This window comes from Pangasianodon hypophthalmus, chromosome 27 (assembly GCF_027358585.1).
Source record: "Pangasianodon hypophthalmus isolate fPanHyp1 chromosome 27, fPanHyp1.pri, whole genome shotgun sequence".
Taxonomy (NCBI): Eukaryota; Metazoa; Chordata; class Actinopteri; order Siluriformes; family Pangasiidae; genus Pangasianodon; species Pangasianodon hypophthalmus.
This window is the reverse complement of record NC_069736.1, coordinates 8,350,325-8,468,062: the sequence shown is the minus strand read 5'-3', so window position 1 is coordinate 8,468,062 and position 117,738 is coordinate 8,350,325. Positions and strand designations below refer to the sequence as shown.

At 38.1% G+C, this 117,738-nt stretch overlaps 9 protein-coding genes across 12 annotated transcripts; 7 read left to right on the top strand and 2 right to left on the bottom strand.

Annotated features, from left to right (window-relative positions):
* The first annotated feature begins 6,619 nt into the window (after positions 1 to 6,619).
* On the top strand, positions 6,620 to 16,631 carry hinfp (histone H4 transcription factor). 2 transcript variants are annotated; one of them, XM_034300766.2, is made up of 10 exons: positions 6,620 to 6,742; positions 7,662 to 7,869; positions 8,738 to 8,967; positions 9,748 to 9,847; positions 10,991 to 11,143; positions 11,429 to 11,506; positions 12,237 to 12,357; positions 13,676 to 13,814; positions 14,204 to 14,328; positions 14,445 to 16,631. In XM_034300766.2, the coding sequence occupies exons 2-10, from the start codon at positions 7,701 to 7,703 to the stop codon at positions 14,812 to 14,814; spliced, it is 1,485 nt and encodes a 494-aa protein (XP_034156657.1). In that variant the 5' UTR covers positions 6,620 to 6,742; positions 7,662 to 7,700; the 3' UTR covers positions 14,815 to 16,631. The 2 variants fall into 2 exon arrangements, with proteins under 2 accessions (XP_034156657.1, XP_053086541.1); XM_053230566.1 differs by lacking the exon at positions 6,620 to 6,742 and adding an exon at positions 6,749 to 6,829.
* Positions 16,632 to 16,770: 139 nt separating this feature from the next.
* Positions 16,771 to 23,967, top strand: si:ch211-117m20.4 (sushi, von Willebrand factor type A, EGF and pentraxin domain-containing protein 1). The gene is made up of 5 exons (XM_053230568.1): positions 16,771 to 19,150; positions 19,308 to 19,457; positions 20,634 to 20,801; positions 20,930 to 21,127; positions 21,239 to 23,967. The coding sequence occupies exons 1-5, from the start codon at positions 19,006 to 19,008 to the stop codon at positions 21,250 to 21,252; spliced, it is 675 nt and encodes a 224-aa protein (XP_053086543.1). The 5' UTR covers positions 16,771 to 19,005; the 3' UTR covers positions 21,253 to 23,967.
* A 1,609-nt stretch (positions 23,968 to 25,576) lies between these two features.
* On the top strand, positions 25,577 to 52,548 carry abcg4a (ATP-binding cassette, sub-family G (WHITE), member 4a). Its single transcript, XM_026922065.3, has 15 exons — positions 25,577 to 26,205; positions 31,615 to 31,849; positions 40,945 to 41,062; positions 41,567 to 41,699; positions 41,812 to 41,862; positions 42,126 to 42,271; positions 42,731 to 42,854; positions 43,299 to 43,413; positions 45,379 to 45,524; positions 45,617 to 45,715; positions 45,848 to 46,016; positions 46,255 to 46,355; positions 47,463 to 47,621; positions 47,766 to 47,884; positions 49,222 to 52,548. The coding sequence occupies exons 2-15, from the start codon at positions 31,624 to 31,626 to the stop codon at positions 49,445 to 49,447; spliced, it is 1,932 nt and encodes a 643-aa protein (XP_026777866.1). The 5' UTR covers positions 25,577 to 26,205; positions 31,615 to 31,623; the 3' UTR covers positions 49,448 to 52,548.
* Positions 52,549 to 55,403: 2,855 nt separating this feature from the next.
* Positions 55,404 to 65,905, top strand: nherf4b (NHERF family PDZ scaffold protein 4b). 2 transcript variants are annotated; one of them, XM_026922069.3, is made up of 12 exons: positions 55,404 to 55,517; positions 56,042 to 56,085; positions 57,122 to 57,149; positions 57,421 to 57,482; positions 57,718 to 57,929; positions 59,409 to 59,613; positions 61,513 to 61,649; positions 62,081 to 62,285; positions 62,634 to 62,830; positions 63,206 to 63,445; positions 64,704 to 64,931; positions 65,006 to 65,905. In XM_026922069.3, the coding sequence occupies exons 3-12, from the start codon at positions 57,136 to 57,138 to the stop codon at positions 65,057 to 65,059; spliced, it is 1,554 nt and encodes a 517-aa protein (XP_026777870.1). In that variant the 5' UTR covers positions 55,404 to 55,517; positions 56,042 to 56,085; positions 57,122 to 57,135; the 3' UTR covers positions 65,060 to 65,905. The 2 variants fall into 2 exon arrangements, with proteins under 2 accessions (XP_026777870.1, XP_053086540.1); XM_053230565.1 differs by lacking the exon at positions 57,122 to 57,149 and having other exon boundaries at positions 55,405 to 55,517.
* Positions 65,906 to 67,508: 1,603 nt separating this feature from the next.
* Positions 67,509 to 71,235, top strand: atp5l (ATP synthase, H+ transporting, mitochondrial F0 complex, subunit g). Its single transcript, XM_026922086.3, has 3 exons — positions 67,509 to 67,667; positions 68,095 to 68,255; positions 71,035 to 71,235. Exons 1-3 carry the CDS (start codon positions 67,616 to 67,618, stop codon positions 71,131 to 71,133), a joined length of 312 nt encoding a protein of 103 aa, XP_026777887.1. The 5' UTR covers positions 67,509 to 67,615; the 3' UTR covers positions 71,134 to 71,235.
* A 227-nt stretch (positions 71,236 to 71,462) lies between these two features.
* On the bottom strand, positions 71,463 to 75,621 carry ift22 (intraflagellar transport 22 homolog (Chlamydomonas)). Its single transcript, XM_026922083.3, has 5 exons — positions 75,284 to 75,621; positions 75,085 to 75,167; positions 74,908 to 74,997; positions 73,133 to 73,335; positions 71,463 to 72,982 (listed from the first exon to the last, which is right to left on the bottom strand). Exons 1-5 carry the CDS (start codon positions 75,335 to 75,337, stop codon positions 72,834 to 72,836), a joined length of 579 nt encoding a protein of 192 aa, XP_026777884.3. The 5' UTR covers positions 75,338 to 75,621; the 3' UTR covers positions 71,463 to 72,833.
* A 2,389-nt stretch (positions 75,622 to 78,010) lies between these two features.
* Positions 78,011 to 83,827, bottom strand: ftr82 (finTRIM family, member 82). Its single transcript, XM_034300765.2, has 8 exons — positions 83,647 to 83,827; positions 82,910 to 83,552; positions 81,044 to 81,139; positions 80,427 to 80,660; positions 79,808 to 79,967; positions 79,269 to 79,328; positions 79,091 to 79,159; positions 78,011 to 78,904 (listed from the first exon to the last, which is right to left on the bottom strand). The coding sequence occupies exons 2-8, from the start codon at positions 83,513 to 83,515 to the stop codon at positions 78,384 to 78,386; spliced, it is 1,746 nt and encodes a 581-aa protein (XP_034156656.1). The 5' UTR covers positions 83,516 to 83,552; positions 83,647 to 83,827; the 3' UTR covers positions 78,011 to 78,383.
* A 7,546-nt stretch (positions 83,828 to 91,373) lies between these two features.
* ftr83 (finTRIM family, member 83) lies at positions 91,374 to 97,427 on the top strand. Of its 2 annotated transcripts, XM_026921480.3 has the most exons (8): positions 91,374 to 92,030; positions 92,626 to 92,721; positions 93,188 to 93,421; positions 93,636 to 93,795; positions 94,467 to 94,523; positions 94,987 to 95,076; positions 96,086 to 96,158; positions 96,543 to 96,680. In XM_026921480.3, the coding sequence occupies exons 1-7, from the start codon at positions 91,455 to 91,457 to the stop codon at positions 96,145 to 96,147; spliced, it is 1,275 nt and encodes a 424-aa protein (XP_026777281.1). In that variant the 5' UTR covers positions 91,374 to 91,454; the 3' UTR covers positions 96,148 to 96,158; positions 96,543 to 96,680. The 2 variants fall into 2 exon arrangements, with proteins under 2 accessions (XP_026777281.1, XP_026777280.1); XM_026921479.3 differs by lacking the exon at positions 96,086 to 96,158 and having other exon boundaries at positions 96,543 to 97,427.
* Positions 97,428 to 99,822: 2,395 nt separating this feature from the next.
* On the top strand, positions 99,823 to 114,968 carry ruvbl2 (RuvB-like AAA ATPase 2). Its single transcript, XM_034300477.2, has 15 exons — positions 99,823 to 99,944; positions 100,623 to 100,677; positions 100,795 to 100,850; positions 102,611 to 102,752; positions 103,413 to 103,542; positions 103,649 to 103,715; positions 105,268 to 105,374; positions 105,553 to 105,646; positions 107,824 to 107,947; positions 108,941 to 109,035; positions 111,110 to 111,228; positions 111,313 to 111,432; positions 113,238 to 113,367; positions 113,654 to 113,768; positions 114,643 to 114,968. The coding sequence occupies exons 1-15, from the start codon at positions 99,933 to 99,935 to the stop codon at positions 114,666 to 114,668; spliced, it is 1,392 nt and encodes a 463-aa protein (XP_034156368.1). The 5' UTR covers positions 99,823 to 99,932; the 3' UTR covers positions 114,669 to 114,968.
* Positions 114,969 to 117,738: the final 2,770 nt, after the last annotated feature.

Genomic DNA, 117,738 nt, shown 5'->3' with positions numbered 1-117,738 from the left:
CTGCAGTTAAGCAATTTGCATGTTATTAAAGTATAGCTATTTACATCATTGAATTCCATTATATAATTATATAATAAAAATAATAATAATAATAATAATAATAATAATTGTTTATTTATTTATTTATTTTACTGTTGCTAAAGTACTTAAACACACCATAATTGCTATGTCGTGTTGCTGACCACACAACCCCACTAGCAGATATTAGAGTATTGTTTCATTTGGTTTTCATTTGTAAGATGATAGAAGCTATGTATGCTTTGTTTTCAAAAGACACAAATCAAGTAGACCAACAATAAACAAATGATAATTTCCGCAAACTGTTCTGTAAAAGTCTTTCTTTGAAGAGGGTCCTCGTTGTGTAGTGAGTGAAATGAACATTTTTATCCAACATCATCCAAAGAATGATTTTTTTGTTTAATTATGCAAATGCATATTTAATTAGATGAAGCCTCATTTGCATAAATAAATGTAATTTTTAAAAATTGTACAAAAAATACAAAAAAAAATACTTGCAAGATATTAAAACTGAATGGATAAATAGATAAATCTATTGTAAAATTAGTCAAGTCTATGAGAATATAAAGTTGAGAAAATATTAAACTAATGGAGTCATGTAAATATGATAACAGACTATAAGACTGACATTTCATTCACCCTTGAAATGCATTCTTTTCTATCTTAAATAATTTAGTATGAATGTAAATGTTTCTGTAAGATCAATATGATAATAGAGTTGAGTTGTTTCATTTTGACTTCATGTGACTTGTAATAACTTTCGAGTATGAAAAATAATTTGTAACAAAAGAAGTTTGATATTTATTTGCATGTACATTATATTACATGTATACAGTATATTAAAATATATTCCCATTCAAGAAAAATAATTTATTTCTGCCCAAAGCCTAACAAACTGAGCGCACAACAGTGCCAAACACACCTCTAAACTTCTTAATGATTTGCTTTTTCAGTCCCATAACAATAATTCATATATAACAATATACAATGAAATAAGGCCATTTTAGGAAACAGTGTTGGTTGCTTATTGCTTCGCACCTCCAGGGTTGGGGGTTCGATTCCCACCACCTCCCTGTGTGCGTGGAGTTCGCATGTTCTCCCGCTTCGGGGGTTTCCCCAGTCCAAGGACACATTGTAGGCTGACTGGCATCTCTGAATTGTCTGTAGTGAGTGAATGTGTGCGCGATTGTGCCCTGCGATGGGTTGGCACACCATCCAGGGTGTCCCCTGCCTTGTGCCCCGAGTCCCCTGGGCTCCAGGCTCCCCGTGATCCTGTGTAGGATAAGTGGTACAGAGAATGAATGGATGGATGGATGCACATCTATAGAATATCTCTTCCTATTGTAACAGAAAGACACTCATCCAGGCCCTAAAAAGATGCAAAAGGAATGTGAAGCTTTCAGAAGATCTCCGAACTGTCTCCTGGCAGGCTGGGTTTTAGTACGAGCACTGATTTGGAGTGAAAATGCAAGATGGGTGTGATGTTCACATAGTTTTGGCCATATAGTGGTGTCTTAGCACTGTTGCCTTGCATCTCTCTGGGGTTGGGGGCTTGAATCTCACCTCCACCCCGTGTACATGGAGTTTGCAAGTTCTCCCCATACTTCGGGGGTTTCCTCTGGGTACTCTGCTTTCCTCCAAAGACATGCATTGTGGGCTGATTGGCATTTCCAATCGTCCATCCAAAGTTTAAACAGAAGGACCTTGCCAAATTAGGACAGCTAGTACTAAAGGTAAACTACAGTATACAATCATCTGTATATGAATTCCATATCAGCTGTGTTGTCCCACAAGTTACTGACTCATGAATGAAATGAATTAAAATGAGGATGCAGTTCTTTTCTTGACCTGCAGGTGGCAGAAACATTATGGCTGCTGGATGTGTGCAGGGGTCAGGAGGGAGATGATGAGTTTATTGAGTGCAATAACATGACTCTGATTAAACTAGTGCTGAAGATACTCGGGCCCACACATGAGAGAAACCTCACAGCCATTATGCTGTTAATACAGGTGAGGGTGCAAGTCCAATTGCTCTGTATCACCTCAGCTAAGTGCCTCTTCATTCACTTCCATTACCTTTGTTTACACCACAGTGCTGTTGATTTCCCAATTGTGATTGGTTAGAAGACAACAGCGCAGCTCTGGCAGTAGTCTCAGCAGTAATTCAAATCACAGGTTTGTATTAATGTGCTTGATCTATTAAGTCAATTGTTTCTAAAGGAACAGCTCATTCACAGGGTCATGATGGCGGACGATCCACATGATCTACAGCTAACATTCAAAATATGATGTTATATAACAAAGAAAAATATATTGTTGATATGATGTTGATAAGGTTTTGACAAGGTAAGGAGACGTTTACTTCAAATTTATGGAAGGACACTCTAGTATCAGCGGCGTCTGCCATGGTAGAGTCTTCTAGAAAGAGGACATGATGATTTCCAGTTACTCTGTAACAGTAAGCTGTGATTTTTTTGTCTTATTAACTCTAAGAGAGAGAGAAGAAAGAGGGGCTGGTGAGGACTGCTATAATATAAATGATGAAAGGAACAAACTTTTCTCACGGCTGTTACATAACATTAAATGTAACTATAAATGAATAAAAATTACAACTAAAAAAACTGTAATCATTGGCAAATTGCAGTGGTGTAAGAGGAAGCCTTGTTATTGGAAAATAGTCAGCTTCAGGGTGGTAACAGTAACAGTAACGCTTTGTGTTGGGCCGCATCACATTACCCCACTGATGATTAGTTTCCTATATGATTCTTTTTTGTGATTATTACATTGTGTTTAATGCATTGTATTTTATTATTATAACTGTTGATAAATATTAATTGTTGTATTCTTGTTTGGCAAGATAACTGCTCTCCTCTCTCACACAGGTTTTTGGGAGAATGATTGCTTGTGGAATTCAATATTATTTGGTTCGGCTTATCTATGATGTCTAGCTTTCATCCAGGAAAATGCATAGGAACGGCAAGACGCTTCCACTTCCTTCCTTTTCATCAACAGTTATGGTTTAAAAGTCTGCTTCTATTTACAGCTTACACAGGAATGTGTTTATAATACTGTACCATTCATCTACTGTGTTTAAGTCCTCCAGGTTCACTGGTCCATTTTAGATTTAAGGTCTTGGACAGATTCATTTTAGATTCAAGGTCTTGGACAGATTCATTTTAGATTTAAGGTCTTGGTTCTGATGTTACACAGTGGAACAAATTCTGTTCGAACTCTTTAGCAAAAACTCCATCTGGCTGTCAGGGAAAGGACACTGCAAGAATGTACTCAATAGAAACCTAATCAGAGTAAGGAAAAGGAGTGTTGAGTTTAAGGCACTGAAGCAAAAGTACTCGGTCTTTACATTTATATTTCTGCAGTAATTTCTCTGGCTTAACAGGAAGAAGAAACTATTTCATAATTTTTGCATTCTAAAAAGGAAGTAGAAGTAAGCCTAAATACCACTTACGTCCTATGACCAAGTCATTATATTATGGTGTAGTTTGGAAATTTGGATAGTTTGTGTTTGTTCTTTGTGCTCCTCTGTAGTAAATGAAATGAAGAGCAGCAGAAAGCGACATATGGTTTGATTATTAATTGAACCATTGAAGATGTTATTTGCTCTTTGTGGTGTCTAAACTAACAGTATAACTCCTAATAGAGAGTTTGATTTAAAATGAAACAAGTTTAAAAACAAGTTTACTGCTATCTTTTATTTCACTAAAAGATTAAAATATTTTATTAATCTTTTATATAATGTTTTATATAATGTTTGCTACTCCGCTTTCCTCTGGAGTAGCCGTTGTAGGCTGATTGACATCTCTAAATTGTGCGTAGTGTGTGAATCAATGTTTATCATCAATGGTTATATCGGACTGCATCCCTTTTACAATTTTCCAATCATACACTTAACTGTGCTTATAAATACAGTAAATATAAAATGTCTACACACCTGTTAAAATGGTAGGTTTTTGTGATGTAAAAAAAATTAAACCAAGATAAATTATGTCAGAACTTTTCCTTTTTTTTACATCACAAAAACCTGCCATTTTAACAGATGTGTGTAGACATTTTATATCCACTGTATTTATGTATGGCTGCACTTTTGTGCATTTTGGGGTTTAATCAGCAGATCATCTTTCAGATCATATGCCATTTACACTGACATTTATAGGACTTCGCAAACGCCCTTTTCCAGAGCAACTTACAGTTGTGCTTTACAGCTTCTATTAATGACATATCAACATGTTAGTTCAGTAGTCAGGGACTAAGAGTACCATTGAGCTAAACACTGTTGGAGGAGATGAGTACAACATGAAGGAAAACACAAAAGACAAGTTTTTTAAAGAGATAAACAAGTAGATAAACAGAGTGCTAATTGAAATGTAGGTCTTTAGCCTTTATTTGATGACAGCCAGTGACTCAGCTGTTTGGCAGTTAGAGGAAGTTCATTCAACCACCTGGTGCCAGGACAGAAAACAGCATTGATGCATGTCTTCCTTTGGAGGGAAGAGGGAAGGTCCAATCAAGCCATACTAGAGTCCTCGAGGGAGTGTGATGCAGATCAGGATGTGATAAGTGCTTTAAGGTAGGTGGGTGCTCGTCCATGTTTGGCTTTCAAGGCAAGCATCAGTGTTATAAATCTGATGCTGACAACTACAGAATGGGGTGGTGTGGGAGAACTTGGGGAGGTTCTGAATCAGTTACAGGGGTTGGATGGTGTGCAGGGGCGAGTTGCTGTAGTCTTAAAATGGCAAGGGACTGAACAAGCAACTTGGTGGCCTCTATGTATAGAAATTCTCGGATCCCCCTGGATGACCAAGTAGTGATGTGAGGCAAGAAGGACAGTTTGTAGGTTGCCATGACTACCCCAAGGTTGCACGCAGTGGTGAGATCTGAGATTTGACCAGGGATATCACAAAACCTTGACATGAAGATGCATCTCCGGGGATGTACAGCAGCTCAGTCTTGCTGGGATTTAGTTTCAGCTGATGAGCTGCTATCCATGATGAGATGCCAGACATGCTGAGATCCATGCAGAAACATGAGTGTCTGAGGGAATCTGAATAGCATAGCAGTGGTATAAAAAACTCATCAGCAGCATCTGACCTCACTAAGAGAATGGGAATAGAGGGAGAACTGAAAAAACCCAGCTCTGATCCTTGTTGGGCCACGAGTGGAGAGTCTGCATGGAGTAAATATGGATCCTCTCCATGTCCCCTGATATGAGCATACTTCCACCACAATGCACTACATGTACTGGGCGTTCTTCTGTCAAGCTAAAAGCTCTGATCAGGACAAGCACTAATGCTTCTTCTGAAGGAATTTTTGATTTTATTATATTGGAGTGTTTTCTTAATATTTATGCCATGTCACATATTTTATATTATTATTTATATTATTTTATATATAATTTATATGGTGTTTTCTTGTGTTGGTAGATTTTTTGGCAGCTGTCTAAGACATTTACATTACATTTACATTTATGGCATTTGGCAGACGCCCTTATCCAGAGCGACTTACAATTATCTCATTTATACAACTGAGCAGTTGAGGGTTAAGGGCCTTGCTCAAGGGCCCAGCAGTGGCAGCCTGGTGGTGCTGGGATTTGAACTCTCAAGACAGCTGTATTTCATTTCAATCATTGTGACCAAAGCATCCCAAAAAACATATCCAATACCAGATGTCAACAATTTACCCTCACGATTCCATAATGCCATGCATTACCAAATGAATATTAAATAATATATATTTAATATATTAATAAATAATAATATGTATTTCCTGTTAATTACATTACTTTATTTCTGTTAACTCCTATATTAATTATAACCACAGCACATATAATAGCTATGTATTTATCAATTATATTAAGAAATATTCAGTTGGCCTAATACCTCCATTTTCTGTACTGCTTATCCTACACAGGGTTGCCTATCCCAGGGGTCTCAGGGCACAAGGTGGGGGACACCTTAGATAGAGGGCCAACCCATCACAGGGCACAATTACACACGCACACACACAAATTGGAGATGCCAATTAGCCTACAACACATTGGACTGGGAGAGGAAACAAGAATATCCAGAGGAAACCCCCAAAGAGCGCCACACACACACACAGGGGAGAAGTGGGTTTCGAACCCCCAACCCTGGAGGGGTGAGATATCAGTGCTAACCACTAAGCCCCCCAATTTGCCCATTTGACATTCTTAATAGTATTCAAATAACTTACACCACACCACTGTTGAATTCTCCAGTCTAACTGGTTAAAGGTTGTTGATTAATTTCCCATAATAACAGTACTAACAATAGTGCTAGCTGCAACACAAACCATATTAATATGAATGTCCTCATTCTAATACTTTATTGTTATATTTATAGCAACAACACATTAACAGGGACTTATATGGTGTATGCTCCACATGATCTAAGGTTAATAAAAATGGATTTAAAAAACGTGTTGTTATTTAAGACACGTAATCGTTCATATGGTTCAAACGAAGGGGGGAAAAAAAGAAGAATCAACCACCTCCGTTCAGGGTTTTGCGTGACTCGCTTCTCACGAGAAGCGGAACGCTTTTAGACGACACGTTTTTCCAAGGGAAGAATATTTTAAATGGACTGAGCAGACGAATCCGATTGGCTCAGATGTCAAGGGGCGGGGACGTGGCTGATTCGTTTGTTTGTTGTGGGCTGGAGTAAGGAAATGTCGAGAGTATTGGTATCAGGTAAGTTGTTTTTGTACAGTTGGAAAATATTGAAACGACTAACCACGAAATACCACAGCGGGAAGTGTCTTGCTCCATTTATATTCAGTGCGTAAACACAAAATCCCCTACATACCGGTAGAGCCACTTTATCATGTTTATGCTAACTAGCCTGCTAGCTCGCGGTTGCTTTTTTTTAAAGCCAGGTTTGTATTAGAGCAATGGAAAAGGGCATAACCTTTTTTGCTATTTAGAAACTATTCAGTTATATTTACACCTGATGTATAAGGCGTTCTTGGTTTAGGTGAAATAATTTGGTCAGTGAGTGTATATATATCTCTGTATATGTATGTCGCAGTAAGCACTATCATCAGGTTACCTGCATAGTACATTAGTACACCTTAGAGGTATGTGTTATAGCAAAAATGTCGCGTCACGATAATAACAGTATTTCAATTTGTGGCAGTTTGAATGTTACTTTCATTTAACGTCCACATATATTAAATTATTTAACCTCAATGCAGCTACACGGTACTGTGAGTGTGAATGGGAGCAGTGTTCTGACAGTGTCCTACCAGGGGTTTCTGCGCATGCGCAATTAACACTCAATTAATAACTTTTACATCCACATAAATTCAGAGTTCTTGATATACTGTAATGCTGGATTGTTTTCACGAGATCATATTAATACCAAAAATATGCTACCTGTAGTTTTTAGGGACAGATAAGAAATTTCTCATTTCACATTATGAAATGATGTGAACTGATAAATTGGTAGTTTTGTGAAGACCTACAGTATAAATACACACTGTGGTTGGACAGTTTGATAAGGTAGGCCAAATCATTAGAATGTACTGATGTTACATGTGATGTCTCAGAAAAACATGCTGCTTGATAGCATATGGTCATAGCTCACATTGAAGAACTTTGTATGTTCCAGAGACTTGGGCAAGGCTAACGTCCAGCTAGTCACTGAGTGATGGCTCTGCCAGGCAAGCGCGCCCCTCGTAGAGAGGAGTTTGTGCTCGAGCTAGCTTGCGAGTGGGGCTCATGCCAGGAGACGTTTGGTGGGATGGAGGAGTTCTGTCAGCATGTGGAAACACATTACCAAGAAATTGCTGCAGAGAGTGAGGACCCAGATATACCAGGTATGTATATACATATATATATATTTTATACACGCTATGAGTACTTTCACACTGCAAGCCTAAGTGCTGCGTGATCTTTTTAACATGGTAAGACTGAGGTCGGATATTAACTAAGTCTCACTTTCACATTTGCAAAGCAACAACGGTTATAGTTAGAAGAACATGGCTGACTTAAGAGCATGTGAAAAACCTTGTGAAACAAGAACCAATAAGTTTCAGCTCATGTCTTTTTGTTGTAATTCAGGTCATTTCTGTTAACGCTGCTGAGCCACAGAATAGATTTACATTTAATAACATTACAATCAGTTTACAGGCTCTGTGTTTACATAAGCTTAGTGATTGTACCCACATCATCTGAGAGAAACAGTCAGTGATACAGACAATCTTTGATAGATTTCAACATCGGCAAGACTAGAAAGGAATCCAGTTTGCGCTACTCAGATGCGAACACACATTTGGGAAAGGAACCCATAATTATTTTACTTAATGCTGCTGTTTATTGTCAGTTATACCACCATGACCTCAAACTACTGAAGAGACTTGTTAAGGCAGCAGCACAGTGCTTCCACATTTTTAAAATATTCATCTTGCTTACTGCGGATTTAGAGCACAGCGCATTATAACAGTAGCCACCCTGCTCACTCATTCCATCGAAAAAGCATCAAGTTACACACCACCTGTCACGGTAGTTTCTTTCCACAATTTCTTCTTTCTCTACTATCATCGTCCAAAGTATCTAATGAAGAAACTTCTCAAGTTACACCGAATTATAGTAGAGTGCCATTTAGGATTCCGTGACAGAAATTCAAGACATATTTGTGTTCGGATCACCTGAGACAGAGTGATTTTTTTTTTTTTTCTTCCCCAGAGGAGGTACACAGCTGCCTGTGGCAGGACTGTGGCTTCTGCTCAGTGGAGTGTGATGGAGAGTTGCTGAGGCACATGCTCTTTCACTGCTACCACACCAAGTTGAAGCAGTGGGGGTCGGCTATGCTCAAGGCTCATCCGGACATGGGTGAATGTTCAGTGGGTCTCCAGAACCGCAACATCGTGCCTGAGGTCCAGGAGAGCTTCCTCTGCCTGTGGGAGCATTGTGAGGTGAGACAGCTCTCCGGTTGAAAAAAAAAAATTGTCAACCTTGTTATATCTGTAGCATACTGTATGTGTGATTACCACAGCCAAGATTTTCAAGAAATTTCAAAGTACACAGTTTCAAAAGAAAGGAACACTTCATGAAGATATAAGAATTTCTGTTAATAAGTGTTTAAAATATGCATTGATATAAACAAGTCAAAATTACAACTGTTTACACTTTAACAATAATCTTATGATGTGACAGATATAAGTGTATGTTTTTACTTATGAAGTATTATTGAACTTTCAAAAGATAAGGAGTACATTAAAAAGCAATTCTAGTTATTTATGCCTTAGCTTTTACATGTTTATGCTGGTTGTTTACACATCAGAGAAAGTAGTCACCCATTTGAACTGACAAATTACACTAATTTACAGCTTCTAACTAATTTGTTAGAAGAAAATATGTTTGACTGAAGAATTTCTGCAATAAGACGTTTCACATAAACAGTTATTGATTGCCTTAACAGCTGACTTTTATTATTAGTGTGTTGGAAGTAAATGTGTCAAAATTATTGCCTGTGCTAATCAAATATACATTACATGTGCAATGAGTAGGGGTTAGGGTGAAAGAATTCCTTTCTGTCATATTTCTGAAATAGTGCCTGTTGTTGTCTCGGCAGCAGTGCGTTTTAAGACTGTGTGTGTGTGTGTGTGTGTATGTGTATGCTTGTATAGAGAAAGTGCTGTTGGAGGTGCTTATTGAAACTATGGAAAGAAACATGATTCTACTGATTTTCACAGACGAACATGGATAACCCAGAGTGGTTCTACAGGCACGTGGAGATGCACGCACATTGCCTAGAAGTCAATAAGGAGAACGTACTGTTCTGTGGCTGGAAAGGTAAATAATGATAATCAATACAGTGTGAAATATTTTAAAGTGTTTTAGTGGTATCAAATTTGAGTATCATATTAAAGAATAATAAAAGCACAACACAGAAATGTGTTAAAATCCTTCGCAGATAAGTTCAGACCAGATGAGGCCTAATATTCCACTAAGCACACATTTACACTCTTCTGTCAGAGGCTGCAGGTCTGATATGTCACTCAAACTGGGAGTCAGTGACTTTAACCGTGGCATGGTTGTGATTGCCAGATGGGCTGGTTTGAGTATTTTAGATACTGCTGATCTCCTGGGATTTTCACACACAGCAGTCTCTAGAGTTTACAAAAACAAAAACATCCAGTAAGAGACAGTTCTGCGGGAAGAAACACCTCGTTGATGAGAGAGGTCAGATGAGAATTCCTGTAGATTCCACTCCTGTCAACCAAGAACAGGAATCTGAGGTTACACCAGGACAGACTCAGCGAAACTGGAGAGGTGAAGACCAGCCAGTGTTTTTTCTATCTTCACTTGTCTGCTTTCAGGGAGTCTGTGCCCACTGAAGCTTCAGATTCCTGTTCTTGGCTGACAGGAGTGGAACCTGATGCGGTCTTCTGCTGTTGTAGTCCGTCTGCCTCAAGGTTCGAAATATTATGCACTCTGAGATGCTTTTCTGCTCACCATGTTTGTAAATAGTGATTATTTGAGTTACTGTGGCCTTCCTGTCAGCTCGAACCACACTCTTCTGACCTCTCTCGTCAACAACTTGATTCCGCTTGCAGAACTGCCACTCACTTTGTTTTTCACACCATGCTGAGTAAACTCTAGAGACTGATGTGTGTGAAAATCACAGGAGATCAGCAGTATGTGAAATACTCATACCAGCCCATCTGGCACCAACAAAAAAAGTGAACAAGAAGCTCAGTACTTTTGTACTTATTACAAAAGCCCATAACTGATGTGTTTTATCACACAAGCATTATAATTAAGCAAGTAATAACAAATATTACTACTTAACTGATGATTCTCCTACATTATCCTTTAATGTTATTTAAAGGTTCTAACAAATCTAGGTGATGATCTGAACTGATAATTTAATAAATTCAACATGAACAACCTTTTCGCTCTGACGTGACTGCCATTTTTTTTTTTTTTAATTAGATTGTGAGGCCTCATTTAAGGGCCGGTTTAAATTACGGGAGCACATGCGGAGTCACACTCAGGAGAAGCTGGTGGCGTGTCCAACCTGCGGTGGAATGTTTGCAAACAACACCAAATTCTTTGACCACATCCGACGACAGACCTCCATAGAGGGTAAGAGATGCAATGGGATGTAATATGTGTAAGGTAGCATCAAATATAGTAATGTTATTTAATTAATGAGCTTTTTTTATGGTGTTAGTAAGTGATTTATACATATTTGTTTCTTAATGCGTTAATTAGTTTTAATTTTCTTTGTCTTAATTTTGCCTCTCTTGTTGACCTTTTATGCTTTATTTAAAAATTCTAAAAAATTAAATCATTAATGATGGAAAATCAATGTTGACTTTTAGCTGTTTATCTCATATCTTTATTCTTGGCACACTGGTCTCTGTGTAGGACAAAGGTTTCAGTGCTCTCATTGCTCAAAACGCTTTGCCACTGAGAGGCTGCTGAGAGACCACATGAGGAATCATGGTATGTTCTATGTCTTTGCGTCTGTTCATAGAAATAGTGACCCAAATAACTTTCAAAACTGTTTTCATAAAGTGAACTCCAGAATTTTTGGCACCCTTGGTAAAGATAAGTTGAAAAAATGTGTTTGTGGTTAATTAGCTTAAACACACACAGACAGTACATCTACCTAAGTAAATTTATTCTGAGAAAATAAAAAAAAAAACCCTTATGATTTTTTTTTTAACAAAACCATATGTCACAATTATTGGCACCCCTGCATTTAGAAATGATAAAGGCCTTTATTTATTTATTTATTTATTTATTCCCCAGGGAAACAGGATCTGGGAAACAACAGGATTGTTGTGTAACCATTCCCTCAGTTTTTTGAGACTGAGAGTAAAGTTAACATTTATTTAGAATTATCCTTAGGGATGTCAATAACTTTGGAACATGTATGTATTTGTGAGGAAGAAATTGTCTATTGGTCAATACGTCCTATTGTCTAAGTATAAAATTTGAATGATTGTTTGTAATGTTATTTTATATACTTAAGAATGTTTGCTCGTTCTGTGAAGGGTGCCAATAATTCTGGAGAACAGTCCACTTTTATCTGTTTTTAAAGTCACCCTTCACTTTATTAAACTTGATTAACAAGAATAAACTCCTTTTGGGAATCGGCATACGCACATATTCAATGTTTATGCATCATGCCTAGTTTGGTGCTCATGGGATGTGTTCTCTCTCTGAACAGTCAACCATTATAAGTGTCCGCTGTGTGACATGACCTGTCCCTCACCATCCTCTCTGAGGAACCATATCAAATTTCGCCACAGCAACGAGAAACCCTACAGCTGTGATTACTGCGAGTACAGGTAACAAAATGACTTGTGCCCTTTCTGCGCCCAAGGGACAGCATGCTTCCAGTAACACAGTGGGTCAGGGGTCTGTTGGTTATTAAAAAAAAAAAAAGAATGCTTGATAGTTTGGTCATGGTTGTATCCTTTGGCAAGGCTTTGTATCCAACACTGTGATAGATTAGACAAGAATAGGAGCCTTTATGAAAGTAGTCCTCTAGCAAATCACAGTTCTTGCGTGCACTGAGCATTCTGAGTAGAAAACAAAAACTAAGCAGGCTGATAGTTAATCATGTCATTCAAAAATCATAGACTCAGCATTGTGTTTTGAATGTATTGCAAGGCATTATCCAATTTATTGTCTAATTTATTTAGCCAAAAGACCATTTGTGAGGTCAGGCACTGATAAGGGGCAAGGATCTCAATCGACGTTCCAGTTCATCCCAGAGGTGTTCATTGGGGTTGCACTCAGGGTTCTGTGTAGGCCACTGGATGTTTTCCGCACCAAACCCGTCAAATCATGTCTTTATGGAATAAAGTATGCTGTTGCATTAATATCACCCTTCACTGGAATTAAGGGGCCTTGCCCAAACCCCAGAAAACAGTCCCAGACCATTATCCTTCCTCCACCAAACTTTACTGTTGGCATTAGCATTCTCCTGGCATCTGCCAAAGCAAAACTGATCTGTCAGACTGCCAGATAGTGAAGCGTGATTCATCACTCCAGAGAACACGTTTGCACTGCTCCAGAGTCCAGTAGAGGTGTGCTTTACACCACTCCAGCTGACACTTGGCATTGCTCATAGTGATCTTAGGTGTGTGTACATCTGCTTAGCCATGGAAACTCATTTCTTGAAGCTCCCGACGCACAGTTCTTGTGCTGATGTTGCTTCCAGAGGCAGTTTGGAATTCTGTAGTGAGTGATGCAACAGAGGATAGGTGATTTTTACACGCTGCGAGCTTCAGCACTCAACAGCCCCGCTCTGTGAGTTTGCGTGGTCTACCGCTTCGTGGCTGAGCTGTTGTTGCTCCTAGATGCAGATAACAGCACAATAATAGCACTTACAGTTGACCGGGGCAGACCTAGCAGGGCAAAAATTTCAAGAACTGACTTGTGACAAAGGTGGCATCCTATTACAGTGCCACATTTATAGTCACTGAGATCTTTAGTATGACCCATTCTACTGCCAGTGTTTGTCTATGGAGATTGCATGGCATGTGCTTGATTTTACGGACCTTGTAGCAATGGGTGTGGCTGAAACACCTGAACTCAGTAATGTGTATGTGCTTAGTAATAGTATGTGCTCATCTGTGTGCTTCGTGTGTGTTTCTTCAGCTGTAAGAACTTGATAGATTTGCGAAAGCATCTGGAAACGCACAGCAGTGAACCAGCCTATCACTGTGACTTTGCTGATTGTGACTACTCCACCCGCTCCCTGCACTCTATCAAAAACCACTACAAGCGGGTACATGAGGTGAGCCAATCAGATAACTACTGCAGCATGCACGAGTTGAGCGAGTTAGATAGAAGAAGCCACTGTAGGTCTTTTTAGAATAGCACTATGGAACAATCTGCCAACCAGAATGATCTAGATGTACAGCCATGGCTCTAGCTGTACATCTACAAGGTGGACTAACAGGTAGGTGTGTATGGTAAAGTGGCCAGTAACAAGGCAGGCTGAGCTTGATACACTTATAGCAGGTAGTAGTATGGTGGCTTTTTAACCCCTTGGTGGTTTTTTAAATCATTTGGTAGAGTTTACTGTTTAAATGCCCACTTGAATAATCCGATAATCTAAATCAGATTATGATTGGTTTGTTTGTGTGCGTGTAAACTGTAAATCTGTTGTTTTGCATTCTTCAGGGAGATTACACTCCACGTTATAAGTGCCATGTGTGTGAGCAGTGTTTCACCAGAGGGAATAACCTCACCGCACACCTACGCAAGAAACACCAGTTCAAATGGCCTTCAGGGCATCCCAGGTTCAGGTATAAACACTGCCTTTCTCTAAATTCTACATTTTTAAATTGCAGATTTTACTACAGGAAGACTTTATGTGTGTGGGTGTGTGTATGTGTATGTGTTCTATTTGTCTGTCCTTTAGATATAAGGAGCACGAGGACGGTTTCATGCGGCTGCAGCTGATCCGCTATGAGAGCGTAGAGTTGACAGAGCAGCTGATGCAGGAGCGACAGGGAGAAGGAGACAGCAGTGAATCTGTTCCTCAAACACAGTGCCTCCAATCTGGGGAAGAGTCAGTGGAAACTGAGCTCCCTGTAACCGCAGATGAGAACACCAAGGCGGACACGAGAAGGAATAGAGAAATAGACTGCAGAATGCAAGAAGATCGAGAGAATGCGCTGCTGGACCTCACAAGTGGTGCTTCGTCCTCAGAGGTGGATTCGAATAGGGAAGAGTCTGTGATGCGACAATTACAGGACACCGCTCAGAAGCTGGGCATGGAGGTGGTCTAACCCCCGGCCCCAAATTAAATGTAATTAAGTCAATTAAAAAAGGGAATTATTCAAGAGTACAGGTACATTGCTTACGTCTTATGCACTAATAGAAGAACGTGACTGGTTCTCTTCGAAGAAAAGTCTTTGAGTGTGTAGTGAGAGCGTGTGTGTGAGTGAGTGAGAGGTTTACCACTGAACAAGCTTACTTTTTTTAATTAGATTTCAGCTCAGGCCTGAAGCGGTTTGGACGATTCATTTCTGGACCACGTTCAGCACACTGTACAGTTTGATATTAAAGGTGCAGTTTGTAAAGTGTTTCTAGACCTATTATAAGCACATCATTTCAAAAGGACCTTAGAGATTCCCGATATTGTCGTGTAATGCATGTTTTGGATTTTTGTTTCAGGCTTTTGTTTACATTCAAGCGCAGGTACGTTTAGTGAAGAAACAAGTGCAATTCACCTCGCAGGCAGCAGGGGGCTCTAAAAGTTACAAACTGCTCCTTTAATTGAAAATATACTACTGATTAACTCCAACAGCGCCTTTCCAGCAGACATTGCAGTACAGCTGGGAGTGGTTACTAATATGAATCCACAGCTATCTCTACCCCAGTGTCTGGACCCATCACATATCAATATCTCTGGAAAGAAATATGCGTTCTCTGGAGATTGCGGGGTGGTGACCTAATTCTCCACACAACGGTAGTGTCACTCAAATAAGGTCTGATTCACTTGCTGTTTGTTTTTATGTGAAAAGACAGAAATCAGCTGGCCAAACAGAGCTGTCCAGATTTTCCATTGTACTATGCGATGGGAATGAGGACACTACTAAAAGTGTCCTGTACAGTTCATTGGAAAAAGAAAGACTAGCTCGGTTGTGTTGTTTCAAAATGGTGGTTATCTGACTCTAGTAACAGTTGACCTATTGATGATCTGCTCCACCTGTATGCCCCTTTTTGGTGCTACTGGTACTGTGACATGAAGGGTAACCAAATTCAGCATACATATTTAGTTATGGGATCGCTCACATGGCAATGTAAATAATGACAAAATTTTGGTTTATTTAAATTGCATTCATTCATTTCTTTGTTTTGAAAGGGAAACCATAATATTTCTTTAAAATAAGATATTACAAGAAAGCACTCATATTTCTCATTGCTTGTTTTATATCATTTCATTTCATTTTGGGGCTAAATTCTGACCCAGATGTGCATCAGCAATTACTAGGGAGCTCGTATCAAGACGAGGGTAAATTTCTACTATAATGCTGATGCCCTCTTAATATGGATCACTGTGTTCTTTTATAAATATTGCAAAAGGGTGACGGTAAATGACAACATGGCGGCTAAAAAAAAATCATCAGGATTTTTCAGGTGCTGTGATTTAAGAATATTATAATCTACCAAAATTTATGTCTGCATTTGGGTGCAGATTGACAGGAATGAAGGATTAGCTATCTGGATGGCAGAGAGTGGTGGAAAGAATGAGCTGAGTAAATTTGGATACAGAGGGATGTTGTTCCCTTTTTTATAATCAGGTTCCAGAGTACACATCTTTAACCAGGGAAGAGCATGTAGAATAGCTGACTTGTTCCTCCAGGTCAACACTGTTTATGCTGAAGTGTACTGCAGTGGGCTTTGTTTTTTTTTCTCCTCATATTTGGCTTCATGAATATTTTATTTCTAGACTCTGTGTGGTGAAGCAAAGTAGAAACAGTTTTTTAAAAATATGGAAAAAGAATACATTTCAGTGGGGCAAGAAAACAAAAATAATAAAAAAAATCTGTTTCCTTGTTTATCTATTTTTATTTCAAAAAAAAAAAAAAAAGGAACGAAATATACACAGACTGATTATACATTTGTTATTTGTTATGTGGAAAAGCACAATGTATATGGTATCCAAACTCTGGGTTTTATTTATTATTTTAAAGTTATTTTTCACTTTTGTTTTATGCTAAGGTAAGTTTCAAATATTTGTATTATAAATTATAAATCTAAATATAAATTATAAAATTGTAATTATAAAGCTTGTTGGATAATTGGCTTTTAATCATTTGTCTCATAAATACGATTTTTTAAAAATGATTTTTTTTGTTTCAAATTGAAATGCTATTGTTATGTAAAACTAGATTTCGTGTAAAGAAAAGAAAAAAACTCCCACTTTGGTTTGTTTATATCACCATGGCCTTGGCCCAGTCTAATTGCTCACAATCAAAACTTGAACATCAAGCGTTCTAATTTTAACCCATGACATTCTCATATGGGTTAATTTTTTTCAGCATTTTATACAGTAGCGAGCTTATGAGTCTGATTCACTACAAGCTTCACTACACAGCAAATTTTGAGATACCAATTACATTTATAGCTCCAAATTTGAAACCCATGGATTTAGTAGTTTTCAGAGGATACTGATTTGATGTGATTTGTAATAAATCACAATGATCACTTAATCAAGTGTGTTTTCCTGCTGCTTTACTAATGCGTCTTATTTTATTTACATCTCATAAACACTTTTATCCAAAGCAACAGAAGTGCTTTACTGTTTTATTGAAAAACATCATGTTAATGCGGAGTCTAAAGATGCATAAGAAACTTCTTAAAGCAGAGGTCAGTGCAAATAGACAGCACATGTAAAGAAATTCTGTTAAACAAAGATGCTTTTAACATGTTTGCATGATATGACAAGTTTCTATATATCAAATAATTGGATCAGTATTTAGTGTGATCACCCTGTTGCAGTTCTCTCAGGTACACTGTCATGCAGTTTTTTAGAGTTCAGAGTTCCTAGCATCTTGGAGAATCTGCTGCAGTTGTTCTGCGGGCTTTGTCTTGCAGAAAGCTCTGATTATGTTTTTATCTGAAGAGTCGTCTATTACTTAATAGCCTCCTTTCTTTAACGACATACAAACAATTTCTCAGTAAAATGAATTTTTGGAAAATAAATGTTTGGACATCTAAATTTTACCCTTCTCCACTGAAGCTCTTACTATACATAAGATATAAAAACAAAAATTTGAGGCAAAATTTATCAAAGAATTAACAGGTGCCTAAGACATTTACACTTTACTGTACATTAGTTTACATTAAAGTAATTTTTAAGTCAGATCACTTTTTCTATATTTGACAAAGTTCCCTTTTTGTTTTGACAATCTAAAAAAGTATCTTCTCCAGAAAAGAAATGCTGGTTTCTGGCTCAGGCTCTGTAAACAGGAGAAACACTTCATAAACCTATCAATGTCCACCATGACCACCAACATCCAACCAATCAGGTCAAGACAATGTCTCTATTTCCCTGTCTATACATTATGTTGGCTGTCAGTTCATTTACAATAGCGTTGAGACCTTTGAGCCTTGTTTGGTGCATGACTTTAGCATGAACCCTGGACTGAATCTGTTTGGATTTAGAGGTTCAAAACAACTAGCATCAGCTAGCTTCACTGATTATATCTTTAATACACATAAGACATAGAAGACTGTTCAAATTCTTGTCTCTTCGTAGGGTGTTGGATTTGACCTTTTCCATATGGTAGAGAATTTATTTTTGGTATCACTGTTTTCAAAGCGGACAGCTACAGGATACCAGTGGAGGGAACAAAGCAGTGGAGATCCCTTTTTTAGATAGAAAAAAGTGCCATATTTCCATTATCAGGAAATAAAGAAAGAAATATAGTGTAGGGTTTGGAGAGCACATGGAAGTCTTTGTAAGCCCATGTGGCAGATAATCCCTTCTATCCTTTATTTCGTCTCGTCAGGAAAGACACACTAACTGTTGACAAGTACTTAGAGGTCAAATGAGGTTACTTTTGGTGTAGTAAGTTTATATGGGGTTATTGTTTTAGATTTAGGTGATTTATATACATTACAGTTATTATTATATTCTATTCCCCAACTCGGGTAGTCATTTCGTGCAGTTTGATAAAGATTAATCTGCTCACGGAGCTTAGTGTAGCCTAATTGGCTCTCAGTCGTGTTAATTCTTACTCTGCAGGTTCCAGAGAGTGGGTACAACCATGAGCTCACAGCATCTTAAGCACCTTTCTGATCAATATATTACCACATTTAGGTGGAGATTGACAGGAATGAAGGATTAGCTATCTGGATGGCAGAGAGTGGTGGAATGAATGAGCTGAGTAAATTTGGATACAGAGGGATAGAGTTCTCATTGCAAAGGCAGAGGAGTTCTTCTGTCACTCATACACACTCTTTTGATCATGAGACCTGGAGCATTTTTCCTTTTGCTGTTTCTGGGGTCATCATTTGGGATGTCCACTTTAATTCCAGCTGTGGAAGTGAATGAAATAACATCAACGGAAATGACAACAGAAGTGACATCAGTGGACCAAGACCAAGGGAGTGGTAAGACATTTTATGTTAGGATGATGTTCATTATTCAGACAAACAGGCATCTAATTCCGCATCTAGCATTCCTTTAGGATTTACATTTCTATTAACTTTTCAAATGATGTCTCAGTACAGATGTCTGAGGTTTTTAATGTATATTAATGTGGACCAGGATTGCTGGAAGATGAGCTGACAGAAATATACTGGTCTGGGACAGCACCTATTTGTTTGGGAGGATGCAGGGGACGACACCGGGAGCTCAAGAAGGACAGGTGTGGAGATTCAAGTTGCTGCTGGCTGGGCTACAAGTCTCTCTGCAGGGGTATATATATATATATATATATATATATTCTGATTGTAAGTTATTGTTTCTAGAATCACAGTTTACACTGGGACATGTCTGGCAGACGCTCCACATACATATACGTTTTATGTGAGGAGACATTTATTTAACAATTTTTGGAAGGAGTCCCCAGTATCAGCTCTTTCAAAGGTACAAGTGCATTTTTTGTCTTACTGGCTTGTATGGGAGACTGTTTATAGATGTTTTTCTAATGTAGGTTATAACAGGAACTAACTTGTTTTGTAGATGTTCCACAACATTGCATATAACTATATACAGATAAAATGTACAATGTTTCATTCTTTAACAAAAATATGCAAATACATATAATTTCTAAGATATCTTCGAAAACTGTAATTTAGATTTTTGCCAATGCAACAGATCTGGCTCATTTCTTCATTTTAGGCTTCTTTTTATATTTCTTTCAACCTATAATGTAAAGTCCATCCCCAGCTGTAACAAAAGCTGTTCTGCCACTTTTCATTAAAAAGCAATTCACAAGGCGTACATATTTATAACAGAGGTTGCAGGGTCAGTTGGTGGGAAAAGAAAGCATGTTAATGTTTTTATTGCGAATGCAATTTGCCTCACAAGCAGCAGAGGCCTTAAAAATGAAAAAATACTTCTTTAATTAGTGCAATCAGATGTGGTAGATTAGTTCTGGCAGCATGGTAGATTTCCAGATACAGGGTTGAGCATCCGTGTATAATTCCATAAGTGGTTTTCTCTGTGCTATAGTTTGCAGTACTACTTTTGTGCTTGACAGCCACTGTATAAGGTCCACATACCTGTTTTTCGTCAGATATTTTCTAATATTTTCTTATTTTTGTAAACATGGAATAACCACGGGATTTGAGTTGTCTCCACCCTCTGGACGTTTGGTTAGACATCACCCAGTTAGGAGGAGCTGGATCAGGTCTGACTCCACCTCCGTGGACTTTTGGTTCTGCAGTGAGAGGGTCTTGTATCAGCGTGAAACTTGCATGCCTGGCTCAGTGCCATAAATAATTTGAACATTTAAACATATACTCTATACCCGTGGGTGTCAGAGTGAGTGATTTTTACAATTTTTGGCATTACAATTTTCATGGCTCATAATGCGTTTGTTTTATCTTTGCATGTTTCTATCCCGTGCTCTCGCCTGGTGCATGCTAGTGAACTGTGGTGTGCCAGATGTGGACTTTAATGGGGTGGTGAATGGAGATGACTGGTGGGTAGGCTCAGTGGTGCGGCACGAATGCAGGCCGGGATTCATGCTGGTTGGAGAACCAACACGCACCTGTCAGTCTAATGGAAAATGGACTGCTAAGCCATCATGCCTCAGTGAGTATGTCTCTCACTAGACAATCCCAGACAATCCATATATCCTCTTAATCCTTAGAGTAGATTCTCTATTTAATTCCTTTCCTAATAAATCTCATAATAAATCTCATGCTTTGTGTGTTTGACAGGAGTGTGTCGTCAGGGCCGGGTAGAAATCAGTGAGAGAGACATTGATGAAGCGTGCACCTCCACCTGCCCATCAAAAAATGTAGTGTCCATTAAACATGGCTGTAGTTTCATCGACCACTGCAGGATCAAAGAGTCAGGCTGGAAACGCTGGTTTACACGCTGCACACACTGCGAGTGTGATTGCTTCATGCCCTGTGGTGAGACTCACACACACCATCAATTTTATTAAATCTTAGGTCACCAGGAATATTTTCTGATCAAATTAAGATGTCTTTTAGTTGAAATATTTCTTTGGTTCCCTTTTTCAGCATCAGCAGGATAGGGGACATCCTTCTGTCCCTTCACTTTCAGTTTGACTTCATCCTGTGAGTGATAAATACATCCACACCAAGCACTGAAACAGAACTCCAAGTGATCTATATATGATGACTACACAACAAACCTTTAAACAAACCTTTCTAACCTTTGAAAGAGACAATCAAAACTGGACCAAAAAATGCCACCAGGATGCACGCTATATATATATATATATATATATATATATATATATATATATATATATATGTATATATATACAGTACATGTAAACTCAAAGCCATTTTGAGACTCTGAGATCTTAGACATTTTCATAAAACAGCAGAATAAGTTCATATAAAAGTAGGGTATGCAAATCTGGCACTATACTGCCTTCCAAAATAACCTCTAATGTATAATTCCGTCTTCGGTCTTTGGGTCGCACCTTCTACCCGAATGACACCAAGCTATATGCTGAGACGGAAAATAGATAGCCTTAAGGTAGCTGCTACTTTTTTTTTATTTTAAGATATGTAACATAATTTTGTCAATTTTTTATAGCTAACAGTAATTCATGTATTGTCTACAAAAGGCTACTCAACAATTCAATGCAGTTTGGGTGATTATGGGTATGCATTATGTCCAACTATTGCTTTAAAACCTGGTCCCTCCATCTGGCAAGGATTAATCTTACTGACCTGGCCTTAACTTGCTATGGAGTTGAACTCTTAATCATGGTACTTACATAACAGGTCTGTTCTATTTCCCCCTTACAATATTGTGGTCAGGGTTGCACCCTGTTTAAACCTCTCTTTAATTTTTTTTTTTTTACAAATTTGTTAAAGTTTTTAAAAATCAGGAGCAATGTTATAGTTCAGGATGATAATACTAATGCTAATTTTTTATCGTATATTTTTTGGTGGTTGTGTGGGGAAGGAGGTAGGGGTTGGTGGTGTTAAATTGGAATGGTAGGACACAACAAACAATGTAAGTTCTGTATAGATAAATTTTTCCTTCTTTCCTAAATGCATGCACGCACATACAGTACTGTGCAAAAGTCTTAGGCACCCTATTTTCTTTTTAGTACGAACTTTATTATAGATTTTTATTTTATGACTTCTGCATTATTGATTCAGTACAAAAACCTTTTAGATTCCAAACATTAGTTTTCCAGCACTAAATGAAATGTTACAGAAAAATGTTTGTATGTCAGTAAGAAAGCTGCATATTACATAAGAGACACTTTTCAGACAAAAAACATAATGAAGGCTGCTGGGTTTTGCTGCAGAAATAACAAGCAAGTGTGACAGTCAAAGTCTCCAGAAGAACTGCGGCTGCTTCTGCAAGATGCTCAGTAAAACATTTCCTTATAAAACTGCACACATTGCACCTGAGACTACTATTTTTTTTTAAGCGAATCATCGTCACACCAAATATTGACTTTGTTTCATTTCTTACTGTTTACTTCACTTTACAGTATTTTTTAAATGTAGAAACATTTAATTTCATTATTTTTGAAGGCGTCTTTGCTCTACAGCATTTCTCTGCTCATGTGCCTAAGCCTTTTGCACAGTACTGTATACACCCTCCACATAAATTATAACAACATACATATACTGTACATATGCAACATACAATATAAATACACAAGCCATGTTATATTTAACTCTTACAGACACAGTAAGGATTCATCATAGTGTTGGGTGTATTTTGCAAAAATGTCTGAAATAATATTTCTTGCCAATTCCCAGTTGCTAAAACAAATTCCCAGTTAAGCAGTAAAATAGAAGCAGAGCCTAAAGAAAGTCTTGTGAGCATTACACTTTGTATTCTCCAGTCTCTTTTCACATATTAATCCTAACAGTCCAGTCTTTTACAGTGCAGTGGTAGTTGAGGAGCCATCATTACTCACCTACAGTCTCTAATTAACATATTAAGCTCTGGTTAACACTTTCTTTTAACCACACATGTCTTCACTTCCTGTTTTTTTAAGCCTTTATTTTATCCCCTTTGTATAAATCAAAGTCCAAACCCCTGACACTGACTGAGGAGTAGTTGTGACACTAGGATGACCACTAGGATGGCCTCTGTGCGACATGAGATATAAACTGTCAAATAAATGGTTGATATGGGCTTCTGTGGTTGTTTTTTCTTTTCTGTCTTTCTTTCTATCAAGAATTATTGCACTCTTGCACTACCTGAAACAGTCATGCAGAACATATTAGGATATATTCAACAGAATGTAATAAATTACCACTATTATTTATTAATTTAACCTGTTTAATGCAAGGTTTTTAAGGAAAGCTCTAAAGTATTTAGACCCTTTCTTTCTATGAAATAAGCTATAAACTAAATTGTATATGGTCCTGTTATGAATATTTTCATGTGGGTGGTGTAATTGGTCACAAGAACAAAGCCAGAAAGAAGATATAATTTTTTAAATGTTTTATCATCATGCAATTATTTTATCCTACAATTATAGCAATTGTTATTGGGTTAACACAGTGGCTTATTGTTTATACATTATTGGCTATTGATAATCCCTGTTGCACAAATTATAATTACTTTTATACCCAAAAGTAAAATGATACTATGTGAAAATTCTGTTTAAGCTTTGCTTTGCTGTTATTTGTTTGTACATTAAGGAAAATTGTATTGTTTAAATGATTGGGTCTGGTTGATCGACTAATGCAAATTGTAGTTTCCCAAAGGCACAACTGTGACCGAGAATAAAACCTAAAATAAAAACATTGAATTAACTTTTCCTATACAAAACTCTTACCCACGAAAAGACAAGGAAAATGTGTTATTAAATGAGTTAAATTTCTATATTAGAAATATGTACAATTTTATAAAAGACAGTCCGTATTCCCTTACTTGTAAATGAAGAAGCCATGATGTTTAATGAGGGGTTTTACAGATGTAACTTCATTACATTGCTTTCTCTGGTAGGTTTTTTTTTTTTGACAGTGTGCCTTTAATAATAATTAATACTGTATGTGAGGCAGATTTCCATACAGTAACTAGGCCTGCAGAATGTTAATGGGGATGAGACTTTTAGACTAGGGGCACACTCAGAAAATATAGTACTAAAGTGTACCTTTCCTGAACTGGGGTGGTACCCTCACGAGCACATCTCTTTTACCTTTAATATGCATCTTTCATCTGGAAATATAGATGTACTGTACCCTTTAAGGGTTGATTTAAGGGATATAAATGGACCATGATTTATGTAAAGCTTTAATGCACCTTCTAGTTAAAAGATACAGACAAAAGCAGGTGAAACAGGTGTTCCTAGTGGTTCCACCCCAGCAACATGGAAAGGTAAAGTATTGCTCAATATCCATATAGAGTTAATTAACTCTAAAGCACTGTGGTCTTTATTGCATCTATGCAGTCCTAGAGTTACTCACACCCTTTACAATATAATCTGGCATATAAATGTAACCCTGAGAAAAGAGCACCACCAGTGTGCACCTTCTGATAAGGTGTGGAATTGCCTTGACATGATTTCAGGAAAATGAGCCTGAATATTTTCTGACTTCCCTGCTCTTGAAGGACAGATCTGGAGAGGAAAAGAAAGCATTGCTCCGTTCTGGTGTATTTCAGTTGCTGTGCACGGGTGATGTAGGGCGTCGTTTGAACGCGAGTAACCTCTGTCAATTCACCGAAAATAACCCGAGCACTGCAGCATCAGCACCAGCGCATGCGCAGCTGCGCTCTTTAAAGGCACAGCGCCTGTTTACGTCAGTGAGAAGAAGATGCTGAACTTTATATGAAGATGAGCCATCACAGACTATACATTTCCCCCTTGCAATAGCCAAGACTGTTTTTTTTAAAAAAATTTTTACTTTCTTTACTCAGATTAAATGATATTTATAAAATTGGACATATTTTGAGCAGTTGTGTTGGAATATAGGGAAATTATCTAGCCAATAATTTGCAACAAGGTAAAATTCTTGTAAATGCAATTTTGTCCCATACAGATGTCTATAAACATGGATCCGGTCTTAGTACAGATGCAATTTTACAAAACACTCCTGTCAGCCTGTATCTGTGCGCACGAGCACATATTCATCACAGATCACATGTCAAGGACATACGCTGTCATATCCAGGGTCCAGTTACCTGCCTGAATAGCCAAATGCACCGTAATGGCATGTCAGATGAGTAGAGCACATGATGGACCATCCTGGACAGCCGTGGGGAAACTCGAGATCCCTACCTGTCCCGTGACCGCATGTGGCACAGCGCCAACCCGCCCTGTGAGCTTTCTGCAGAGATGACTACTCCTCCAACCCCCCATTCCACCCCACCCCTCCCCACCCCACCTCTCCCCACCCCACCCACACGCATGCTTCATCCCCTTCTACACCACCTCACCGACAGGCCTGAGCGCAAACTGTTTTCCGCCGGCCTGCACATCTGGATGTTTGAACATCTGCACACAGGGATGCGTTTTGCATCAGACGTCCTGCTCGGATCTCTAGCGTGTTCTACAGCTGTGTCAGGCTTCAGGACACAGGAGGTGATCAGCCACTGATTTCTGACTGGGATCTGGACTGCTGCGGTACCGATCCGGTGTGGATGATGCTGATGCGGGAAACGGAAGTGAACGCGCCTGTCCTCCGGCAGACTTGTTTACAGAAGTAAAGAATGAAATGACGGATTGCCTTCCCGTCAGCTGACCGGAATGTAACTGATGATTGACTGTTATATCGATGCATCCTTTCCATTCTTCATGACTGGCATGCATGGTTTGGGTTTGGCGTATTGTTAGAATTTGCGGAATGGATGCCAGATGGAGCTGATTCCTCCAGGAAAGTAGTCGGACGTGTTGCGGACTTTTTTGTGCTTCGTGCGGGATCCGGGGTGATCCATTCGGGCATGTCAGGATCACACGGATATCTGTGTAGGTAAATAAGAGCATCAGCCCTTTGGAGACGTGTCAGTTCATCTCAATTTGACAAAAAAAAAAAAAGTAAGTTTCCCCATCAGCACCACTCTGTACTAGTGCTGGCCTCCATCCTTGTGCTATGTTTCTATGTTTCTATATCCATCCATGTTTCTATATTTCTCTGTGTGGATGCTGCGTATTCATGTATGTCACAGTTATCTGATGCTTCCCAGCTGAAGCGTAGGTAACTCTTCATAGTGATCAGGTTACCATCACCTAACTGTGTGTCTGCTTCTAATCTGATTACATTAAAGCATCCTTATTTAAAAGGAGCCACTCAGCCTTAATCATATTGCATAAGAGTAAATAGACTGCATATTTCCAGTGCACTGATTTAATGATATCTCTTTATCCTGGTGCCTCTTTATCCGAGTGCTTGAACGGTAAGCCGTGTTGGTGTCCGTTCTCTGATCGGAGCCCGTCTGCTCCTCCCAATGTACCTGCAGTGAGCGAAACCATCGCAGGGTAGTAATGGAAGGCCAGTAATGGCAAGGCAATCAATAAAGACCCCCCGGCTCAGACACCCCACCCCGACCCTTCACCTCCTCACTAGGGAATATGAAATTTTTCAGAAACACACCCCATGCCATGAATCTTCAAGTGGAATTATGAAATGTTTTGCAGCACTTTTTGTCTGTGGATTCAGGCAGGCGGTTTGGGTGGGCTTACTGTATAGATTTTCCTGGATGATTGGTAGCCTGTCATTGGCCTATTTTGGCTAGACTCTGTCTCACAATCCAAGGTTTTGTTTTTCTCTACTACAGCTTGCGTGAAGTGCCATTTAACCTGTAGATATGAGAAAAATCTGTTCTAGCCAACCTTCCTACCCACTCCTCTTTAATTAACACTAATGTTAGAGTTGTTTTTTTTTTTTTTATACAGCATGGCTGGTATGAGGAATTTAGTGACGAGCAAAGATTTAAATGCTACTAAAGAGTCTATCTGAAGTTGATTGTTGATCTCGATCATACACATTAAGCTTATATTTTTAACCTTCAGAAGAAGAAGCTATGTTTTCTTATAGAGTGAACATGGTAGTCTGGATAACTGCTGCTTTAATGGGATGATGTGCTAGCTGGCAAGATCTTGCAGAACCACTCCATAGACAGAGAGAGAGACAGAGAGAAAGAGAGAGAGAGAGAGAGAGAGAGATCAGGTGCTCTTTAGGGCAGCATCAGGATCTGGTTTAGATAGTGTTGAAGCCAAGCCTAAGTGCATTGCTATTGATGCGTAACACTATAACACATTTGATGCCATGGCCCCTTTGGTGCGGTCAATAGTGTTTTCCCTTCTACTGCCTATTGCTCTTCTTTTCCTTTCACCATGAGATGGAATGTCTTGTCGGACCCTCTGAGCAGGAATTATCATCATCATCATCATCATCATCATCATCATCGTCATCATCGACATTATTATTATTATTAATCTGGATACTAGGATAAAAGGTTATTCACAAAGGTTTGCAGCACATTTTCTGATCCTTTTTTCAGATTCTTTTTCATGCCTTTTGTTTTCACATCATGCTTGTGGCCCTTTCTGCTTTCTGTTCCTGTAGCACCCTAGTGAGTGTAGGGTATGTGTTCAGTGTTATTCATAAGGTGCTTATGAATCACCACTATGATGTGGGAGTGTAATCGGAGCAATACTTTCACAAAACACTTCCAGAGTTCTGACCACCGCATAATGTATGTAGTTTGTTACTTTCCCCTGATTCTAAAGCTGTAGCAGATCGTTTTATTGATTTCAATGGAGAGTGTATTTGTAGTGTATTTGCGTGTTTTCTCTTAAAAATAATTCGCTCAATTTGCTCATTTTATTAAGAGAATACCTTCGTAAGTTATATACAGTATACAGGTATCTCAGTACATGTGTATCAAATGTATTCCAGTCTGGATCACTGGCTGTCATACAGAAGATATGTCTGGGGATTTGTTTTAGTTTGTGGCCAGTATATGCTATTTCTAACACCATATTTAGTCTGTAGTGAACCGAAGTTACCCATCTCTTAGTTTAGATGTTGTTTTCTTTTGAAAGTTTTCATCTAAAGGCTTGTTGGCAGGCCATGATAATATCTCAGCATCTGTTAAACCAATGATCTTTATTCAAGTAGTTATTATTTTATTTTAATTATTTGTTTTCATAGTGCCATAGTCAGAAGTCCCAATTAGCACTACCATTCCATTCCATTCAAGACAGAGGATAAAAAGCAGAAAATAATAACTACAATATTTTTTGTAATTATATTTTGTGTTTTTTTCTTATATCACACCATATCATTTTTGTAGGGGAAAAATGATCATTTCTTTTTTTTTTTTTTTTTTTATATCTATTACCTATTGGATCTACTATCTAAAAGTCTAGTGTATGCAGGAGTGGAAAATACTTAAGTATAGTATTCTGTTACTGTACTTAAGTATTATTTTGCTGTGTTTATACTTTACTTGCTTATTATGTGCAATGAATAGTTGTACTCTTATTTAATTATATTTCCAAAGAAAAAACTTATGTTTTGCTCCTTTTTAAAGACCTTTAAAGTCATCACAATCCATTCATTTCCATCCATACAAGACTGCAGTGTGGAACTCAAGGATGAGCAACCCTGGCTCTACCTCAGTAAAATGTTCCATTATGCTGGAGAAAACAAAGACTCCTATAAAATGAGGTGTCCTCCTAGAAGGCATGAACTCGATCTAATTTAAAAAAGCATACTGAGGTAGGTTTTACTATTTTGCTGACATTAACTGGATACATTTAACTAAGTTGGCCTGTTTTCTTTGCTATTGCCAGGTTAAGCTAGTATTGATTCCAGTAGCTAACATAAACAGAAAGCAAGTCATATTCTAGCTAATGGTTAAAAATATTGGTTATTTACATGATATGTTACTTATTATTAATTAATTAGCAAACTATGTAGTATTCATGCATATGACCAGCAAACCTAATTCTGTTTTTAGGCAAAATGGCATAGATGCTTTAAAAATGAATGGTCTTAACATCATAACAGTTTTAGATAAGTAATAAAAGTTACACACGATATGACATGATATTAAATTAATTACACCAGTTAAAACATTTATTTTTAATATTAGAGTACATTTAAAAGTAGCACCTTTTTTAACTTTCACTTGAGTACAATTTTGACTGGATATTTCCCTTTTTAATTGAGTACGATATTATCATTTATTAAGCTGGATAAGAACATATTTCTTTGTAAATTGTTTGTACAAGCACAAGAAATTTGGTATTCATTAAAATCCTGTAATTTCGGAAACACGTTCATATCCTACTTGTGCTCCTGAGTGTTTGTAAATTTACACATAAAAAGACTAACTAATGTAAATCTCAATTGATTGACTTCAAATCATAAAATTTGCATGGATTACTGCACTTATACATGGTTTATACTGTCAAGTTTAAATAGACTTATCCAGAGCAATAGACTTATAGAAGTGCTTTGTAGTTTCTATCAGAAATACATCCACATACTAGCTCACTAGGTCAGGGACTAAGAATACCATCGAGAAAAGTTGTGTATTATTGGCATTAATTAAAGAATATGAAAAATAAAGAAAGTGAGCACACAAACCCATAAATTAAGACAAATAAAACTAGTCATTTAATTATGCTAAAAGAAATGCTATAAGCCAGTCTGTCTGTGCATAGCCGTAAGCTGTAAACAAATGCCTCAGCTGAGGGAAGAGACGTTTAACTTCCACTTCTCCATTTCTGCCTTTTCTTTCACCATTAGTAATCATTTTGTGTTTCCAGCCCTCTTTACGCTCGAACTTTTATGGTCTTTTGTGGGCGTCAGAAAATACAAATGAGCTGTGTCAAGGAAAATGTTAATTCAGTTTGGCCTATGCAAACATTTACACTTTACTAAAAGATTTAGAAATGAGGCCAATTTATTTGTACTTTCTGCTTTTACTTAGATTATACTTAAGTATATCATCTTATTTGGTTTGATGTCATATTGAACTTCCAGCTCAAATTAGACTGTGTTTAGTGGGTTCATACTAACACACTGAGCCTAATTGGAGTAATAGTCAAGAATGCAATTCTCAAGACTGAGACCATACCAGTGCTAGACTACATAAGACCAAAACTCAAGGAACGACAGAATCAGAACAGAGATAGGAACACTCTATGTCATATTGAGATTGTGAGCTTGTCCAATTATAAGTAAGGCTCAGGCAGCTCTTGTACTATCTTCCGCTATGATCAGATTACTTGCGTCTCACCTCACACCAGTTTTGTGTCCCAAACCTCACCAATCTGAATGCCAGCGGCCATTATATTTACTGTTGTTTTGTGTAAGAGAGTTGGATTTATTGACCCTTTTAAAATCCAAGACCAACACGGAAAGACTTTCTTTCAGGCTGGAGAGCTTTTGTTCAGAAGAATTGTGCTGGTAATTGAATTGTTTTCAGGGTTTTATTCAAACACATCAGAATCGTGGTTCATCACAGATAATGAAAAATTCCAGCTCTCATTAGACTCCTCTTTTATCCTTTTTTCTCCTTTGATGGTTCATGGCTTCACAGCTGTGGAACTGTACGTACAGAAGAACTCATTATGCATCAAAGCACCTCTCTGTCTTTTCATTTCTACTTCAGTGCAATATATTTAGTGTCATCTCTATTAGATATAATCTTACATATATATATATATATATATATATATATATATATATATATATATATATATATATATATATAATCAAAAATTTGACCCAGAGGGGGTTGGGTGTAATCATATGATCTCTGTTCCAAAAATTGAAACTAGGAACTAGATAAACAATGAGCTGGGAACTAGAAAACAATGAACTAAGAAAAAATTGAACTATGAATATATAATAGGGGAATCTGGAACCACAGGTAATCATAATTAATTGCTAATTATAATATGAGAAACTTGCAAAGCACATAGACGAAGGTTCTAAGTGGCTTGCATAAATATTCACTCCCCTTACTTGTACCATAGTGAAAAAAAGTAAAGTAAAGTTCTGATTGAGTAAGTATTCACCCCTTGAAAACCCCACTAAATTAGTTCTGGTACAACCATTTGTGATCAGAAGTCATATAATTAGTTGTTCTAATTTTGCAAACTATATTGATCTCCCCATCTTCAGTATTATGGGCTATTTTGTGTAGATTAATGACATATAATAATAATAATAATAATAAGGTCAAGGGGGTTAATACTTATGAAAACCACTGTATGTATGTATACACATACAAACCACTGTATGTATACACAGGGTAACCACTGTATGTATGTATACACAGGGTATTTGGTTACTAATGAGACCAGTCTAAAACAAACAAAAAAAATTTCAGGAACAAATCAGGAAGTAAGAAACTGTATAAATACAGGAGTCCCATGTGACAATGTGACCTTTCAACACATTCTCACAGTGTCCCTATTTGACAGATTGCTGGTATGGCTGAAAAGCCCCTAGAGCCAGGATCGGTCTCCATCCCCATGGAAGTGACCAAGCGGACGGGAGGAGCCCCTCCGGAAGCCATGTTGACCCACCTGAAGAAAGTGGAAAACCATATCACAGAGGCGCAGAGGTTCTCACACCTGCCCCGGCGCTCGGCTGTAGACCTGGAGTTCACCGAGCTTTCCTACACTATTCACGAGGGCCCCTGCTGGAAGAGGAGAGGTACGGAGGCTATACTTCACAACACAGTTATATTCTCTTATATCATTAAAACCCTGGTCAAGGATTGCAGCCATAGCCACATCAAGTTGTTTATAATTCACTAGGTCATGCTTTATGTGGTCTTGTTTTGTTTTTGAGGTAACATTCCTTGATTATATATTTAGTGTTCGGATTCAGTTGAATGATTTAACGTTTTTGTCTACAACATTACTTTAATAAATATATTGATGATATATACATTGACGATGGTGTGGTGATGAGGATACTTGAAACAGCTATGCTGTTAGTATTGCACATCCCAGGATAAATGCAATAGGAGCAGCAACAAGAATGCAAAAGCTTACTTTTTAAAGAGCCATCACACTGCTCAAAAATGTAAAGCTGTCAATCTTAATACAGGATTTTGTCATTTTGTAAAGTACTTAAATACTTCCTTTAAAAATACTACAATAGTTTCTTGAACCAAGTAAGTTGCTGGGATATTGGGTAGTCTGGTTAGCATGCCAGTCATTTTCCACAGGTAATATTGTGGTTAAATTGTAAACATTACATGAGGAAAGTGAATTCAAATGATAATTAGCTAGATTCCTAAAGTAATAACCCAATTAATACCATGTAGTAAATTAAATTAAATGATTAAATTTACTCCATACACCATGCAATAGTTAACACTGGTTAAAAGGTGTTTTTTTTTTCTTTAAAGAAAAATCCGCAGATAATTTTTAAAGCAGAATGAAATATGTAATGTCTTAAAATCCTTCATGTCCTCCTCGAATTTATGATTTTTATGTGTGATGTTGTTTCCCCTTTGCTTAACATTTTGGTTCAGCACTCCTCAGGCATTATTTCTCCTTATCAACGTATAATAGGCTTTTTTTTTTTTTTTTACAAAAATACTATACCTCTGATTCAACTGCCAATAAGTGACTTGTAAGCTTATACTGCCAAGCTTACATGGGCTGTGGGATTCTGTGCCAGAAAAGAAGTATAGCTAAACAGTATTTCCCCAAAATAACACAAAGCAGAGGCAATGTCTTCATGTTCTCCTTTACTGTTAGGATCAATACTGATGATTTATCGCACATCTTCCTGCTCATTATTCTTTGTCACATCCACATTTTCTCTTAGTCTTTTGCTCTATACCTCTAACATATAAGGGACTGCATTCAAACACTTACACCCACACTGCCGCGTTTTATGTTTTCACACACACTGCACCCTGTGCTCTCGCCGCCTAAGGGTTTGTGTAGTGCTATACTCAGCAAAGTTTAGACAATAATTCACTTCTGTACACCAACACACTGCTGAGCTTAACTAACCCTCTGGATTAAAACTGGACCATTAGCCATTTACTTGTTCACACACACACACACACACACACACACACACACACAGTGTATTACAACACTAAAGCACTGTGTGCTTATGCAGTGACACTCTTATTTTTTCTGAAAGGGACATATCAATAGAATGACCTTGTTAGTGCTCTGATTCAATCATACAGAGAAACTCACACCAGTAACACACTCTTCACACACTCAGTAACATGCTTGTCTTTGGCCCGTTAGCAATATGCAGAGGCTGGCGACAGACATAATGCTGACACACACTTCAGCTCCCCTGTGGGCGGGGGTTGAAATCATATCCAAGTATCTATGCACTTACACACACACACGCACACACACACACAGTACAGGACAGAACAGTGTGAATAACAATATGATACACACTCCAACTAGGGCTGAGGATCTTTAGAAACCTTATGATCCGATCTGTTTTTAATTCAGGGTGGTACAATATGATTTTAAATCAGTTCGTTATGCATATCAGTTGTTGATTTCTATAAAATACATTAACTTTTTTTCATGTAAAATTAGGCTTTAGTGAATTTCCATTAAAGCTGCCAGAACAAATTTCACTGTTTACCTTCGCATAATGCCTATGTATACAAAGATGATTAATATTTCAAAGTTTAAATGTTTATGTTCATAGTAATTTTCTACTAGTTAATTGAATAAATGCATGTCATTTTGGCGTACATTACATTTAAATAAAAAAATTATATATCAGTTTACTAATTGAAATATAAGTTATAATACACGTCAGTAGAACAATTTTCAACAGACATTATTAGTCACTTTTTCTGTAGTGACTAAAATCATATATGGAGAGCATGCAATAGAAATCGGTATATTACTGCATGAGGATGAGTTGAAGATCAGAAGTATAAAATCAAGCTAAATATAAATGACAAGAAAACATTAATGTTGGTAAATAGATGAAAATCAATCTGAAACACTGACATTAATATGATATTGCCTCCACATGATTATTTTGCTTAATACAAAGGTGTCGTGTAGCACTATTAGTGATCTTCTGCTTGTGGTGGCATAAAATTATAGGACCATTAATATTCAGTTATATAACTGTATACCACAGTTGAATTATTAAATCTGATTGTACTTCATATCACAGGTTTATATTAATGCGCTCGTTCTAATATGTTCTCATTTTGATATTAACAACTCATTCACGTGGACTTCTATGGCTGATGTGCCACTTAATCTAAGACCAATAATAAATGAATTAAAAATGTGCTGTTAGTTAAAAAAGAAAAGCATATTGTCATTCATATGGTGATGCTTTCTATAAGGAGACATTTATTTGACATTTATGGAAGGAGTCTCCAGTGTCAGCACTTTGAAACAGTCAGAAAGTTAAAGTAACTAAATTGTTTCACAGACATTTACAGTTAAATGTAACTATAAACTGATAATAAGTACAACACGCCATTCAGTTGATAACAATAAATTGCTGTGGAAATTGCGAAGCATTTAAAAAGAAAAATCTTTTCCCCATCTATGACATTATATGACATTTACATATAAAAAAGTGATACCTGATGACTACTGTTTACAGCAACAGTTCTCCTTTTCTAGACACATACTATTTTGTTCCTTTTATTTCACTAAGTATGTGTTTATTTATTCTGTATTTCCGTTGCTTAACAGCCTCAGATATCTCTCTTTGGTCATGGAGTCATGGAGGCTTTGAATCAAATTGCTGATAAAATATACTGAAGATATGGCTTTGATTTATTGTATTATCAGACGCCTATTAGAAAGCATCCTTGCGCTGGTATGTTTTCCTGCCAGGCAACCTATTCCCTCTTCAGATAAAACTTCAGGATTTAGTAGACGCCAATAAACACACACACACACACACACTCACACACACACACTCAGACACACATAACGCAGACAGCTGTCATTTCTGGCAGACTCAGACACATGTTCTGAGTTCAACAGCCTCCTTCTTAAATCATATTGTGAATTGAGAATAACTGATTGTGTCACACTTGAAGAAGATTTGATTTTGAAGGACTTGTATTTGTAATTGAGGAATTAATTGTAGTATGTACTATTATCAAAAAAACAAAAAAAACAATGTAAGATATTGTATATGAGATACAATGAGTTGACAAGTAGCTGTGTGGCTGCTCGTGTTCCTTCCTTTAACATCCCATTGCAAATGTCATGCTGCGTCACTATCTTTGTTGTTGTTGTTGTTGTTTTAAACTTTACCTCCCTTCCTGATTGACTGATCTCCCCCCTGTGTTTCATGTATTTTATTTGCTTTCTGCTTCCTCCCATCTCTCCATTTCTCTTTGACGTTGCATCTCTCTCTCTCGCTTGCTTGCTGTTACCACATACCTTTTTTCTTAATATGGAAATCATGATTTTTTTAAAAAAAATCATAATTATTCTGCCAGTTTAGGAACAAAAATATGTCATTATCATTTTATTATTTTGCATGAACAACCAAAAAAAAAAAAAAAACCAAGCAAAAAAACAGGCTTATCTTTCACATTGTACATCATGAAAAAATATGTAGATATTCCACCACCAGTATGCAACTGAAAAAATATACCATAAATGCAGAGGTTTGTGATTTAACGCACTAGAGTGACTCAACCGTTATCACTGTCAATTAGGTTTAGGAAATTAGTTTGAGGAAACCAAAAATCATGATCATGGTGAAATTGTGAAATTATGGTTAATGGTGCAACCCAAAATTGTAATGACATATTGTTGAATCATGACCATGCATCATTAACATTTCTGGATCTATAGAATATCTTACACACACACACACACACACACAGCCGCTGATGTGTAACACACACACATGCAGTCATGGCTCTGTCAAATCATTCAGCAGCTGCTTGTACTCAAGTATTCAACTCAGTGCAATGACATCAGTTCCCCCATTTAAAAATTAATTCGGATTGTTACACTTAATAGCTGTATCTAATTATTCACTTATTAAGTAATCACTTATTGAATGAGAAAAAGATCTTCTTGCGAGAAGATTAAATCTCTGCTAAAGAACGAGATATCTTTTCTTTTTTGTGTGTTTAGTTCTTTAGCTTTTGCAGCTGGTTTTTAATAAAAATTTTTAATCAAAGCTGGTTTTTAATCAAAAATCAATTCATTTGATCAGGTTCATTAACTCGTGGTTAAAGGATGAGATAGTGATTTTATCGATTTAAGATTTAGGCACTTTTATTATAGATATGATCAGATTAAGCCTTACAGACCTTGCATTTTGTATGTGCAATTTTCCCTCATCAAGTGCTTCTGTCATTTAAAATGAAACTGGTGGCTTTCTTTTTATCACCACAAAGGTGTATTTCCTTGATTTCACACAGGGATCTACTTGATCGTAGACGAGTGTTACAAACCTGAAAGCATGACAGTGTGATATGAGCTATTGTTCTGGAAAAGGTCGTCTGTTTTCCAGACGGCACGTTTGCCTTTTCGATCCCTGCGGATGTGCAGAACTGAAACCTGCCTTTCGATTTTCTAATGAAACATAGGGAGGAAAATAATTTAAAATAGCGAGAAAGAGAAAGAGAAGGAAATACATAGCGATACACCGAGGAAAACATTAGAGAGGGGGCTTTTGTTAATGATGTCATCGGGTTGTTAGACTGACGGTGCATAGTGACATCAGCATGAGCCAGAGCCTAAATTAGGCCGTAATTTACATTTATCAGCTGCATCACAACACAGGCCATTGAATGCATTTGTCGAGCGATCAGCATGCGACACACATCGCACGGCTGATTCATCAGCATGCAGCACACAGAACTGATAGTTATAAGGCTATGCGACGGATATGGACCCAGGTTCGTCTCTCATTCACTCTCTGTCTCACCCCCGCCCACCTGTCTGGCTCTTTCACAGTGTATTACAACATGGAGACGGAGAGATTGTAGAGCTGAGAGCAGAGTACACACGTGAACAGTCTAATTACGGGAGATGATGCTTCTGGCAGTATGACACATACATATGCTTATATGTACTATTTATAATGTCATTAAATTTTAAACATTCTCTTACAGTTGAATCCAGAATTAACGACACCTTTTCAGAGAGTGGACAAAAGAAACATTACACGCAGAGCTTCCAATTTCCCGCTCACACGTATGCAGAAAGTATCTTTCCTCTAAAATAAATCACTAGTAAGATAATCTTTTTTTAAATAATATCATTTTTTAGACCCTCACCATCCACTTTAATAGGAACCCTGTTCATTCATGCAATTATCCTATTAGGCAATCATGTTGCAGCAGCGCAATGCATATATAATCTTGCAGATACAATTCAAGAGCTTCAGTTAATTTTCACAACAAATATCAGAATGAGGATGATGGAAAAATGTGATGTGAGTGAGTTTGACCATGGCGTGGTTTTTGGTGCCAAACAGGCTAGTTTGAGTATTTCAGAATTGCTGAATGAGAGGAACCCAGTGGGGTCTTCTGCTGTTGTAGGCCATGTGCTTCAAGGTTTAACATATGCTTTCTGAGATGCTTTTTTGTTCACCATGGTTGTAAAGAGTGGTTATTTGAGTTACCTTGGGCTTCCTGGCAGCTGGAAGTCTGGCCAGTTTCCTCTGAGCATTCATACCACTATCAAAGTCACTAAGAGCAAGAGTACAGATGTTCCTATTAAAGTGGAGTGTATGTGAAAAATATTTAAGAACACGGAGGATGGTGAAGGAGGCAAATAAGACCCCAAATACATCTGTTTCAGAATTGTTAAGAAGAGTTAATCATTTATGACGTATCAGAATCAACTAGTAGACACCGCCTCCACAACCTCAAGCCATTTTGGTTGCACAACGGACATCCTCACCGAGAGCAAGCACTAAACCTCAACAGCTATCATCGGAGCTATAGTTAAAACTGTGTGCTGTAACCGGATGCAACCAAACTAAAAAATTTTGACTGTGCACACCATCGAGATGTTGAAAACTCGGAGATGTATAGAGGAAAAAACAGTTATAAAGAATATAAAATATGGTGGTGAATCATTGATGCTCTGTGTCTCTTTGTCAGCTATTGGTCCAAGGGATTTTGTGAAGATTGATGGTGTCAGGAATTCTTCTAAGCACTGGGATATTTTAGCCCAAAGCTAAGTTGCTTCTGCCAGGATGAATCTTTCCTCAAGATAATGAGCCCAAACAAGCATTCAAATCAACCCAGATGAAATCAATGTTTTATGAAGGCCATTTCTGTATCTGGATTTGAACCCTGCTGGCAACTTGTAGTTTTAAAATGTTCTGAGTGAAGGCGTATTACAAGATCTTTCTATATTCATTTCAGACATTACAGGAAGAAACTGTTGTTATTCTCTCCACAAACAGCTTCTCTAAATCGAAATATTAATTGAGGCAGTGCCAATAATTTTGAAACCAGAGTTTTGCAGAAAATAATGTTGGAAAATACTGTATTTTAAAAAAATATGTCTAAATAAAAATATCACTCTGTATTTTGCTCATTTTGTGGGGTGCCATTAATTTTACAGATGCTTTGTTTGGAGTTTCTCTTTAGAATTCAATTTCCAGAAGCAATATGTGTAGCCTTATTAAAAAAAATGCAATACTCCTTTCCAGAGTGAGCATTGTGTTGTTTTCAGGCATCGTCAGCTCATTGAATTTACATAATAAAAACATTTGTCAAATAAAGCAACTTGTATCTACAGAATATTACCATGTACACATACTTACTGTAAATTAAAATGTTGTTCTGGTTGGATATGGGTTGGATATGATTTAAACTGTACTCACAGTGGAAAGGGAGAGTTTCATGGAAGAAATGTTCCTCTAATTACAGTGTTTTACTCATTGTTTTACTCATGCTGTGCTGCAGACTGTGCACTAGTATGGACACCTACATGTCTGCATGTCACATGTCATGGTTCCTTGTGTGGTAATGGAGCGGCACAGTATTTAAAAGACTGACACACAAGAGATGTGCTAGGATGATTGAAGAAATGACAAATGATTAATGAAGCATACAGCATAAGTTAGCAGAAAGCATTATAGACAAGCAAATGAAGCATTATAAAAAGATGAGAAAGGAAATTCATGAAATGCATGAAATGACACTGACCATTCTATTATGCACAACACTTAATAAATCAACACCAATATGAGGATAGTCGTGATGATGTAGTGCAAAAAATGACAACAAGTGGAAATACCTTGAATATAGTCAAATCTATCTAGTATTTCCTATTATAAGATTACAATAAACCAAATATAAGATTATTAAGCCTATTTCAAGCCATTTGTATTCATTTCAAGCTTGAAATAATCTTGTTCTATTGGAAGATTTACTAATTTTAAGCTTTTATTTCTAAAAAGAAGCAAAATTATCTGCCAATAGAATAAGAAAACTGCAAGCTTGAAATGTAATAATGTCCAGAAATAGGTTTAATGATCTTATATTTGATTTATTTTGATCTTATAATAAGAAATACTAGATAAATTTGACTATATTCAAGATAGTTTCACTTGCTGAGATGATGATGATTATTATTATTATTATTATTATTATTATTATTTTTGCAGAGCAGGGCTCCATTTGCAGAGGGGTGCCGGTGTAACCTGGTTTAAAGCAGACGATAAAAATTTACCATCCCCCTTTCTTATTCCCGAAGAATTCATGTTGTTTTGTCATATTGCTTCAGTTTTTAATATTTAATTCTATTTAAATTTGAAATTTACACATCAAGTTGTCATGAAAGTTTTGGAAGATCTTTATGTCAAAAGAATATGTTACGATCGGGGAACTGCACATAGCTATCCATTAATAATCTGACTGATGGATCAACTTCTGTCAGACTCTCTAATCTTTGAAATAATCTGTGAAATAGAAGAAAAAAATGGTTATGTGTGGAAACACATTCCTGTTACACATTTTATTCTACTTACGAATAATAATTGTGAAAGTGAATGGGTGGTGGAATGAGCATGGATATTTCTTGTGCAATTATTCCAGAGACAATAGCGCTGTTGAATTCTCAAATCGGAGTCAGAAGGTCAGAAGGTGTTGGACAGTAGGTCCAGCTATAAGAGAAAGTGCAGGTCTATATTAGTTAATGTACATTATAACTTCTGTAGGAAAACTAATTTACAGAGACTTTTATGGCTGGCGCTCCACGTAAACAGAGTAAAGAAGTGTGTAACTGTTGAGGTTTTCTGTAAAGAGACATTTATTAAACATTTTTTGTAGAGAGTTTTCAGTATCAGCACTTTTATCCTTTAAGATTTAAGACCTTGGAGAGAATGCAGAACAGATCGCTTTATGGTTTCTCAGTAACACAACAAGCTGCATTTTTATGTCTTATTAAATTCAGAGGAGAGAGAGAGAGAGAGACAGAGAGAGAGAGAGAGAGAGAGAGAGAGAAAGAGAGGCAGGAGAGGGAATGTGTAGCTGTTATAATGTAAGTGATAACAGGAATGAACTTGATTCACAGACAGTCCATGTTCAGTCTGTTCAGTCTAAAGATATCGAAAACCTTGCTAGCTAAGTGTGATTTCCTCACACAGTGAGTGTGAAGGGTTTTCACAGGCCAGAAAATTTACAGTCAGAATTTTATTATGTAAATGAATAAGCATATTATCTATTCATGTATAGTGCAATTTTTCATTCTAACAGAATATTAGAAGTGTTTCACTGTAAGATGGTAAGGAGTGGGTGAGCACATTGACCTGCTAAACTGATATGTATCTGATATGTGCAGGTTGCAAGGCGCTCCTGAAGTGTTTGTCAGGGAAGTTTTGCAGCCGAGAGCTCATCGGGATTATGGGGCCTTCTGGGGCCGGCAAGTCCACCCTCATGAATATTCTTGCTGGCTACAGGTGAGTGAGAGTGAGAGAAAGTGTTGAAGAGAGGAGATGAATATTCATTCTTCTGCCAGAACCATTTTTCTGTTTTTTTTTATTTGCTTTAATAGTACATCATCCATTTTAATTCAAAAATTTAACACATTTTATAATACATCTATTCAGTGCTATATTTCCCAGTGGTCCTTGCACCTGTACACTTTATTCCAGCTGCCCTCATAACTGCTTAATAATCATTATCAGTCTAACACAGCTGGTATTTCAAAATGCCATCTGTTTACATTTCCTTTTCTTCTTTTTTTCCTCTATGAACACCTTTTTCTTTTTGCCTTTTCCTTCTACTTCTTTCTTGAGATACATTTATATCTTGACACAAAGTAAAATACAAGTCCACTTAGGTGTATACTAGAACTTGTATATTGTATTGGCTTTCTTCTTTATCACTTTTTTTTTTTTACCTCACCACTCCCATTACTCTCTCTCTTTCTCTCTCTCTCTCTCTCTCTCTCTCTCTGTTAGAGAGACTGGCATGGAGGGTCAGATCCTGGTAAACGGGCGACCACGTGACCTCCGTACCTTCAGAAAGATGTCCTGTTACATTATGCAGGATGACATGCTGCTGCCACACCTCACCACACGGGAGGCCATGATGGTAAGACTTTCGGCCCAGTAAAAACATTTATCACACACTTTCACACACCATGCTCAATCTCCTCTGTTTCACTAATCACCTCCCCCTCAGTGATGTGCACTCTCTCTTGCAGGTTTCAGCCAACCTTAAGCTAAATGAGAACGTGGAAGTGAAGAAGGAACTGGTGAGTGAAACAGCCAGCTGTGGTTTTACCTTACACCATCCCATCTCACGTCTGTGAAGTTGCCAGAAATGACTTGACATGACATTGAAATATAGCTGTTATAATAACTTACAATAACAAACTAGTACAAACAAATAACACGTTTTATTAAATGTCTGTGTATACGTGAACAAACAGTAACTTCACACAGTTGTAAAATTTTTCTTATTAACACAGTGACTTTATTAAAACATGTAATTTGACCATGTGCACATTTGTGGCAGGTGAATGAGATCCTCACTGCTCTAGGCCTGCAGGAGAGTGCACACACTCGTACACAAGCTCTCTCCGGAGGTCAGCGTAAACGATTGGCTATTGCACTGGAGCTGGTCAACAACCCCCCTGTCATGTTCTTCGATGAGCCAACCAGGTGTTTTACCACTTATATGTGTATATGTCCATGTATACTCACTGACTACTTTATTAGGAACACCCGTACTGCTCCTTATTCATGCAAGTATCCAGTCAGTCAGTCATGTGGCAGTGCAATGCATAATATCATGCAGACACAGATCAAGAGTTTATATTCACATCAAACATCAGAATGGGAAAATATGTCATCTCAGTGACTTTGACCATGGCATGGACCATCGTTTGGGCCATGGGTTGAATGAATGAGCAGATGGACAGGTGTTCCTAATAAAGGGGCCAGTAAGTGTACATATAATAGTATTGAATCAAATGAAAACGTGATGTTCTGAAACCAGCTGTATATGTGAAAAGGCATTGTTTTATGATTTCAGTGTATCACCTCAGCATTGTTAGTATTTAGAGTACTGTACTTGCAACTATTTTTGTGTGTGTGTGTGTGTGTGTGTGTGTATACCAGTGGTCTAGACAGTGCATCCTGTTACCAGGTGGTCTCTCTAATGAGGTCTCTTGCCCTGGGTGGAAGAACCATCATCTGTACCATCCACCAGCCCAGTGCTAAACTCTTCGAGATGTTTGACAAGGTATCAGACAGTATTTAAAAATTTAACAACTAACAAAATTCATAAGATAAACAAAAGGCAAGAAATTCAAGAACGATTCATGTTCGTAGCAGGTTAAACTTAGAAAATGATAATGTTGCAATCTCCAGCTAGTTAGCACACCTCAGTTCACACCTCGGCTGTGGTATTTTTCTCACAGTGATTGGCTAGTACTTCTTAGTGCTATAGCACTAGTGATTAGTTAAATGCTAGTAAAAAATGCAAATATGTGCCACAGAATACTACATAAAATGACAAATAAATAAATATTATAACATTACACACTAATAATTATATAATTATAAATTATATTTATATAATTATAAATAAATATTATGCGCTAGTTTTATGTAATTGTATGTAATTTTTATGTAATAGCAGTAGTGTCTAATCTGTAACCCACTCTCTCTGTGCTCTGTGTAACAGCTGTATATTCTGAGTCAGGGGCAGTGCATATATAAGGGCACAGTCCCGTACCTCATTCCCTATCTGAAGAACCTCGGTCTCCACTGCCCTACTTACCACAATCCTGCAGACTTCAGTACGTACACTGTGTGCGTGTGTGTGTGTGTGTGTGTGTGTTAGTTAAACAACGTGTGAAAAAAATTGTAGCGGATCAGACTCATGATTGATTATTGATTTATTCTTTCTTACTAGGAAAACAAGTACTCTGTGCATTTTGAACGTTTTGTAGCATTGTGATATACAGTAGCAATAGTCCCTGTCATAGAAAGAGTAGCAACTTCAAGTTTATCTTTGTACACGTCATTGATGACCTCACCTGGTCCCTCCACACCAAAACTGTCTAGCCAGAGACTAATTCCTGGAGAAGCTCAAGAAGTTTGGACCAGACCCTAACATTCTCACCAACTTCCCAGGAAGCTCTGGCTGAGCCATAGAGATCACCCTGAGTGGTTGCGTCTTTCTGTGGTATAGCAGTTGCTCTGTCAACAACTGATAGGTCTGTAGGTCTCTCCAGGGAGTGGTTAGAACAGCAGAACACATCACAGGCAACGCAGACCCATCCAAACAGCACATCTACTAGACACAGTGCCCAGGGAAAGCTCACAGTCATATTAGACCTAAGTCATCCAGAACACAAACTGGCTTCCAGATCTGGCAAATGTTTGTGGAGGAACCAGGCACAGACAAGCAGGCTAAAGGACAGTTTTTACCTGCAGACTACCAGGTTCCCAAATAGCTTATAGGACAGTGTCATTGAGTTACTTTACATACCTTTTCCATTGCCACTTGGTCATACCTTTTCTATTGCCACTTGCCACTTTACACCTTATTTTAGCACATTGTAATACTTTTATTGTGTATGCCAATTTTTTTGGCTTGCTCTCTCTCTCTTTCCCCACCTACATATATTGTATATTGTATTTTGATCATATGTTTAAGCTCTTATATATGTGTGTGTGTGTGTGTTTTGTATCTTCTGTTACATGTAAGCAATTTACCTGAGATTTGCCATAAACATTTCAACGTACATTATGTCTCATCTTACTGTGCAAAAGATAAATAAATTTGACTTGTTTTGGTAGGGATTTTACTACTTTATTACACTATAACAAGTTATTCTGTGCAATAAAACACAATATGGCCAAAAGGTTATGGGCACCTGACCATCACACTCATATATGGGCCTTCCCCAAACTGTTGCCTCAAAGTTGGAAGCACAGAGTTACAAGTTTCCTTCACTGGAACTATGAGGCCTAGACCTTTTCCAACATGATAGTACCCCTGTGCATACAGTGAGGTCATGACATGGTTTGCCAAGGTTGGAGTGGAAGAACCTGAGTGGCATGCACCTTTGGGATGAATTGAAAAGCTGACTGCCCCCCAGGCTTTCTCATCCAACATCAGTGGCTGACCTGACTAATGCTCTTGTGGCTGAATGGGCAATTCCCCCACAGCCACCCTCCAAAATCTAGAGTGGCGGTTATTATAACAGCAAAGCGCAGATTAAATCTGGAATGGTATGTTTAAAAAGCACATATGGGTGTGATGGTCAGGTGTCCACAAACTTTTGGCCATATACAATGGATATAAAAGGCTACACACGCCTGTTAAAATGGCAGGTTTTTGTGATGTAAAAAAAAATGAAACCACGATAAATCATGTCAGAACCTTTTCTACCTTTATAGTGAAATTGCAACCTATAAGTTAAAGTGAAAAACAATAAGAATCATTTTATGGGGAAAAAAATGAAAATAAAAAAGTGCAATAAGCTGATTGCATAAATGTGCACACCCCTAAACTTACATTTAGTTATAAGTTATACGTATACTTATAACTTATACTTGTACTTAGTTTACACCTGTCTATACACCAGGGGTGTGTAGACTTTTTATGTCCATTGTAGATTGTCTGTGCAGTAATATCATAAATCGCATGTTCTGTTTTTTCTACTGTCTAAATAGTTTGTAGACACAGTAGGAAATCTCTAAATCTCTAAATCTTCTGCATAATCTCTGTGTGCTTTCCATCTGTTTTTCTGCAGTAATCGAGGTGGCATCAGGAGAGTATGGTGATCTGAATCCTGTGCTCTTCGAGGCAGTGCAGGGTGGCATGTGTTCAGAAGATGGCAAGAAGAACTCTAGTGACAAGAATGATCCCACATCGTCCTGCCCATCTCAGTGTTACAATGTGAGTGACACATACACTGGCTGGTGAACAAACAGTGTCAACCTTTCCACTGCGCCTATCTGCCTCACACAACTTCTCTTCTGTTCGCACAGGATTCAGGACACATTGAAAAACATACCTTTGCCACCAGCACGCTCACACAGTTCTGCATTCTTTTCAAAAGAACCTTTATCACTATATGCAGAGACATGGTAGGATTTATTAAAATTGTGTAAATTTTACAGCATGTTAAATATTTTGACAAAATTATTCATATTAATCATATTCATATTATGGTGATCGTCATACAGTATATATTTGTGGATTTGAAATTGTGCGTCTAGGTGTTGACCCACCTGAGGGTGATGTCGCACTTGTCTATTGGAGTTCTGATCGGTCTGCTGTACCTGAACATCGGCAATGATGCCAGCAAAGTGTTCAACAACACCGGATTCCTCTTCTTCTCCATGCTCTTCCTCATGTTTGCCGCATTAATGCCCACTGTCCTCACATGTAAGGACTTTTGTCGTGCTTCTATTTTACAATTTCACATGCAATTAACGAAGAAAATTTGAGTATATATGTGTGCGTTTATGTTTACCATTGATGAAGGGTAATAAAGTTAAAAATGCGATTAAGATTTCTGAATTTCTTTAGATATTCAGAAAGATAATAGTGGTTATAAATGAGGCTATAGTGATTATAACATGAAAATTCTGAACAATTGGGTAATCCTGTGCTACTTTCCCAGTTCCTCTGGAGATGTCAGTGTTTATAAGGGAGCACCTGAACTACTGGTACAGTTTAAAGGCCTACTACCTAGCCAAGACCATGGCTGACATTCCATTCCAGGTATGGCGTTAATATTATTGATTCTAGAAATGCTATATACTGTATCAGCATATGAAAGATGGAGTGTATAATGTTTAAATATGTTTCTAGACCAGTAATAATCACATGATTTCCAAGACACCTTAGAAAGCTCGAGTTATGTATGTAATTGTGGTTCCTTGAACACTGGGTAACCTTCTTGTACATGAACACATACAGGCTTAGACCTTACTACAAAGTCACCTGGTGACCATATGACATAGTATTTCCTATAAAATATCATCGTCAATGGCTATCTGTCCCTGGAACCTTCTTGCTGAGTTCTCTGGGTGCAAATGTCACTCTCTTGAGTGTATGTGCTGCCTTGTCAGCATGGCTTCTGTACCCTTGCGCTGACCTGGTAGGTAAGGCTAACTGACTGTGAGCCCATTTTCATAGCTCCTGTATAAGACATAGTGTGTTCTTTTAACCTTGTGCAACTCTGGTGATTTATGTGCCTGACTGTCATTATATTGATGGAATGGATCAAGATGTGTCTCAACAAAAGTAGGACGAATTTGATGGCCAGCAAGGTCACCTTCGTTTCTAACTGGTTGATGCAAAAACCTTGTGCCTCCAGGGAGGTGGAGCTCTTGCCCCTCTCTCTATGCCTAGTACTGGTTCTAGGGATCTTTCCCAGTTTATTGTGTGACTGACTATGTGTGCAAGGAGGGTGGATGTGTCCCAGATGCTCTGCTTGGCCACCTGCCCCTGGCGGAGGGTGAAATAGAACTATGATTCCGATGCAGTCCATGAGGTAGATCTGGGTAATTTCTTCATTTCTGGTTTCATTGTACATTTTCGCAGCCTGGAAATTAGCTCTGCCCACAGATGGATGTTCAAAAATGTTCATCTCTACCCTTTGCACATTACCTAAAAGGCAATTCAGAAGACATTTGTAGTAGTTTCAACAGAGCAGGCAAGGACAGATGAAGGAAAGAAAAAGGCTGGTTAATGTTTTTATTGCAATTGCACCTTGCAGGCAGCAGGGGGCTCTAAGAACAGCTCCTTACTCAGTGTCAAAATAGCTACAACTAAGAAATCTCTTCCCCTCACCAGCTTTGTCTCCCCCCCCTCCCCCCCCCACAGATTATATGTCCCATACTGTACTGTAGTATAGTTTACTGGATGACAGAGCAGCCTCCAGAAGCGGGCCGATATCTACTTTTCATGGCTCTGTCCACCTCCACTGCCCTGGTGGCTCAGTCTCTGGGCCTCCTCATCGGAGCTGCTTCCACCTCCCTGCAGGTGTGTAACTACATCACAGATACACATACAAATAAACTGATACACAAGCCAATTTATCAGCCATACCTTACCAATTTCACTACTTATCATGAACAAGCTTGATCCTTCAATAGTATTTTCTGAGCCCACTATTCTTCATTGTAGGTGGCCACATTTATAGGGCCAGTGACAGCCATTCCAGTCTTGCTTTTCTCTGGCTTCTTTGTCAACTTCGACACCATCCCAAAATACCTACAGTGGAGCTCCTATGTCTCCTATGTCAGGTCAGTGACACCCTTCATATTATAATGCAATATCTCATGCTGAAGCAGGACTAATTTGTACAATCCACACAGCTCTATTCAGGATTTTTAGAGCTGGTGACCTGGTGAGCTACACTGAATCCATGTCTGGAGTCAATAAAAAAATCAATGATATGTTTTTTGCAGCCACAGGTCCAAAAGTTCTGCTATAATTAACAACTTAATATGAAAAAATGTCATGCTTGCAGCTACGGGGTGCCAAATGTAAAAAGTTAAATATTTTTTTTTCTCGCTGACTTTTTTGAACATTTGAGGCCATTCTGATACATTTAGATAGCAACTCATGCCAGTTAAGAGTTAATTAGTTTCAGTGTAAATATTAAAGATTATAGATATAAATATAAATGTTAAATATAAATGTAAATATCAAATATAAAGCTTAAATTTTAATGTAAATATAGAACTTAAATGTTTTGTGCATATGCTCTTGCCCTTCTCTGCACACCACCCTCTTGCAGTGTGTGTCATGGGAAGTGCCAGGGAGTGCCAGTAGGGTTCCCAGGGTTGCCAGGTTTACACCATACTGTGCTAATTTTGGAAGAAAGCTGAAAATATGAAAGTCCACTGATGTCATTTTTGAGCTGATTTAAAAACAGTCTGCGGCTGCCAAGATCTTGTTTCAAAGCAAATAATCGGAATGAAATCAAACCAGTTTCTACCAACATATGCTATGGCAAGGGGAAAATTTAAATACAGAGCGTGTAGACATATCTACAATGTACAGAACCATTTCTGTTTTCTGCATAAGTACAGAAAGGCCATGAGTTTTTTTTTCTCTTATGATCTCAAGATAACAAAAGTTGTTTTCTCGAGATGCACCGTACAGCATGGATGAGCATGTCCGTGTTTACTTTAATCAGTGAACGATCTAGCTAGTTAGCTGTATTTTTGTCAGTGCTATACAATTTCCAAATTGATACCTATCACTTGAGAAGGCGACTCAGAAATCTGCAACTATACTGTCGTGGACACTATAGTGATCATGAACGGATGGTCATTTCTGTTTCAGATATATATTGCAAAGATTGATTCAGGACGCTTGTAAAGTAACCCAAAAATACCATCAGTGGACTTGCTTTTCACATCTTCATCTTTGTTCTAAAAGTAGCACACTCTACCGGTGCTGTGTTTTCCCATGATGCCTTCCCATGAAGGGGACTCCTTACAAAATCGATAAATCTCCTCACAGAACACTGAGCCGTGCTGTTAGAGAAAATTAATCAAAACCTTCTGACCAATCAGAATCGAGAATTTCAACAGAGCTATGGCATAACGCTGTTTAACTCATGCTTCCACAGGTATGGCTTTGAGGGTGTGATCCTATCCATTTATGGTATGAATCGAACAGACTTGGAGTGCCCAGGCATTGTCTGTAAGTTCCAGAAGCCTGAGGAGGTGTTGCAGCTGCTGGATGTAGAAGACGCGAAGCTCTACGTGGACTTCATGGTGTTAGGGGTTTTCTTCCTCATTCTTCGGTTTGCCACTTATCTAGTGCTGCGCTACAAAGTCAAGTCCGAACGCTAGGGCTTGACATCAGCTACTACACTTGTTTTAGTTTGTACAAACACACATTGACTTTATGTTTTGGATCACCATTATGTTGTGGAGGCAAACCTGTGCAATGTTCACCAAACTCTTCATTCAACACAAATGGATTTTTTTGCACATTGACTTTCCTTTCAAGATTTTTTTATTACTTCAGTTTCTTTCAATTACATAATCACATGTGACAGCACAGGGTCAATAGTGCCAATAGAGAACTTGGTGTTTTTTTTTATGCTTATTTAAGTTAACGATTTTTCCAGTCTTATTTCATGCAAAGTTCTTGTATTAGATACAGTATAAAATGATGACCAAATTCTTATTATAAATAAGAAGCATGAAGGTTGGTGAATGAAGTTGGACCTACAGAGAAACATCTGTTCCAACTGACAATCTCTAACTTGCCCTGTATATTGTGGACTCTCCTAATGTGAACAGGCTTAAATATGTACAAGACAGTATATGAGCAAGTGCCTGTAAAACAGCCAAAAAAAAAAAAAAAGCTCCCTTAAACCACCATTCTACTCAACATTCTTCTGTTGGCTCAGTTTCCAAATTGTACTTTTGCAGTAACTGAATACAAACCGAGTTGTCCTGCACTATCACTGTATTGCCCTTGGTCTGGAAACTCTAATCAGCGTACTGATGAGCCCATGTTTGTCATTTCAACTATGTTTTTCCTTGGACACATAAAGCAGCACTATCTCACCTTGACCTACTGAAGTACATCTAACAAGGGACAATGAGTCTGCTTAGTTAGATCTGTCATCCACGGATCTGAGGAACTACAACTACTAAGTGCTCCTCATGTGAGCTACCTTAGAATGGGAAATGGGAAGTAGCTTACTGGATTTACACAAGTTTTGTTCGTCATGTGAACCTGTCACATTTTTTGACTTCTCTTTTAATTCAATTTCCAAAAGTGAAGGACATGGGGTGATCTTATGCTTTTTCATATTTTCCCATAAGTTCATCATGATGGATTACTGGACAATGCATATGATCCTGTTTTAGTATGAAAAACGTGACTCGCTGCCTACACTGAACCTGATGCTAAAGAAGTTGTTGTGAATGGGAAATCTGAAATACAGTGTAAAGAACTTTTCCTTAATTTAGGAAAAAGAAACCAGAATTTCAGTGGAATCATCTTGACCTCTTAGGAATATCTACTGTTAGCTTTCCTCTGTGGATGGAAGAAATGGATGAGGAAACAATGCATTCCTAACCTTTCCTGTAGTTTATGAGTATGTGTGTATCCTGCTGGAGTTCAGACTCCTGAATCTGCCGTGTTTGAAACGTAAACATGTAAACTTGTAAAGAAGTTTAAACATGTAAACTTCTCAGTATCATGTCTGCCATCAGCTCTACTGTCAGCTCACCAGACCGTGTGTTATCAAAATGCTGGATGGACAGTCTGTGCCACCTGATGGCTTATTGTATACTGCTTGATGGACTTTAATGCCTATTAGAGCACCTCCCTATACACTTAAGTGTAACTGCTTACTTTATTCAGTCTCTTCAATACTGCAATGCAATGCAAACATCATACTTGATGATGGACACGATATGGCTCTGATTCATGCTATGTGTTATGTCTGCTAATATACGTAATTATAATAACCTGAGTATATATACACAACAAATGTAGATGTGCAATGCTGATCTTTTTATTTGAGATTAATTTGTATTTAGTTTTATTTTTATATGACTATGATGTGCAGTGCTAGAGATAAGTAACGTGCATGGTGACATCGGAATCAACTACATATAGGAATTCATGTTACTCATGAGTTATTTCCACACTTATATACTTCACACTTTTTTTTAAATTAACTAGACTGTTCTATTTTTTGGTTGTTTGTATATTTGTTTTAGCCATATTCTAATCAGAGTATCCTGTCATTTCCATGAGTAAATTGGATATACTGATGCAAGTGGTATGAAAAAATCAAAAGGAGGCAAACACGAAGGAGATATCATCACCATTACTGCTAGCACATATTACTTACTGTAGTGATGATTGCTCTTGTCCTAGTACAATCTCTACATGCTGCTGCCTCAAACACAGCTTTAAAGATAGACTCTGAGGGCCAGTGTGCAATAAAAGCGTGAGGGGAAACTTGGATAATGTATCCTGATGAAATCAAGGTTGTAGTGCACATGCAAGATTAGGTTTGCCTTTTTTGTCATATAGTTTTGACTGAGTATGACCAGGTCTCAATGAAAATAATGCTTTAGAAATGGGATCACTCCTTAAACGGATACAATAGCAATCTGGTTTCTGTAAAATCAATACTCATTATTGTAAGGGTGCCAGGCAACTAACAGCTTACTCTCTTCCCTAATCTTTAGTGTTAATGGGCAGGGCTGAAGAGCCAGAAGTGGTCCCTCACTGGAAATGTAGTAAGAGATTAAAGAATACGGTGTTTAATGTCTCTGTAGAATAGAGAGTTGGGTAAAACCTGATTCTAATAGCAATAGTATTGTTCTGTGCCTAGTGCGTGTTATATCTTCTTCTCCAATATATCATGGTATTTCCAGTGATTGTCTGCCATTTCTATATGATAACATTGTATTTCAAGTTCTACAATGTCACACACACATCACATGTCCAACAACAGGTTCGTAACAAGAGATGCTTTCATGGCAAATCATTTCTCATGTGTCAATCATATCATACATCTGGACAGATACATTGTTAATGACACATCTTTTCCGGTTCTTTGCTGTAGCAACACCACATCAGTGTCACTTTTTGTTGCAGATGCAGTGTGCATGCCATGAAAACAGCATACAATGTCGTAAAAATTCTCTTCAGTCAGAAAAAGATATGCTGATGACCACTGCAATATCGAAATTAAAAAAAATGAATCGTATTTTGATTTTGTAGGTGAGAGCCATTCTGGTTTGGGATGGCTTGCACAGCTGACTGTGAAAACAGCATGCACAGAAAAGAAGATTTCTCACATTTGTTTCCCAGTTGTTTATCTTTGCTTTATTCTGTTATGTTTGTCTCATCAGAAATGCAAGTTATATATACTGGACTCTGTTCAAATTATTACAATAAATGCATTTATATATTATCTACACCTGTTTGCTTGGATCATTGTACTGTCACATATCATTTCCAAACACGAGCCATGAAGTGAATAATAACCTTATCTCTAATTAACCTTATCTCTAACTATCCATCATCTCTGTCAAGGTCAAAGATGTTAAGAAAAGAAGTGAGCTCATTTGAAGTTGCTTAACATGTGGTCGTATTTAAAATAAGCGATGGATTTGCGAACAATAGAGGACAGTTTGAAGGATTCGTTTGGCCTTAGAGCAAAACTGTAATATCTTCTAAATACACAATACAGTATGAAACATCATCTACCACTTACACTATAAGGAAAGGTTGCAAGATAGCAGGTTCATTTAGAACACATTTTCTGTTCATTCCGAATAATTTATTCATATTCTTTTACATCCTTAGTACACATGTAAAGGATACTCTGACTTTGCTAAAAAAAAAAAAATGTGAGCATTTAGATTATTGTTTTCATCTAAAGATGATACGGCCTATCAAGAAAATTTACCAGTAAATTTAATTTTAAGGCTAACGGACTGATGGCTGCTAGATGTCTTATCGTTAAACTGTTTAACTTAACTGCATCTTTAAAAAAGTTGCACAACAAAAAATTAAACTGATTGTAAACATGGAAGATATGACTCATCCTATTAATACAACGTCCTGTTCAAGTTGGGCTCTGGCTACAAACCGCCACTGCTCCTCCACTCAAATGGAAATGAGAAAATGGCCACCAAAGAAGAAGAAGAAGGAGGAGAAGAAGAAATGGGACAGACAGAGGTACGCACTGTAATCACTGGCAATAAACACAATAAAATTTACATTAAAAGCAATTTAATATGTTTCTGAAGTACTTCGAAGAGACAGAGTATACTGAAAAAAGCCTACCAAGGGCCTAAGTGGGCCCCATATGTGTAGACTCAACAGGTTTGCCCAATTTTAGCCCATATATATGTTTGCAGCCCAACTGGGCCTCAGTAACATCCCAAGTATGAACCCACTCAGAGCCCATGTCCGTGTGGAGGCCGTGTGGGCTTGGGTTCAACTTATGTGGGCCCCAGCAAGTCATGCTGGCTGGGATAATAATAATAATAATAATAATAATAATAATAATAATAATAATAATAATAATAATAATAATAATAAATAGTTCCTGTTTTTCTACTATTTTAATATATGTACTGTATATATTTTATTTTACCTATACCAGCTACTTATGTGAGTGACAAGTAGGTCTATTGCATGTAGCATGTGCTCAATTTGCTCAATCTGGAGCAAAATTGTCTCTCCTCATTGCTTCCTGCTTTTGAAATGCTACTGGGATTTCACAACAGTTCAGTTTTTGAACCACATTTAATGACATAATCCATAGTTCAGTATTACACAACTGGGCTCTGAGTTCTAATGAAGTTGTGGTGTGAACAGCAAGTGGTGTGAGAATTCAGCAATAGTAAAATGTCCACAAATAGACCTGAGCTTCCTTTTGATTGCGCTTGTATTGTGAACACTAGAAGTACTTGTTATGATCTTATATAGATCTTACTTAAGCGATGCACCAGAGACTCGATTTGTGCAGTGACTTGTAAATTTTACTCCTTCGAAATCTGCCTGCGCATGCACACCGTGTACAACCAAACATCCTATCACTACAGTACTGAGAAATAAAAACTAATTTGGATATAGTTCCTTTTAGATCTACTTTAATAAGAGTGAATATGGTAAAATAACTATATTTGAAAACACCTTGAATCGAACAATTGGTCAAAACTCTTTTATAGCAAGCTAATCTTGCTTATTTGCATTTTACAGACTGAAGATTGTCCACAAGAGGGAGCTCATGCAGCCTCAATGGGCAGCACAGTGAGCTTCATGGTTTACGAAATATCAGGCTTATGATCTTATTGTAGTAATTTTTCTCTGAGACAAATATAATTCTGTTTTTGACATTTTTTTGACATTTTTTAATAACCCAGAGAACTTCCTTAAGTTTACCAGTGGTATCCAAATGCTTTTGAGCCAATGTAAATAGGTGGTTACCATCTCCATAGCAGATCATTTCCCTAGCGTACTCAACATTCAAATTTCAAAAATTCCAACTAGCACTCTTGTATCAGCTTTCCTGTAGTGTTCTGAATCACTGACTACAGTCTTCAATGACCACAAACAAAACCAAAATTAAAAATTACTGTTCGAAGTGTTATAATCTGAGCTCTGTTCAATTATGAGGGGGATTGTACATTCTGTGCTTTGTCTACACACTGTAATAACAGCATCAAGGCCACTTCAGAGTAGTAGCAACATGCTCAAAACAAGGAATGAAAGAAAAAAAAACTGCAACAAACTCTGTTTATTCTGATATTATTATCTTTAGCAGAGCTCGCAAGTTCTTTAGATAATTAATCAAAAATTCTTCTACAACCGAAGTCATTTTACTTATTTCACAATAAAGCTTTAAGCACTCTAAAACTCCATTGTGTCAACCATTGAGCTATCAGAACCTGTAGAAATGTAAATGTTGAATGTTAAAATATTTGCTAAAAAAAAAGAAAGAAAAAAGAAAGAAGACTTGTACAGCAGGTCAGCCAGTGTTGAAGAGCTTTGAAGGCTGTTAGTCTGATTTATTGTGATTTATGATTACACCCTGTTCCAGTAAGAGGAATAAACAATAAATGACACCAGCTTTGGCCTTTATGTTTAGGTTTTGTGTGTGTATGTGTGTGTGTGTGTGTGTGTGTGTGTGTGTGCATGTGTGTGAGTGTGTAGTGGGATACGGCATTTCCCTTATTAATAATATACACACAGGGACAGAGAGAGAGAGAGAGAGAGAGAAGCAAGATTAACCATTAAATGAAGCTTTGTTCCATGTGTAGCCTTGGAAGAGAAGGTGCTTTTGTTGAAGTCAGATAGTGGGAACACATTACACACACACACACACACGCACACACATTCCAGCCATTATGAGACTAACTCAATCCACAGGTAACTTAATACCTTTTTTATTAATTTTTTTTAGCCCACTTTTATCATTGCATGTGAGCCATGAGTTGCTTTTCTTTTGTCTATCCTCTCATCATTATTGTGTACTGCATGGCTCAGTATTATTAGTATTGACTTGATAGTTTAATTTCTTACAGATCCTCATGAAATATTCATGGGGAGAGTACATTTGTTTCTTCGTTTCAACAAAGTGTCAGCATGATGTTCCTAGGTTGTATATGATGTAACTTATTTTAGACATTGATTTTAGAGTGAAGTTATCCTGACAATGGGAAAGTTTTATTACGCTTTACAGAAGATAACAGATAAAACTGATGACTGGGAACCTTGGATGCTATGATTACTTCACATCCAATGTCATTTACAATCACTTCATATTAGTACAAATTTCCCCTCTTTAGCTTTACTGGTAGGGAGGTTCAGCTGCTGCTGCTGCTGCTAAGCTTTATGTAATAATACTATAAATAGTGGTTGGTTTGATGTTTACTCCAATCTTTTCTCTTCAGGCCCTGCCTATTTCAGCGGATTGAGGGTTCAGCGATCAACAAAGGTTAGATCGATCTATAGGTTAAATATATTTTCTATTTGCTTTAAATGTCAGTCAAACTTTGATGCAATATCTCTGAATTGCAGAGTTAACACAGTGTAATGAATACAGCATTTTGTTTTGGACACATGCAAGTGTGTGTTACATTTAAGATACAACTTTTGGAGCTCTGTGCATTTCTGTGTTTTTCTCTCATCATATCTAGCCTCAGAAAAAACTGCAACTAGCAGTTGTTTTCTGTTGGGACAGTCAGATTTGCTACTGATATTTTTGTGATGCATTACAAAGATTCTGTCAATTCTGTCATGTGTGATCCTTAAAATTAATTTAATGTCTCCAAATGCATCAAGAATTCATGTATTTCTACGCAAACATGCCCATTTTAACTGGAAGCCTATTTGCAAGGTGTAATCACATTGTTATGTCATAATACACAGGTAAAAGTCCTTCACCTATGATTCTTGGACTCTACAGTCATTTACTACAGAAATTCCAAGAGAAACTGACTATTACATTAATAACTAAAATTGTCAAATTGTACAGGGCAGGATTTTAGATCTTATAGTGCATTCTTTGGTCAATGAACAGGAAAATTAGTTCAGGTGAACAGAAATTTGATGTAGGAACATGAAGTTTCCAATTTCTTTGTCTTGAGTTAGTCAGAATTTCACACAGCAACCATTATGAAACAGATAGGACACATTACACACCACAGAGAGACAGAATATTATCGTAAAGCTTATAGAAATGTGGCCTGGCACATGATTATTTATGACATTCAGGATAGTTTGAGCAGCCAATGAGGAAGTTGCATGGCAGGTCAGAGTTATACAGAGCTCGAGAGGCATGTTTGTTCAGATAGACTGATTTAGGATCAGCATACACAGTGAAATGTAATACTATTAAAACTACTAAATGTCTGGTCCCTGAGCAGTGTCCTTTGTTTGCAGATTGTAATATAATTTTGTGGTTAGTTTAACTCTTTATGTTTCTTATAATTTCCCTATTCTTAGTCACTAGTCTTTCTGTTTTACTGTAGTGTTGGGAAATGCAATGGAATTGACTGCGTAAGTTGGAACCTACTTTTTTTTATGTTCACTGGCTAACACATATTCAACTTAAGATTCAACTTTGAACCCTCTTGCACAGGCATGGGGATGGACATACTGACATATCTTACTGTATAATGTTCAGCCTGTGTGTGTGAGAGAGTGATTGTGATGATAGCAAACTGCTTTATGGTTTTATGGAACCACTTTTTATTTCATTGGCTCTCAGTATGAAGATTATGAGCATTTATCGTAGGCATGATCTCTTCTTTTAATATGTGCTAAACAGATTCGTCTTCAATCCGAAGGAGGGAGTAGACAATCCAGCCATGGTGATTTCTGAAGATGCAGGTATGTAAAGTTTAGTTAATTTTTGTTTTCGGTTTTTTGTTTCCTCTTTCGACCAATTTTTTGCTTTGACTCTTATTGTTTTCGTATGGCAAAGTAAATGCATGATCTTTGCTCCTTATATATCTGATTTGAATTCTGATTAAATTGAACATTAGACATCATACAATAGAACAGCTTGTTATACTATATTTACTATATTTACTATACCACATTTAAGACTAATCTTGACCTGTAGGGAATTTTAGTGGCCCCTTGCCCCGGGTGTGTGTGCTGAAAAGAGAGGAGGGCCAGAATTTCGGCTTCCATCTGCGCTTGGAGAAAGGACGACCAGGTCATATCATCAGGCAGGTGGAATTATTGGGGGCGGCTGAGAAGAGTGGACTGAGGGATGGGGATCGTCTCCTGGAGGTCAATGAACACTTTGTGGATGACATTGAACATATGGAGGTGAGAAAACAGGAATCCTGAGGTCATGTAGGTCAGCTGCACATGTTGAGAAAGATATCTGGAATACAGCAATTTTATCCCTCCACAACCTAGCAGTGAATGTAGTGTTTTCATATTAGTACTGTAGCATGGACCTTTATTCTTTTTTTCTGAATTGGTGTTTTTCAGACTTGTTTTAGTCTAAAGTCTGTGTTGTGTCTTTTGCACATGCGTTGTCCTTGACCCATAGAAATAAGTACCTTCAAGATCTTAGAGTTCTTAGCTTCCTAAAGAGGTTCCACTTGGGACCTTTTCTAGTAGGGAAACACTCCATTGTATGACCAATGTCTACTTATTCTCATCTCTTCTTAGTGTAGCTTCTATCTATAACCTCTGTGGTGAATTTACCACCGATTGCAATTGCTACAGTTAAGAGATTTCTAACTTTCTTTTTTCTGCAGTCTTCTTCTGAAGAATTAGAGTTGGACTGGACTATATTTGGTAGAGGTGACCTCAGACCTACCAAAGTACCAATCAGAATTAGCCATCTGTTTATATCAGCTCCCCTTTTACCCCAACCACAAAAACTAAACTTTTTATATACGCTGTTTGATTGTAATAATATATATGTTGTAATGGTGTGTAGTTATACCTCACACTTCTGTTACGGGTGAAAGGAATGAGAATTAGGATAATGGCTGCACTATAGCTGAGATAATCATGACACCTAGTGCTGTAAAATGGTAGGCAAGCTATACTTTTGTTTAATTAAACATAATAATAGCAATAATACTTCTTGTTTTCACTTGAGCACAAGACAGCTTCTGACAATGTTTTTCACCTTTGTATAATAAAATCTCACAATGTTATAAATGTAAAAACATCCGACACACCCACATAGTTCTGATCAGGCAGGGGTTTTTATAGCGCTTAGTAATAATTAAATTGTAGTTAGGGATATATAATGCATGTCTTGTATTTAATGTGTTTCTTGAGTTTTTTTTATTTTTTAAAAAAATTTTTTACATTTGATACCATGTTGTCAGGGACTTTTTGTCAAGGTTTTTAGTTTCAAGTTTTTAAGACTTTCAAAGTTTCAAGGTTTTTACACACTTGGGTGATGGACGGAATGTGACTAAAATTACATTTTTGTGATTGTACTATGTGAATTTATAATGTTGTTATTTGGAATGTGAACATGAAGTTTACAATAGAGATTTGGTTAATCATTAGAGAAACTGAGCCAAGTATATGACATTTTATGTTGGAAAAATATTTTTTAAGTATTGTTCCACTGTTAGTGAAAATATAACATTATATAAGTCATATAATGTAATATAAAATTTTGATTTTGGCCCGAACAGAACATAAACATTAACCGATTTGCATTTCATTTCAAGCTAAGACAGTCTCAACAGTCTTAACTTCAGCAGCACTTTGGTTTTTGTCTTTCCTTTCTGCTCTAATGCCTCTCTCTCTCTCTGTCTCGTTTTTTTGCAGGCTGCCCACAGGATCCAGATAAGTGGGCCTCAGCTGTGCCTCCTGGTGCTGAGGAGTGATGAATACGAGCAGGCTGTGGCTCAGGGCTGGAACCTGAAGGAACTGTGCAGAGCTCAGCGTGGTGAGGAGTGGAAGCCTCCTCGTCTCTGCCATATCATCAGAAACCATGTGAGCGGCCTGGGCTTTAGCATCCATCCGGTGGAGGGTGAGTAACCCTTAAGGAGCCATATTTACAGAATATGTACCCTATATGCTATATTTCTTTATGCTCACACTGAGTGTATTGCAATGCTACACAGTGCATCAGTCTTTGGTTTTATGTCAGTGGAAGATTTAGGCTTTAGTGGTACAATGGAGGCTAAAAGTTTACATAAACCTAGGCTAAAGACATTCAAACTCCACATATTTCATGTTACCTACTTTATTTCCATAAGAGAGCATTTCCAAATAATAGAACAGATTTAGTTCAGCTTTTATTTACTGTATCAGATTTTCAGTGGATCAATAGTTTACATAAAGTTTGTTAGTATTTGGTGGAATTGCCTTTAATTGCTCAAACTTGAATCAAATGCTTGCAGAAGCCTTTCACAAGCTTCTCACAATACTTTCTGCACATTGCTCCTGACAGAACTGGTGTAACTCAGTCAGGTTTGTGGGCCTCCCTGATCAAACATGCATTTTCAGTTCAGTCCACAGATTTTCTTTAGGATTCAGGTCAGGGCTGTGTGATGGCCACTCTAATACCTTCATTTTGTTGTCTTTAAGCCATTTTGTTACAACTGAGGTATGCTGAGGATCACTGTCCTGCTGGAAAGCCCAGTAGTGACCAAATTTTAACACTCTAACTGATGTCTTGAGGTTCCGCTTCAGTATTTCCAGATTAATCCTCCTTCCTCATGATGCCATCTATTTTCTGAAGTGCATCAGTCCCTTTTTCAGCAAAACACCCTGAAATCATGATGATGCTGACATTCTTCAGATTAAAAGCCTCACCCTTTTTCCTCCATACATACCACTGATTTTGGTCAAACAGTTCAATTTTTGTTTCTTCTCACCAGTGAACATTCCTCCAAAAGGCTGGTGATCACCTGCAAACCTCAGTCTGGCTTTTTTATACTGGTCTTAGAAAAGGGGCTTCTACTTTGGGAACTGATGCCTCCAGTTCCTTCACCAGTTCCTTTGTTGGTGTCTTGGGATTCAGTCGAACCTTTCAGATCAAAGTTCATTCATCCCTGGAAGTTAATTATTTGTGCCTCTTTCCTAAACAATCCAGTGTCTGTGCGGTCCCAAGATTTTTATATTTGCATACAGTTGTTTGTACAGATACTCGTGGTACCTTTATCTGTTTGGAAATTGCTCCGAAGGAGGAACCGGACTTATAGATAGATAGATATAGACAGATGTATTTAATAATTATATAAAACACATGTAAGACTCCATTTATCCAGAACTTACAAGTATTTAAAATTGTTGAGAATAAAAAGACAATACAGCGAATACCTTTATTTCTACTGTGGTTCTCTAAAAGATGTCAGATGATTGTAGTAGTCAAGCAGGCAAGAACAGTGATTGAAAAATACAGCAATTTTTTTCTGAGGTCTTGGCTGAGTTGCTTGGATTTTCCCATGGTCTCAAGGGTAAAAAGTCTCTAACTGTAGGCCCTAACAGCTACAGGTGTGCTCCCATTTCCCAACTCCCAGCTCCCATTTCCTCCTAATTATGACAATTAGCCAACCAGATGGAATCTTCCAGACTGTTTCAAGAGACAGTTAGCTTGGTGTATGTAAATTCTGGACCCACCGGGATTCTGATATAGTGAATTAACTCTGAAATAAATCTGTCTCTAAGCGATTGTTTTTAAATTGACCTCTGATGTGAACAAAGTAGATGCCCTACATGCCAAAAGAAATGTATGATAACATGAAATGTGTGGGTTGTGAAAAACTGAGATTGAATATCTTTAACCTAGGTGTATGTATATATATATATATATATATATATATATATATATATATATATATATATATATATAAAGCATGACAGTGGTCATACAGAAGGTCTAATATGTGCCAGATTACCTTTATGCAATGTGTGCCCTCTGTAGGTGAGAAAGGGAAGTTCTCTGTAAGCACAATAACAGAAGGCCCTGCTGAGAAGGCAGGACTGAGAAAAGGAGACCGGCTGATTTGGATCAATGGTGCCATGGCTTCTGAACTCACGCATTCTGCTATTAACAAGATGGTGGGCATGTATAAGTGCTTATTTGATAACATAATTAGGATTTGCTACAAGTGAGAGACTAACTGGGTGCTACAACAATTTACTTATTGAAATTGCTCCAAAGTACGGTGCATAAATTTACATTTACTCATTTGCCAGACACTTTATTTTCCCAAAGTGGCCTACAGCTGATCTGAACAGATGAGATTTAAGGGCTTTGCTTAAGGGCCCAGCATTTACAACTTGGCATTACCAGGATTCAAACTCACAGTCTTCCAATCAGTAATCCAGAGACCTAATGGGGATTAAAATGAGTGTTTCATATTCTATGTAACTGAATAACACCTTGTACCTTGCTGTAACACCTTTTGTACAAAGCTCATTTAGTTGTCCAAACATTAGCACAGTGCCACAATCTCAAATGGCTAATGCTTAATACCTTTTCTGTTTAGGTGAAGAAATGCACTGATCACATGACCGTGCTGGTGATAGACAGCAACAGTGAGAAGAGCTACATCCGTAGGAAGATGGCCATTGTGCCAGCCATGGCTGATGCCCCGAGCATGCCATACAAACCCAAAAGAGTGCATCTGGTACAGGGGCCAGATGGCTATGGCTTCCTGCTTAGGCATGAAAATATATCAACAGGACGCAAAGGTGCCAGAGAATCACTCAAGCATGCATGCACTATTGTTATTGTGATAATTGTGTTACATCATGCTTCATGTGACACAGCTTTTAAAATTCTATAGTAATAAGTAGTGCTGGGCAATATGGCAAAAATACCACATGATAATACTTAAAGACATTTTCACTAGACACAATATGCATCGCAATATTTAATATGAATATCTGAATAATTGTTGGAAATGTAAATGGAGGGTCTGGAGTGATCAGTAAGGTGTGACCTGAAATAACCAGGTTAAACACAGAGATAGTGATTGTCATTAGTGTCCAGTTATGGTTGGTCATAATATTTCATTCCATATGCTTGTGTATGTGTAGTTCATATGGTGCGGGAGATTGATGCAGGCAGTCCTGCAGAAGTGGCAGATATTAAGGATGGAGAGATCCTGTTGGAGGTGAATGGGGAGTCTGTTGATCATTTGTCTCATGAAGAAGTTGTCAGCAAAATCAGAAACAGTGGACTTCAAGTCAGCTTCACCACTATGGCCCTAGAAGGCCAAAATTTCTACACTAAGGTGGGTGAGTTATATATATATATATATATATATATAATATATATTATAATATTATATGTTATGCAATTATTTAAGGTCCATATTACAGTAATACAACTGCAGGTAAAACATTTGCACATGCACAATTACTATTTTTGATTTTTTTAAACAAAAAATATGTTTCATATGAGATATTAGTTATTCACCTAGCCACCGCATTTATTGTGCCTTTTATTTTGTCATATTTTATTATTCATAGCTTGCGCATTTTTTAAAAATTTAATTAATGACTATATAAATTTCCATTAATGTGCTCTGGACTTTATATCAAAGCCTAGATATTGAGGGTTAAATTTATTTATGTATTCCCGCCTGTCTTCTTTAATATTTTCTCAGCTGGGTCTGTCTCCCCTGCTGTTCTGTGAAGATCATTCCTCTGGAGAGGAGCAGCAGGAAACGCCGACTCCAGATGAACAGAGTCCAGAAGCTCTGAGGCTGTTAGAGTCCTTAGTTGAAGCCCAGGAGGAGCTGGAAGTCGAGCCCAGACCAAGACTGTGTGAGCTACAGAGAAGCCCTGTGGGATTCGGCTTCCATTTGGGTTGGGTCCAACAGAAACCTGGCACATTTATCAACCAGGTATAGAGCAATTCTCTGTCCCTTTAATAGGTGCTTTCTTTGGCCAGACATAGAAAAGATTTAATCAGTAGATTTTAGGACACAGATAATCACAGGAAACAGATGAATAATAGATAATATAACTTACATAACAGAAAGATAACATAACCTACTGTCATCATCTATAATTATTATATTATATTATATTATATTATATTATATTATATTATATTATATTATATTATATTATATTATATTATATTATATTATATTATAGCAAAGCACTGCTGAATGCTCAAATCTGAATGGTCAGATGGTGTTGTTTATTTTTCTAAAGCAGCACTGTTCGAACAATAGTTCCAGCTGCAAGGTTTATAACAATGTGTTCATGATAACAGGACCTAACTTGTTTCACAGAAATTCCACACTACATTTAACCCTTTCTGGTATAGTGGCTACACTTATGGTCAGTCAAATTAAGTATAAGATATAAATCTTATATTAAATAATCAAAAAAATCCTCATTTGTAAGTCATTTTGGATAAAAGCATCTGCTAAATGAATAAATATAAATGTAAATCACCTGCCAATCACTCAAGCCCGTTACTGTAATTTCACATAAATCACTATCCTGATTTCTGTAAGGCTCTAGGCTATTTGCCATTCTCAATGCAGCATGTCTCTGGTATATATTTATAAACCTTCTATGCAAAATCCCTCAAAACCCCCCAAAACAAACGTATTAAACATATAAAAACTTATTAAAAGTTGTTTCTTTAATTCAAAACCAGCTGCATCATGCAATGATCCTAAACTACATAAATTTTGCCAAGAATATTATTACATTTTGCTAAAAAAAATCATATTTTCTATAATTTTGTCATCAACATTAAATATTTTAAGCCAGCATGTTAACCATTTTTATTTATTAAAACATTTTTTTGTATTCCTTCACATGGATAATCCATTTACTTTTTAATATATGTATTTTTAAAATAAGTATTTAGAAGTCAAAATTCAAATGACATGCAAGTAATAAAGAATAAAGTAATTTTTTTTATTAAGTAATAAAAAAATCTGAAGAATCTGTATACCATTTAAAATAATTTATGCATGAAAGGGTTAACTATAAACAGATAAAAAGCATAACCTGTTCTTTAATAAATAAAAAAAAGCAACTTTGGGGTGCTAAACATCACACCACCCTTAATTATTTTCCTAGAACAGCATGCCCTGTTGTGTTTTAGTTCTTACTTCTATTCTATTCTATTCTATGCAGGTGGCACCTGGAGGTCCAGGAGAAAGTTCTGGCCTCCTGCAGGGTGATGTACTGCTGGAGGTGAATGGACAGAACGTAGAGGATCTGTGTTTAGAAGACGTGATTTTGCTCATGAAGAAAGGAGGCAGCTCTCTCTCTTTGCTAGTGATAGACAGACCAGGTTATGAGTGGATGAAAAAGACTAGAAAGCCCATCACTACTGAAAAAGAAGCAAAGGCCTCCGAGGAGGTATGATTTACAGAAATTTACTCGAACACACAAAACCTACACCCAGATATTATACAAGAATTTATTTATTGCAGGTACAGGAGCATGAGAGCTCATCTCCCACAAAGCAGTCAGCTCCTGACGAGTGATGCAAGTTCCTTCCTGAGGATTCAGGAAAAGCATTCGGATCCATGGAACAACAATGCTGGGAAATGTGTAACATCACTGGGTGGAAGTTTAGATGACTGTTGAGTCCCCAAATAAAACTTGGCAATTTTTGTCAAAGCAATGCTTATTACTTCTTTTCTTGCTGCTCTGATTTTAGTTATTCTTTTAAATAATACATGCACACTACTTTTTGTTATCAGATATTCTACTCAATTCACCACAATGTCTATCTCTGTCAAAACAAAACATGAAAACATGAAAAAAAACCATAATCAATCAAATGCATAAGCACTACTTATGCTTTATTCTGTCACACTTCCTACCTTACTATCAATTTACACAGAATTTGTAAAAAATATTTAATTTAAATTGCTGCTGTTTCTGTCTGAACCAATAAAGGTTATATGTTATCTACACAGTGCATTCCAGCAAATTCCAAGAATTCCTGCAGTTAAAAACACTTAATTTCCATACACAATGTATTTCATTTTGTTAATTTCTATAGTCTATACAAAATAGGAGCAGTGAATTGAAATCCTTAATGTCGCCATGATTTGCCCTTGTTTAAGTCTGTGCAGGGTTTTCCTCTCTGGGGTCGTCCCACCTCTCAAAAACAGATCGGTGGTTTGCCTATGCTAAAGTGCCCCTAGGTGTGTATGTGTGTGTGCATGGTGCCTTGGGAATGACTGGCTTCCCATCAAGGGTGTATTCCACACCCAGTGTTTCAGGGATGGACTCCAGAAAGCAGATGGCGAGACCTTTAATGCACTACTGTGTGGTTTTTAGCATTTTAAAATTGTGTCATTAAAAAAATGAATTTTCTTGCATATGATATGGTAATTTACCTTCAAAACCCTATTTTAATACATTTATAAATATAGCTTTCTTATGATTTTGGAACTCATTACAAATACAGCATTTCTTTTTGTCATTTCACCTGTGTATTTTTTTTTTTTAATGATTTCCAACCAGCAAATTGCATAATGGTAAAAGTCTAGATTTGAATTAAAGATAGTAAGACATTATGCAGTCTCTTATCACCGGTACACACCTTTCTACTTTAACCATATTATATAACAAGGTTCATAATATGAAGATGATTCAGTGCTGTAACTTTTTGTTCTATGCAAAGGCATAGTTTAATTTAGATGAAGGAGAATATGTATAAGAGTAAAGTTGGTTAACTGTAAAACCAACTTAACTCTTTCTTTATCTAAATTAAACTATTTTTAAGAGAATATGTTTAATAAAGAGTCAGGTTGGTTTTACAATTCAGAAGCATTTTCTTCAGTTTTTCAATGATTCCCAACCTTCTTAGGAATTACACAAGATGAGAGTGGTTGTGTACAAAGTAACACTGAAAACCTTTAATACAAATGATCATGATTGATGGTGTTTGTCTGAGGTTTTTTGGTTTGCAAAAACAATCACTCGCTTTTTATAAGACTTGTAAACAATTACATTAATCCCACTGTAATGGAAACACTGTTGCACTGACGGTGGCTACTGTCAAGCAGTTTTCTGGCCTTAGTGCTTTTCCTTCATCCTTTTTTTTTTTTAACTAAGGGTAATCACACATTTATGGAGAACTACTCCTTAGAGACCTTCATAATTACTGTCAATGATGCTAAAATATTAGATTAAAAAATGCAAGAATAATTTTATACCACAGCAACGATTCCTGTAGGAACCTTTGAATGATCAGTCCAACAAAGTCAGAACTGGAACTCAATCTGGATACTCTTATATAAGCATGTTCCTGATAACAAAGTAAAAGAACTGCTTTAAATATACTGCATAGATGTTACCCTTTTAGATGTGAGTGATGCATGCATGCTTGTGAAGGAGGACACCAATCACAGAACAGTTATTTTTCTTTTGTGCATTTACATATTCTTTCTGGGTTGATCTTTTTCTAGACTTGAAAGGGAGAATTGGAAGAAATTCATCTTGCCACTTTATTTTATTGATCTTTGACAACTCTTTATGTAACCTTGATAAATTTGATTATAATAGTAGATACATTTTATTTACACAAAATGAAATTTTCCAGAAAGATGCCTTCGTATATATCATCTTTATTCTCTGATCATTATAATTACATATCTACATTAACATATTTAAGCTTTTAACAAAAGAAATTTTGGTAAATCTTTACTTGGCTTAGCCATTTTAAACCCGGAAGGCGCCCCCTTGTGGAACTTATCGCTTCTACTCTACACCGCTGTGTTAGTAGGCCAATGATATGCCGTCGCCCATTTCTTGAGCGCGTATTTCCAATATAAGAAAATTCCATAATTTATTCTGTTAATTAAATCCCTAAATCAATTCAGATAAATATTGTTTTTATTTTGTGTATAAAACTAAATAAGTTTTCCAGCATTTGTTTTATTTTTTTTTTTGTACGCGCGTTGCGAATTGAGGTCAGGCACTTGTTTAGTCTTCTCACCGCAGAGGTCCTTCCGTGTAGGTGACATTCACTGAAGGGGCAGCCGTAGCACTGAGAGCCGAGCTGCAGGTTATCATATCGAGAAGCCATGGCACAGGCGGTACAGAAACTGGTTGCTAAAGTACCCTCTTTGGTTGGCGGTAAGATTTTTTGTGAGCTAAGCAAACATTAGGGAAAAAACAACAACAATAATTATTCGGCTAACTAGGAAGGGAGTGTGCTTTTGCCTTGTAGATAAGTAATGGCCGCTTCGTCAGTGATGTCATGAAGCTAACTTGCTAACAGAAAACACATTCTGTTAACGGTTACACGGACGTTCATAGCTTTATACAGTTCTCACTTTACTGGTTGTCAGTATGGTTTTTGCTTTAGCTAACTAAATATTGCTACAGCACACTAAAGTCATATTATATACACTAAATATATACATACACTAAAGTCGGCTTTAGGACCCTGAATCTCTATATGAATGACGTGAAGGAACTGCTGAGCAGCGGCACTTCAGCGCTAATGATCACTGTGCGTATGATTTGTACTGATTTTGGGTGTTTTTTGCCGGTTTTGCAGCCGCTGTGAGCTACTCGAAGCCCCGGCTATCGACCTTCTGGTACTATGCCCGTGTGGAGCTGGTGCCACCTACTCCAGCCGAGGTCAGCAAGGCAGTGGCCGGAGTGTCGGACCTCGTCAAGGCCTTCCAGGCTGGCCGTCTGGCTCAGACCACAGTCAGGGTGAGCACACTTCAGCCACACATCCTCCTGGAAGCTGGTCCTCCTTTCTTTTCTTCTGCACTTTCTTTACTTTAGTGAACAGAAGGTATTAGAGAGGTTAGATCTTTTTAGATTCAGCTTTGTCATTGTGCAGAGTACAAGTATAGAGCCAGTGAAATGCAGTGTTTTTACATATCCCAGCTTGTTAGGAAGCTGGGGTCAGAGCGCGGGGTCAGACATGATACAGCACCGCTGGAGCAGATGTGGTTAAGGGCCTTGCTCAAGGGCCCAACAGTGGCAGCTTGGCAGTGCTGGGGCTTGAACCCCTGACCTTCTGATCAATGTTATGTTCTATGTTGCTGAATAGAAGTACAGATACGTGTTTATACTGTCTGTGTTCAGTGGCCTTACTGAGCTCCAAAATAAAACCATATTTATATACAAACTGACTCAAAATTCCCAAAATTAATATGCCTTTGTTTATTTGACTCAAATACAATTTCAGGTTAACATTTCCTTTTTAAAATGTTCCACTCTTAAATTAATTTAAAACATGAGCTTGTGTATCATTATTAAATGAAACTCATGTGGGTTTCGAAAGTCCTAGTCAAAGTCCTTTAAGCAGCATTTCATTATAATTAATTTTGTAATTAATGAAATGCTGTCTTAAAGGACTTTGTTTTGACTAGGAATTTTGTACTGTCCCAGCATCACAGAAATGTAGGAGTTAAGGAGTTGAATAAAATTATGTTTTCCAAATTGCTATTATTTCTGGGGGCATAGTGGTGGGGTTTGCAGGTTTACTGGTGGATTAGTGGCCAGCATACGGTGCGGTCCGGGTTCAACTCCAGCCACTGGAGGGTTGCACTCTCAGTGCACTCTCAGTGCCTGTCCCAAGCCCAGAAATGGGGAGGGTTCCGTCAGGAAGGGTATCCGGCGTAAACTTGTGCCACAATCAACAATGCGGACAGGTGATTCAATGTGGTGACCCTGAACGGGAGCAGCTGAAAGAGGAATGTAATTACGTAGCATTTAATGTAATTTTTTAAAAAAAAAAAAAAAACACCTTCAGTTTAGATTTGGGCCACACCTGCTTCTGGTTTAACTCCAAATACAATATTATGAAATATTCTGTTATATTTTTATAACACTAAACGGATACATTGTGTTGCACCCCGAAAATAAACACTAATTGAATTGCAGATTTAATTTAAGAATATTATTTTTGTGCAGACAAGACAATAGATTGAACGCATTAAATATGTGGTAATCATGAAAATCAGAGTTTGACACAGTGATTTTTTTTTTTTTTTTAATGCAAGACTTTCACATAATTGTAACAAAATACCGTTTCCTGGGATTATTTTAAGAACACTCTTCACATGTATGGAAGTGCGTAATTGTACAGATGTCACATTGTCAAAATTACTAAAGATAGTAAGCAGTCTGGCTTTAAGTCAAACCAGTGTGTAAAATGACGTGAATGTTCCCCTGTTGAATGCTTAAAAAAAGTGCAAAAACAAACAAATAAAAATAAAAAGTGGATAAACACGATTTCACCATAATTTTTATCCAAGGAATTGATTATACATGGACATTACATTGTTTTAGTAAATGAGTTTTCCTGTTATAAAAGGAATATTTATGCAGATAATTAGCAAACCAGAAGCACTGGATCAGAAACTATTTTTGTCTGTGCTACCTGGCCTTTTTTTGCCAACTTATTTGCTGTGACATTTCATTTTTCCCCTCTTTCATAGATTGGACTTAACCTCATCATTGTAAATAGCTCCTAACAAAGGCTGGGGAAATACAAATGTGTACTCCTAAGAGAGGAGGACTGTAATGAGTAAATTAAAGGAATAGTTCAGTGAAAAATCAAATTTACAAAATTTCCCCTATTCTAGTCCATAAGCTGGGAGGACATGCTTGGTGTCCAACATTTGTTCCGGTAGTAGTTTCTTTAAAAGTATCTTCTCACTGGACCTCTGGCTAATGTAGCTAGCAAGTAATATAGCTGCAAGTAATGTAGCTAGCAAGTACCAGTTGTCCAGTGGTCATGGCTTACCCAGTGTCTGAAAACCATATAGCTTACCCAGTGTCTGAAATGATGACCTTCCTGCCTAATCTAATGCCAAAGTGCGTTATGAGTATTCTTTACCCCGTGCAGTGCCTTGTTGGGTTTATTAGCCCACTTCATATGCATTCCAATGCTTTTAGAAAGAGTTGGAGAATAGAGCACTGTCTATCCAATGCATCACTGCATCACTGCTATCACAATCATCTAGTGTCAGAATGAGCTGAAAACATCTTGATGTTTGATAGACCAATTTGAAGAAAATACTGGAAATGTTGTATTTTGGGTAAATCATTTCACTGTCCATCGATTCCACTGGTAGTGACCACTTTACCTTTATGCAAATTAGAAGCAAAGTTGCTCACCTCTTTTGTGTCACTTGCTCTGCCGACTTTGCAGAACTTGTGCTTGCTGTTGCTTCAGACCACCAGCTCACACTGATGATGTATGCATTAGATGAGTTTCTGTGCCAGTGACTGGATGTTCAAATCCCAGGGCTTCTACAGAGCTACTGTTGGGTCTGTGAGCACGGCTGTTAACCCTCAGCTGCTCAGCTCTGTGGTTGAACTGTGTTCTGCTTCACTTATGGGTCACTAGGAATTAAAATTCTGAATGAATACGTGTGCATGTTACTGTGGAAAAGGAGCTTAAGAATAATTTGCTTAGTGACTGGGTTAAAAGGTTTTTAAACTGTGATGTTAACAATCTCACTCGTTTCCACAGGACGCTCTGAGGAATGGTCTGGTCACCGCAGAAGTTCTAATGTGGTTCTACATTGGCGAGATCATTGGAAAAGGAGGCATTGTGGGATATGACGTGTAAATGTGGACTGTCCTTGTTTCTTGTTTCTTTGTCTAAGCCCTTTGTTTCCAGTTTGAACTTCTTGGAATCCAGGAACTAAATAAATATGTATTGTTCAAAAAACTTGTATTTGCTCAGTACAATGATGGATGATGATTTACCACAGTTTTAATAATATAAACTTTTATTTGGGCCATTAAAAAATAACTTCACATACCTTGTGCTCCATAATGTGCACTTTTCATACGGCTACCTTGTACATTACTTTGGATTTAAAAGTATGCTGAGACCTTTATTCAGCATGCTGAAAGGTGTATATGACTTTCCTTTTTGGTATCAACTCAAGGCTTCCTTATATACAGTAAAAAAAAAAAAAAAACTGTTAATATAGCATGAGACCAGTGCTGTAGAATAACTGATTATTGGACAGACATTAATTAATATATATATATATATAAATGATCTTAAAGGAATTCTCCAGCGTATTGCAACTTAATCTGTCTCTGCTGCATCTGTATGTGTCATTACCACTTAACAGAATTTCAAATTCATTACCTGTACTGAGAGAAAGAGCAGAAGACACATTTACTCCTTAAAACTCACATCAGAAGTCGTTGAATTTCGGGAAACATTTATGCAAAACGCATAATTTAGTAGAACACTAATAAATTTTACAGCCTGCAAATGTATAATTTGTTCTTTCAGAGATAAGACTGCTTTTTCAGAGAGAGTGGTATGTATCAGAGAGTCTGATAGTGCAGGGATACCACAACACCTTTGGGAAAGTGTGAGTAACTGGATTTACTTTTTACTGTACTACTCCAGCCGTGGAAAGTCAGATAAAATCCCATAAAAACAGCCTTGGTGTTTCTCACAAATCTATCTCATCCTAAGGCCTTTGTAATGGCTGTAGTTATGAATGAGTGTCATATATTCACATATTTTAAATGTTTATCTATGGAGTCAAACAACTGCCCTTAAGACTTCCATTACATTCCAGTTTGTTTTCTGTTCATTTCTCACTACAGAAAATGGGCAAAAAAAGAAGAAAAAAAATGGGCCATGCCCAAAATGGCAAAATATTAAGCTTAATGGCTTAAAGCTTAAAAGCGTAATGGTCTTGACAACAAATCACTGGTCAGAAAATTAGCAAGAATTAAACAGTTGCACTCCTGAGAGCTCCTGCCACCGTTTGCCTGTTCACTTTTGCTGCAGTGAACTGTTTGGGGGGAAAACTAGAAACAGGGGAATTCACTTACATAGCCTTCTAGTACCAAAGATAAAATTATGATAATGATTCGAATGTTTGATGTATAAAATAATAACGTGTCTGGGTGTACAAAATCTTTTCCAAAAATATCTTCTAGGATGTTTTTTTTCCTTAGAAGTTTAGTCATTATTTGGTTATCTGATGCAGCTCATCAAGGGCCTGATAACAAGCTCATAAATGGAACCAGGACTGATAGAGTAGGGAGAGATCTACTGTATTTGTTTAATCCCTGCTAATTTCCTGACCAGTAGTTTGTTGTTAAGACCATTAAAAGGTTAACATTTTGCCATTTTGGGCTTGGCCCATTTTTTTTGTCCAGAAGTGTATATGGAAACATCAGAAATTTTTGCCTGTGGTAATCATACAAACACTACAGATGCAGTAGATCAGAATGAAACTAATTCCTATTTATTTTATCAGTCCTAATTCATATGAATATAAAAAATTATGGTTATGCTATAATGGACATCTCCTCACGCTCCCGACTTTCCGACAAGCTCTGCACAACGTTTCCTAGATATGTGCGGAACTCCTGACGCACCCCTTCAGGGTCTTCCTCTAGGTTGGAATGAAAGAGAGGCAGCTTGTTCAGTTGAGGGGCTGCATAAAGGAAAAAAAATGGACAATATACAGATTTCTCAGACTCACATGGATGCCAGTGCAATGATACAATGAAAGTTAAATTGTAATTTGTCAACAAATAGCATATTTGATGTAATAAACTGCAGTCTGTTTCCTTGTCAGTCTTACCTAACTGAGGGCGGGACGTATCTGCTCCACTCCCAGGCTTGTGGTGTGCTATGAGCAGACACTGTCCTGCCTGTAGGCTTTGAGAGGAGATGAATGTCGAGTGCCAGGTCTCTACTTCCTTGAGGTGACTTGGAATATCAGGGTTAAATACAATGACCACTCCATTGGAGTCTTTCAGGAAAGCTGGCCAGCATGCTTCGAACCTATAATGAGGATGTGAAAAGTGATCAGAGACAGATCCAACCCAAACTTACACACATTAATAACTAAATACTGCTTAAATCCTAATTATTATGTATATAATAAATAAATGTGAATGACAGGGTGTGCTACAGTATTCCCCTTCACCTGACTAATGATACAAGACAGCTAACATATTAAAAATCAAAGGACTTAAGTTCAAAATTAATGTTTCATAGTGAAACAGAGGTGCCAATATTGCTAATGCTCTCCTAGCAAGCAGAGAGAAAAAGCAGAATTGCACAACAAGAGCCCTTAGTCTATGCCTGTGAACATTTTAAGCAACCAGCCAAGTTAAACTCCTCTTTACAGTTTTTATGGCCCATGTCAGATGTTGTACGTTATAATAACTTTCAGTTCTGGACAGTACACTATATGGCCAAAAATATGTGGACACCTGACCATCAGATCCATAAACTATTGCCACAAAGTTTGAACCACACAATTGTCTGGAAGGTCTTTGTATGCTCTAGCATTTAATATTTCCCTTCACTGGAACTAAGGGGCCCAAACCTGCTCCAGCATTAATACATGGTTTGCCATGTCAAGACTGATGCAGAATAACTCGAGTGTCCTGCACAGAGTCCTGACCTCAACCCCACTGAACACCTTTGGCATGATTTGCAACGCCGAATGCACCCCAGGCTTTCTCACCCGACATCAATACCTGACCTCACTAATGCTCTCGTCGCTGAATGGACAAATCCATCCATCTTTCTGTACCTCTTATCCTACACAGGGTCGCGGGGAGCCTGGAGCCTATCCTAGAGGACTTGGGGCACAATCGGGGGACACCCTCAACCCATCGCACACACACATTCACACACTGCGGACAATCTGGAAATGCCAATCAGCCTACAATGCATGTCTTTGGACCGGGGGAGGAAACCGGAGTACCCAGAGGAAGCCCTCAAAGCACGGGGAGTACACGCAAACTCCACGCACACAGGGCAGGTGGGAGTCGAACTCCCAACCCCGGAGGTGTGAGACATACCACCACTAAGCCACCGTGCCCCCTAAATGGACAAATCCACACATTGTAATTGTAATGCTACAGCATACAAAGACATCCTATACAATTATACGCTTCCAACTTTTTGGCAACAGTTAAGGGAAGGCCTGCATATGGGTGTGAAGCTCAGGTGTCCACAAACCTTTGGCCATATAGTGGAAGAAGCCACATGTTTACAAAGAAGATGTCAGTATCAAACCTGTATGGAGTATAGAGTATGATACACAGACTGTGATATTGATATGAGACTGAAAATGGACAGTGGATGGACACAGTACATTACTGTACCCACATGTCAAACAGAACATAAATACAACATGCATAAATGGAGTATTAGAGTATTATATATAGTCATTTGGCAGACACATTTATCCAAAGCAACTTACAAGTGAGTGAGACAGCATTGTTACCAACTCTGCAGTCCTGGAATTTAAACTCAGCTTGGGAAAAAGAAAGAAAACTTGCAAGAAGCTGTTACCTCTGGGCCTGTGAATAGTTCCAGGTAGAAGGAAGGGACGCTCACCTGAAATCTCCAGCACAATCCCACAGCTCCACTTCACAAGCACTGTCTTTGGTTCCACTTCCCAAATGATGAGACTCAAACTCCAGTATCCTGAACAAACACCAGATCATAAACCTTTAGTCAGCAAAACAAAAGATTTCCTCATGTACCATTTATCCTGGGCTGCAGTTTACTGACCTGACTCCCTGTGTGGGGCTGTAATCACCTCCGATTGTCTCCACTGTGTCAGAGAGAAAATTTGCCAAAACTGTCTTCCCACACTGTACATAATATTAACATTAATGCTATTAATAGTTTTAAAGAGAATTCAAACACAGAGAATGAGATCACTACAAATGATAATAATAATAATAATAATAAAAAAATCCATGCTCACCTCACTTGGTCCAATTAAAAGAATTTTCACTTTTAAATTTTTAACTTTTAACATTTTCACAAACTATGGGATAACACGCAAACAGCTAGGCAAAGCTAAGCTAGGCAGCTAACAAGCTAATTTCAAGCCAGCCAGCTAAATTGCTAGCTAATTTCTTTAAATGGTGGAAGAGTTATATAAATAAATAACAGCAAATGGACATATTATTATATTTAAATTCTATTATTATGTTAAATAATATTTAAAACGACACACTGGTGTCAGTGACAGAAATGCACAAAGGTCTGACATAAACATCTCGTTGTCATGGCGCTGCAGGCTGCATAATGGGAAGTCTTACATTTCGTATTCGCAGATTCGCGAATATACACTACAGCAGGTCTGTTTGTGAGCGCATAAACAAGTAGCTTTAACTCACACAACCTGAATTAAGAAGACTGAGCTAAGAAGCGAAAATCTCTCTGGATTAAATCACTTTATATCAGTGGTAATGCATGTTTATAATATCTACAGATGTTATACACTCACTTAGCACTTTATTAGGAATACCTGTACACCTACTCATTCATGCAATTATCCAATCAGCCAATCATGTAGCAACAGTGCAATGCATAATATCATGGCATGGGACAGCAGCTTTGGGTAATGTTTACATCACCCACCAGAATGGGAAAAAAAAAGTGATCTCAGTGATTTTGACCATGGCATGATTGTTGGTGCCGGACAGACTGGTATGAGCATTTCTGTAACTCCTGAGATTTTCCTGTACAACAGTCTCAAGAGTTTACTCAGAATGGTGCAATAAAGGAAAAAACATCCAGTGAGCGACAGACGGAAAGGCCTTGTTGATGAGAGAGGTCAACGGAGAATGGTCGGACTGGTTCAAGCTGACAGAAAGTCTACAGTAACTCAGATAACCACTCTGTACAACTGTGGTGAGCAGAAAAGCATCTCAGAATGCACAACACATAGAACCTTGAGGCGGATGGACTACAACAGCAGAAGACCACGTCAGGTTCCATTTCTGTCAGCCAAGAACAGGAAGCTGAGGCTGCAGTGGGCACAGGGTCAACAAAACAGAAGAGACTGGAAAAATGTAGCCTGGTCTGATGAATCTCGATTTCTGCTGAGGCACACAGATGGTAGGGTCAGAATTTCACGCCAACTGCATGAATCTATGGACCCAACCTGCTTTGTGTCAACAGTCCAGGCTGGTGGAGGTGGTGTAATGGTGTGGGGAATGTTTTCTTGGCACACTTTGGGCCCATTAATACCAATCAATCATTGTTTGAATGCCACAGCCTATTTGAGTATTGTTGCTGACCATGTGCATCCCTTCATGGCAACAATTTACCCATCTTCTGATGGCTACTTCCAGCATGATAATGCACCATGTCACCAAGCAAAAGTCATCTCAAACTGGTTTCATGAACATGACGGTGAGTTCAATGTTCTTCAGTGACCTTTTCAGTCACCGGATCTGAATCCAGTAGAACACCTTTAGGATGTGGTAGAATGGGAGATTCGAAGCATGAAAGTGCACCTGAAAAAATCTGCAGAAATTGCGTGATGCAATCATGTCAACATGGACCAGAATCTCAAAGAAATCTTTCCAACATCTTGTGGAATCCATACCATGAAGACCTGAGGCTGTACTGAGAGCAAAGTGAAGCCCTACTCAGTATTAGTACAGTGTTCCTAATAAAGTGCTCTGTGAGTGTATATCCCTGCTGTAAACTATTGCTGTTCACCAAAAGAGGGCGCAACAGCAAACTTTTTGGAATGTCCATGATTGCTGTAAACTATATTGATGTGCATACACCCACCACTTCTGGGTTCCCACCCAAATCCAGTCGTTTCCAGTATTACACTTTTATGGTTGTTGTTTCTCATATTTAGTTCCAACAATCCCACTGCTCAAAATCTTCAGAAGAGACAGAATATTAAAGCCAGGTGAGAACCAGAACAGCCAGTTTGGACAGCTCTCCAAAGCTGTCCAGCATTGTGTATGTTTTGCCATATTTTTGTAGTCCCTTGTAGTTCTGTGCTGTCTTATGTAGCACCTTTCCTGGAGGAACGTTGTTTCGTTTAACTATGTACTAACTGGCTGTATATGGTTGAAATGACAATAAACTCCACTGACTTGACATATTGGAGCTCTTCTTATACCTATCCACACTAATTTCTGTGTTTTCATAACTTAACCCAATTGACTTGTCCCAAAATTATGTAAAATGTAGGATCTACTGTAAGCGCGTACAAACCCATACACTGAATCACTGAGAAAGACTGCAGCTGCAGGAATTGTTCAGCAAACATCATTCAACTTAAGAGGTTGGTCATCCTGGTACTGATTTTCTGAAACCCTAAAGGAAGGGGTTGGGAGCGTGTTTCCTTCCTAAAGTTGACCAGTGCAGCTGTGAATGCAAGAACAGTCAGTGGCAAAGAGCCAGATCTAGAAGTTTTGTGTGTATCTGCTTAGTTTGAAAAGCTTTCAATCTATAGAACATGAAGAACACTGAAGTTTTTACCCAATTGTACATACTCAGAAAACGGAGTATGAATCTGGCATACTAATTATTTGTTTTATTTATTAATTATTTAGTATGAGTTAAATTGCTGTTTTTTTTTCTATTCATAGTCATGTTAACACTGGAATAAAAGTTCCAGTAGAAAAACTGTCCATCACTTTAATAGTAGCATGTAGATATAAGATACAAACACACATTTGGCTGTTAATAAAAACTTTAATTGGAATATCAAGAGGTCATTTTTGAGAAATAATGAAGCTTTTTATCACAAAATGGACAATGGCACTTGGTACTTGGATAAATACAAGGTTTAGTATTTAAAATGATATTAATTGAAAAATACAAAAATAACACGGCATGTTGGAATAACATTTTTGCTATTTTTGGGGCTAGGGTCTAAATGAAATGCTGCAATTTGCAAATCAAATTCAAGGTGTTTATTTTTTTTGTTTATATTTTATTTTTTTTGCAATGTAGAATAAAATGCAATGGCTTTACTGATAACTGAAAATGACATAAAACACATGATGTAAAAAATGTACTCTGTAAAAATTAAAAAGTCAAAGTCTTCATTTTAGCTGGCAGATTTTAACCGATGTACCAACGCCAAACCCAGGATAGAGGGGCTCGGTGAAGGTGGTCTCAAAGCGATGGAGGCATGTCATGGTCTCACCGATGCTATAGAAGGCCAGTACCCCTGCGCTGTGGTCTAGGTAGACCCCTATCCTTGGAGAATGTGGCGCGCTGATGGCTTTATCCACCCGGTTATGCCAGGCAGAGTAGCCCGTGTCAGAGCAGAGGAGACTCCAGGATTTGTCGTTGTACCCCAGCAAGCAAAGGGGACCCTTGCCTTTGCGGCTGATGCCCCGGTAGGCCACTCCAACAGAGAATTCACCGTTCCACTCAATCTCCCAGTAGAAGCGACCACCAGACAGAGCCTCGCGGCACAACACCTGGGCAAAGGTGTCAAACCGCTCTGGATTATCAGGGTAGGACTGCAGGTTGCGGGTTCGAGTTACCTTCTTGTTGCCTTCCGACAGGTAGAGCTCTTTATAGGCTGTGCTGGGGTCCAGCCGGAGTTGACAGAAGTCTACAGGCAAGGAGGAGAGAGTTTAATAACTTCCAGTAGCTCAGAGAATATCAGTATCTATACCACAAAGGCCTAGGAGTACTATTCTCAGAAGAAATTAAGCAAGAGGTCTGGAAGAATGTGTTACATAAGAGTTACATAATCCAAGAACAAGTGGATTGCTGAATGAGTAGATACGCTACTTACATTTTAAGAACTCAGACCTGCTCCTGGGCTGTGAAGGAGGGGCACTGTCCACAGTTTGGATGTCTTTGACTAGATATAGAAAGTAAAAAGAGTATAGTTATTTTTCATTCAGTGCATTGAAACACAGCTCTTTAATATTACATTGTCTTTGGACGTGTTTTCGTGTTTTCAGCCGTACCTCGGCTGCTTTTCTCTCGAACGCTGCGGTTCTCCAGTGTGTAAACAGGTACTTCATTCACTGCAAGGCACCAGGAAAATACACATCAAGCACAACCCACTTGTTTGTTAAACATCAACTTCATTAAGAAGTTATGCCCACAAAGCTGCCTAATCAGCAGCCTTGTGTCATTACATAACACATCCTGGAAACACAAAAGGATGTTAATCACCCAATCAGAGCTGTTCCTCTTGTGTACCACACTGTAGTCACGATTCAAAGTACTATTTACTTTTTCAACTCAGTCACATGACTCCACTTTATGGAGTTTGTGGCAGTTCATGGTCATGTGCCCTGTGTGACTGGATTAAAATCCTTGTGTTTGTTTTAGTGGAAAAATAAACAGTGCAGTTCTCGAAGGTCATAGTAATGTACAATAGATCCCACAGGGAAAATGTCCATAGATTGTAAGTGAATATACTCAGCAGTGAGCTGAGCTACAATGAGCTGTTTCACTGAGTTGTTTTTTTTAATGGTGGTAGTTAGAGGAGGGTTCAGACCTGATTTCGAGACCTTCAGCAGTTCCTCTCTGCCCAGTTCTTCAAGTCTTTCCTTGATCTCTGCGACAGCTTTCCTTGCGGCACTGAACGAGAAGTCTGGGTTCAGAGACACTTTGGGAATGAAGCCATCATCAGTTGGTGTGCAGAGATAGTTGAAATTCTGTAAGGAAATGAGGAAAACAAGTGGTATTGTCATACACTATATACCCTGGCTACATATCCGGTGGTAATATGTATTTTTGGTTTCTTTATACAATATTAGACTAATGCATTTTTTAATTAGAGCATGGCACAAAACGAATAGCTGCATAATGAAATTACTGTATTGGCTAATAGATTTGGCATAAGAGTTAGGGCGGCAATTAGGAGGTAAGGTTATTTTAAGGGTGGCCGTACTCCTTCCTGTTCAATTCAGAAAGCTCCCTTCTTGGACTAGCACTCCAGAATTCCACCCAAAAGCAGCAGTGCATGTGTTTCAGGGGCATGGCTTTGGAGGCAGTGCTGAAGGGCGGGGTTGTATTTGTTTGAATTTTGAGTTTCAAAGCAGCTAACTTCAGATAACTTCTGAAATCCCTGACTACACGTTTAATAAAATCCAACCACTGATTTCTGTGTTTACCTGTAAGAAGTGGATGTGGTCCTCTGTACTGTAGAGCTGCTTTAAGCCAGTCTCCTTCTTCTTTAGTTCATCAATCTCCTGCTCCAAGCGCTCCATCAACCCCTCGGCCTGACTGAATGCAGCTTTCTCGTTGATATTGATCAGCTTGGTGACCTCCGACCTCATCCTCTCAATGGCAGTGATCATCTCATCAAACATCTTCTTGCTCTCTGCCATGGCCCTTTGAGCCGAGCTCTGAGGAATATTTACAACAACAGTTTAGCAAGCACGTTCAGCCATTGGCTAATCACTTTGTTCCAGACTACACAACAACTTTGTTTTAGCTTTCTTTGTTTCAACTTTCATGGCCTAACACATCAGAACAAAAGACACACTGTGGTTTCCACTTTATCAGACAAAAGGGCAAATATGCCCAGGCCTCAAGGTTTATTTGTGTTCCTTTGCATGAGGTTGTTATAGAGTTACTAAAGAGATAAGGGTTCTACCCCGGGTCACTGTCACTCGTAGCCACATAATATGGCCTTGTGCTTTTTAGGCTGCTCTGATTATGTTACACGTTGCCATTGATTGTGAAAACAGGGCCCATTCTGGAGGGATGCATCGAAACTGTGACCTACCTTCAGCGAGTCAACAGCCGTCTTTAGTTCCTCCAGCTCTTTGGTCCTCTGCTGGCATTTTTGTTTGATCTCAGCTTGGGACACTCCAAGAAGTTTCTGTCAGAGAAAACACACAGAAAAGACCAACAAAGGATGTTCAATGAGTTTTAAGTGACTAGCTCAGCACAGCTAAAAACACTCACTGACAACCAGTAAGAAGCACTAAAGGATTGTTTAAGGAATAACTTCCTAAAAGGATTGTACTTGAGACCCTTTCTTATAGGGAAGCATTCTGTAAGGTCCTACTTAAAACCTTTTAAAGGTTTCCCCAGAAGATTAAATCTGCAAACCTTTTTTATAAGCATACATAAGCATATTTATGGGAAATGGGAACTCAGAGTATCTATTGTATATGTACATTGCCAAGTCTTGTGATTACATTTAATTTGTATATATGGCAAGGTGGAAATTTTCACACGGGGAGTCACTGTAGCTCATTAGTAATTGGTCTTATTTGGAGATATCTGCTTAATATGTGCACCTCTATCTCAGGATACGGAGGAAAGAAAAGGGAGTGTGAGAATGCCAATCACGCCAGGAATGTGAAACTAGCCGCTCCCGCCTTGTGTAGAAGCATTTCAAGGTGCACATGCCCTGGCCCCTTGGAGAATGAAGAGGGGGCTTTGGTGCAGCATTTCAGTGAGCCCACAGGACCATTCTTCAAGATAAGCTTAATGGAATGTGGGGAATCTGGGAAGGGGGTGAATAAAGGGAGTGTGTGATGTGTGTCTCTGTTTGTGTGAGAGACTGAGAGGCTGATGAAAAATAAGGGGGTCTTAAATCTGTGATAAGGTCCTTCTGGTTTCAACAGAGTAAACAAACCATTCTCAGTTAGTACCTGCTGGTTCCTGCTCTGGCAGAAGATCACAGGGTTTATGAGAACAGCACTGGACTTATTGCCAAGCTTTGATAATGTTATTATGGATACAAACAGAAACATATCAAATACTGTCAGCTTTTATCTTAACAATCCCTGCTGTCAGTTGTCCTGTACTTGGTCCAGAGAAGGGGAAAACATTTGAAGGACGGCTATTTATAGTTTTTAATCTCGTCTTCCCACTTTCCCACAGGACAGGTACTGCCTGTTGCAAGCCTTCATACAACCAAACTAGAGACAATGCCGTAAGGCTGTCGGAAGATTTTAGCAATTTAATAGAGATGAAATTCCAAAAGGGGGGTCAGAGGGAGGTAGACATCTGCACATTCTCTCGATCATATGTGTCCACTTACTGACTGGGCGATGACTTTAGTGGTTTAGCAGGAGGTCTCTCTCAATTTCTTTTACTGATAATGTAGGAGGTAGGGAGGGGGGATGGTTGGGTCATAAGCTTTGGCCTGATCTCATCAAATTCACATACCTTTATCTGTGGGATTTTGCCTTTCCCTACACCACGAGTTCTGACCAACCCTTTCCCACCCTTTCTCTCTCTCAGCTCCACGGACATAAAACAACATTGCTTTGGAAGAAATTGCAAGCTGTTTCCAGACTAAAGACCACTCAGAACATGCTTTGAGTCACCTATGGCTAATTTGCCACAGAGACACTCCCTGTGTGGTTTCGGGTTGACCTCCAGGGTGTGATAACTTTATTTGTCTATGACTTTTGTTCTAGTAGTTTTGTTTCCCTCACATACATCTGGTTTAATGTTTACCCTTTGTACCCATAATACGGTTTCATGAATCGTCACTAATGGTTCAGGGCTAGCTTGTTTTAGAAAACACAAAACTAGTTTGACTGAAAGATATGAGATAATACAAAATGTGTGATAAACCCTGGTAAGTATAATTTTATTATAGAGTTTTATTATATAAAAAAAAATCACTCACCTGCTTCTCACTTCTCTCTGCCTCTGCCGATACAATATCATGACCCTTGTGCTCACTGACGGTGCAGATAGCGCAGATACACATCTGGTCGGTACGGCAAAAGAGCTCCAAGCTCTTCTGGTGCTGTGGGCAGATCTTTCTGTCCAGGTTCCCAAGCTCGTCCACCAGTTTGTGTCTCTTGAAGGTAGCCGACTCATAGTGGGGCTTCAGGTGTTTTTCACAGTATGAGGCCAAGCAGTTGAGGCAGGACTTGACAGCTTTGAGCTTCTTTCCTGAGCAGAAGTCACAAGGCACGTCAGTCGGTCCAGCAAAGCTCCCATTGCTTGGAGGCACCAGGTTGAGGTTCAGGCCCGTCTTCTTGATCTTCTCAGCCACTTTGGAGAGGGTTGCATTAGGTCTGAGCACGGGTCTCTGGGTGAAAGTGATTCTGCACTGAGGACAGATGTAAATCCCGGTGTAGTCAGCCTCATTCCAGTAGCCACTAATGCAGTCCATACAGAAGCTGTGGCCACAGGGGATGGCCACCGGGTCCCTCAGGAGATTTGCGCATAGGTGGCAGCTGAAGTAATCTGGAGACATGGGCTCAGCCATGTTCACCTCACACATGCACAGACACGTACACACACAAGATGCGTCCAAACACCTGTTTAAGTAAACAAGGAGTGTCCGTGAACACGAGAGAGAGAGAGAGAGAGAGAGAGAGAGCACACGCAAAGGAGAAGTCAGAAATCTGGAACCTTGCAATCGGTGGGGCTGTGAAGCAAGCAGCTGCACACAACCTTCTTGTACTGTTGAATTCCACAAGTTATTGATTGAAAGCAGGTAAAGCCCTCCCCTTCTTACAGAGAGATAGACAGCGGGAAAGACAGAGCAAGAGAGCACAGGCTACCTTAGACAAGCAAGTCAAGTTAGGAGTGCCAGAGCCTTAAGAGAGACAGAGTACAAGAGGGTGGAGTAAAAGAAAAATAGGGCAGGGCTATTGAGAATGAGTGAATTGTAGTCCAAAGGGTCCCAGGATGAAACTGAGAGTTGTTTAGTAAAGACACAAACACACACTAGAGTAGGCTGTCCACTTTTCACTTTACTTAGAATTGGGAGCCAAAGGATATTTTGATAGTATACACACACCATAATTACACTTGGTCAATTGTGTACATTTGCCTTTATTCCTTTAATCTTCTTACATTCCTCACTCTCATAACAACATACCTTTCCCATTAGTTTCACTGTATATAATAATTCATAATAGCTACTGAATAATGTACTCTAACCTGAATAAATTCAAAATTTCCTAATGACATTATGGCATAAATATTATCTAAACACCTTAAGCTTTGTAGGCTATTGGTGTAAAAACATCCATAGTGCATCGCTAACATTGTCGGAACATAATAATTATTAAGTAAAATAAACATAATTTTAAACTATTTGGCTCATTACAAATGATGGGGGTGTGAAGCCACATAAACCGTAGTCAAAACTGGTCAATAAAGTAAAGTTTTAATGCAGAGGATTTGAGTCATACATTGAAGTAAATCTGGTTGAACTAGTCTCATTGTGTAGTTGCTGTACGGGTGTGTGTGTGTACATGTCATTAAATAGTTTCTGTCTGTTAGTCTAACTTTTTTGTCTTAAAGATTTGAATAAGTCTCTGCTCCACAAATTCCAGATTCTCTAACGATGATTCCGAAGGGTGGAACCTTCAGTGACTAAACAACCACCCTACATTTTTTATCCTTATTTTTAGTATTCCATATAATACAACATTGTGTGATCTATTAGGAGTATGTATTATATTTGTAACTCAAATATAGTCACTTTTTATTTGAAAGAGAAATTGTTACTAGTCTGCTGAGCATATACCAGTTGTACAGATAAATACATGTATTTAAATAATGTAAAACACTTTTTCTTTCAAATATATCAGTTTATATCACTATATAAACACTATATCACTTTATTAACGTATCAATTAAAATGTGTAACTATAAAATGGCAGTCCAATTCAGCTCCATATTTTTACTCTTAGATATGTGATACATTTCAATCTGCCAGTTCTGAGGGAAAAAAATAGATTAAGGGTTTAACAGTGTTTGGTGTAAAAACATATTTTGGGTCTATGACCAAGTAATGACTCTATGTTTTGTATTATTAGAAAAAATATAAGTCATGTTGGTAAGGGGAGATGTGTAGATGTTTGTAACCACACCATGAATCTTAAGTCTCATTGCAGCATCTTACATTCCTTGCATTTCTTGGGCACGCATTCCAGGCGTGCATGTCAATCCACATTCGCATTGCATGTTCACATGCACGTGAACGCCGTCAAGGCCGTGCAGTAGTTGTGAAATAATTTGTCTGTGTAAATGTTTATGCAATTTTGAGTGAATATTTCTTTTGAGGTTAGTTTCAGCCTTGATAGTTGCCAGCTCATAGATGTCGCCCTCGCCCTGCAGTACAAGCCTATTTACTCCACCTGTCATTTCCTTTTTTGAGGACAATTGATACCACTTTGTCTGCCTTTTCAGGGTTTGTGTAATCCTTCTCTGCTGTGTAACACCTCCGAGCCCATTAGTTTCAATGTTTCACCTCTCATTTGCATAGCCACAGCAAGTGTGTATTCACTGAAGAGGGGCAGGGCAAGGTGTTTCAACCTGCACTTTAATATATAAACCATGTCTTTTGAATATTGTAAAAAAAAAAAAAAATCAAATCTAAACTCTAACTTCCCTTAGTGCATGTTTATGTTGTGCTTCATGAACTGGATTCAGAAAGTGTGTCCGATTTATCTGTCTGCGCTGCATTTTTCAAACTGATTTGGTCCAAATTCCAGGTGCGCACGTAGTGACACAGACAGTGACACTTGTTAAACTTTGACTGGCTGCACAAGACCGGTTTCATCAGCCCCGCCTCCTATGCCTATCTGACATCACTCCGTAGATGGTTTCGCCTCACTCCTTATTTGGTATGCTTTCTGATAAGCCAGTTTCTCTTTCCTTCCTCTTTTTTTTTTCCAGAGTTGATCAGATTCCAGGAAAGGCTGTCGTACAGAGCTTTTCCTGTGATTGTCTCTGTGTGACCACTAAATAACTAACACAGAGCTAGGTGAAGCCTTCTCTGGGTGGAGGCCCTTCTCTTCTGCTCGGAGACGTGCACACTAATATCTTTAATAATGGAGGCAAAATTTGGCTAGGTGGTTCTTATATTATATATATATATATATATATATATATATATATATATATATATATATATATATATATATATATATATATATATATATATGCACCTGAAATCTATATAATAAATCAGTACTGTGGCAAATGAGATGACACTAAAAAGTGTGCGATACTTTAAGAACCTCGGCTCTGCTCCTCTGAGGCACATTTCAGCCAGGAAGCTTTGTGTATCCTTGTGTACATTACAACTCAACGATCACGTTTCAGTCGGTTAGTGAATGAGAGAAGTGTATAGGAGTTGGTGTGTAGGGGTTCATACTGAGGTTGCAGGAATGTGTGTGTGCGTGTGTGTGTGTGTGTGTGTGTGTGTGCATCCATGTGTTTGTGTCTCTAACATAGACTGACCAAGTGTACAAAGACTGTGGGCTTGCATAACATATATGTTGATAATGTAGAAGTCAAGGGCTTGCCTCTGTCCATTCGTTTCGTCAGTGCATGGAGACAAGGTATTTACAAGTGCTTCCCTTGAACAATGGTTACCTTTGTCAGTCTTAGCCAAGATGCAGGGTGTGTGTTGCTAGATGTTTGGAGAAAGGCCAAGCTGGAGTGAACAGGTTGCAGAGACTGAAACCGCAGCAGAAAAATCCCGAATTGGAGAGAAAGAGTCTAACAGACACAGATGCCTCTGCTAATTTTATTATGCTTTGAGGTAATGGAAAGACAGATGCATCCTGAAGTAGCTCATGGAATAAAAAGCATATAAACACCATCACCTGTTGACTATAGATGGCTAGCGTTTATTTAAAAAATCTGTTGCATGACCTTAACAGCACTGAGATGCCAGTTTAGTGGCGTGCTCAATTAGTAATTACAATTACATAAGTATACCTAATAAACTGACAACTTAGTATACATGAAAGAAAATAACAGCAGTATTTAAAATGCATTTTTTTTGTCACTGAGCACTTTGTAGCTTTACACTCTGATGTAATTCTGTACACACTCACCTCTTTAAATCACTCAAACACATGCTACATCCAAAACCCAAATATAACCTGTAAATGTGCAATTTGACTCACTACTGAGGCAATCATCACTCGTGTGAGTAACTGTGAGAACTATTTTAAACCTGTGAAATTTATCTAATACTCTGACACTCATCTGACACACTAATGTAGATAATGATGATATATGTCATGTCTACTGTTGTAAAGTTCAGGCAGAATATGTGTGTGTGTATATATATATATATATATATATATATATATATATATATATATATATATATATATATATATATATATATATATATATATATATATATATATATATATATATATATATACACGCACACCACACATATTTTAGTTTTTAACTGTGTATGTATATATATATATATATATATACACGCACACACATATTTTAGTTTTTAACTGTGTATGTGTATATATATATATATATATATATATATATATATATATATATATATATATATATATATATATACATGCACACACACACAGTTAGGTCTGGAAGTATTTGGACAATGACAGAGTTTTTGTGATTTTGCCTCTACACAACACCACAATGGATTTGAACTAAAACAATCAAGATGTGATCGAAATGTAGACTTTCAGCTTTATTTTAAGAGGTTCCACAAAAATATGGCATTTACCATTTAGGAATTACAGCCATTTTCAACTAAGTCCCTCCATTTTCAGGGGCTCAAAGGTATACCCTAACCCTTTACCTTTTTATAACCTCTTATATAATATAGCTTTTTATAACTCGATTCGATGTCATACACCGCTTTCTTCAAACTGGGTTCAAATTAGGTCAATTTTCGTTCATTTTGTCTTATGTTTTTAAATCATTGTTTTATTGTATAATACACCTACACCATTTTATTTTTAACATCTTGGAATTTTTTTTGTGTTGTAAAATACAGAGTACATCTTTTTCTCATTCAAAAAATGCACTGGGGTGCAAACCTTTGCACTCAACTGTAAACAGGAACAAAGTAGAAGTTGTGCTATAAAAGCAGAATCCAGAGATTTTTTTTTTTTTTTTTAAAAAAAGGTCTTTACTGAGGTTTTTGCTGGTGGATAGAATTGCTTTTACGCCCTTTTCAAATGTATTTTTGGACAATACTCCTGAATAAAAACTAAAATTATAAAGGAAACATCCCTGCTAGTATAAAGCACATGAATTAATTATTCATTCATTTCCCCCTGTTTTGAAACCCCTTTTAGTACCTTTCTAGTAACTAATAAACTGGTTCAAGTAACACAGTGTAGCTATAAAAATATGTCACTACTATGTGACCTACAGTCCAGTGGCTTTCACAGCCTGAGTAGAGATGCGAGATAAAAGATAAATGGTAGGGTCCATTAGTCTGTTCTCTTGGTGCAGTCACCACTGCTGTGGTTTGAAGGTGTCACAGTTGAACGAGAAGCAGCTCCAGTTACACTGCAATCAGGAGAGACAAGAGGGGGCATTTTATAAACTCACACACTTCACTTACTATACACGCTGAAAATAGACCAGTGATATTACACCTACTGTGAAGCGTAAAGTGATTTCTGGCAATATTTTATTTGAAATGTCTACATTGCTTCAAAGGAGTGACTGTATAGATGGAGCAAGTCTCTTGCTGCGGATGCCAGTGGTGTCTTTGAGCAAACGTGATTGTGTCTTATCACAGTAGGACTGCTTTTTATCAGTTGCTGCCTCGGATGAAGGTGTAGGCAGCAATAAATCAGACAGCGTATGCAAGCAATGATAAATATTTGACCAGGGCTATTAAAATCTCCACTGTCCACGTTACATTACGTTATGTTTATGAAACGCGGATCGTAAAAGTAATTCTAAATCTCTTTTACATTCTCAGCTCTATAGATCACGGAGTTCTGCAGTGAAGAAATGACTCAACGGGAATCTCTAAGCCTCGCTAGCGTAATTTCCAACGTAGGAGTGGAAGTGGAGTGAATGTTTGGGTGCTGCTCTACACTTTCCCAAGCTACAAATAGTTTTAAAAAAGCCATCTTGCTTTCTCACTTTCACAGTGGAACCTTTTACCTCTTCAGACCCCTCTTCTCTGACCCTTTGCTATCTGACTTATCAGGCTGGGGCACATTCTTGCTGACACTTTTTGTGCCCTGCATTGAAACTCAAGAGCAGATGGCCATCTTGGCTTCTGGGTGAGAGATAACTTTGAGGTACTTTCTGAGAAGAGATACATAACAGCCCCAAAGATTTCTGTCAACACTAAATTGACATTTGAGAGAGGAAACACAAAAGAATGTAATTTCCACTAGTCACATTTAGGAAAGGTTATCCACACTCACTCAGGATAGTTAACGATTAACAATAAATGTTAAAAGTTCAAGCTATTACTGCCATGTTATTCACATTATTTAGCCTCTACAAGATCATGATATGTCCGGTCCTCTTTTCTTGGCTCTTATGTAGTTTTACTCCATGTGATAGATTAATTTAGGGTATGCTTCTTCTTCTTTCTTGCAAGTTGCTCTCAGGGTTTGATGGAATGTGTTAAAAGGTCAGACGGTTTCTTGATGCTAAGTGCACATCCATCACAGAAACCTTCGAAGTGCACTGTAATGCCATGGATTAAGACTTCAAGCTCGTACTGGGGCCTCTTGAGAACGCAGCTCCCAAGAATAACATAGAGATGAGCTCATACCCTTCCCAAAATCTCAACAGACTGGGCTCTTGGGAAAAGGTGGTAATTAGCCAACCATGCTAATTAGTCATACTGTTAAAGGTAACACTTTACTCAAATCCTGTGTATTAAGACTGACATAACCATGACATTAAAGTCTCAAAGCAGATATGAGACCAGGTATGTTGCAGTATCATGCTATCACTGCAAAAAATGATATCGAGTGAAAATACTTGAATATGGACAATTATATCTGTTTCTTATTATGAAAGAGATTATTAGAAATCAAATATAAGATCATACAGGTTTTAGATGCTTTTACATATTTCAAGATTTACATTGTTTTATTTAATTGGCAGGTAATTTTGCTTCCTTCTAGAAATAAATCCTTAAAATTAGAGAAAATTATCTGCCAATAGAACAAGACTATTTGACTCACACTCATTCGCAACTAGGATAAATTGAAAGTCTCTAATCCGCCTACTGGGATGTTTTTAGGAGGTGAGCAGAAACTGGCGAACCCACAAAAAACACACACAGAGGAGCACAGGAGGAAAGTGCAAAACTCCACAGACAGTAAATCGAGCTCAGGATCAAAACAGGAACCATGGAGCTGCACTGCCCTAATCTGTATTTAACTTTTTTTTTATTATTTTAGTGGCGTCTAAACCTTCAGCCAATGATAAACAAGTATTTTATGACAGTCGTGAAATAAATTACGTTATGGCCACTATCATTACAATTACAGTACTGGTAGCATGAGATGTTTATATCACAGGGTTTAAACTCCTGAAGGAACATGACATCTTCCACTGTAGATTTGTCATAAATATAAGTATGTTTATGGAAGTCTTATGACACAGGGTTCAAAGGAAGACTGGAAATTGGAAAGCACTCCTTAGTTTGTCATTTAGACTGTGCAAAAAAAGGAAGATTGCAAAAACTAGATAGTGCTGCATAACTTAACCCCTCAAGCTCCTAGAACCATTGACAGGTCCAGACTTACATTCCTCACTCTCACAGCTATGTCTTTCCTGTTAGTTTGCCTGTAGTTGCTGAATAACTCATAGTAGTTACTGAATAACTTGTTTTAGGATGAATAACTGAATACTAACCTGGGACTTTAAGGGGTTAAATAAATTATAGTAGCTTTCATGGTCCTCTGTACTACCTTTAGATGAACAAAAATCATGCAGTGTGTGTTTAGGTGGTGTATTTTTAGTTGCACCTGTGTCACATGATGTGTGTGTGTGTGTGTGTGTGAGCTAATTTTCATTGCTGTTAGCATAGCTTGTTTATAAAACTGTCACATGCATTATGCAAACCCAGAGCCTAGTACTTATTTGAAAAATGCACTGCAGTTAGAAACACATACATCACATGTCAAACTGAAATGGACAAACCACAACTGTGTTTTGAGATCATACATTTCATTCATTCTTCTCTCCCCTTCATAGTGTTCTTCTGATTGATTACTGGTCTCTCTCCCCTCTCGTTCCTCACCTGTGTCTCAGCCACTCCCCTACACATTTAACTAGTTTCTGCTCAACCAGTTTGTCCTCCCTTGCTGCCTGAATGTTGACTGTATATAACACTGTTGTAGTGCCACATTCTCACTTTGCCTTTGCCTTCACACAGACACACTCCCATACTACGATCACAATCTGCTCCTGTAACTGAGTCCATGTCGTATGACCAGGACATCTGCTACCTCTGCAAAGAGGACCTGAGGGACCCCGTGTCCATTCCCTGTGGTCATATCTTCTGTGCCATCTGCCTCAAGACCTACTGGGACCATGCTGACCACACGGGCCAATTCTTGTGCCCGCAATGTCGAGTCAGCTACAACAAGAGGCCTGCCCCACGCCGCCTGATGTCTTCTCGCAACTCTTCAGTCCAGAAGCTTTCAGAGTCGTCCCCTCCAACTCCTCCATCTCCAGACTACAACTACGCCGGCCCCAGGGATGTGGCGTGCGACATCTGCATTGGGAAGAAGCTCAAAGCTGTTAAGTCGTGCCTGATGTGCCTGGCATCGTACTGTGAGAAGCACCTGAAACCTCACTATGAGTCGGCGACCTTCAAGAGGCACAAGTTGGTGGATGAGATCGGGCACCTGGACAGGCAGATCTGCCCACAGCACCAGAAAGGCCTGGAGCTCTACTGCCGCACAGACCAGATGTGTATCTGCGTGCTGTGCACTGTGAAGGAGCACAAGGGCCATGACATGGTATCAGCCGAACAGGAGCGAAGCGAGATGCAGGTGAGAGCAACTATTCAAACGGAGAGAAGGTGTTTGTCTTTCAGATGGTCCAATAAAAAGTTCCTAGATATATTGTCAGTCTAGTTTCCATTACATGAAATTGCTCGTTCTTTCCCACTACTGCACATTCAGCTTGATTTAAGGGAGTAACTTCGTTGAATCTAAGACAAATTATCCTGACCTACAGTCAACCTGTTATCAAAGAGGATGTGAATGGACATTGTCTATTACTCCTTGCCAAACTCCTAAAACAAACATATCGAAGTGGGAGTGATCTCCACCCGGATTAGACTAAAGAAGTCATCTGTGCAGTATTACTGGTGTGGGAACAACTGTACTGCTGTTTGTGATGGCAAAAGTCCTGCATTGTTCCTTAATCAAAATAGGGAACTACTCACCTTAGTTACCAGCATAACATACCAACATGTCTTTGCTTTTAGGTTTAAAGCATTGCTTCAAAATGTTTCTGTCAAGTTGTCATTAAAAAATCACTGAGTGTCCAGTTTTATTTAACGTTCAGTGAAAGCAAGAACAATATAATACAAAAGGACATTGTAATGTCATATTCATAATGTTTGTCTGTGCGTTACTATAGCAACGTCTGGGTGCCACACAAGCTGAGATCCAGGAGAAGATCCATGACCGAGTGAAGCAGATGGAGGAGTTGAAACAAGCTGTGGATGCATTAAAGGTGACTAAATAATGATTTTTTATATATGACTGAGGCACTGATGAAAGTTTTTCAGTCCTAAATCACTCTAAGGAAACTCTTAAAGAATGCTTCAAAAGAGTGTTTCCCTGCCAGAACAGTTTTTAAGTAGAAGCCCTTTATGAACCAAGTGCCCTTGGAAGATTCTTTTTGTTCAAGTGTGTAATAACACCATCTCAGCCAACAGTATTCATGGCACATTTAAGTCATTTAGGTCAGTTGCTAGTGTTTCAGGGAACTAAACCACAATGCAAATCATTGTATTAACTGATATTTGGCTTAGTTGTACAAATTATAGGGCTAACAGCTACAAAAAGTAGATTTACCTTTCAGTTAACATTCAATACTAAGTCTTCTTGAAGATACGAGACTTTGAGTGCTTATAAATAAGTACAATAGATTCAATTAAAAGGGACAAAATAAAATTAAACCAAAATGTTCTCTTCAGAGCTCAGCTCATCGGGCATTGCAGGAGAGCGAGAAGCTCTTCGGAGATATGCTTCGCACTATCGAAATGATGCAACAGGAAATGGCCAAGCTGATTTCCTCGAATAAGAGAGCAGCACTAAATACAGCTGAGGGCCACATGGAACGATTGGGGCAGGAGATCGCCGACTTGAAGAAGAGAGACAATGAGCTGACGCAGCTGTCGCGCACAGAGGACCACATCCACTTCATCCAGGTACGAGAAAATCCCTGAGCAAAGTCAGTGTGATTAGATGTTTCAGCTTTACGTGTTCAAAAATCAGTGAGGTTGGTACAGGACCTCAGGTTCATTACTGCAGGCAAATCGTCCTGCTTCATTATGATATAAATATCTAAACCACACAGATATTCTATACTTATCATTTTAATTAAAGCATATTTAAAAATGTCTGTGGTCTTTTCTTTTGAAGAGTTACCACATGCTGATAGCCCAGACAGATGCTGAAGAGCTGCCCACAGTTAGCGTCAACCCTTACTTCTCCTTCGGCTCCGTTACCAAGGCTGTCTCGGAGTTGAAACAGCACCTGAATGAGTATGGCAATGAGGAGCTGGTCAAGGTGGCCACCACGGGTGAGTTAAAGCATACGTTATGCTGTAAAACTCAAACCTATGAACATAATATAGCTTGTCAGAGATTCATATTACTTGGGATTTCTCAGTCACCATTTTCTTTATATATAACATACAGACAGGTGACAAATTAAAGGAAAAACTTCCCAGTGGCTCTGTTATGCTGTGGGGGCATTTATTTTTGCTGACATGGACTGGGTTCACTTGGCGGAAAGAGGAAAGCATCTCTGCAAATCAATGCAAAGTTCTTCTAATCTCCTCCTTCTGATCACCTTAATCTTATGATGAAATATTTCTATCCTGATGGGAGTCGTCCCCTTAAAAAAAAAACCCTGCCCCATCCACAGGGTTACAGGAATGATTTTATGATCTTCAACACCATTATAAAACATCAGTTAAGGGGAAGATTTTGTGGAAGAATGGTGTTCATCCCTCTAGTACACTTCTAGAAACTTGTAAAATCTATGCCAAGGTGCAATAAAGCTGTTCTAGAGGCTTGTGATGGTCCAAACATCTACCTTACTACAACACTTTATGTTGTTTTTTCCTTTAATTTGTCACCCATCTGTTGGTGTTCTTTGATCTCCCTTTTACATACAGTTCTGTTCAGTATGTTATGTTATTTTATGGCATATTACTAAATTTAATTATGACCCTAAATTCTCTTCCAGTGAACAAAATGACTTTCTGTCAACTAGAGGACAAAAAGGGGAAGAAGTCTATAAAGGGTGAGTTACATCAAATGAGACATTTTCGATTTCTGCTGCTCTCTTTATTAACATTGGCTGGAATGTTGAAATGTTATTATCAACAATAACATTTTAGCTGTTATTATCAAAAATAACGTTAGCTGTTTCTCACATTGCTGAGTGTGGATTGCAGGTAAGCTTTACATCTCATAAAGTTCAAAAATGAAAAAAATAAATAATAAAAATTACATAAATACATACATAAATAAAATGAATAAATGAAATATACTTAAAAAAATATGCCACATAAATTATTTTATAAACTTCATTCTTCATACACATCATTTTATTAGACATTCGATTTTAGAATTGTACTTGTTATTCTGTTATTTTTCTCTTTAGACCTGTAATTCTCCTTTAATATGTATTCTGTTCCTGTAGACATCTTTGATGATGCCATATAATATTGAGGCATATTAATGATCTTGTGCTGTGTCTCTAGCTGATGAAGTTGATGTGTATAAGACTCAGAGGTCTCTAAGCCATGCACCTCGCAGCCAGACTCCACGCACCAGGGACGAATTTCTCCAGTGTAAGTTTGGGCGCTTTTTGTGTCTTTTTTAATCTACAGCACAGCAACAAATATATTACTTTTACCTGTCATCTTAGAGGGTGTTATCTGGTTTCGATTAGGTGTTGACTCAAAGTGTTTTAAGAACCAGACATGATTACCCAAAACATTATATGAAGAAGATAAGTGTATCATATTTATACAGTACTTCACAAATTTCCGTAATGGTATCTCACATAATTCGCTTAATTATACCTTAAACAAAGCTCTGAGGAACAAGTCTGGCCTTTGGCCCAGTGCGAGGCGGGTTGTTGAGGGAGTTGTCCTGCAGCATTCCTTAGATATGGGATTTGTTCATGAACAGAAAGAACTTGCTTGGCCTGTTAGGTGAGTGGGTGTACAGTTTGTTAAAGGAGAGAAGACATTCCAAGAACTAGAGCGCAAAAATTTATGAGCAAACCTCATTTTGCAAACCTGGCCTGGACGCCTCTTTACTTACTGGCTCATGCGTTCTGGTGCATGCACTTGACTAACCTCATCTGGGTGTTTATTGTGCCTTGAAGCAGGAGAGGAGCTTCAAACATTTCACTTGAACTCCTGGATCTGCGTAGATGTTTAGGTGAACTGTTTGTTATTTTTCTCCAGCTGGAACTGCTTAGCTGAAACGCTTTTTTTCCTGTCTAATTGAAAAACCACAATAGGGCCAGTGCTACAAAAGGCAAGTCTTTCATCTATTGTGCACAAACTGGGTGACGCCCCGATTAGTGATGAAGACAGAGAAACCATAAGCTCACCTCTTTACTCTCTTCATAGTCTGTAGTGTAGTCTTAGTTAAAGCAACACAAATCCCAGAGATATGTGAGCTAGGGAATCTTTATTAGGTTAGCTTTTTAGCTAGGAGGTTAAACAATGTACAATACACTGTACTTCAGGTAAGCATAGTAAATGTAGCACAAGTCATTGAATTCCAATATAACTGCATGGGTGTGTAGTCAGTCTGAAGTGTGTACTACCACTCTCGGCCCTCTAGATCAGAGACGATCACGTGGTTCCTCAGGCAGCCGCAACCTCCTAATGTACCACCAGCTCTGAGAGCCGACGAGGTGGGCAGACTCTAGACTTTATTTGCATGTTGGGCCTATATTCATTAACAGCCAAATAGTATAGCAGTGCTGACCAAAGATCAGCTTTCTCTCCATTTAAATCCTCACTGATCTGAAGTCACTGATTGGGTCAGCACTCCTATTTTAAAGACAAATGTGCCTGGGCTTCACCTTTAGGGTCTGTCACTTTTGTGTGTCATGGTAGAATACCTTGAAACCTTTTGTTTAATCAGTATTAAACTTCACAGTTTAATACTTAGGCCATGGTGGTTGATTTCATCTGTTTTTACTTTATCTATACGTGTCCTTTACGTATGCATCTGTAACCTAAAACCTCTAACAATAATTAACCCTATCTCCGATCTCTTCTGCTCTGTTGAACAGATGCCTGCCAGATAACTCTAGACCCAAACACAGCATACAGACAGCTCTACCTTTCCCGAGGCAACAGGAAAGCAGCACTGAAGAGAGACCCCCAGTCCTACAACGACAGCACCCAGAGGTTCGACTGCCTGCCCCAGGTGCTCTGCAAAGAGGCCCTGACTGGTGGCGCCTACTACTGGGAGGTGGAGTGGAGCGGTGAGGGTGTCTCCATCGGCATCACCTACAAGGGAATCAAGAGGACAGGCTACGGTGATTCGTCCCGCATTGGCTACAACCGCAAATCCTGGGGCCTTTTCTGCTCCGATTCCAGCTACTCAGCTCGCCACATGAAAGATCAAGTCGATGTCAATGCGCCCTACTCTTCTCGCATCGGGGTTTTCCTGGACTATGATGCAGGCACACTGTCCTTCTACAGTGTAGCAGAAACTATGACACTTATCCACCAGTTTAAAGCTTCCTTCAGTGAGCCTGTCTATCCTGGATTCTGGGTGTGGTATGAGTCGGCCATCTGTATTTGTCAGCTGTAGTTCTGTGTACTTGGTTTAGGGAGAAAACAGTAAAATATTTTTTTGATAATTTGATAATATATATGTGTGTGTGTGTGCGTGTGTGTGTATAAAATACACATACACACATTTCATTTTATTTTTTATTGTACATTAGATCAGAGAACTTGCAGTGTGAAAAATAATGTGAATAAGTAACAGTAAACTGCAAAGTAGATAAGCAATTTTGTTAGTGCACTTGGTGTCGTCTGCACTGAGTGATTTGCAGTAAAGCATATTCATGTATGTGTGTGTGTGTGTGTGTGTGTGTGTGTGTGTGTTCAAATTCCAATGCTGGTTTGTATTCACAAATAAAAAGACAATTAAAAGCAATCTGAAATATCTGTCCATTGATATGGACAAGTAGAGGCAAGTTTTAGATAGGGAGGTTTTATAATGTTATGCCCCACATAGATGACGTACACACTTGGACTCTTCCAATGAACTCATAGCACTGATAGGCTATATAAATAGCTAAATAAGTGAAATACCCAGTAAAACTTAGAAGGCATCCTGAAATTTCACAGATCTAAAGGTTAATCAATGAATGAAGGGGGCCATCTACTGGCTGCATACATGAAGCTGATAGATGGACTAAGCACAGATTAGACATATGCTGGCACCAGCTGGGAAAAGAGGGGAAGGAGCACACTAAGGGGTGGCACCACCTAATTTTGTCCAGGAAAAGATTTTCCACATATTCACACTACTTTATTTGATTCATAGATCCTCTATTGCTTTGTCAAAATACCTACAACATGACAATCAGGCAGATTTAAATCAACAGAGAGTTGGATTGGAGTAGTGGTGTGCAGAGATCTTTCAATTCAGTTCAATTCAGTTTTATTTATATAGCACTTTTAACAATGGACATTTTCACAGAGCAGCTTTACAGAAATAAATACATTCAAATTAAATTAAACCAAAATAAATTGTAAATATGTGAATTTATCCCTAATGAGCACGCCAGAGGTGATGATGGCAAGGAAAAACTCCCTGAGACGATATGAGGAAGAAACCTTGAGAAGAACCAGACTCAGAAGGGAACCCATCCTCATCTGTGTGCTAACGGAGTGTGCAATTATAAATATATCCCTTCTATAACTGTGTACTAGAGGGACAAATAGTGCAGTTGTGCAACCAGTAAATTCATCACGGTTTTCTCAAGAAGTTTGGTTTGTTAAACCTATCCACTGTCCACTGATGGAGTGGACAATCTTTAATGTTCAACTATCTATATTTTGTTATATCTAATCTATATCTATAATTTCTTCATTGGTCATGATCACGTGAGTTGCTATAGGTCTGAAAAGAACAGTAGGTCTTTGACATTTAAACCACCTGAGCAGTGATTAAAGTCAACAAGCTAGTATTAACAAGCTAGTAACTGAATGTGTTAGCCTAACACTTCTTACTCTATGCTAGTTAGCCACTAACTTTTTAAATTTCAATTACACCAACGTGTGAAGCAAAATCCAATTAATTCACATTATTTTCATCTGCTTTTTTCTTTTTTCACACCAGATAGATATGAACGCTTCATGATTGCCGAGTCTTGGTGATCGTCTGATGTTAGCTACCTAATTTAGTTACATTAACTGCAGTTACTATTCTATTCAAACCACAAGGCATCTTCCTGCAACTGTCTGATACATAAACCTTTTCAGTAAATGGTAGTAAAGTCTGCTTTTTTTCTTATCTATTTTAAAAATCATGTGGGCCCCTGTTGGTCTGGGGGCTCTTATAGTGCTCACAGCATGAAATGGCCCTCCTCCCAGATGCCTGCTGTCTGATGGGATGCCGGTGTCAGCTGACCCCGACTCCTTCTGCCCACTAGACCTGCCTGGCCCATCCTGATGCCTTACTTCTGCTTGGAGCTACTGCTGTGACTGATCCTACACTGATACCCTAAAGCTTGTACCTACCAAAATGGTTTATGCCCAAGTCTCAGCCATACTTCAGTGGACTTCAGCGGAGTGATCATTACTTCACCCAACCTCAGAAACCCCTTTATCCTGGTCAGGGTCGCAGTGGATCCAGAACCTATTCTGGGAACACTGGGCATGAGATGATAATACACCCTGGAAGGGACTCCAGAGCACCATGCACACACATATTCACACAAGCATGCACACTTAGGGGCAATTTAATGTAGCCAATTCACCTGTTTTTGGGAGGTGGAGGAAACCAGAGAATAAGACATGGAAAGAACATGTGACACTTCACAGACAGTAAGGTGGCAACACTACCTGCTACCAGCAGGCTAAATAAAAATATTTCAATCTTTTATCTTTCAGCAGCTCGTTTTCCAGGTAAGTATCCAGACAAAACTATAACCCTCTTTTTTTCACTGTTCTTTGTTGATGGAGTCGATGTAGAGGTGATGAAGAATAAATACCTGGGGCTGCACTTGTAGGATAGACTGCTGCATCTGCAAACAGGATCAACATTCTGATTAAAGTCAGCTTTGTCTCATCAATCATACTGCACTGTCTGGAAATACTTAATAAACCTCTTTAGGATAATTAAGGGTTTCTACATAGAAGCCCACCAGAAGTGTTTCTGATCACACTAAAACATGGTCAAGTGAAACTGCAATTATTCCTTTCAACAAATTAAACTATGACTTAGACTATGAACTATCACAGTTTATTAATAAACTGCAACTTTTACAAGCAGCAAATGAGCCTAATAAAAAATACACAGACACACACACACATTTACGTCACATAGGATGGTAAGCTTTGCTGCTAAGGGGAACCTATGTGCGGGGGCCTTTTTGCTACCCGGACGCATTTCTGTTGTGCTCCCATTCAGAAACAACCGCCGCCGCGCTTCAGAAAACATGGCAGCTCAGGTGAGAGATGCATGCCGCTTTCTCAACACCTTCTTTTTCGTTTGAAATGCTGTAGTTTTAAAGATGGCACTATTAATATCAATCTGGTTATACTATTTATAGTCAGCCTTGGTTGAAAAAAGCAAAGTAACGATGTTGGATGAAGTTACTGAGCTAGGTGGCTAGCTCTTCCTGGGTGCACATGTAGTTCATGCTAATTTGCTAAACATTTCTTTATGTAAACAATGTGTGATCATCAAACCTACTAGCACAGGATATGTGTATACATTCTTGTACTACCCAAGTGAGCTAGAGCCCTTAACACTTGCCATCAATGTGTGCTGCTTTTCTGTTGCTAACGTGCTAACTAGCAATGTTAGCTAGCTAGGTAACTAGTACGTTACTGGAAAGCTGCGAAGCTACTGATTCTTTTTACACCTCCTGCAAGCAAAATGCTTTAATTTTCGACTATTTTATTATCTTAAGAAAAAAACATGCTGTTTCATCAGTCGTATGTCGTAATTAATTCGCGGAGTTAACTAGCTTAGCTAGTTTTGTATGCTAGAAACTTCTGTTGTGGCTGAAGTGTCGCTATGGCAACATGCCTCAGTGCGTTGTGGCGCGCGCTGAACTGCTTTCTTTATATGTAATCTATAACACATGCATGAGTTTGTCATTTCTTTTTCAATATTGTGAAAGATGGCAACCACAAAAGTGCCGGAGGTGCGTGATCTCACCAGGATAGAGAGAATCGGTGAGTGAAAATGTGCATGCTTCTTTGATCTTTCAGTTTAATACAGTATTAACTGTCATGACTGCATATGTACAAGTGTCTGTGTAAAAAGCTGTTGGTTGATTGTGTGTCTCTCAGGTGCACACTCACATATTCGAGGCCTTGGCTTGGATGATGCTTTGGAACCACGACAGGTGAGACTCCTCACACTGCCTTTTCATATGGCACAGTTACTCTAACAACTCCCTGCCTGAGTGCATGATAATCATATAGGTATCATATGTAACACACATTGCATAGACTAGGTCTTAGAACGCATACTGAGACATGATGGCTGATTTAGTGCCATTGTGACCAAAGCCAGTTAACGACAACATTCTGGCAGTGTCAGAAATCTCAGCGTGAGTGCTGTTGTTTTAGTCTGAAAATACTTCAGACTAGACGAAGCCAGTTCTACAGTCAACTGCACACTAGGAAAAGTTTTTTCTTTTGGTTTAATTGAACATTATCACGTTCTTATATGAAGTGTCAAGGTGTACTTTTTCTTTAATCCCACTCCTGAAGGAATGCTGACTAATCTCTCCAACTGTACAGTTATTTGTTTCGTTCTTTAAAGTTAAGTAAAATCTTTGCACTGCGGCATGGTGAATTCTATCATGACCAGCACTGTGCAAAAAAGAGCCAATTTGGTGCCACACTATCGTGCACATCACTATCCTGTGTCAGTATTAGCATGGAAGAACCTCAAAGACCCCGCTGTAGACTATAAGGAGGGCTCTGTTGACGGACATGAAAGCTTCCATGCTGCGCGCTCTCAGTTCCAGCCTCATCTACCACCAGGTCATCCATACAACTGCGGTTTAAGAATTAGTACATCCTTAAATAGTGTAATATGATACACAGATTTATTATTTTGCACAGTTTTTGCACCAATTAATTTTTTTTTTGTTATTAACAGTGCAGCATAAAAAAAAAAAGCAAAGAAACTGGTAACTTAATTTGTAGCCGTGTATGGCTGTTAATTTGCCTACAACAGCAATGTCCTGAGTCAGTTTTTCTTAAACTATAGAAACGACAACTAGTCGACCAATTATTTTTTTTTTTTTAATTACTTGTCAGCTAGCAAAAAGTAATAGTTGTGCAACCTAGCAGAGCTTTGTATCATAAAGCAGGTTCTTGGAGGGCTATATCTGACATAGCAGTGATATAGAACACAATTTTAAGGGGAAGAATATAAATAAATCTTTTGCTGGTCTTGGTGTAAATAATCAGAAGAGACCAAAAGTATTACCTGAGCGAAAGAAAGGAAATCAGACCTTCATGACATTGAATAGAAATTAATAGACCAGTGAAGATGAGATAATATTGCAGATGTCCTCACACACTTTTATAAATGCTAAATGTACTAATGTTATTGTTTTTAACCTGACTGGTGAGTGACCATGTCAGTCAAACTCAGAGGCGGACTACACACGAAAATTGCATTCTCTGCATAACAAGCTGGATAAATAAAACAGCTTTCTGAAACCCTGTAGTTGGAAAAATATACATCTGCTTTTTAAATCTAGACATGATCCAAGTGGTGTACACAAGGTGCCGTATAGGCCACACCAGACTGACCCATGGATAGTTATTGAAGGGAGAAGAACCACCAAAATGTTTTTATCACAAGTAAATTTAAACAATGTTTTGTAGAGTTGTCATGTTGACAGAAATGTTTGATTTTTTTTATAAGCTGAATTTTATTGAATGTTTGATTAATTTATGTATTTGCCATGAAATACCTGCCATGAAGCTGGTATTGCAATAAACTTAAATACAATCAAAAACAGCTTTCTGAAACCTTCCAGAAGAGGATGAAGAAAGCATTCAGGAATTTTGTAAGGTCTGTGAATGTAAACAAAGCCAGGTTTGTATCTTACTCGTTTAATGTGTGTGGTTGTGTGCCTTTCAGGTGTCTCAGGGCATGGTGGGGCAGCTGGCGGCTCGGCGGGCGGCTGGACTGATTTTGGAGATGATTAAGGATGGGCACATCGCTGGACGTGCAGTGCTTATTGCTGGCCAGCCTGGGACGGGCAAAACCGCCATCGCTATGGGTACGGCTTGTTCTTTGAATAAGCATTTAAATCTAAATCTGAAATTCTCTTGTAATCTATTCATCAATTGTTTATGAGCTTGGGCTGGCAATATGGCCATATAATATTGATATCGTGATAAATTATAACAATGTTTTCTGTTTTCAGTATCTTGGATATCATGATATCTTTTCATAAGTTTTTTTTTTTTTTTTTTTTTTTTTTTTTTTTTTTTTTTTTTAAACTACAAACTGACTTGATGTTTTAAAATTTTGTGCTTAAGTTTTTAAATTGTAAAATGTTCTGTTTTTTTTTTAACTGATTTTTACTCTTCAGTGTTAAATTATAATTAAAAATATTTAATTTTTTTTAAATGTAAAAAAATTCCTTGTAGAGATTAAATAAAATATCATCTAACAAAGATTTAAAAAAAAACATCACTGTATTGTTGGGAAACCATTATATGGTGATACATATCGTGTTGTAGAAATGCTTTCGAGAATCATGATTATAAACTATTTTTTATTATATTTTTTTAAAAACATCCCTCATCCCTACTATGATCATCAGCAGTTGTGTCTCTTTACAGGTGTACTTGACTGTGCGTAACATGCTAGTGTATTTCTAATGACTGTCCTGCAGTGGACCCGTCAGTAAAAGTGTTTGGGGTTGTTTGTACAGGTATCGCTCAGTCACTTGGTCAGGACACGCCCTTCACTGCTCTGGCAGGAAGTGAGATCTTCTCTCTGGAGATGAGTAAGACAGAGGCCCTGAGCCAGGCCTTCCGCAAAGCCATCGGAGTCCGAATCAAGTGAGTGGGCCTGCTGTCACACTGAGTTTCCCATCCTTTGAAACATGAGAAATAAGACATGTTTCATGGTTATATGTTGTTTGAGCATGTGCATGCGTTTGTATAGAGAGGAGACGGAGATCATTGAGGGAGAAGTGGTAGAGATTCAGATTGACAGACCTGCAACGGGAACGGTATGTCTGCGTTCAATTGCTCAATTTTATATAAAAATACATTATTACTGCATATATTTTACTGAATATGTTACACAAGATAACCCACTCTGATTTAAGGAATACTTTGGCAATTTTATTTGTTGTTGTTGTTGTTGTTGTTGTTTTAAGCGTTTAATGTGGACAGGATTCATCGTTGTTTGATGTTGTACTGAGGCAATGACAGAAACACTGTTGACTCAGAACACTTACAATGGAAGTCTAAGGGCAGTTGCTGAATTCCAGCAAAGAATGTTTAAACTATGTGACTTTATAATCCATTATAAAATCTGCAAGTTTATCCTGTACATTTTAACATCAGTGTTTTATACCATGAAAGGGCTTAATGTAAGTTTGCCTAAAGAATTCATAAATGTTTCTTAATTGCACTAAGAATTGCCCTTAGAATTGCCCTTAGATTTCCACTGTAAGTGAGTTTGGACTTAACAGGTTTTCTGTTCTTTTCTCAGTACATGGAAATCTTGTCCAGGGTAATCACACATGCACTGACTGAGATAATCCAAGAAGGCGATGAATGAGAACTTGAGCACACTTACCTGCATGTTTTGTTTTGTTTTTTTTTTTTTTAAATAGAACTTGTTTGTTTAATCAAATGATTGAGATGATAAGTGCTGTTCTGGTAAAATAATCAGCTATGTGGTGGAGCAAAGCAGTGGTAGTGTTACTACCCTGAACTGATTACTTTCCTATAACAGCATGTTCCAAATTACTTTATTCCTACTTTATACCACAGCAATATGCCAAGTGATGTTTTTTTATTAATTAATTAATATTTATATTTATTTATAGTTAATTTCCTGGTAATTTCCTGTTATCACTTGCGTCATAGCAGTTGTAAACAGTCATTCCCTCACCATCCTCTCTTGTTTTTTTTTCCCTCTCACATGAAGTCAGTAAGAAAAATATTACTGCTTGTAATTTTACAGACAAAACTTAAACAGCTCCATCCTGAAGACTTTACTTTCCTGTGTCAGAAAATGTAGTCTTACTGTTACAAACCATTAGCAGTGGAGACGTCCTCCAAAAATGCTGAATAAATATCTCCTCACAGAAAACCTCACCATATCAGTAATTACACACATTTAAATCCATTTATGGCGCACACTGTCTGCAATACTAGTTCCTGTGTAAGTTGTTCCTATAAAAATGATAATGTATCGTATTAAAATTAGCTCATTAATACAGACCTATGATTTGCCTTGCAGCTAAACTACTGTTCGAGCTGTGCTGTGATAGAAAATTAATCATCATCCCCTGACCAATCAGAATTGAGAATTCAAAGACAGTGTGGCATGATGCTTAAATAAATGCAGAGCTGTTTTTGCTAAATAGTCATTTAGACTAAAAGTGATGAAAAATCAGAATAATGAAAAGCCTTAAATAAATCCTGTTAGATTGGAGATATTGATTTCTCTCTCTCTCTCTCTCTGTGTGTGTGTGTGCGTGTGTGTGTGTGTGTGTGTGTGTGTGTGTGTGTCTGTCTGTCCTTTCCTTTCTGCTCATGTGTGTTCAGGGTGCGAAAGTAGGCAAGCTGACTCTGAAGACTACAGAGATGGAGACCATCTATGACCTGGGAAATAAAATGATTGAAAGCCTCACTAAAGAGAAAGTCCAGGCTGGGTGAGTAGGTGCACTGTGTACACAACACAGCTCTCCTTCTCCTTCGGAAAATGCGCATTATTCCTGTTGTATAGTTAAAACTGCAAAACCGCAGGTGATATCCTGTATTAAACGGTGGAAATAGCATTGCTGGTTAATGCTTATAGGAAATCTGACTGAGCTTTCTGCTCGTCTGTAGGGATGTGATCACTATTGATAAAGCCACAGGGAAGATCTGCAAACTGGGCCGGTCTTTCACCAGAGCTCGAGATTACGATGCCATGGGACCGCAGGTAAACACTCAAATCACACACATGAGGCATCACATACACTATATGCCCAAAAGTATGTGGACACCTGACCATCACACCCATATGTGTGTCTTCCCCAAACTGTTGCCACAAAGTTAGAAGCACACAGTTGTCTAGAATGTCGTTGTAGGCTGTAGAGTTAAGATTTCCCTTCATTAGAACTAAGAGGTCCAAACATGTTCCAGCATGAGAATGACCCTGTGCACAAAGCCAGCTCCGTGAAGTCAAAGTCAAACTTTATTGTCAATTCTGCTATATGTACAGGACACAGAGGATTGAAATTTCATTTCCCTCAGACCCATGGTGTGAGACACCTACATAACAGGAAAAGTAAAATAAAATACAATAAAATAAAATACAGTATGTACACTATAAACATTCACGGCACATGTGAGTGTGTAGATATTTACATTTTAGTGCAAACGAGAGAGCAGCATTTGTGGAAGTGGACCTGGTTACATTGTAGTGCAACAGAGAGAGCAACAGTAGTAAAAGTGGCTTGTGCATTTGTGTGATTTGGGGTGTGTGTGTGTGCGTGTTGGGGGGGTTACAGTTCAGTGACTCTTAGGGCAGAGAGGGGAGAGAGTTCAGCTTTCTGACAGCCTGGTGGCTGAAGCTGTTTTTCAGTCTTGTGGTTCGGGCCTAGAGGCTGTGAAATCTCCTCCCCGTTGGCAAAAGACATTGTGTGTAAAGGTTGGAGTGGAAGAACTGGAGTAGCCTGCACAGAGCCCTGACCTCATCCCCCTTGAACACCTTCGGGATGAACTGGAATGGTGACTGCACCCCGGGCCTTCTTGCCCAGCATCAATACCTGACTTTTGGCTGAATGGACACAAATCCCAACAGCCACGTTCCAAAATCTACCGTAAAGCCTTTTTAAAAGAGAGGAGGCTGTTATAGCAGCAAAGAGGGGACAAACTCTGGAATGGGATGTTCAACAAGCACATAGGATTGTGATGGTTAGGTGTGTACATACTTTTGGCCGTATAGTGTATATTACAATGTATACCATACTGCACGTCTGCTGCTCTAATTCTGCATTTCTCATAAACCACTGGCCTCAGTTCCAGTCAGCTTTAATTAAATTAGGTTTTAATTATGTGTTTAGGTTTCGGTAGCAAGAAGATGCAACTGCAGCCAAATTGCTCCCTTAATCCCCTTCTTATTAAAAGGCCCACTCTGGATGTTGCTGCATAAACAAAACTCAGCTTGTACCATTATTGCTCACCGTAGTTGGAATGATTGAATAACCGTAGCTTCTCAAGGGGAAATTATTATATCAACTCAGTGGATAGCTTTCTTATTTGTTTAAGGCATCATGATAAAAACGGAAGAAAGAAAATTACTGTCATGACTAAGCATTGTTGATATTGCTCAGAATAAGAAGGCTCATGTGCTACTTACTCACATAACATTATCGTTAATAATTGATAAATCGATATGTGGTCCTGGGTTTAATGGCTGTTTGTGTTAATGCAATTCAATATTTTGAAGATTCAAAAACTGATTTTATTTCCATGCCACAAATAAAACAATAACTAAATATAAATTTGCCTTTCTACTCAAAATTTATGATGAAACGCAGTGACATTTTCCTCAATGACTAAAAACAATTTGAACACGTCAGAAAATGTTGATCTGTCAAAGGTGAAAGCTAAATTAACGTTTAAGTTTTGTGAATGTATAAACACACTGTACTATTCCTAATGTGTTGGGTGACATTATTAACCTTTTCAACCCCACTGATGTTAGATTTGCGATTGATGTAGTTTATCCCGGTGGTGCAGCCGGTGCATTTGCATCCAGTGTTTCCAGAATGGAACTAGCATGTCTTTCACCTCACATAAATGAAATTCCTTTTATTAAATTTATGCAAAGTAATAAATCTGCTCAAAAGAGTAACATTAAAAGCCACATCCACTTCTCTTGAAGTCTTTGCTGCATGTTCAAGACGGAAGACTAAAACAAAATCCAAATTAGCGTTTAGTCAACATGAACAGTCTCATTCTTCTTCTCTAAAAAGCAAACAGGTGTACTGACTCCAGTAATGTGAAATAACACAGCTCGCTCTCCCTAAACCCTTAAACATATTCAAGATATTTACATTTCCTACGCATTTTCCTGAAGTCAAAGTGGCAGTGTTTTCTTTTCAATTTCAGACGCAGTTCGTGCAGTGTCCAGAGGGGGAGCTGCAGAAGCGTAAAGAGGTCGTTCATACGGTCTCCCTGCACGAGATTGATGTGATTAACAGCCGCACACAGGGATTCCTGGCACTGTTCTCAGGTCTGTCTCCATCTCTACCTACTCCAAAGCCTTATCTTTTCTAAACCCCAAGCGTAGCCACCTAAATGTACAACCAGATGTGTGCCTGACCAAAAGCATTTTGACCAATATTACGTTTTGGTTTCAGACTTTGGAAAAGCAGTATTAGCCAATTTGTACATGATCTATTGATACACACTTAGTAGCATTGGTCCATTTGCACATAATATAATGCAGAGGGAACAGTTTAGCTGCGTAAGAATTTCCTTGGTTAGATCGAGGTACATATAGTTTGACTGTCTTGCTGGACGATATTTTGACATGAATTAGGTACAAAATTATGCTCGTTACTACTAGGGTTAAATGAACGATTCCATTCTATGAATTCAATGAGTGTGTGTGTGTGTGTGTGTGTGTGTGTGTGTGTGTGTGTGTGTGTGTGAGAGACTGACAGGGAATGCAAAATAAAACACCTGTTTAAAAAGAAGCAACATGCCCCCTGACTAAACTATTTATCACTTCTTTGTTTGAAGGAGAGCTCACTAGGACTTTGTTTAAAAAATGCAATTATATTCTCAGAATCCAAATTCTCTCTTCATGGCTGCCCTTAAGACACATGTAGATATTCTGTTTTGCAGTACTCTGCTGCTTTGTGCGTAACTTTTCCTGTTAGTAGCAGGAATTTTAAATGTACCAGAAAGTACACTGAGATTGTATTGAGTAGTTTAGGAGGAGACAGCTAGGCAAAGACCAGCAACTTTGGTCAGTGTTGGAAGAAAAAATGGAAATAAGACATTTGGGAGATTCGAACCTTAGAGCAAACCTCTGCTGTGGATGGTGAGCTGAGCAGGTCACTCTGACTCACTGAAAAGAGCCGGAATTCCAATCAAGCTTCGGTTGTGGCACACCTAGACACATCTTAATTTATATTTCTTAATTAAATAAAAGCAGAGTTTCCGGGTGAGTTTACTGCTGACTCTGGCCTGATCTGGTTTCTGTCTGTCTGCTCTGCAGGAGACACAGGAGAGATTAAGTCAGAGGTACGTGAGCAGATCAATGCCAAAGTTTCCGAGTGGAGAGAGGAGGGGAAGGCAGAGATCATTCCTGGGGTAAGTATAGCTTCTTTGGTGCACTCTAGTCTCAGCCTCAGATGTTGCAACACGAGGCTACGTTCATTTGTGTTCAACGTTTTTAACCTTTCGTATATCAGACATTTGTCTGAGCAGATCACGCTCCTAAACTGACCCGCGTGCACAAAGGAACAATGTGTCACGGGTTGCGTTCAAGCTCGCCGTATAAAGGGCACGTTATTCTGCCTCGGCCACGTCTTCGGTTCGCGTCCCCCCCCCCCTTTTTTTAAGCCTTTTTTTGCTTTTAAGCTTTTAACTTTCCTTAGGCACTGCAGCCAGGTTCTCCTATTGCCATATTCAGCCATTTCATTTGAGATCTCTTCAAACACGGAACGATTGCGATATGTGCCTTCTAATTTTGCATGTACAGCAACATCACCACAAATGTTTGAGGTCTGTTACCTCACTATCCCGCCATCGAAATCCTCCTTCACTGTTATCCTCCATCTTTCCTTTCCAGTAGCACGTAATTATGACGAATGTCGAGTTGGATCGACGTAAAAGTTGCACGAATGCCAATCTGCCTGTTCAGACAGAGGTCGCATTATGACATATGAAAGTGGCCCAAATCAGAATTGAAAATGTCAGATTCAGTGTAAGTAACACAGCTGTGTCACATTTGAAGAAAAAGATTGGATTTGGGCCAGTTTTGCCTGCTGTGTGAATGTAGCCTTAGAAACGTTCTGATACACTGGTTTTAAAAGTGGGGTCCGTGGAACACCATTGGAACGTAAAGCAGGAGGGGTCAGGGGGTCTGTAAATTTTTTTTTTTTTTCCCCAGTTACAGTGGACACAATCCATCGTTATCAAAATGATCATATTTTTATGAGTTTCTATAATTATCAGCCTATTTGACTGATTCCTTGAATTGAATGGGTTTAAGCTAAACCTCAGTAATTCAAAACAAGTCACCTATAAACAATGTCACCTTGGATTTGTGTTCAGGAATAGAAGTCTCTATGACTCTAATAAACAAAATATTATTGTACTTATTTGAATGATGTTTATGAAACAAACGTGTACTGAGGGGGTCTGTGAAATTTATTTTAAAGTTAAAGGGGTGCCTGGCTACAAAATGTTTTAGAAAATAATAATATGAATAATATGAATAATACGAGTACTTTTAATTTATACAGCACCTTTCTCATATCCGGGGGTTGCTTTACAATGACAAAAAACACACACACACACACACACAGAAAAAAACAGAAACAGAGTCTTCCAAAAGCTGCTGGGATCTAATTTCAGTGGTGTAGCTGCTACACACAGCCTGTACAGCCGTAGTGCCACCAGGCAACACCACTCGGACCGCCGTGCCATGGAAAGGAGCACAGACACGTTACTGCTCTGAGCAGTCCCGAGACCAATCCGAATGATCATATAAACTCTCCACCATCGAAGAGAGCAGCAGGCACACCATAGTCCATAGCTCACGAGTGGGGGGACATGTGGACCAGTGGGACAAAGGGACAAAAACAGAAAACAAATGCCAACACATACAAATGCAGAAAAAAAGAAAAGAAAAAGTTCCGGTGATCTTTTATCAGTACATGAGGAAACAAACTTTTACCTACTGTGACAACTTTTAAGAGCAAGGTTGAAAAAGTTGGTGAGGTTCATGAGCCTTGTTTCTTAGCACATACACTCTAAAAATCTGCCTTACATTTAAACTTGTATATCCATTATAACATCATTTTCAGTGAGCATGCAAACATTAATTTATCAAAATAGTTCTAGTGTGTTCCTGGTCATTAATTTTCATTCATACCACAGCACTTTTGAATTGTTCAGTCTGATTGGTCAGAAGGTATTGATTAATTTTCTATCACAGTACAGCTCTGTTAAAAAAAAAAAATAAAAAAAAAGTTCATTTATAAATTAAAAATGATAATTGTTGGCAAATTACTGTGTGTTAAGAGGAGTAAAACACTTCATTATGTACTGTTGTAGGAAAATAATCCACTTCACACTGGGTCACAGTGATTATTTTCCTGTAACAGCATGCCCCATCGTGTTCTATTCCTCTCTTCATTTTCATTTTTCACCCTCATAGGTCCTGTTTATAGATGAAGTCCACATGTTAGACATCGAGTGTTTCTCCTTCCTAAACCGAGCCTTAGAGAGCGATCTCTCCCCCGTCCTCATCATGGCCACCAACCGAGGCATCACCAGGTGTGTATATGCACACAAATAGACTTCACGTAGACCGCACAGCTTTTGTCTGGGCTCCTTATATCATCTGTTCCTCTTCTACAGAATCCGAGGCACCAACTACCAGAGTCCTCATGGCATTCCTATAGACATGCTAGACAGACTGCTGATCATCGCCACGTCTCCCTACACTGAGAAAGAGACCAGGCAGATCCTCAAGATTCGGTGAGATGTGTGTTTCAGCTGCTGTACCACCACAGGGTCAGCAGTAGAGTTGGCATTAGGGTTGTCACTACACACAGATTTTGACTTGGATACCAGTACTGAGTGTAGTATTGTGATTCTCAATACCAGAATTCTCTGGCCAAAAAAACCCCACACACTGTGAAGTCATTGAACAAGAATACATGAATGAATACAAAGCTCTTTATATAAGAGGTATCAAACTCATTTTTGGTCATACTACAAAACAAAAAAAAAACTCCTTTGAAATGTGGTCATTGATCGGCATTTATCTGAAAGGTACAGATTGAGCATGTAGTATATCATATAGTATATCACTGACAAAACAGATGCACAGATGATGTCCTATATAGTACCAATCATAAGTATTCACCCCATTAAACATTTCCACGGAATGAAAAGTGGACATTATCGGGGTTATATGTCGTGCCACCATAACGATGGTTGTGGATCTTCTTCCTTGTATAGCTTTAGGACTGCAGTTGCTATGAACAGTTTTGCACACAAGTCTCCATCATTATTGAACAGTTAATAACTTCAACTTGATACAACAGACTTTAAGTTAAAACTATAATGAATTCAGAAATGACATTGATGCTTTGATACTCATAAGTTCCTGTTAACACAGTTGCACTTTTTGCCTATATAGTATACAGTTATAGAAGAGAAATTATTTATAATTCTTCCTCATCACCACCCAGATGAGGACGGGTTCCCTTTTGAGCCTTATTCCTCTAAAGTTTTCTTCCTCTTGTCATCTCAGGGAGTTTTTCCTTCCCACCGTCACCTCTGGCTTGCTCATTCGGGATAAATGAATAAATTTTAAAAATATGTCCAGAATTTATAGATTTCTGTAAAGCTGCTCTGTGACAGTGTCTGTTGTTAAAAGCGCTATACAAATAAAATTGAAGTGAATCCATATATATTGAATAATATATATTCGAAGGTGAGTCAAATGAAAACCTTAAAAGTGCAACATAAAGTAACAACCAGAAGATTTTCTCGAGAGGAATCCAGACTCTCATTAAGCACTGGGACACTCAAGTAAAATAAAGATTCTGTAGAAATATGATACACTTTTGTGACACCTATTTGCAATAAACAATGCAAAAATAAAATAATAATTCAGGTTTTCATTCATATAATATTGAATTGGGGGGGGGATCAATATAGTCTGCAAAATTATTTACAAATAAAAAAAATGGAAGTGATTGTGTAAGTATTCGTCCCTGTTACTGTGTAACCCGTGAATTAGTTATTTTGGTAAGAGTCATGGTTACAGAATCAACATGTTAGTGTGCAAATGCGCATTTAATCAGTAACTGAGTTTATAACCTTGAGTTTATTGCTGTTTTACCCCCAGTGGAATAACCAAGACTAGCGCTTTCAATTCAATTATGGTCCACAAGACGATTTTAATTTAGAACACAGATTCTAAATTCGTTTTGTGCACTTTTATCAGGCTCGTCCCGGCCCACAGGCCATAAGATTGACACCCCTGCTCAAATAAAACTGACATTTACTACTCAGGGCCTGTCGTCTTAGTGTAAATGTCATAAATATGCAACAAAATACTAACTAATGTAGTTATAAACCTAAAAAATAGTGGCTCTCAAATGGCAGATAAAGGAGCAGGGAACAGAGTGAAATATTCCCTGCGTGTATCTTATATATTTGTGCTGTGTGTATCTGTGTGAGTAATTGCAAAACTAAGAGCACAAAAGTGTGCTTTCTAAAAGCATACATTCTTTCTGCTTGTCTTTTCCCTGTTTAAATATTTAAATCAGGTGTGAGGAAGAGGATGTGGAGTTGAGTGAGGAAGCTCACACAGTGCTGACGCGTATCGGACAGGAGACGTCGCTCCGCTACGCCATTCAGCTCATCAGCACTGCAGGCCTGGTGTGCCGCAAACGCAGGGTAACTGACATGCACAGTTTTAATTGTGTAGTGTCCTGCCACATTTGCTATCATCTTAGTTTCACTAGATTTCATATCTCATCGTAACTTAATCCATAACCTTAAATATTTTCAGCAAATAAATGTTTACTGTAATTATTCAAATTGGAAATTTTCAAAAGAATGTACACCCCTCACCTCAGTGTTTGTGCGGATGAGCTCAGGAGTCCTGCGTGTGTGGCATGAAATCATGAAATGCAGCTTGGACGTTGTGCAGTAGTAAATCCACTGGTTATGTCCTCCTCAGGGTACCGAGGTCCAGGTGGAAGACATTAAACGCGTCTACTCTCTCTTCCTGGATGAGGCACGCTCCTCGCAGTACATGAAAGAGTACCAGGACTCCTTCCTCTTCAATGAAGCACGTGAGTCGCTTTTCGGATATTTTTTTTTTTAATGCTTTTTAGAAACTTGAGATCATTTAACGCGTAGGACTTTGAGAACGTAGTTTGTTTTCTTCTACATTTATGGCACTGGTTCTCAAAGTGGTTTCCTGGGACCCCCCAGGGTCTGTGAGGCATAGCAAGGGAGGGGTCAGTGATATATTTATTAATTTTGGATATCAAATCCACGATTGTCAGAGTTATTTTATTTACTATTGCGTTCTTATAATTTTTGAAGAAAAAAAAAAAGCTTAGTGAACTTAATAAGTTATTGTGTGCAAAAGCTTGAGAACCCCTGATGTAGAAGACTCATTTGGAAAGATCGCTATTATTTATTACAATTATTGAACAAATCGATAGACCAGCAAACTAACAACTATAGTGTGTGTTTATTTATGGATTGGCTTGTCCCATTCTCAGGAATATCAGGAAAAATGAGACTTATTTTTCTTACACAGAGGGCTTGTGTTTAAGCTGCACATTTAAGCCTTAAATCAGCTAAACAATGCATTACATCAGTGATGACAAACAGCTTCATTTGCTGCCCGTCACATGGGGTAGGTGAGGTCTGAGGGGGTGGGAACTAAATGGAAGAATGGATCACTTATGTAAATTATACCTCTTATACATAATAGTTGTTAATGATGTGAATGGAGAGAGAATGTAATTCAGTAGTTGTTGTCCTTGAGCTAAATTAAAAAAATTAAATGTAATATTAATAATGTACAACATCACATCTCCCAGCCCTGTGATAATCGAGGTCTGTCCTATTAATGCTACGGAGGGGAAAAAAATAATGTGTACTGTAAATCTGTGAAGATAAATCATGTCTGTTTTGCTTTCTTTCTTTCTACAGAATCAGGTCAGATGGACACGTCTTAAGGAAGGCTGAGAGGAAAGGCTTTTTTACAATACGTTCCTGTGATGTTTCCTTAACTCCTGTGGCCGGAATGTACTGATGGCTGTGAAGCGCTTTTCCTCTTTTCGTGGAGTTTAGGAGAAATCCCATGCAATGCACATTATAGCTATTTTTTTGTTGTTGAAATAACGAATCCATACTGTTTGGCCTTTTAGTGTTTTGTTTGTTTGGCTTTACATTTGAGTAGTGGATTTGTGCCACTTATGGTATTACTTTTCCATTAAAAAAAAACAAAAAAAAAATTAAAGCTGGTCTAAAAACAATCCATGTCTGGATTGATCGATCCTTTTAGTTTTCACACCCACTATCCATACTTAGGGCTGTATTCACTGTTGAGGACTGAAGTTTAACAAGTTTAAAAGTCAATATTTAGGTAGAGAAAGTAACCTGTATTCAGACACAGGTTTACACAGCTGTTTAAGTCGATTTTCTGCGTGTCCCATTCAGTGCCAGCGATAACGTCACCTGCTTGCAGTGTCACCTCTAAGGCTCCCAGATTTTTCTTGAGTAGAAGCACCAGAGACAGTTTTTTCAATAGAGCCTAGCTTACCTAGTTTATATACAAGCATTTGCCTTTAAGCCAGAAGAAAACACAGACTGAAAAGACTAGTATATTGCCAGTATATTGCCAATACTTTGCTGATTTAAATTTGGTTTAAATGAATGATATGGTTTCCACCCTCATTATTCGGCAGCTTATAAGAAAAAAAGCACTTAATCTAGCACATCCTATTATTTTGCATTTAATTTTTTTTTGTATAATGGACTGAGAGTTAATTGTGAGCCACTACATCAAGGTCATGTTATAATGTGTGTGTGTGTGTGTGTGGGATGTAGGCTATTTTATCATGCTTTTAATTCACTATTTTGAGTTGCTGAATTAATTAGATGATGCTGATGTTGTGGGAGGCATGGCGGCTTAGTGGGGATGGGGGTTCGATTCCCGTCTCCGCCCTGTGTGCATGGAGTTTTTATGTTCTCTCAGTGCTTTGGGGGTTTTATGTAGTATGTAGTATGTAGTATGTGAATGGGTGCGTGAGTGATTTAGTTGCACTCTGTCTCCTTCGTCTGCAATATAGTTGCAGTACTGCCGATTGTAGCCAGGTGACAGTGTAGCCTCATTCTTGGGTTCATAGACTTCTGCAGTGCTGCTGCATCGAGATGCTATAATTTATTATATATTTATTATTACAGCCTTGGGACAAATATTAAAAGCTCCTGATCATAAAAAGCTTTTTATGCATCATGTTACAGAACCTTTACAGTTTTGTATGGCCATCACTGGTCAAATTATACGCAGTGAACCTTCCCCAAAGCTTTATGTTTCCATTTGCCAAATCTTCATTTTTGACTCAGAGCTATTATTAAGAACAGCAGCCCTCTTCATATGCAGAGTACCACAAAGTCTGACATTTCAGACTCGTTGGTCAGTAATGACAGAAATATTTCCTTTAAGGCTGTGGATTATTACTGAAATAGGAAATATTTGTTAGCATATGGGTTACTAAACTCGTTCAGATTATGTGTGGTGCTAACAACACAAACCAGAGCTCTCTCTCTCTCTCTCTACATACATACATACATATATATATATATATATATATATATATATATATATATATATATATATATATATATATATATATATATATATATATATATATATATATATATATATATATATATATATAAAAAACCTTTTCTGCCAGAAAGATCAAATTAGCACAAAGGATGCAATTCAAGTTGTTCCACCTCAGAGAGGGTGTTCAGACGGGTGACAAATTAAAGGAAAACCCTAACATAAATTGTGTTAGTAATGTGTTGAGCTACCACAAGCCGCCGGAACAGCTTCAATGTGTTTTGGCATAAATTCTACACGTCTCTGGGACTGTATTTGAGGGATGAACAATATTCTACCAAAAGATTCTTCCAAAAGATTTTCCCTCACTTGGTGTTTTGCTGATGGTGGTGGAGAGTGCTGTCTAACATGTTGGTCGAAAATGTTCCAAAGCCGTTCAGTTAGTTTGAGATCAGCTGCCTGTGGAGGCCAAAGCATATGATTTACATTATTTTCATACTAAGCAAATCATTCAGTGAGCCTCCATGCCCTGGGGAAAGAGAAATGTTTCATCATAAGATAAAGCTGATCAATCAGATGAGCTGTGCATTGACTTTTTTTTTTTTTTTTTCCTGCATGGACAACAGGCGTTTACTCAGAGCTGATGCTGATATTAAGTGAAAGTCATGGCATCTGAGACTCTACTTAAATATAGCATTAATGTAATATTTTATTTGTAATATTTTATCTCTAGACCATGAATAGGTTTAAACTCTATACACTCTTGGGAATTGTGCAGAAATTCACTTAACTTCCTGAAAACCTTTTTTTTTTTTTTTTTTTTTCCCCTCAACTGCAGGAAGTGGTAGCAAAATAATGTGGAGAAATTTTACTATGGGTGGCAACCGTGGGTTTTTTATTGCATGTATGTCACATATGAGGCAAAAGGTGTCCATGCAGAGGCTTGCATTCTGACTGGCTCTCAGGCAGGTGTACGAGGAACTTGTACAGTTTTCAAACGAGCATTGGGAGTAAACTATCTGACCTCATCTTTATAAAAACTCATTAAATTATTCCAAAGAATCTAGCAAAGAAACCTATAAAAATGTAACTATTTGAAAAATAATCTCTGGCAGTCCTAGTCCACGTTGATGTCTAGCTGACTTCCTGCTGTAGCTAGTTACACAGATCCAATCACAATGAGATCACATATACAAACTCGACAATGAGACTGAATCTTTGTTTTCCAGATATCGATTTATATTGACAGCTGTCAAATTAAAAGGTAATGCTAATAACCGTTTGCTTGGTCCCTCACCTAACACCAAAACAGCAGTCTGATTTATTGAAAAACACATTAAATGCCTTTCTACTGAAATATTTCTGGTGTGTTTAGTGATTATGGAGCTAATTTGTTGATTGGTGCTGTATTTTTGTTATACCTGTGAGAAGTTAGAGGTTGCGTGCAGTCACAT

Excerpts from the sequence above, each read along its gene's own strand:
- hinfp (XM_034300766.2), top strand. The coding sequence starts at position 7,701 with ATGGCTCTGCCAGGCAAGCGCGCCCCTCGTAGAGAGGAGTTTGTGCTC. Across the intron at positions 11,507-12,236 it reads AGACCACATGAGGAATCATG|TCAACCATTATAAGTGTCCG; the intron begins GTATGTTCTATG and ends CTCTCTGAACAG. Across the intron at positions 14,329-14,444 it reads TCAGGGCATCCCAGGTTCAG|ATATAAGGAGCACGAGGACG; the intron begins GTATAAACACTG and ends TCTGTCCTTTAG.
- si:ch211-117m20.4 (XM_053230568.1), top strand. The coding sequence starts at position 19,006 with ATGAGACCTGGAGCATTTTTCCTTTTGCTGTTTCTGGGGTCATCATTT. Across the intron at positions 19,151-19,307 it reads GGACCAAGACCAAGGGAGTG|GATTGCTGGAAGATGAGCTG; the intron begins GTAAGACATTTT and ends AATGTGGACCAG. Across the intron at positions 19,458-20,633 it reads CTACAAGTCTCTCTGCAGGG|TGAACTGTGGTGTGCCAGAT; the intron begins GTATATATATAT and ends GGTGCATGCTAG.
- abcg4a (XM_026922065.3), top strand. The coding sequence starts at position 31,624 with ATGGCTGAAAAGCCCCTAGAGCCAGGATCGGTCTCCATCCCCATGGAA. Across the intron at positions 43,414-45,378 it reads CCACAATCCTGCAGACTTCA|TAATCGAGGTGGCATCAGGA; the intron begins GTACGTACACTG and ends GTTTTTCTGCAG. Across the intron at positions 46,017-46,254 it reads AATGCCCACTGTCCTCACAT|TTCCTCTGGAGATGTCAGTG; the intron begins GTAAGGACTTTT and ends CTACTTTCCCAG.
- nherf4b (XM_026922069.3), top strand. Across the intron at positions 57,483-57,717 it reads GGTGATTTCTGAAGATGCAG|GGAATTTTAGTGGCCCCTTG; the intron begins GTATGTAAAGTT and ends CTTGACCTGTAG. Across the intron at positions 61,650-62,080 it reads ATTCTGCTATTAACAAGATG|GTGAAGAAATGCACTGATCA; the intron begins GTGGGCATGTAT and ends TTTTCTGTTTAG.
- atp5l (XM_026922086.3), top strand. The coding sequence starts at position 67,616 with ATGGCACAGGCGGTACAGAAACTGGTTGCTAAAGTACCCTCTTTGGTT. Across the intron at positions 67,668-68,094 it reads AGTACCCTCTTTGGTTGGCG|CCGCTGTGAGCTACTCGAAG; the intron begins GTAAGATTTTTT and ends CCGGTTTTGCAG. Across the intron at positions 68,256-71,034 it reads TGGCTCAGACCACAGTCAGG|GACGCTCTGAGGAATGGTCT; the intron begins GTGAGCACACTT and ends TCGTTTCCACAG.
- ift22 (XM_026922083.3), bottom strand. The coding sequence starts at position 75,337 with ATGTTAAAAGTTAAAAATTTAAAAGTGAAAATTCTTTTAATTGGACCA. Across the intron at positions 75,168-75,283 it reads TTTTAATTGGACCAAGTGAG|TGTGGGAAGACAGTTTTGGC; the intron begins GTGAGCATGGAT and ends TATTATGTACAG. Across the intron at positions 72,983-73,132 it reads TACGTCCCGCCCTCAGTTAG|CCCCTCAACTGAACAAGCTG; the intron begins GTAAGACTGACA and ends TCCTTTATGCAG.
- ftr82 (XM_034300765.2), bottom strand. The coding sequence starts at position 83,515 with ATGTGTGAGGTGAACATGGCTGAGCCCATGTCTCCAGATTACTTCAGC. Across the intron at positions 80,661-81,043 it reads CGGCTGTTGACTCGCTGAAG|AGCTCGGCTCAAAGGGCCAT; the intron begins GTAGGTCACAGT and ends AATATTCCTCAG. Across the intron at positions 79,329-79,807 it reads GCTGAAGGTCTCGAAATCAG|TGAATGAAGTACCTGTTTAC; the intron begins GTCTGAACCCTC and ends GGTGCCTTGCAG.
- ftr83 (XM_026921479.3), top strand. The coding sequence starts at position 91,455 with ATGTCGTATGACCAGGACATCTGCTACCTCTGCAAAGAGGACCTGAGG. Across the intron at positions 93,796-94,466 it reads GGTCAAGGTGGCCACCACGG|TGAACAAAATGACTTTCTGT; the intron begins GTGAGTTAAAGC and ends ATTCTCTTCCAG. Across the intron at positions 94,524-94,986 it reads GGGGAAGAAGTCTATAAAGG|CTGATGAAGTTGATGTGTAT; the intron begins GTGAGTTACATC and ends CTGTGTCTCTAG.
- ruvbl2 (XM_034300477.2), top strand. Across the intron at positions 100,851-102,610 it reads ATGCTTTGGAACCACGACAG|GTGTCTCAGGGCATGGTGGG; the intron begins GTGAGACTCCTC and ends TGTGCCTTTCAG. Across the intron at positions 113,769-114,642 it reads CTTCCTCTTCAATGAAGCAC|AATCAGGTCAGATGGACACG; the intron begins GTGAGTCGCTTT and ends TTCTTTCTACAG.